Genomic DNA, 144,179 nt, shown 5'->3' on the forward strand with positions numbered 1-144,179 from the left:
GGGAAAACACGTCCTCCTCACTGAGCGGTGAGTAGCGGAAAGGGTTAGCAGCTGTAAGTTCCTGGGCAACAACATCTCAGAGGATCAATCCTGGGCACAACATATTGAGGCAATCATGAAGAAGGCATGCCAGCAGCTGTATTTCATTGGGAGTTTGAAGAGAATTGGCATGCCACCAAAGATACTACCTAGTTTCTACAGATGTAGCATGGAGAGCATTTTGACTGGTCGCATCTCTGTCTGGGCTGGAGGCTCCAATGCAGAGGATTGAAAGAGGCTGCAGAGGCTTGTAGACTCAGCCAGATCCATCTCAGGCACAAACCTCCGCACCATCAAGGACATCTTCAAATGGTGATGCTTCAGAAAGGTGGCATCCAACATTGAGGACTTACACCATCTTAGATAGGCCCTCTTCTCATTACCACCATAAGGCAGGAGGTACAGGAGCCTGAAGATGCAGAGTCAACATTTAGTAGCAGCCTCTTCTCTTCCGCCATCAGACTTCTGAACAGTCCCTGAACTCATGAACTCTATTCCACTTTTGCACTATTTATTTTTTATTGTAACTTATAGCATTCCCCCTTTTGCACTTTACTGCTGTTACAAAACAACAAATTCCATGACATATGTCAGTGCTTATAAATCTTATTCCAATTCTGAAATTATGAACATATTTTTAATTCATGTCACAGGGTGACAACATCCCTCAATAATAAAGTAACAAATTATTTGGCTTTAGTGCATGTCACAAGCTGCTGGAGAAACTCTGTGGGTCATACATCATCAAAAGCAGAGACTGAACATCTTCCGCCTTCGCAATTTTGGGATTATTTTTACAATTTAGGATCAATGCATCAGCAAGACAAGCAATTAACCACAAAGACTGGACCAGTTGGAGATCGCCTGCCAGAGGCTTTGCTCTGGCGAACTACAAGAAAGCCATCAGTAGCAGAGAAAGTAAGTTCTCAAGAAAATCCATATACCCTAGCGCGGAAAAAGTAGCCCACACAACTGCTGAGTGTTAAGGCTAATGTGTGAGAAGCAACAACCTCCGCCGGAGGGGCTGTCTCCTCTGCATAGGCTTCTCAACCCCTCACTCACTCCTCCTGCCCCATGGCATTTCATCTAAAGCAAGACTTGGAGCTGAAGCCACAAGCATTACGCCCAGCCCTCCGTTCGCCGTCATCTTTACCAGCAGCCGGCGTCGGCGAAGCGCCCCAGGTCGGAGGGGCGGGAAGTGGCGGCGCAGGCGGTCGCTTCCGGCGGACGGGAAGGCGGAAGCTCGCGCTGAACGTTTGGTCTCAGAGCGCGAGCGAGCATTGCCGGTCCTCAGTGCGGAGGCTGAGGGGAGCCAGAGAGAGAGAGAGAGAGAGAGAGAGTGTGAAGGGAACCCGGGGTGAGAGTGAGGGGGATCCCGAGTGCGTCAAAGTGTGAGGGGGTCCCGGAGGTTGAGAGAGATAGTGTGAGGGAGGCAGGGAGTGCAGGGAATTGGAGTGTGATAAGGAGGAAGGGAGGGTAGCCAAAGTGAGAAAGAGAGAGAGAAAGATAGAAAGTTGAGTGACCCGGAGTCCCGAGGGGAGGGAGTGGACGGGTATCCAGAGTGTCGGACTGGGTCCGGGAGCTGGAGTCACAGAGGGTGAGGGCTTGCCAGTGACGGTGATCCGGAGTCCCGACAGGGTACCATGTTCAGCTGGCTGACTGGTTCTGAGGCCTCTGGGAAGGACTCGATGGTGTTTGAGACGGTGTCCGATGGACTGCGGTCCCTGTACCACAAGAGGCTGCAGCCCCTGGAGGATTACTACCAGTTCCATCAGTTCCACTCGCCCGCTCTGGAGCAGGCTGACTTCGAGAATAAGCCCATGGTGTTGCTTATTGGGCAATACTCAACCGGCAAGACCACCTTCATCAGGTAATCACCAGGGCTATGGGCAAAAGGGATGAGCGAAACTCTGGTTTCTGACAGATAACCCAGGAATTCTTGAAATAGCAAGGCAGCTATGCCAAATATTTTCAACTATGACGATGTTTCAAAAATACTTGTTTCGGGGCCCAGGAGTGTCTGAAAAACAAGTTTTTAACCTTGTTCACAGAGAGTATTTGCCCCGTGGTTAAAAATGCACTTCATGAAACCTATTCGCTTATTATGATTTAAAAAAAAGAATTGTTCTTCAGAAAAAGATACCTGCCATTTCTTTAGCAGTTTTTGCAGTGGAGCATAGATTGCCACTCCACTGGCAGTCATTCAAAAAGTTATTCGGTTTCATTAGAAGGGATTAGCAGGTGCATGGAGGAAAAGCTTCAAAGATTTGCTTAAGGCCTTTGAAGAAATATAGCATCTTCATTAACTCCTGTGAAAATGTGACACATAACTATTCAAAGTTGAGAAGGAACTTTTGAGGGAATGCTGAAAAACTCAGTTACACATTAGGAGCAAGAAGAGTTCCAGAGTAAGTAGTAGAGGGAGCAGGCAGCTCACAAACTATCCTATTGGCACTAACTGCCTTTCAGAACAGTGTGCAGTTGCCACATTGGCAACATCAGCCATCTCATATTCCACAAAACTAGAGTGGAAGTAAGTCATCCTGGATCTTGCAGATAAATAATGTAATTCATTATAATAGGTGGCATTATCACCTGGAGACATTGAATGCCTTGGCAGGTCTATCATGCTGGATAGATGGGGGAAGCCTTACAGAATTTATTTAGCTTAATTTTATCTGCTTTTGGTGTTGATCTTGACTCTTAATATTTTGACTCTTTGGCATCAGTTTTAAGTAGGGCATCATGTGTACATAGAATGATGTGGATTGAAATCTCACATGGTCTAGGTAGGCATTTCAGTGCAATATTAAAACCATACAGGACTGTCAGGAGTGCTGTTTTTCTGACAGCTGCCTTAGAGGCCATGCAGGGCTTCACTTGTATGGCTGCCATTATTTATGTACATCTGGATATAGTTTGATTTAAATGTTGTGAAATAAGCTAGGTCTGATAAATCTCAAGGGTCTGATGATCTGCATTTCAATGTTTACAAAGAGGTGACTATAAAGATGTATTTGACTAACCTTTTGAAGTTCTTTGAGGATATACTGTATTGAATACAGTAGATTAGAAGAAATTAGTAGGTGCAGTTATTTGAATTGCCAGATGGCTTTTGATACTGTTCCACAGGTTAGCACATGGAATATGTAGTGTCCTGACAAAGGGTCTTGGCCTGAAACGTCGACTGTACCTCTTCCTGGAGATGCTGCCTGGCCTGCTGCGTTCACCAGCAACTTTGATCTGTGTTGCTTGAATTTCCAGCATCTGCAGAATTCCTGTTGTTTGAATACGTAGTGTGTTTTGAGAGTTGTGTAATAAAATGGGAAGAGAAAAAGAATAGAAATAATCAATCTTCTTAGATTGGCAAGTAGCAATTCATGGTTTATTGCAAAAATACTTGAGTCACAAATACTTGTATCAGTGATTTGACTGAGCGGATTAAATGTAGCATTTTCAGGCTTCCTGAAGACATGAACTTAAGGGGATGTGAGTAATGATGACACAAGGGGCTTCAGGAGGATAGAAACAAGTTAAATGGAAATAATATGACAGGTATGCAATATGAAGTACAAATGGCAGAAATCTTGTGTATTTTAAATGGTGAAAGACTGGTTGATGTTTTAAAAGGACTTGTACACAAGGCATTGAAAACTAGCAAACAGGTTCTGCATGTAGTTGTGTAGGGAAGCAGTATGTTGGTCTTCATTGTCAGAGGATTTGAATACAAGGGTAGCAGTGCAATTCTGTTATCATTTGAAGATAGAGGGAGGAGAAGATGGCGGCACGATGCAGCTTGCAGCGGCAACTCCGGTGAATGATATCTGTTGTCATATCTGTCAAGTAGGGTGCGGTGCACAATCCTGATTTGATGGAGACAGACGTGAGAGCATGGAGAAACATCTGTGAAACTTCTGAAATGCCTGCTTCGCTGCCTCTGCTACTGTGTGATCCAGACTCTCCGGAGGGGAAGGTCCCGAGTCCTCGGTGTTGCGTTATGCGCGGCGGCCAGGGCGGTGTCGAAGCGCTTGGAAGAGATGGTGCTCGGTGCTCAGTGTCGGAGGGCTGGTCAGAGGCTTGAAGTTTTCGGACAGACTCAGAGTCGGCTGCAGTCGGGTGCTTCTAATGCATCAGCAAGTTTGCGGCGCTAGGAATTCATGGCAGGGAGAGTTTCTCCCTTCTACCGTCTGCGTGAGATGATGGGGCTATTGGGACTTGAGACTCCTTTTACCGTGCCCATGGTCTGCTCTTTATGAAATTACGGTATTGCTTTGCACTGTTGTAACTATATGTTATAATTATGTGGTTTTGTCAGTTTTAGTCTTGGTTTGTCCTGTGTTTCTGTGATATCTTTCTGGAGGAACATTGTATCATTTTTTAATACATGCATTTCTAAATGACAATAAACGAGGACTAAGTGTCCTCATAATCTAATCTAATCATGAGTCCTGATGAGACTACATCTAGAGCATTGTTTACAATGTTATTCTCCAAACCTAAAGAGGGATATACTTAGTATAAAGAGAAAGCAGTATACTTCACCAGACTGGTTCTTGGGATGGTAGATCTGTCATTTGAGGTTGGCCACTATTCTCTGTTGACACATTCAAAATATTTAGAGGCTTTGACAGGACAGTGGGAAGATGTTGTCACTTTCTCAAGCTAAAGGATAGTCTGTTTAGACCTACATACTTAAATGTGTAAGTATATAATGGAAAGTATAAATATTATTGAGTGTGACGACAAACCAAGTTATCAGAAGATTAATGCTAATGAGAGAGAGATAAGGGAGACAATGGAGAAACATTCAAAATGCTAATAAGAGAGAAGAGAGAGATTAACAAGGAAGAAACACAATTCAGATATAGACAGACCGGTTGCTTTGAACCTGAACTGTTTGAAGTCTGATGGACAGGCGATGCCCTAGCAGGGGGATAAAAAGAACAGGTTCGCTAAGGCACCACACACACCACGACACCACGAGATAACGAGACCCTGGAAGAGCAGTGTGCCCCCACAAATTGGTGGGAGTTTGGAGGTCTGGTTCGAGGGAACCGACCATAGACTCTCAGGGTGAAAAGGTACGATCGGCGGGAACCTGGTGTATGTGTCCGCCCTTGCCTGGGTGCCGGGTTCACCACAGAAGAACAGTCGTATCCGGAACGGAGGGGTCACAGTCGGTGACCACAGTGGGATAGAAGACATAAAGGGGTCCGCCCGAAAGCCAACTGCGAAGAACATCAAAGGTCTGCTTGAAACAAAATTTGCATATCTCTCTCTCTCTCTCTCTCTCTCCTCTCTCTCTCCTCTCTCTCTCTCTCCCTCCCCTTCCTCCCTCCCTCCCTCCCTCCCTCTTCTCCTCCCCCCCCCCAACGATTACTGCGAACTGCACTAAGCTGAACTGAACTCTGTGTCACTTAAGACTGATCATTTTACCCCTAGACTGCAATAGAGCTTGGTTGATTCCTATTACTCTAGTTCTGAGTACATGTGTGTTTTATCATTGCTAAACTGTTGCATTTATATCCTTACGATTAGAGTACTGTGTTACTTATTTCTTTAATAAAACTTTATTAGTTTCCAGTAATCCAGACTCCAACTAGTGGTCCATTTCTGCTGGTTTGGCAACCCAATTATGAGGTACATAACATAAGTGGGGGCTCGTCCGGGATTTTGAACGCCAAATTTGGGACTGGGTAAATTGATTGGGTTAAAATTCCTTAAAGGAAGAAAGGGAAAACAGCAGAAATGAAGATTGAGGAATTTCTAAAGGCGCCAACCTTGGAGGCATTAGAGGATGCCAGGAAATCAGAATTGGCAACTGTTGCCAAACGGTTGAATCTTTTTAAGGGGAAGTCAACAATGAGGAGAGCGGAGATGCACAGAGCTATAATAGAGCATTATGTATCTGAAGGTGTGTTTCCCCAAGGGGAGCTGGAGGTGGTATCTATGAGCAAACCTGGTGGAGAGGCGGTGCAGCTGCAGATAGAAAAATTGAGACTCGAGCACGAGTTCCGGGTAAGGCAGTTAGAACGAGAAGAGAGAATAAAGCAGCTGGAGCGAGAAGAGAGGGACAGGCAGTTAGAACGAGAAGAAAGAATAAAGCAGCTGGAGCGAGAAGAGAGGGGCAGGCAGTTAGAACGAGGAGAGAGAGAGAAACAGAGGGAAAGGGAATTTAAGCTGGAGAAGTTAAGGATGATGCTAGCGCAGGGCCCCATGCCGAACCAAGGTGGAGGGTTCAGGGCGACCCAGGAGGTTAGGCTGGTTCCCCCATTTGAGGAGGCCGATGTTGATCAGTACTTTCTACATTTTGAAAAAGTCACTGCAAGTCAGGACTGGCCGAGAGATAAGTGGGCTGTTTTGCTTCAGAGCATACTTAGAGAAAAAGCTCAGCAAGCTTACTCGGCATTGTCCGCAAAAGATGCCCAGAGGTATGATGTGGTGAAAGAGGTGATACTCAGGATTTATGAGTTGGTCCCGGAGGCATACCAGCAGAGGTTCCGGAATGTGAGGAAGCAAGTATTTAGAGTTTGCCTGTGAAATGCAGATGTATTGTGAGCGTTGGTGCGCCTTGAAAGGGGTCAGTGGAGATTATGACAGACTGCTACAGCTAATACTGATTGAGCAGTTTAAAAGTTGTGTCCCTGAAGGTATGATGCCCTACCTAGATGAGAGAGGGGCAGAAACCTTAGCCGCAACTGCTAAGTTAGCGGATGAGTATGCGTTGACACACAAAGCGAAGTTTACCCCGAGTAAAAGCTATCAGAAGGGTAGTCAAGAGGGCAGAGAGAGTCCACCAGAAAAGCCAGAAAGTAAGCCGGGGACTAGTGAGAAGGATAAGGACGACCGGGAGCAGTTTGGTAGGAAGTCTCCTGGGGTCGTATGCTATAATTGTGGGAAAGCCGGTCACTTTGTGTCCAGATGCTTTGCCCCAAAGAAGGAGACGGGAAAAGGAAAAATGACGATTCCGACTGGTTGTATTGAGCTGACAAACAAACCACTAGGGGAGAAGAGGTCTGATAAAGTTCAGGAAGGGCGTGAGAAGTTTATTTTGGCCAGATTGGTGTCGGTGAAGGAGGGGTTAAGCCCGGTTCCCGTACAGATCTGGAGAGACACTGGGGCTTGTTAGTCACTGATCTTAAGGAGTGTTTTAGACTTTAGTTCAGAGACCGAGACTGGGGAGGTCAGTGTGATAAAGGGCATTGGGAAAGGGACTGAAGCAGTACCTTTGCACCAGATACACTTAAAAAGTGACTTGGTCTCCGGACCGGTCACGATAGGGGTGAGGCCCGAATCACCGATGGATCGTGGCGGTCTTACTCGGTAATGACTTCACGGGCGGAAATGTGTTCTCAGCAGTAAAACTGACAAACCAGCCTACCGGATTGAGGCCCTGCCCATAGGCTCACAGGTTTATCCTGTCTGCGCAGTGACTCGGCGCATGTCCAGAAAGGCTGCTGAAGCGAATGTAGATTTAGCTGAGATGTTTTTACCAGCCTTGTACCAGGAGGGGTTAGAAAGTGAGAAGAAGGAGCATAGTAGAGCGGAAGGAAGTGAGGGAGTTGAGGTAGATTTATCATTAACGAGGAAAGAATTTACAGGAACAGGAACGAGATGAGGAGCTGATGGTTTTGACGGAGACAGCTCTCTCCGAAGCAGAATTAAAAAGTGAGCCAGTGGGCTGTTATGTGAAGGAGGGAGTACTAAGGAGGAAATGGAGACCAAGTACCGTGCCCGCAGATGAGGAATGGGGGGTGGTGCACCAGGTGGTAGTGCTGAAAATTTATGGGGATGAGATTTTTAACCTGGCCCACAAGATACCCCTCGGTGGACATTTTGGGGTAAGGAAGACAGTCAATAGAATTATGAAAGAGTTTTACTGGCCGAGCATGAGGGAGGATATTATTGAGTATTGTAGACGTGAGCCAACACAGCCTATTGATATGTTAACAGCTTGACACGATAAGCGAGCAGACCTAGTCGGTGTTATCACGAAAATTAATGAGGCTAGGGTGCCACCTGATAGGGGGAAAACCCATTTTGAAAAGATAAGTATGGTGCCGACCCGATGGGAGAACTCTATTGTTTTGGCCAACTTTGCTGATGAGTTCTCTCACTTAACCCCTGAACAGAGCGAGCCGCTGATAAAGCTAACTAACCGGCACGCAGGCGTATGTTCGGACGTCCTGGGGCGATGCAAAGAGACGGTACATGGTGTTGTCACATCAGGTCAGCCTAGTAAGCAACACCTCTACAGGATGATTAATTCAGTGACAAAAGGGCTAAAGAACGCAGAAGCGTATATTGACGATTTAGTGATCTGGAGTGACACGTGGGAGGAGCACATTGTGGAACTGTTTAAACAGCTGTTTGAAGCCAGCCTGACAGTGAAACCTTGCAAAAAGTGAATTCGGCCACGCGAAGGTCACTTATATGGGATTTGTGGTAGGACAGGGGCAGCTGGCTCCGATGCAGGCTAAGGTGTGGGCTATCTCTGAAGTCCCCACCCCGACAGACAAGAGAGCCCTGAGAAGGTTCTTGGGGATGGTGGGGTACTATCAGAAGTTTTGCAAAAACTTTGCGGATATTACCCTCCCTCTTACTAAGCTCTTGCCAAAGAATGTGAAGTTTGTGAGGGACGACCTTTGTTATATTTGTCTGGCACGGAAACCACTGATAATTTACACTGATCACAACCCATTAGTGTTTTTGGCCACTATGAAGGATAAAAACAAAAGGTTGCTAAGTTGGAGCCTGGTCTTACAGGAATTTGGTATTAAAATAATACATATAAAAGGAACGGACAATGTCATTGCTGACTGTCTGTCAAGGTGTTGAAAAGTTAAAGTTCTCTGTATTCGCCGAATAGCTGATGACCCTGTATATTAGTGTGGATCTAATAATGTATTTATAATTTTTACCCCAGTAAAAATCCTTTGAAGGATAGGGGTATGACGACAAACCAAGTTATCAGAAGATTGATGCTAATGAGAGAGAGATAAGGGAGACAATGCTAATAAGAGAGAAGAGAGAGATTAACGAGGAAGAAACATAATTCAGATATTGACAGACCGGTTGCTTTGAACCTGAACTGTTTGAAGTCTGATGGACAGGCGATACCCCAGCAGGGGGATAAAAAGAACAGGTTTGCTAAGGCACCACACACACCACGACACCATGAGATAACGAGACCCTGGAAGAGCGGTGTGCCCCCACAAATTGGTGGGAGTTTGGAGGTCTGGTTCGAGGGAACCGACCATAGACTCACAGGGTGAAAAGGTACGATCGGCGGGAACCTGGTGTGTGTGTCCGCCCTTGCCTGGGTGCCGGGTTCACCGTGGAAGAACGGTCACAATCCGGAACGGAGGGGTCACAGTCGGTGACCACAGCGGGATAGAAGACATAAAAGGGTCCGCCCGAAAGCCAACTGCGAAGAACATCAAAGATCTGCTTGAATCAAAATTTGCATCTCTCTCTCCAACGGCACAACAGCGATCACTGCGAACTGTACAAAGCTGAACTGAACTCTGTGTCACTTAAGACTGATCATTTTACCTCTAGACTGCGATAGAACTTGGTTGATTCCTATTACCCTAGTTCTGTGTACATGTGTGTTTTATCATTGCTAACCTGTTGCATTTATAACCTTATGATTAGAGTACTGTGTTACTTATTTCTTTAATAAAACTTTAATAGTTTCCAGTAATCCAGACTCCAACTAGTGGTCCATTTCTGCTGGTTTGGCAACCTAGTTATGGGGTACGTAACAAGAGAAGGTGCAGAAGAGGTTTATCAGGATGCTGCCTGGTTTTGAGGGCATTTGTTATCATGAGAGGCTGAAAAAATTTGAGTTGTTTTCTTTGGAGTGGTGGAGACTTGAGGAGAAATCTTATAGAAGTTTATAAGGTTATGAGAGGAGTAGACAGGGAGTATCTGTTTCCCAAGGTTGAAATATCTAATACCAGAGGGCATGCATTGAAGGTGAGGGGGGGCAGTTCGAAGGAGAAGTGAGGGATAAGTTTTTTTTCTCAGAGTCGTGGATGCCTGGAATGTGCTGCCTGATAGAGCAGATACAATCGAGACTTTTAAGAGACATATAGAAAGCACATAGTTGTTAGGAAAATGGAGCAATATAGACATTGTGTAGGTAGCGAAGGATTACTTTTTTTTGGTGTTTTTAATTTACCTTTTAGCTGGTTTGGCAAACATTGTGGACCGAAGGATCTGTTCCTGAGCTGTACTGTTTTATGCTCTATATTCTCTAGTGATAATACTGTTGTTATGGACTAGCAGAAGGTGCAATTACTGCATGATGTTTACTCAATTTCCATTTAAATATATACTTGGCAAGTAGTAAGAAAATTAGCGGCTGTATCGCCCATTCTTAATTGCCCTTGAGGTAATACAGACATTGTGTATGCCTTGTATTCTTTTTTAATTAATATGTTGACCTATGTGGATGTTTACTGTCCATATGCAACTTGGTCAGTCCCACCTAAGTGTCTGGTTAATGTTTGGCAAGTGATTATTTACCAAATATATTCCCCCACCTACTACTTTGCATGTCTCCTCTTATCTCCCAGTCTAGATGATCGGCAAAAATACTAGCACTTTATTTACAATTCAAGCTTTTGACTTCTCCCTTCCTTGCTCTTGACTTTTGTCTTAGTTTCTCTGCTTCCATGATTCTTGAATAGTTAAGGTTTGATGGCAGACAATTTGTTTAAGTACAGTAATTAATATTAACTGTACCACAACAGTGACTGTTTCATTTTCAAATGTTATTACAAATTAATTACAAATGTTAAAATAATCTCACTTCTAATTGTATTCTGCTAACCTTGGTAATGTCCCCCATATGTACTGTCTAAAGAAATTATTTAATGTTTAAAATGCCTACTTCTGCATTTCATCAAGTGCAGCATCAAGGAGCCCATCAAAATTCCATAATTGTGCAGTGGGTTGATTTCTGGGTTTTATTCAATGAAGAGAGATTGGGGAGACCAGGATAATGGGGAGAGGGTAAGAGTCTATGGAGCCATAATGTTTGGAACTCCCCGTCAAGTTCAAGTTTATTGTCACTTCAACCGTATACATATATACTGCCAAACGAAACAACGTTCTCTGTAACAAGGTGCACATCACAGTACATATAACACACACAACACATAAAGTAATATTACCACAAATAAATTAACAAATAATAAGGTAATGCAGCTGGTCTGTACACTCTCTGTGGTGCTCCTGTTAAAAAAAAACTGGTTAGAATGGTGTGGAGGAAGAGCTTCGTTCACCTCAGTCTCCTCAGGAAATGGAGACACTGCTGTGCCTTATTGACTTAAGAGGTGGTGTTGAGGGAGCAGATGAGGTTGTCCATTATATGCACTCCCAGAAACTTGGAGCCTCTAGCTATCTCCATGGAGTAGTCATTTATGTGTGATGAGGAGTGGTCAGCCTGTACCTTCCTAAAGTTCACGATCTCTGTAGTCTTGCCCATACTGAGACTCAAGTTGTTGAGCTTACACCATTGTTCTCTGTTGTATCATCTGTGAACTTGATTCAATTCAAAATAAGTGTACACAGTACAACTCTGAAATTCGACCTCCTGCAGGCAACCAGGAAGGAAAGAAACACCATAGAACCAGTTCGAGAAAACATCAAACACCCAATACGCGAAGAAAAGAACAAATTGTATAGACAGCAAAATGCGAGCGAACAACGCATTGAATATCAAACATCAAACCAGTAGTATTCAGTTTAGTTCAGTGCTGTGCCACTAGCCAATGCAGACCGCAGGGCCGTTCTTTGCCGAAGCGCCCCAGTCTGCATAGTCCGCTCCTATCAAACTACTCAAAAACAGCAAAAAAAAAGAGTAACCAGAATCCAGGAACATATGCAACATGAATCTCAAATTCACCCCAAAATGACTCCACAGCCTGGCTGATCAATCCTGGCAATGTGGATCCGAAGACTCCTGCACTTCCTTCTGACAGCAGCTAGCAAGAGGAAGACTGGTCAAATGCAGGCAGGCGGCACCGAACACCTGTCTGTCCTCTGCTCTCATCCTCAATCTCATCCAACTCAAAGTCTCAACTGGAGAGAAGCAACTGAGCATGCACCCCTCTGGGTTGCTGGTCTCAGCATGAAGGAGCTTGAGACTGAATGTTGTCCTTCTGTCAAAAAGTCCAAGGTCTATTTACAGAGAGAGGTGTTGAGCCTAAACGAGGACAGTTTAATACCAGCTTCTGAAGGATGATCATATTAAACAATGAACTGAAGTCAATAAATAGCATTTTGGCATATGAAGCACCATTTTCCAAGTGGGACAGGATGGGATGGAGTGCAGATCAATAGTGAATTGATTTGAGTGATAAGCGAACTTGAAAAGATCCAATGTAGCAGGAAGATGGGATTTAATGTGATTCAAAGCACTTATTATTGTTGAGGTCAGTACCACTGCACAGTAGTCATTAAAGCAGTGTACTGTCGCATTCTTGGGTACTAGGGTGATGGTGGCTGCCTTGAATCCTGCGAAGACTGGACTGTTCCAGAGAGATGTTGATCATAACTACCAGAACCCCTGTTAACTGGGCTGCACAGTCTCTCAGCACCTGACTAGATATGTTTTCAGGCTCCTCATCTTTGTGTGGGTTGACCTTGGCTATTGTCGTTCTTATATTAGCTGTGGCCAGACAGAGTGCCTGCTCCTCAACCTCCATATCATTTGACAAAATAAACAAATCAATGTCAGTATCCTCTTCCCAAACATTGTGACTCTAAATGCAGTCAATTTCAATGGGCTAGCCAATTTGTTTGCATATCAGTCAGCCGATTCTCTAAACACAGTTCTGAGCTGATCGTGGCAAAAGGCTGTCAGACGGAAACCTCAGAAGTCTCCTTGAACATTGTAGCTTCCCCAGCTCAAAATGCCAAAGGAGCATTTGGGACAGTACTACAAACAATCTCTTTTCGTCAGAAAAAAATGGGTGCATGGTATTAATGATGGAAGGAATGCAGCTCTCCAAACCCTGGCCTGTCCTGTAAAGAAGTTCTGCAGAACTTGTGGGTCCTGCATTGGCCTTTTTAGCTACCTCAGAAGCAAGTCCAGTGGGATAGTCAAAAAAGAAATTAATGAGAAAGAGTTGCACGAGATGTACATCTTTTGATTGATGGATAGAAAGAAGAAAAAGTACCAGATTTTAGAACACAGAGCAGTCCAACATGGTGCATAGCCTTTTGGCCCACGATGTTGTGTCAGCCTCATAACCTACTCTAAGATCAATCTAACCCTTTCCTCCTACATAGCCCTCCATTTTTCCATCACCCTTGTACTTATCTAAGAGTTCCTTAAATTCCTCTAATATATATAGCTCTATCACCAACTCTGGCACTTATCATTCTCTGTGCATCCCTCTATACTTTCCTCTAATCACCTTAACATTTTGACCCCTTGTATTAGCCATTTCTGTCCTGGGAAAAAGTCTCTGGCCACCCATTTGATCTTTGCCTCTTATCTTGTATACCTCTATGAAGTAACCTTTCATGTTCCTTCCCTCCAAACAGAAAAGCTCTGACTTACTCCTAACACATAGTTGTTAATCAAGGTAGCATCCTGGTGATTCCACTCTGCACCCTTTCTAAAGCTTCCATGTCCCTCCTATAATGAGGCAACCAGAACTGAGCACAATATTCCAAGTGTGGTCTAACCAGGGTTTTATAAAGCTGCAACATTACCTCACGGTTCTTGAACTCAGTCCCCCGAAGAAAGAAGGCCAACACACCATATGCCTTCTTAACAACCCTATCAACTTGTGTGACAACTTTGAGGGATCTAGGGTCATGCATCCTAAAACCCCTCTGTTCATCTACACTGCTAAGAACCTTGCCATTAACCCTGTATTCTGCCTTCAAATTCAACCTTCCAAAATTAAATACTTCACACTCTTCTGGGTTTAACTGCATCTGCCACTTCTCAGCTCAGCTGTGCATCCTGATCTTCTGAATGAACCTACTATGGGCAAACTTATCAAGTACTTTACTGAAATCTATATACACCACATCCACTGCTCTACCTTCATCAATGTGCTTTGTCATATCCTCAAAGAATTCATTCAGGCTCATGTGGCATGACCTGCCCCTGACAAAGCCAAGCTGATTATCTCTAATCAGACTACGCTCCTCAAAGTATTTGTAAATCCTGTCTCAAAGAATCTTCTCCAATATCATGCCCACCACTGAAGTAAGACTTTACTGGTCTATAATTCACAGGGATATCTTTGATTCCTTTCTTGAACATATTTGCCACCCACCAATCATCTGGTACTACTCCTGTGGCCAGTGAAGATGCAAAGATCATTGCCATTGCTGCAACAGTCTCTTCCCTCACTTCCTGTAGTGACCTGGGGTATCCCATCTGGCCCTGGGAGCTTACATTATCCTAATGTTTTTCAAAAGTTCTAGTACATGCTCTTTCTCAATATCAACGTGTTCTAGCATTACTACTTATTGCCCGTTACGCCACTGGCATTTGGGATAGCAATGAAGGTCCTCCATCTCTGTATAGGAGGATTCTTCATTGCTGTATTTGTAACAATTGTCCTTTGACCATTCAGGGTTGTTAGCCCTGAGCTGAACACCCAAACCTGGAGGACCAGTGGACCACTCTTAGTCTGGCCTCTACCCTTTGACCTGTTTGTTGTGGGTGACTTCACCAAGAGCCAAAGCACAAGGTCTTGACTCCAGCCAACATAGCCCTCCGGGTCATTGAGGCATGCAGGCCTCCAGACCCTACAACAAGGTTATGGTCCTTTTGGAGGATATTCTAGCATATTGGCCTGTTTTATGCTGAACTCACAAATATCACAGACCCTCTCACTGGTCAATACTGAAGCAAAGTATTGATTAAGGACCTCCCCTACCTTCTCTGACTCCAAGGACATGTTTCCTTTTCTATGTCTGATAGGTCTCGCCTTCACTTTTGTCATCCTCCTGTTCTTCAAATACACGAACAATGCCTTGGGATTTTCTTAATCCTGCTTGCTAAGGCATTCTCATGTCCCCTTCTAGCTCTCCCAAGTCCATTCTTCAGCTCCTGCCTGGATACCTTGTAGTTCTCTAGTGCCCTGTCTGACCCTTGCTTCCTAAACTTTAAGTAAGCTTCTATCTTCCTCTTGACTAGATATTCCATAGCTCTTGTCAATCATGGCTGCTTCACCCTACCATTCTTCTCTGTCTCAATAGGACAAACCTATCCTGAATCCCACGTTGCCATATTGTAGAAATGAATCTAAGATTGACCCTCAGTGTTGAGCCTTAATTACTTCTCCTCGTTCATCTTTAACTGGAGAACATTATATTAGTGCTAATTAATAATGGGAGCATGTAGTGGAAAAACTGAATTGCAATTTTGATTTATTTCATTTATACAAGAATAGGGTTTGGTTCTCTAACTTCCTGTAGTTTCTCTCCCCTCCATCCTCTCTCCTTTCTCTTTCCCCATTCAGGCTCCCCTCTTACCCCTTCTCCTCACCTGCACATCCCTCTGTTGTTTCCTCCTTTTCCCTTTCACCCATCGTCCACTCTACTCTCTTATCAAATAACTTCTTCAGCCCTTTATTTTTTCCACCTTTTGCCTCAAAGCTTCTCACTTCACCCCTCCTTCCACCCCCACCCCCACATTCCGATTTCACCTATCACCTGCCAGTTTGCAATTCTTCCCCTCCACCACCACCTTATTTAGGCTTCTTCTCCCTTCCTTTTCAGTCCCAATGAAGGATCTTGGCTTGAAACATAGACACTTTATTCCCCTCCATAGTTGCTTCCTGACATGCTGAGTTCCTCTAGCATTTTGTGTGCGTTGCTCTGTTTGTAATATTTTGATAAGTTTTCAGATTACTTTAGATTAAATTTAGGAATCTATTTAATGGACTGCCCTCAAAGTTAAGAAGAGGGTGCAATGAAGGGTTTTCAGTTCTGATGATTGGTCCCAGATTTTAAAAAAAATTAATTCTTTCCCTTTCAAAAACAAGAGGAAATCTGAAGATGTTGGAAATCCAAGCAACACACACAAAATGCTGGAGGAACTCAGCTGGCCAAGCGGCATCTATGAGGGAAAAAAAAAGTATAGTTGCTGATTTGGGCTGAGACCCTTCGGCAGGACTCCCTTTCCACAGATGCAGCCTGACCTGCTGTTTGTTGGTGGTATTTTTTTTTTGTTTTTACTTTAGATTTCCAGGCATCTGCAGTTTTATTTTTGATTTTTAGACCTAGTCATAGTCATACTTTATTGATCCCGGGGGAAATTGGTTTTCGTTACAGTTGCACCATTGTTTGGTGTCTAATGATAAATCTGTATTTAAATTTTTTATTGAGACTTGGATATTTTATATTTGTGTCAGACAGCATCTGTGGGTAAAGAAACAGTTAAGGTTGTAGATCAATAATGTTATATCATAAATGGGGAAATTAAAAAAAATGCATATTTTAATTTTAGATGAAGTGGCAATGTGAAGAGAACAAAGGGACTGAATACAGTGGGCTGGAGACCATGAGCAGCTGAATAGTATAAGTCCCGCCGAAGGGTCTCTGCCCAAATCAGCAACTATACTTTTTTTTTTCCTCATAGATGCTGCTTGGCCAGCTGAGTTCCTCCAGCATTTTGTGTGTTGCTTGGATTTCCAACATCTTCAGATTTCCTCTTGTTTTTGAAAGGGAAAGAATGAAACAAAAAAAAAATTGTAGAAATACCTGGCATGCTCTACTCTATTTATACTCATGACTGTGACTAGGCACAGCTCAAATACCATCTATACATTAGGCAATGAGATCACTGATGTTAACAGAATCTTAGATGGCGCCCAGGAGCAAAACAGATAGGATGATTGTGTGGTGTCTCAACAACCTTGCACTCAACGTCAGCAAGACCAGGGGACTAATTGTGGAATTTCAGAATGGGAAGTTGGGGAGAACAGACACTAATCATTGGGGGGATCAACGATGGAAAGGGTGAGCAGTTTCGATTTCCTGGGCATCAACATCTCAGAGGATCTACCCTGGGCCAACCATAGTGATGCAATAATGACAAAATACAGCATGAGGGACTGCAGATACTAAAAATATGAAGAACCACAGACAAAATGCTGGAGGAACTCAGCAGTCTGGCAGCATCTATGGAGGGAAATGAACCATTGATATTTCAGGCAAATACCTTTTATCAGAACAAAATCAATGCAGTGTGTCTTCATAATTTAACCACAATCTCAGTATCATTCTTGTGTTTTTTGTATTTGTTATTGCCCTTCTCGAGTAGCTAGAATTGAGTGCTCTAATCTATGTGGTGTTTAAGGGAAAAAATGGCGCTGACGATAGATGTTCAGTGGGCAGCTCACTGCTAGATATATATATTTGCAAACAAGGAACAGCCTAACCTTTCACATCCTTGCTGGGGACTTCAATCAGACTAGCATGCAGAAATCTCTGCCAAGTATCACCAACATATCACCTGAAGGCCCAATCCTCTTAACCACATCTATGCTACCATTAAGAATATATAGAACGTAGAATAGTACAGCACAGTACAGGCCCTTTGGCCCACATTGTTGTGCCGACCCTCAAACCCTGCCTCCCATATAACACCCCCCACCTTAAATTCCTCCATATACCTGTCTAAATTTCACTAGTGTATCTGCCTCCACCACTGACTCAGGCAGTGTATTCTACAAACTAACCACTCTCTGAGTAAAAAACCTTCCTCTAATATCCCCCTTGAACTTCCCACCCCTTCCCTGAAAGCCATGTCCTCTTGTATTGAGCAGTGGTGCCCTGGGAAAGAGGTGCTGGCTATCCACTTAGCTATTCAGCTTAATATCTTGCATACCTCTATCATGTCTCCTCTCATCCTCCTTCTCTCCAAAGAGTAAAGCCCTAGCTCTCTTAATCTCTGATCATAATCCATACTCTCTAAAACAGGCAGCGTCCTGGTAAGTCTCCTCTGTACCCTTTCCAATGCTTCCACATTCTTCCTATAGTGAGGCAACCAGATCTGGACACAGTACTCCAAGTGTGACCTAACCAGAGTCTTATAGAGCTGCATCATTATCTCGCGACTCTTAAACTCTATCCCTCGACTTATGAAAGCTAACACCCCATAAGCTTTCTTAACTACCCTATCCACCTGTGAGGCAACTTTCAGGGATCTGTGGACATGTACCCCGAGATCCCTCTGCTCCTCCACACTACCAGGTATCCTGCCATTTACTTTGTACTCTGCCTTGGAGTTTGTCCTTCCAAAGTGTACCACCTCACACTTTTCCGGGTTGAACTCCATCTGCCACTTCTCAGCCCACTTCTGCAACCTATCAATGTCTCTCTGCAATCTTTGACAATCCTCTACACTATCTACAACACCACCAATCTTTGTGTTGTCTGCAAACTTGCCAACACACCCTTCTATTCCCGCATCCAGGTCGTTAATAAAAATCACGAAAAGTAGAGGTCCCAGAACAGATCCTTGTGGGACACCACTAGACACAATCCTCCAATCTGAATGTACTCCCTTCACCACCACCCTCTGCCTTCTGCAAGCAAGCCAATTCTGAATCCACCTGGCCAAACTTCCCTGGATCCCATGCCTTCTGACTTTCTGAATAAGCCTACCATGTGGAACTTTGTCAAATGCCTTACTAAAATCCATATAGATCACATCCACTGCACTACCCTCATCTATATGCCTGGTCACCTCCTCAAAAAACTCTATCAGGCTTGTTAGACATGATCTGCCCTTCACAAAGCCATGCTGACTGTCCCTGATCAGACCATGATTCTCTAAATGCCCATAGATCCTATAAGAATCTTTTCCAACAGATTTCCCACCACAGACGTTAAGGCTCACTGGTCTATAATTATCCGGACTATCCCTACTACCTTTTTTGAACAAGGGGGCAACATTCGCCTCCCTCCAGTCCTCCGGTACCATTCCTGTGGACAACGAGGACATAAAGGTCCTAGCCAGAGGCTCAGCAATCTCTTCCCTCGCCTCGTGGAGCAGCCTGGGGAAAATTCCGTCAGGCCCTGGAGACTTATCCGTCCTAATGTATTTTAACAACTCCAACACCTCTTCTCCCTTAATATCAACATGCTCCAGAACATCAACCTCACTCATATTGTCCTCACCGTCATCAAGTTCCCTCTCATTGGTGAATACCGAAGAGAAGTATTCATTGAGGTCCTCGCTCACTTCCACAGCCTCCAGGCACATCTTCCCATCTTTACCTCTAATCGGTCCTACCTTCACTCCTGTCATCCTTTTGTTCTTCACATAATTGAAGAATGCCTTGGGGGTTTCCTTTACCCTACTCGCCAAGGCCTTCTCATGCCCCCTTCTTGCTCTTCTCAGCCCCTTTTTAAGCTCCTTTCTTGCTTCGCTATATTCCTCAATAGACCCATCTGATCCATGCTTCCTAAACTTCATGTATGCTGCCTTCTTCCACCTGACTAGATTTTCCACCTCATTTGTCACCCATGGTTCCTTCACCCTACCATTCTTTATCTTCCTCACCAGGACAAATTTATCCCTAACATCCTGCAAGAGATCTCTAAACATCGACCACATGTCCATAGTACACTTCCCTGCAAAAACATCATCCCAATTCACACCCGCAAGTTCCAGCCTTATTGCCTCGTAATTTGCCCTTCCCCAATTAAAAATTTTCCTGTCCTCTCTGATTCTATCCTTTTCCATGATAATACTGAAGGTCAGGGAGTGGTGGTCACTGTCCCCCAGATGCTCGCCCACTGAGAGATCTGTGACGCGACCCGGTTCGTTACCTAGTATTATATCTAGTATGGCATTCCCCCTGGTCGGCCTGTCAACATACTGTGACAGGAATCTGTCCTGGACAGACTTAACAAACTCTGCCCTGTCCAAATACCTACCATTCCATCTCACAACTACAATTCTGTATATCTGACCTACTCACTGCCCTACATACTGTATAAACAGAGACTCAAGAGCAAGACACTAGAGATAAGGACAACCAAGAGGGGATTACGGGAAGCAGACAAGCAGCTACAGGACTGCTTCAAATTGGTGGCATGGGTCATGTTCAAGGACTCATCAAGGGACCTGAATGAATACACAGTCATTACAGACTTTATAAAAATGTGTGGAATGGTCTGTCCCCACAAAATCAGTCTTCCGCAACCAGAAGTCCTGTATGAACTAAGAAATTCACAACCTGCTGAGGCCTAGATTGGAGGTATGTAGGACTGGCAATCAGAGAAAGTACAAGAGGTCCGAGAATGACCTTCAGAAGGCCATCTCACATGCAAAGTGGCAATTACAGACTGAACTTGAATCATAGAGAGATGTTTGATAACTGTGGAAGTGCTTGAATGCCATCACCTCCTACCAAGCAAAACCAAGCACCATAAATGGCAACAACGTTTTGCTCTCAGATAAGCACAATGCCTTTTATGAAGCATACACCAAATGCTGGAGGAACTCAGCAGGCCAGGCAGCATCTATGGAAAAAGTAGTGTTCACATTTTGGGCTGAGAACCTTTGGCGGGACTGGAGAGAAAAAGACGAGGAGTAGACTTAAAAGGTGGGGAAGGGAAGAGAGAAACACAAGGTGATAGATGAAACCGGGAGGGGAAGACATGAAGTAAAGAGCTGGAAAGTTGATTGGTGAAAGAGAAGGTGGAGTCTGATAGGAGAGAACAGAAGGCCATGGAAGTAAGAAAAGGGGGGATGAGCACCAGAGGGAGATGATGGGCAGGCAAGGAGATAAGGTGAAAGAGAAAAAGAAGGGATGGGGAATGGTGAAGGGGTGGGGGGCCATTACCAGAAGTTAGAGAAATTGATGTTCATACCATCAGGTTGGAGGCGACCAAGACAGAATTTAAGGTGTTGCTCCTCCAACTTGAGAGTAGCCTCATCACTACAGTAGAGGAGGCCATAGATTGACATGTCAGAATGGGAATGGGAAGTGGAATTAAAATGAGTGGCGACTGGGAGATCCTGCTTCTTCTGGTGGATAGAGCATAGGCGCTCGGCAAAATGGTCTCCCAATCTACGTCAGGTTTCACTGATGTACGGGAGGCCACACTGGGAGCACTGGACACAGTATATGACCTCAACAGACTCACAGGTGAAGTGTTGCCTCACCTGGAAGGAATGTTTGGGGCGCTGAATGGTAGTGAGGTAGGAGGTGTAGGGGCAGATGTAGCATTTGCTCTGCTTGCAAGATTAGGTGCCTGGAGGAAGATAGCCCCTCCTAGTTTCACCTATCACCTTGTGTTTCTCTCTCCCTTTCCCCCACCTTCTAAATCTACTCCTCATCTTTTTTTCTCCAGTCCTGCTGAAGGATCTTGGCCCGAAATGTTGACCCTACTTTTTTCTATAGATGCTGCCTGGTCTGGGTTCCTCCAGCATTTTGTGTGTGTGTTGCTTGGATATCCAGCATCTGCAGACTTGCTCTTGATTGTGACAGAACATGAAAGCAGCTTCACGAACTCCCACAGCCCCCAATGACCCTGTGATCTCAGTCTTTGAGGCTATTGTGAGAATATCCTTCATTAGAGTGAAACCACAGAAGACATCTGGCTTAGACAGTTTACAGGGCCGAGTACTGCAGAGCTGTGCTACTCAACTGGCATGAGTATTTATGGATATCTTCAATCCCTTGCTTTGGCAGTCTTGGGTACCTGCTTCAATCATACTGGCACCTAAGAAGAAAGGGTAACCTTGTCCAATAGCACTTACATCCACCATGATGACACGCTTTGGGAAGTTGACCATGAAGCATACTAACCCGTGTTGGAAGAATGAAGTGGGTCCGGTCTAATTTCCCTACCATCATAACAGGTCAACAGCAAATGCCATTTTGTTGGCTCTTTACTCAACTCTGGAACACTAGAGTAAATGAAGATGCATAATTTATAATGCTGTTCATTTACTATAGCTCAGCATTCAGAACCCTCATCCCCTTGAAACTTATCATCAAGCTCTAAGACCTGGGTCTCAGTACCACCCTGTGCAAATGGGTCCTTGATTTCCTCACCTGTAAACCACACATGGTACAGGTTGGCAACATTATGATAGTGTGGCTGAGTACAGATTCAATGCTGTATTTATGTTTGCTGATGGCACCATTGTTCTTGGCTGAACCAAAGGTAGTGATGAGTTGGCATATAGGAGGCTGATTGAAAATCTGGTGCTGCAATAACAACCTTACAAGCAATATCAGCAAAGCCAAAGAGCTGATTATTGACTACAGAAGGAAGAAGCCTGAGATCCATGAGCCAGTCTTTATTAGGGGACTGGAGGTGGGGAGTGTCAGTAATTTTAAATTTCTTCTGGGACCAACACAAGTACCATCACAAAGAAGACATAAAAGCTGCGTAGATTCAGCATATCACTAGAAACTTGGACAAACTTCTATAGATGCGTAGTGGAGAGTATCCTACCTGGTTGCATCATGGAGTGGTATGGAAACACCAATGCCCTGGAACAAAAAGGGCTATCTAAAGTGGTGGGTACAGCCCACTCCACCACAGACAGAGTGCCTCACTGGTAGGTTCAGGAACAGTTATTACCCTACAACCATCAGGTTCCTGGGCCAACATGGTTAACTTAATTCACCACTGTTCTGATTCTATGAGGCTTACTTTCTTTCTTTTTAAATCTTTTTATTGAATAAGTATACAAAAAGTAAACCATATAGGCACTAGTACACTTAGAATATAATAAAATTACAGGAGATATTAATACAGAAAAAAATTGATACAAACAGTGCAATTTAAACATAAAATAATAAGGAAAAATAATAGTATACTAATTTATATATATATCAATAGAGAAAAGGAAAAAAAAAACGCAAAAAACCTACCGTGCAACTAAACTGAAAGCAAAGCAAAGCAATGGGCTAACTTGGAAACAGGTAGAGTTAAAGAATTTAAAATCACGTCCTCAAACCTGACCTCCATTAAAAACAGTTAAAAAAAAAAAGCAAGAAGGGAATATAAATATGGAGCAAAAGAGGAAAAAAAAGATTACATTAAATGAAAATATTGAATAAAAGATCTCCAGGTCTGTTCAAATTTAAGTGGGGAATCATAAAGATTACTTCTAATTTTCTCCAAATTTAAGCATAATATCGTCTGGGAAAACCAAAAAAAGGTAGTTGGAGCATTAGGCTCTTTCCAATGTTTCTTCCTTTCCAATGCTCCCTCCTACATATATTTTAGATACTATAATTAACCTTAATCCATGTCAGAAAGGTGCAACGGCTATTATTTATAATATTATTATGAAACTTAGGAAAGCTCCATTTGATAAGATCAGGTCAGATTGGGAACAGGAATTGGGTTCTATCATTTCCGTGGATGACTGGGGGCAGATTTTACAATTAGTCAATACTTCCTCTATCTGTGCTAAACATTCCCTAATTCAATTTAAAGTTGTTCATAGAGCACATATGTCCAAAGATAAATTAGCTTGTTTTTATTCTCATATTAATCCTTTTTGTGATAGATGTCCGGGGCAGATAGCCTTTTTAACTCATATGTTTTGGTCTTGTCCTACTCTGGAAACTTTTTGGAGAGACATTTTTAATATTATCTCAAAGGTATTGAATATAGATATCTCTCCTCATCCTATTACTGCAATCTTTGGATTACCTAATATTTCCAGTAATCTTTCTCCTTCAGCCCGTAGAATGATTGCATTTCTTACTTTAATGGCGAAAGAGGCTTACTTTCAAGCACTCTTTAGAGCTCATGTTCTTAGTATTATTTTTATTTGCACAGTTTGTCTTTTGCACAATGGTGTTAGCCTTTGTCTTTCTATGTGTAGTTTTCTTGTAAAATTTTATTTATTTTAGATTAGATTATGAGGACACTCAGTCCTTGTTTATTGTCATTTAGAAATGCATACGTTAAAAAATGATACAATGTTCCTCCAGAATGATATCACAAAAAAACACAGGCAAACCAGGACTAAAACTGACAAAACCACACATAATTATAACATATAGTTACAACAATGCAAAGCAATACCATAATTTGATAAAGAGCAGACCATGGGCACGGTAAAAAAAAATCTCAAAGTCCCGATCGACTGATCATCTAACGCAGGCGGTGTTTTTCCCTGTAAATACCTGCAAGAAAATGAATCACAAGGTAGTATATAGTAATATAAGTGACCTCTGATAATAAATTTATTTTCAATTGTACGTTGCTCTAACATGCAGTTCCTACTCCCACTTTGAGGGTTGGTCTGGGCATATTTACTAATTTTTTATTAGCCTTTTTTTTTCTTCTTGTACCTGTGAATTTCTATATGAAGATCCACCCATAGTTTTGATTGCTCCTAATACTATCTGCATATATGCAGTATGTGCATCTGTGTTCACTGTACCTAGCATATCCTTAAATTTGCTTATTAGATTTACATTATAGCAGCATGGCATCAATTTTTCTTTCCCACACATCAGTTGTACAGAGAATACAGCCCTTCTGTGTGCAATGGCAAGAGGACCCTAACATCGGGATCATTTCACACCTGATGAGCAAGATCTTTCTCATGTTCAATATGGAGCCATTTCTATGTTCCTAGTTTCTGCTTTATCTTGGCTGTAACCAGGAAACCATATTCTTTACACTTTTAGGTAATAGGATTTGACCACTTGTAGATCTGAGCAGTTACCAATGTCCTCGGCTTTGTTTTTTCCATGATTCACCCTGGCCCTCGAGACCAATTCAAGCTATTAGTCAAGCTGCAGAGCAGCAGTGGATCTGAGCTGAAGATAGTGACTTGATTCATGTATAAAGAACTGTATGGTCTGAGTGGGAATTTCTTGGATGAAGGCACTAAGGGTGGGGTTGCTAAATTTACTGATGACGCAATGGTAGATAGGAAAGTAACTTGTGTAGAGGATGTGAGGAGACTACAATGGGATAGTGATAGGTTAAATAAAGGGGCCAAGAACCAGCAAATGGGAAAATTTACTGCTTTATTTATTTAGAGATACAGTATGGAACAATCCTTCAAGCTAAGCTGCCCTGCAATCTCCTGATTTAATCCTGGCCTAATCATGGGACAGTTTACAATGACCAATTAACCTACCAACTGATACATCTTTGGACTGTGAGAGGAAGCCGAAACAACTGAAGGAAACCCACGTGGTCAGAGGGAGAACGTAGAAACTCCTTACTGATAGTGACGAGAATCTGACATTTTTCATTCTGGAAATTCAAAAAATAAAATAGCAGCATCTGGTCTAAATGGTGAGGGAATGATAAGCTCCAGCAAATAATTGGGGATGATAGAATACAGTATCTTGTGTAGAAGTTGAATACAGAATTAGGGAGGTTATGCACCGTAGAAAGCATTCTTCTAGGGTGCCTCACAACCTGGTATGGAAGTTGTCCTGTCCAAGACCGGAAGAAGCTGCAAAAGATCGTGAACACGGCACAGCACATCACACGAACCAATCTTCCGTCCGTGGACTCACTTTACACCGCACGCTGTCGGAGCAGTGCTGCCAGGATAATCAAAGACACGACCCACCCAGCCAACACACTTTTCGTCCCTCTTCCCTCTGAGAGAAGGCTCAGGAGCTTGAAGACTCGTAAGGCTAGATTTGGGAACAGCTTCTTTCCAGCTGTGATAAGACTGCTGAACGGATCCTGACCCGGATCTGGGCCGTACCCTCCAAATATCTGGACCTGCATCTCATTTTTTTTTTTTGCACTACCTTACTTTCCATTTTTCTATTTTCTATTTATGATTTATAATTTAAATTTTTAATATTTACTATCGATTTGTAATCCAGGGAGTGAGAAGTGCAGAATCAAATATCGCTATGATGATTGTACGTTCTAGTATCAATTGTTTGGAGGCAATAAAGCATAAAGTATGCTTCATTATAAAGGGCATTATTGAGATCACATCAGGAATACTGCCTACAATTTTGTTTTCTCTAATTCAGGAAAGATATTAATGCATTAGAAGCAAAAGATTTCCTAGACTATTATCTAGAATAAGTTGGTTGCCTTGAGGCAAGGTTTGACAGGTTCAATAGGTGCATTTAATGTCAAAGAAATGTATACAATGTACGTCCTGAAATTCTTTTTCTTTGCAGACATCCACGAAAACAGAGGAGTGCCCCAAAGAATGAATGACAGTTAAAACGTTAGAATTCCAAAGCCCCCCAGCTCCCCTCTCCCGAGCACAAGCAGCAGCAAGGCAACGAACCCTCCCCACCCCACTGGCAAAAAAGCATCAGCACCCTCTACCGAGCACTCAAGCATGCAACAAAGCATCAGTAAAGACACAGGTGCAGTACCCCAAAGACTAATCACTCACCTGATAATTCGACATATCACAGGCTCTCTCTGTCTCCCTAATAAGGGAAAACGAGGTATCCCCGTTTCACAGCAAGAGGGGAGACATAACAAAAAACTCACTGATTTACTATGTTAAGAGTCCGTTGTGTCACATTTTACGAGCTCTGCACCCAGAGAGTTGGCACCAAAAAGGCGCAGCTCTCTGGGCAGACTACCCCCAGCAGCTAACCCACTGCTCCTGATGTTACGTGTTCTCCCATAACACTTCAGTCAGGGGCACCGGCCTAGAATCAGCACGTCTCCAGAGCCATGAAATCCCGGAACCCTGAAGGCGCAGTGGTCTTCCAGGCTGCGTCCTTGGGATATCAGAAAGCAGCTGGACTTGAGGCCCTAAGAGCAGGTCTCATTCCCATAATGAACCGAAGTCAGAGTGTAACTCCAGATCAGGGTCTTCAAGGGAACCCCCCACACCCTGAAAAGGAAAAAAGAGATAGCAAAGATAGAAATAAAGTTGTTTACAGAAATGCAAGCAAAGGAGTTGCCATTTAGTGCCATCTTAACTTCGCCCTGCCTTCTTTTTAGGCCTGTATCTGCTGAGGCTAAGAAGAAATTTGATTGAAATATGCAAGGTCCTGAGGGGAGATGTGGGGAGGATGTTTCTTCTTGTGAGATAATTCAGAACTAATGATCATTGTTTAAAATGAAGAGTTGCCTCTGATGAACATTTTCTCCCAAAGAGTTTTAGAACATCTTCCTCAAAGCATGATTCAGCTTTTGAATCTTGATAAGTAAGGGGTGGCAAGGTAGCATAGTGGTTAGTGTAATGCTATTACAGTGCCAGCAAACCAGGTTGAATTCCGTTCCGCTGTATGCAAGGAGTTTGTACATTCTCCTCGTGACCACATGGGTTTTCTCTGAGTGCTCCGGTTTCCTCCCACAGTGCAAATGCACATGAATTAGTAGGTTAATTGGTTGTGTATGTGTATTTGGACAGTGCGGACTTGATGAGCTGGAAGGGCCCGTTACTGTGCTGTACAGTACTTCTGAATAAAAATATATAAATAAAGGAGTAAATGATCATTGGGGCAAGATGGTAGTGTGTAACTAAGGGTATAATTAGATTCGCCATGACCCTATTAAATGACAGCAAATTTAAAGAACTAAGTCATCTACTCTTACTATCAAATTGTAATTTATATCACTAACTCTTTGTAGCTTTTTTTAGTACTCTTTAAAATAATTTATTATACCTTGTACTTTAATATAATCTTGTTGCTTCAACTATTACAGGTCTATATCCTCATCAGAATGAGGAATTTTCAGGAAAAGAATTGTGCAACAGAATTATTTTTTAAAATATCTTTGAGTTTGTATTCTAAAGTTAATCAGATGACATTTTTTCTAGTGTGCTGCAGAATGTTGTAATATCTAAGGTCTGATTAACGTGTTGTTATACCATAGATACCTCCTGGAACAGGATTTTCCAGGGATGAGAATTGGACCTGAACCAACAACTGATTCCTTCATTGCTGTGATGTATGGAAAAGAAGAAGGCATCATTCCTGGCAATGCACTTGTTGTGGATCCCAAAAAACCCTTCCGAAAACTGAATTCTTTTGGAAATGCTTTCTTAAACAGGTATGTATGACTGTTCTATGGATGAACTTGTAATACTGTTCAAAATGATAAGATAACAAAATACTTAACTACAAGTTAAAGCAGTATTGTGAACGAGATTGAAAAAAGCTATGCTTCCACCAAGGGTTAGTGTTGTAGTCTTGAACAGACACTTTCCTGCTGACTGTAAGCTTGTAGCATGGTATAAACTTGGGCAGTTTTAACCAGGTTAGTGTGTACTAGTCCACGATATAATGCTGCCCATAACTTACCATGGCAAACTTCTTCCCGCATGGCCACTGAGGAAGAATAGCAAATGGTGGTCATTGGTTGGATTTAAATGAAACGTCTGGAAAATAAATGCTTCACCTTTGTTTAGCTGTTTTACTGTCTCTATTTTGTTTTTAAAAGCACAAAGTTGTCCTAGGATATTTTCCCCAAGTATTCGTCCATGCCTGGTTAGTCTAAACAGCAAAAGTCATTGTAATATTTCAATATAGTAGGTGTTGTACCTATTCCTACCTTTATTCAGACATGCAGGAATTATGATGCTGGAGCTTCTCACACCTCTCATATATGGCCATACAAATATTCTGTGTAGAACCAACCTAGCACTTAAGAATTGCAAGTTATGCTGGCAATGCCACTTGGCTTATTCTCTGATTGAGTGGACTGTGTGTGAGTTAAACTATTGATATTTAAAGAAGGAAGGATGATCATCAGAAACATCTCCCCAGATGAAGTTGTTACCTAAAAAAGTCTGCTCACCTCAATGAATATAATGGAAAGCTGTACAAATAATTGTATGTGAATCAATTTTACTTATGAGAAACTTTTGTGAACTAAATAATTATGTAGTACATCTACAGAGTTCAAAGCTAAATTGTCAGAAAGGAATGAAGGGAGTTCATGCTGTTGCACAATAATTGAATTTGTTTTTCATAAGAATGGCTTAGCATGTAATAATAAATTGAGCTGGGGCTGTCATTTTCACCTGGTGGAAGTCTTCAGGTCAAACAAAACTGTTGGATATGTGTGTCTCCATAAAGAACATAAATGATACTCTTTTATCTTGTCACTTTTAAGATAATTGTTGCTTTGGGATGTTGTTTAGGATTTATGGATATGTTCATCTGTGCAGATGAAAGGAGCATGAAGAACGGAAATACTATTTTTAATATTCTAAATAGGGCAATAACTCCATCATGGACGGTCCCAAGCCCCGCTGCAAAAGGAGAGGGTTGTACATGTACAGCAACATCCCGTAAAAAAAAAATTACGCGCTACAGAAACTCTGATAGAAGCTCCAAGAACCTTAACCCTGGGAGATGAAGGATATTCAAAGATGGACTACGCCTGGCGACAACTTGAAAGACTGGCCCAAGACAGATGGCTCTGGCAAGTTGCTGTCAGCAGCCTATGACCCTGAAGGTGATGGGCTAGAAAAGGATAAGGAAGGAGGAAGGTGGAAGGTGTCTGCAAGTGATGGTCTCTCACTCACTGCTCCTGAAGGAAGGCTCCTGCATTCAAATGGTCTCTCTCCCTTGATGCTGTCGGAGCATGGTACTGAAGTCCTGGATCTGTAACTTATGGATTGGACTGTAGTTCTCTTGGACTCTTTCAGTTTTATGTTTTTATATTCTGTGTTTTCACCTGTTCTCCCTTGTTGCCATTTGTGTGAATTGTTTTTTTATGGCAAGGGAGAATTTGGGATTGGGATTTGATGTTCTTGTTGCTGTTTGCACAATTTGTTTTCTTGCTTGTGGGGGGGGGGTGTGGTTTGACAGTGACCCAAAGCACACTGCCAGAACAACCATGAAGTGGCTGCAAATAAAGAAAATTGATGTCCTTGAATGACCCAGTTAGAGTCCTGACCTTAACCCGATTGAACATCTCTGGCAAGACTTCAGGATTGCTGTCCACTGCTGCTCCCCAACTAACCTGGCACAGATTGAACAATTGGCAAGGAAGAATAGGCAAATATTGCTTCATCACATTGTGCAAAGCTAAGAGAGACTAATCAAAATGAACTACTGGCTGTAAGAGATGGTTCAACGAAGTACTGAGCAAAGGGAAAGGAAGATCTTTGAACTGCTGACATTTAAGTTTTTGAATTGTTAGTTTTTCATGCTTTACATTTTTCCCTGTCTGTTGGGCTCTATTATGGGAAAAAAAGGAGCATGTGATTTACAAATAAAAATTCTCAGTTGAATTGATCAAAATCCCTGGTTGTAATAATCATTTATGTGAACGAAAGGTTGGGGGCTGAATACTTTTACAAAGCACTGTGTGTTTTTGTGTGTGTGTGTGCGCGTGCGCACACGCACGCACACACACGGATCCAGTTAATTGGGCCATCAATTAATCGAGGCAACTATTTATTTGGCACAACTCTTAAGAACAAAAACTAAATGGAGAACATAGTCAGGATCCCCTTTGTTTTATTATAGTTGGTGAGAAATAACAGCAAGACAATTCGGAACTGTTTTGCTCACTGCGATTTCAAGCAGGCATATTGGAGATGCCAGAAATGGCTGGAAACTATTTCACTACTTCAAGTTAGGAATTAAGAAGAATTAAAGGTTTCAACAATCACCTTGAATGTTAAATGAAAATGAAGATTTGGAAGATGCATTTGCCTACAGCATTGTATGTAAACAGTCCATAATCTGTCCTAGGTGGCTGTGTTGATTTTGTTCATTTACAGTCAATCAAAAGGTCTAAGACTTTTATAAATCGAAGTATTTTGGAGACCTTTGCAATAGTACTGTATTTGTCAACGTGGAACGGAGAGTGCGTTTATAAACTTGGCAGGAACAATAGATGTTGGGAATAGCGAGGGTGGAGTGCCGTGGGAGATATGTGGCGCAGGTTGCAGAGAAAGAATGTCAGGGGTTGTGTTGGCATGAGTACAGCAAAACCCAGCCCTGAGATGCCAGGCAAGGTCATTTAATTCCAAACAATTTCTTCATTGGTCATTACAGAATCTCTTTCTGATGCTTCCCGCTCCCTTCTCTGTCCTTTCCCCAATCATGATTCCCCTCTCCCTGTCCCTTTCCCATTCTCAGTCCACAATAGAGATGCATATCAGAATCAGGTTTACCATCACTCGTATATTATAACATTTTTTTTGCAGCAGAGCAGTATAGTGCAACACATAAAATTACTTCAGTACTGTGTAAAAGTCTTAGTGCCCTAAGTATATGCCGAATAAGTATCTATCTATCTATCTATCCATCAAAATCCATCCAGTTAATTGCAACACATCAGGACCAGTACATTTTGGCCCAACTAAGTGACTGCTCCAATTTGAACATGTATTGTCACAAGAAGCAGAGGAGTGGCTACAGGTTTGCTTCAAGTTGGTGGCCTAGGGCATGTTCTAGGATTCAGAAGACACCAAGTTTGTCGGACTTTATAAAGACACTCATGGACGAGTATGTGTCAACAAAATCATTTGGAGTCTTCTGCTAGCAGAAGCCCTGGATGAACTAAGAGATTGATTATGTGCGGACAGCCCAGCACATCTGTAGTTGTGAACTTCCCATGATTCAGGACATTTACAAAGGCAAGTGTGAAATAAAGGCTCGAAGGATCATTACAGACCCAAGTCACCCCAACCACAATCTATTCCAGTTGCTACCATCCGGGAAACAGTACTGCAGTATAAAAGCCAGGACCAACGTGCTCTGGGATAGCTTCTTTCACCAGGCCATCAGATTGATTAACTTATGCTGATTTGAGTGTATTTCTATGTTACATTGACTGTTCTATTTATTATAAATTATTGTAAATTACTATGATTGCACATTGCACATTTAAACAGAGACGTAATGTAAAGATTTTTACTCCCCGTGTGTGAAGTATGTAAGAAATAAAGTCAATTCAATTCAATTATCTCCTGAGGGCTAGATCAGTGGTGTTTAGGATTGGTGACCCAGGAAAGTACAAGGGGTCTATTAAGCTATCTCACATGCAAAATAGCAATTCTGGACTAAACTTGAAGGATGCTCAACAACTGGGGCAAGCTTGAACGATATCACCTCCTACAAAGCAGTACTAAGTCACATAAACAACAAGTTTTTACTCCCAGATGAGCTCAGTGCCTTTTGTGCTTACTTTGACTGACAGAAAATGGAGGGACCTTCACAAGCTTCCATAGCCCTCAACGACCTTGTGATCTCAATCTCTGAGGCCAGTGTAAGAGCAACCTCCTGGAGGGTGAATCCACGGAAAGCACTTGGCCCAGATGGTGTACCTAGCTGAGTATTGAAGACCTGTGGCTGGAGTGTTTACAGACATCTTCAATCTCTTGCTTCAGCAGTCTGAGGTGCCCATCTGCTTCAAGGAGGCTTCAGTCATACTGGTTCCCATGAAGAACATGATAACATGCCTTAGTGACTATCATCCAGTAGCAATTACACTTTCCATAATGAAGTGCTTCCAGAAATTGGTTGAGAAGTTGGCCTGAGGAGCGACCTGGATCCACTCTATTTTGGCTACCGTCACAACAGGTTAACAGCAGATGCTATTTCATTGGCCCTTCACTCAGCTCTGGGGCACCTGGACAATGAAGATGCATACATCAGGATACTCCCCACTGACTACAGCTCGGCATTCAACATTATAATTTTCTCAAAACTAATTACTAAGGTCCAAGACCTGGACTTTGATGCTTTCCTGTGCAACTGATCTTTGATCTCCTCACTTGCATACCTCAGTCAGTTCAGATTAGCAATAACATCTCCTCAATCACTATTAGCACAGGTGCACTACAAGTTTTTGTGCTTAGACCCTTGCTTTACTTGCTTATGACTATATGGCTAAGTACAGCTCCCATGACTTATTTAATCTTGTTGATGACCCACTGTTGTTGGCCAAATCAAAGATTGTGATGAATTAGCATATAGGAGGGAAATTGAAAAATCTTGTTGAACAACAACCTCTCACTCAATGTCAGAAAAACCAAAGAGCTGATTATTGACTATAGTAGGAAGAAACTGGAGCTCCATGAGTTAGTCCTCATCAGGTGAGGGTCAGAAAATTTAAATTTCTTGGCGTTATCATATCAGAAGATTTGTCCTGGGGGCAGCATGCAAAAGTCATGATAGTGCCTTTACTTCCTTTGGAGTTTGCATTGATATGGCATGCCATCAGAAACTTTGACGAACTTCTATAGATGCACAGTGGAGACTACTCTAACTGGTTGCATCAGGGTCTACTGTAGATATATCAATCCCAAGAACAGAGAAGGTCTACAGAAAATGGTGGATGGAGCCCAGTACATCACAAGCATAGCTCTCCCCACCACTGAGCATATTCATAAGGAGTGTTGCCACAAGAAAGCAGAATCCATCATCAAGGACCCACAGCATTAAGGCCATGCTGTGTTCTCACTTCTACCATTGGGCAGAAGGTACGGGAACCTTAGGTCCAACAGCACCGAGTTCAGGAAGGGTTATTACCCTATAACCATCAGGCTCCTGAACAGGTGTGAATAACTTCACTCAGCTCAACCCTGAACTGATTCCACAAACTACAGACTCAGTTTTAAGGACTCTACAACTCATGTTCTCAGTATTATTTATTGTTTTATTTGCACAATTTGTCTTCTTTTGCACAGTTGTAGTCCTTATGTATACTTTTTCATAAATTCTATTGTATTTGTTTTCCTGTAAATGCCTGCAAGAAGATGAATCTCAAGGTAATTATATGGTAACATATATGAGGAGTGATTGATAAGTTCGTGGCCTAAGGTAGAAGGAGCCAATTTTAGAAAACCTAGCACATTTATTTTTCAACATAGCCCCCTCCTACATGTACACACTTAGTCTAGCGGTCATGGAGCATAAATGTCCTAGGTTTTCTAAAATTGACTCCTATCTTAGGCCATGAACTTATCAATCACCCCTCGTATATGTACTTTAATAGTAAAGTTACTTTGACTAATCAACTTCTGTCTCTGTGTATATATGTATATCTTACCCCACAGAATCCTCTCCAGTAACTTACCTACCACAGAATATTGGAATTAATGACCTATATTTCCCAGATTTATTCTTTGCTGCCCTTTTAAAATAAAGGCACAACATTCGTTACCTTCTCGTTTACCAGCAGCTCTCCCGTGGTTAATGATGTTGCAAATACCTTAGCTGGGGCTCCTGCCATTTCTTTTCTAGCCTCCCACATAGTACTTGGACAAACTTGGTCAGGCCTTAGTAATTAGTTTACCTTCACACTTTCTAAAAAATCTAATACTGCTTCTACTGCAATGTGGAATATCTGCAGGACCTCCTCATTTAATTTTCCTAATTTTTACATCTTTGTTTTTCTCAACAGTAAAACCTATGGGCAAATAGTCATTAAAAACTTTGCCAATTTCCTGTGGCTCCACACAAAGGTGTCCCCTTTGGAATTTGAAGGGCCCTATTTTTATTCTGGTTACTTTTTTCCCCCTTAAAATACATAAAAATATTTTGATTTTCCATTGTAGTCTCTACCAAAGTATCTCATGCCTCTTTTTTTTTGCCTTCCTGATTATACTTCTGTAACTCTCCTTTCTCTTTCTTTTGCTTCTATCCCATCTAAAGCACCTATTCCTCAAACATTAAGATGCCAGTTCTTTCCCTCCTTAGCCATGTTCTGCATTTGGGTATATTACCCTCAGCCCACGTAGCTATCCAAGCTCCAAGTTCATCTGCCTTTATCTGTAGTACCTCTTGCATTGAAATTGTTGTTTAATCCAATGGACTCTCCTGTCTGTCATGCCCTTTCAACTTGCTGTCCCTGACTTCTGCAACACTTTACAGCCTCTCATTTGCCTCCCTGTTGCTTAGGATCCCAGTCTAGTTAAAACCCACCCCAGCCTGTAATACTAGCAAAACTACCTGTCAGCTCCCCCTCCAGGTCAGGTATAACCTGCCCCTCTTGTACAGGTCACCCCTGTTGAAGAAGAGATCCCAATGGTCCAGAAATGTGAATCTCTGCCGTTACACCAATTTTTCAGCCGCACATTCATTTGCCATATCCTCCTATTATTATTCTCACTGGAGAATAGCACAGAGATTACTATCCTTGGTCCTGCTTTTTAACTTCTCCTCTAGCTCCCTATATTCATCCCACAGGACATCATCTCTTTCTCTATCCACGTATACGTTGGCATAAATTACAACAACTTCTGTCCGTTCACTCTCTCTTAAGAATGTTCTGTGGCCGCTCTGCAACATCCTAGACCCTGGCACCAAGGGGGCAACACAGCTATTTAGAGTCCCTTTTGAAGCTACAGAATTGTCTATCTGCCCCCCTCCAACTATAGAGTCCCCTATCACTGTTGTCCTTTATGCATTCACCCTTCCCTGCTGAGTCTCAGAGCCAGTACTCATGCCACCGACCAGGCTAGTACTGTCTTCTCCTGAATAGTCATTCCCCCCAACAGTGTCCAAAATGGTATACCTGTTTTTGAGGGGAATGACCTGCACCCTCTATTTAACCCCCTTTTCCTTTGGGTCACCAAATACTTTTGCCTGTACCTTGGGTGTGACCACCTTACCAAGATAAATATCTATGAAATTGGAAGTGTATCATATGATCCTAGAACATAGAACATAGAATAGTACAGCACAGTACAGGCCCTTCGGCCCACAATGTTGTGCTGACCCTCAAACCCTGCCTCCCATATAAGCCCCCACCTTAGATTCCTCCAAATACCTGTCTAGAAGTCTCTTAAACTTCACTAGTGTATCTGCCTCCACCACTGACTCAGGCAGTGCATTCCATGCACCAACCACTCTCTGAGTAAAAAACCTTCCTCTAATGTCCCCCTTGAACTTCCCACCCCTTACCTTAAAGCCATGTCCTCTGGTATTGAGCAGTGGTGCCCTGGGGAAGAGGCGCTGGCTATCCACTCTATCTATTCCTCTTATTATCTTGTACATCTCTATCATGTCTCCTCTCATCCTCCTCCTCTCCAAAGAGTAAAGCCCTAGCTCCCTTAATCTCTGATCATAATGCATACTTTCTAAACCAGGCAGCATCCTGGTAAATCTCCTCTGTACCCTTTCCAATGCTTCCACATCCTTCCTATACTGAGGTGACCAGAACTGGACACAATACTCCAAGTGTGGCCTAACCAGAGTTTTATAGAGCTGCATCATTACATCGCGACTCTTAAACTCTATCCCTCGACTTATGAAAGCTAACACCCTATAAGCTTTCTTAACTACCCTATCCACCTGTGAGGCAACTTTCAGGGATCTGTGGACATGTACCCCGAGATCCCTCTGCTCCTCCACACTACCAAGTATCCTGCCATTTACTTTGTACTCTGCCTTGGAGTTAGTCCTTCTAAAGTGTACCACCTCACACTTCTCCGGGTTGAACTCAATCTGCCACTTCTCAGCCCACTTCTGCATCCTATCAATGTTTCTCTGCAATCTTTGACAATCCTCTACACTATCTACAACACCACCAACCTTTGTGTCATCTGCAAACTTGCCAACCCACCCTTCTACCCCCACATCCAGGTCGTTAATAAAAATCACGAAAAGTAGAGGTCCCAGAACAGATCCTTGTGGGACACCACTAGACACAATCCTCCAATCTGAATGTACTCCCTCCACCACCACCCTCTGCCTTCTGCAGGCAAGCCAATTCTGAATCCACCTGGCCAAACTTCCCTGGATTCCATGCCTTCTAACTTTCTGAATAAGCCAACCGTGTGGAACCTTGTCAAATGCCTTACTAAAATCCATATAGATCACATGCACTGCACTACCCTCATCTATATGCCTGGTCACCTCCTCAAAGAACTCTATCAGGCTTGTTAGACACGATCTGCCCTTCACAAAGCCATGCTGACTGTCCCTGATCAGACCATGATTCTCTAAATGCCTATAGATCCTATCTCTAAGAATCTTTTCCAACAGCTTTCCCAGCACAGACGTAAGGCTCACTGGTCTATAATTACCCGGACTTTCCCTACTACCTTTTTTGAACAAGGGAACGGCATTCGCCTCCCTCCAATCCTCCGGTACCATTCCCGTGGACAACGAGGACATAAAGATCCTAGCCAGAGGCTCAGCAATCTCTTCTCTCACCTCGTGGAGCAGCCTGGGGAATATTCCGTCAGGCCCCGGGGACTTATCTGTCCTAATGTATTTTAACAACTCCAACACCTCCTCTCCCTTAATATCAGCATGCTCCAGAACATCAACCTCCCTCATATTGTCCTCACCATCATCAAGTTCCCTCTCATTGGTGAATACTGAAGAGAAGTATTCATTGAGGTCCTTACTCACTTCCACAGCCTCCAGGCACATCTTCCCACCTTTATCTCTAATTGGTCCTACCTTCACTTCTGTCATCCTTTTTTTCTTCACATAATTGAAGAATGCCTTGGGGTTTTCCTGTACCCTTCTCGCCAAGGCCTTCTCATGCCCGCTTCTTGCTCTTCTCAGCCCCTTCTTAAGCTCCTTTCTTGCTTCGCTATATTCCTCAATAGACCCATCTGATCCTTGCTTCCTAAACCTCATGTATGCTGCCTTCTTCCTCCTGACTAGATTTTCCACCTCACTTGTCACCCATGGTTTCTTCACCCTACCATTCTTTATCTTCCTCACCGGGACAAATTTATCCCTTACATCCCGCAAGAGATCTCTAAACATCGACCACATGTCCATAGTACATTTCCCTGCAAAAACATCATCCCAATTCACACCCGCAAGTTCTAGCCTTATAGCCTCATAATTTCCCTTTCCCCAATTAAAAATTCTCTTGTCCCTTTGATTCTATCCTTTTCCATGATAATTATAAAGGCCAGGGAGCGGTGGTCACTTTCCCCCAGATGCTCACCCACTGAGAGATCTGTGACCTGACCCGGTTCATTACCTAGTACTAGATCTAGTATGGCATTCCCCCTGGTCGGTCTGTCCACACACTGTGACAGGAATCCATCCTGGACACACTTAACAAACTCTGCCCCATCTAAACCCTTGGAACTAATCAGGTGCCAATCAATATTAGGGAAGTTAAAGTCACCCATGATAACAACCCTGTTATTTTTGCACCTTTCCAAAATCTGCCTCCCAATCTGCTCTTCTGTATCTCTGCTGCTACCAGGGGGCCTATAGAATACCCCCAGTAGAGTAACTGCTTCCTTCCTGTTCCTGATGTAGCCCCCCTGGCCACCCTCAGGGTCGCTTGGCTCGCTGTCGTCTAGGGAAACAGCCTCCGCCCTGCCAAACTGGGTAATTAGTTTGAGTGGGTGCTGTGTGAGGTACCCCACCCCGCCCAAGTAACAGACAATACACCAGATGCAATTAAATGATTTACAGTTTATAGATATTACTGGAACTATATAAATAAAAGAGAATAAAATATAAAAGGAAAATAAAAGGCGCCACACTTATCAAAGTTCAATTTCTTCGTGCACAAACAGTTGGAGCTCAGGACCCTTCTTCTTCACCCTGCGACCCCTCGGACCACCTCGACCGGCCGCCTGGGACCAACAACGGTGGTCGACCAGACGCTCCACACGAATCCGTCTCCTTGCCGAACGTCCCGCTCGGGGTCCGACCCCGTTAGCGGACTCACAGCACCTCGTCCATCCTCTGTCTCGCTCTCCTGCCTTCTGCCCCCAAAACCCCCTCGCAACAGTATCTTCAAATACACCAAAGCCATAACAACTATCCCAATTGGTTAATAACGTATTTCTTATCACCCTCTAAACCGCAACAAGCTGCTAGCACAAACTTTCTCAGCGTTTAAGACAACAAAGCCGCATTCCCCAGATTAACATAACAAAGACGCCATTTTAATTAGCCTCCGCAATAACATAAAACTCAAAACTCCCTTACACTGACTTCCACCCATATCCTGATTATGTCCAACTCCAAATTCATCTTCTTCATGTAGTCAGTCAGGAGTTGTATCTGGGCACACTTCCCAAAGACATAGTCTTTCACATCCAACCAGTTCCCCTCCACTACCATTCTCCTCTGTCTGGCGGAACTGGCCCTCACTCTCAATAATTTCTCCTTCCACTTCCATGATACAAAAGGTGTAGCTGGGCGCAACCATGGGTCCCAGTTATGCCTGTCTTTTTGTCGGCTACGTGGAACAGTCTATGTTCTTAGCCTACACTAGTATCAGTCCGCAACTTTTCTTGTGCTACACGACAACTGCATTGGTGTTGCTTCCTACACCCATGCGGAGCTTTTTGACAATTAATTTTGCCTCCAATTTTCTCCCTACCTGGCCCATTTTTGACATTTCCCTCCCTTTTCTCAAACTATCTGTCTCTATCTCTGGAGACAGCCTATCTACTGATATCGTTTATACCTGTTTTTCATAGCTACCTGGACCCCCACATTGTTACTTGTAAAAATGCCATCCCCTTCTCACAATTCCTCTGTCTCCGCCACATCTGCTCTCAGGATGAGGCCTTTCATTCCAGATCTAAGGAGATGTCCTCCTTCAAAGAAAGTGGCTTCACTATCAATGTTGCCCTTGCCTACATCTCTTCCATTTCGTGCTTGTCTGCCCTCACCCCTTCCTCCCACCACCCCACCAGGGATAGGGTTCCTCTTGTCTGCACCTATCACCTCACCAGCCTCCACATCCAGCCCATAATTCTCTGTAACTCCTGCCATCTCCAACAGGATCCCACCACCAAGGACATCTTTCCCTCACCCCCATTGCCTGCTTTCCGTAAGGATCACTTCCTATGCAACTCCCTTGTCCATTCGTCACTCCTCACTAACCTCCCCCCGGCAGTTATCATTGTAAGTGGAGTAAGTGCTACATGTGCCCCTACACTACCTCCCTCAGTACCATTCAGGGCCCCAAGCAGTCTTTCCAGGTGAGTCACATTTCACATATGGGTCACCCGGTATGGCCTCCTGTATATCGGTGAGATCTGACATAGACTGGGAGACCACTTCGCCAAGCACCTATGCTCTGTCCACCAGAAAAAGTGGGATCTCCCAGTGGCCACCTATTTTAATTCCGCTTCCCATTCCGACATGTCAGTCTATGGCCTCCTTTACTGTCGCGATGAGGCCACACTCAGGTTGGAGGAGTAATACCTTATATTCCATATGGGTAGCCTCAAAGCTAATGGCATGAATATAGATTTCACAGACTCCTGGTAATGCCACCCTAAGCCCTTCACCATTCACCATTCCCCATTCCCATTTCCCCCTCTCACCTTATCATCTTACTTTGCCCAACACCTCCCTCTGGTGCTCCTCTGCTTTCCCTTTTTTCCACGGCCTTCTGTCCTCTCCAATCAGATTCCCCCTTAAAGGACCAATTGACTTTCCAGCTCTTTACTTCACCCCTCCCCCTCTCCCGGTTTCACCTATCACCTACTACCTTGTCTTTCTTCCTCTCCTTCACCTTACCTTCTCACCCTGACTTCTCATCTCTTTTCTCTAGTCCTGATGAAGGGCTTCACCCTGAAATATCAACTGTTTACTCTTTCCCATAGATGTTACCTGGCCTGCTGAGTTCCTCCAGCATTTTGTGTGTGTTGCTTGTATTTCCAACATCTGCAGATTTTCTGATGAAGGGTCTTGGCCTGAAATGTCGACTGCACCTCTTCCTAGAGATGCTGCCTGGCCTGCTGCATTCACCAGCAACTTTGATGTGTGTTATCTGCAGATTTTCTCTTATTTGTGAGTCTTCCAAACAAGGAGGATCAGGACATTGCCCTGATTGCTCTAAGGCTAAAGAGGAAATTCAAAGAACCTTATCTGCATCTTTTCTCATCAAAGCTTCCTAATTTACCAAATACTGGTCCACTCTCACCATGGTCACTCTGCTAGAGCCTACTTTCCCTTTTTTTATGGCTGATGTTTCTCACAATTACCTAGTAAGAAATACTTTTCTGAAAAGCTCTATTAGTCATTTTGAAAGGCTCTTTTTTTAAGCTTCCTGCTGCTGTCCTGCCTCCTGCCTCTCAAGACGAAAGAGGCAAAATAAGTTTTCAAATGTAGTGACTGCTTTCTTCCCTATGTAATAGATGGAAAATGGTTTGAGGAAAGTTGAATTTTAATGCCCCTAACCTAAAGTCAGTTGGTTTCCACTTTTAGTTTCCTAGCAGTTTTTCTCCATCCATTTCATCCTCCAATGTAGGAAAAGGGTTTTACTGGTGCTGTCAGACCATAATGAACATCATATTTTCATGGATGTGTCTGAGGAGCAGATCATGAACCTACGTTTGTATATAATACATGTGTCAACATTCCGTTCAAGGGTTGGTGGAAAGCAGAAGTATGAGAACTTGGTCTCAAACAGTAGTCTGATGATGTAATCAGTCCTAGTGCCCCTACAGTTGGCTGTAGACCGAACCCAGCACAAACCAGTTTGTATGGCTTAGCGCAGAATTCATTGAATTATTGGAAAGCCCTGAATTGTTTTCAGTGCAGATTACTACATAACTGCTTTGGTTATTTTTATGAAACAAACATATTATGTGGTCTTGTAATGTCAATCCTTGTTTCTTTAAGTATATATCATTGATAGATTTAACTACAATGAATTGTATGTTGGACCGGTTACTCTTAACACATTCTGTGGGAGCTCAGAACGCTTGGTGGAAATGTGCAACACCTTCTCAGGTATTAGCATGTACTCTGATAATTGTATCTTCATATTTAAATTTCAAGTTTGTTTTGATTACGGTGAACTATTTAGCTAATCATCTATTAGACTGTGGGACATATTCATAATTCCTCTCGTGTATGTTCAGGATCTTTCTGATTTTGGGACTTATTCATAATTCCACTGGTGCATGTTCAAGATCTAACTAATGTGTTCTTAACCATTTGCAGGTTCATGTGTGCTCAGCTGCCAAATCAAGTGCTGGAAAGCATTACTATTATTGACACACCTGGAATCCTCTCTGGGGAGAAGCAACGCATGAGCAGAGGTAAGAGTACCAGAAGTGGAAGTGGGTGACTGTCTAGTATCCTCCCCTTGAATTAACTATGGGAAAAGCCAAGTATTTTGTTTTCTGTTTCCTCCTTGACAGCTTTATTTTATTGATAGCGACATTGACTGTCATTCAGTTTTCAACTTACCCCAAGCAGGAAGATTTTTTTGCTTTTGGTTTACAAAATTTAATTTCTTCCTTCCTTTACTTTGTCTCCCTTATTTTAAAAATAGCTATCTCTGCTGTTACCTTTCCTGTGAACCCTGACTAGGCTAAAGTTTGCTTACTGAACTATTAACTATTGAGGAATAAAGAATGAAATCTGACAATATATAAAAAGAATTAAATAAGTGTGGGAAGGGTTTACACTTAAGCACTGGATTGAATTGCAGATCACTGCAGTGCCACTTTTACATCACTGCATTAACTAAAAGAGCATCATGTTTTCAAAGTGCGATGCTAATTTAGCTGTAGGCACCATTTGCAGAATGTGCAAAAGAACTACTATAAAGTTCAGAGAGAGACCAGTTGTGGTTGACTGGATAGGAAACTGGCAATATGTGGTAATGTAGAGTGTCTGGATGTGATGTGGGAGTATGTATAGGTGTAGAAATGCAGGATTAACTGTGTTCAATTCAAACAGGGGAGAATTTCAGGCAGAAAAAAAATCACAACAGAAAACTAAATTTATTGTTTTGTACTCTATGGACATCTAAAAGGAAGTTGAGAATATTTGCATGAGATTAGAAAGCATTGTATAGTTAATAAACTGGATGTATTTAATAAACATTTTTCTACTATTGATTAAGAGGTTCAGTTCAACCATTATTGCTTAACAAAATGGAGTATTCTCAGCTATATAACAAAATGTACTAACTTTTGGTTTCAGGAATACAGCTACATTTGTAATGGCAAAGCTGAATAATTATCTATTGTATATTGGTGCTTGCAAGTTGACAAATCTGAATCATTTCAATTCCAAGTTACAGATATAATTGTTGAATCGCATTCCACGAATGAGTATAATGGGTCAGCAGTTTACGCACAACATAATTTTAAAACCAAAGCAAATAGTAGAGCTGATAGACTACTGTGTTGACAATAATTGATATTTTATCAAACTTTAGAAGACTGAATTTTATAAATAGAGGTAGCACAGTGATGCAGCAAGTAGACCCACTGCTGCATGATTCCAGTGACTCAGGTTCCACCCTGACCTCCAGTGCTGCCGGTGTGAAGTTTGTATATTTTCCTAACACAAATTTATTTACAGTAAATGGCTTCAGCTTGATACCAGCGCATACGGCCAACCCACCAACATCAGTTCCAGTTCCGGGGTGAACCGCCTGCATTGCACACTGGGAACTGAAGTTCTTTATTATGTACACACGTAACACATCTTCCCCTTTAAAGAAAAAACAAACACAATACTATGTCCTCATAAACTTGCAAGAAACAATAATGCTTTCCAACAAAGATATTTATATTAAGTTCAATTGCAATGAGCAAATACAGCCCCTTATTCACTTATCAACTCTCAGTCAGCATCTAAGGTGGTTTGATGATCCTTGGTCTGCTGTTTGTCTTCATAAACATTGCTTTCACTTGCTGTGTTAATATTTGTGTCTTTCTGATAACTCTGAACAACAAGTTTATTTTTCACCTCTGCTGGCCCTTTTGCTGTACTAAGAGGTGATGTGTCACAGCTTTGGGTTGGAGCTCGTGATTGTAGATCCACCCTGTTCCTTCTCAGAGGTGTTCCTTGCTCCATATGGATCTGGTAAGAATGTGGAGCAACTTCCTCTTGCACATATCCTTGCATGGACCATGTGCTGGAATATTGATCTTGGATTCGCACTTGATCTCCAGGTGTTAGAACCAGTAGGCTTTTTGAAGTCTTGTTATTAAATTAGATTAGATTAGATTCAACTTTGTTGTCATTGTGCCGAGTACAGATACAAAGCCAATGAAATGCAGTTAGCATCTAACCAGAAATGCAAAGAATAGTGTTATTTACAAAATAACTGTGAATAAAAAGTAAGTGCTACAGCACACAAATATAAAAGTACTGAGACAGTACAGTATGGGTGCAATACTGCTTAGTGCTGTGATGTGAGATTCAACAGGGTCACAGCCTCAGGGAAGAAGCTTTTCCTGTGCCTGCTGGTGTGGGAGCGGAGGCTCCTGTAGCACCTACCGGATGGGAGGAGAGTAAAAAGTCCATGGTTAGGGTGAGATGCATCCTTGATAATGCTTTTCGCCCTGCCCAGGCAACGTTTATGGTAGATGTTCTCAATAGTGCGCAATTGGGTGCTGATAATCTGCTGGGCAGTTTTCACCACATGCTGGAGTGCTTTATGATCCGATACGGGACAATTGCCATACCACGCTGAGATGCAGTTGGGGAGTATGCTCTCAATGGTACAGCAGTAAAAGTCCGTCAGTATCCTGGGACAGAGGTGAGCTTTCTTGATGCTCCGCAGGAAATAAAGGCGCTGTTGTGCCTTTTTGATCAGGATGGAGGAGTTCAGGGACCAGGTGAGATCCTCGGAAATGTGGACACCAAGGAATTTGAAGCTTGATACATGCTCCACTACAGCTCTGTTGATGTAGATGGGGACGTGAGTGTGGCTCCGAGCATGCCTGAAGTCCACAATGATCTCCTTGGTCTTCTGGGTGTTGAGGGCCAGGTTGTTGTCAGCATTCCATGCGGCCAGGTGCATGGTTCTGTTTCTGTTTCCCTTTCCCTTTCTGTTATAGCCAATTAGGCGTTGTCTGCTCTTTCAGGTGTCAACAGATTTTTGTGTACTGGAAGGTTAGTGTGTGTGTGTTTGGGCTGGTGAAAAACCATTCTACTGTGGCACTCTTCTGTAAATCATCAGACTTTTGTGGAAGTCCTTTCATGCATCTTGTGCCTTCTTCATGAGGCCCTTCACTACCTTGACCAAACTCTATATTAGGCCATTAGATTTTGGGTAATGTGGTTTGAAGTTATATGTCAAAACCTTGAATCAGTGGCAAAGGACTCTAATTCACAGCTTGAAAATTGTGGATACCGCTTCACATGGAACTCCATTCCTCGCAAACACAGCTTTCAGGAAGGTGATGAATGTTGATTGCAGTGTTGCAACTTCTGAGTAATTTAAAAAGTAAATCAATTACCATAATATGACTCTTTCCATTACAATCAAATGTATAGTCACTTTGATTACTTTCATTGTTTCGTCTGTCCCTGCTGCTGTCCTAATCTCTGTTCTATTGGGAGATACTGGAATGGAGGTGACAATCATGTGGACGTAGGCCTGTATATCAGTGTAAATCTCTTGGTCACTTTTTCCTTTTTTGTTGACTGCTTGAGTGTGTAGATCATCTTCACGTCATATCTCTGCAGCCTTATCAACAAGTGCTGTATCCTCATGGGATAGTCATTCAGTGGTTTGGACATAATAGAGACCAATGGTTTATGGTCTGTCTCCACTTCTCAAGCTTATCCATAGATATGCAAATAGGACCTTTTGCATGTATATGTGCTGGCAAGAAGCTCTTTCTTTACCTGTGCATAGTTGGCTTCCACACTTGTTAAAGCCCTTGATGTATAGGCCACAGGTTGCCATGTGTTATCATGCTGCTGCAGTACTACTGCTCCAAAGCCATGCTGGGACACATCAGCCAAGATCCTTGTATGCCTTTCCAGATTATAAAATTTCAGTATGGGCTCTTCAGTTAGGATTCATTTCAGCCTCTGGTGAGATCAAATTCACTCATTTCCCTGCTTAAGGAATGACCTAACTGGTGCTGATACAGTAGATAGTTGAGGGATGAACTTACCAGGTAAGTCACCATCTCTAGGAAACATCTTATCTCCTCTTTGTTTTGGGGCCTCTCTATGTCTCCAATAGCTGCCATCTTTCCTGGGTCAGACTTCACTCATTCTTCCAATATGACATCTCCTATGAAAGTGTCTTAACACAAAGCTCACATTTCTCTTTATTTAATTTCAAATTGACATTCCATGTCATGTCTAGCATCTGTCTCAGTAGTGCATTGGGTTCTTCCTTGGTGGACCCCCAGACAATGATATCAATGGTTTCAACATCAGGTATGCTCTCAAAGATTATGTGGATGGTTTCATGTAGATTTCTGGTGTTGACAGGATCCCTTATAGTAACCAAAGAAAGCGATATCTTCCCTCTGGTGTGTTAAAAGTACACAGTCTTGAACTTGCCTCGCCAAGCTTCATCTGCCAAAACACAGATGACATGTCAAGTTTGCAAACCAGGACATGATCTCCTCCCGTATTGGCAATTTAAAATGTTCTCTCTTGATGGCTTCATTGAGATCTCTTGGGTCTAGACATATCCGCTTTACTCCACTTTTCTTTTGCACAATGACCAGTGAGCTCACCCAATCTGTTGGTTCTCAATATTCTGTATGACATTTATCTATTTCATGCATGCTAGTTCTTGTTTGAGTTGTTTTTAAGTGCAATTGCAACTTCCCTGCATGCATAGACAACAGGAGATACTGTCTCATCTACATGAATTTTGTGTACACCAGGTAAGCATCTGAGCCCCTCAAAGATATCTGTGTACTCTTCCATGAATGAAGTGTGGTCACCTTTGGTCTGTGGAGCCACTACAAAAACTCTTTTCACCAGGTTGGGACTTCGACATGCACTCAGACCTAATATTGGCTGAAATCACTTTTCAACAATCAGTAGCTGTGCCTTTAGGTGCTGCCTCTTGTGCTTGAAGATTACTAAACAGCCCCCTTTTACTGGAATGTTCTCTCCAGTATAGCCTGTCGTTTTTAACTTAACTGTGTAATTCATGCTCTTTACTTTGAGAGTCTTGTAATCATCCATAGATAACAAATTAACCTGGGCTCCAGTATCAAGCTTGAATGGAATTACTGTCTCATTCAGTCACTGGAACGACCCATCCTGTTTTACCAGCACCAGCAGTCTGTGGAAAATCTACAAAGACTTCCTCCACTTCCTTAGCAACTGTATGCATCTTTCTCTTGGTAGCCCCAGCTTTGCAGTACTTAGTGAAATGATTCCGCTTCCCACAATGACTGCAGGACGTTCCATAAGCAGGATACATCTTTGGGATGTGCCTACCTCCACATTTGCTGTTTGAGCCTAACTCTTTGCTTTGCTATTGATTTGGGAAACGCCTTGTGCTCATCCGCTCTGTTTTCACAGCATGCCCTGTTGTTTCAGCCCTGTGCAGTTCCTTAGCTTGTGGTCTCCACTGCCCTACACATATCCACAGCCTTTTCCAGCATCAAATCTTTTTGTGAAGCAATCTTTCTCTGAGAACATTATCTGGGAATCCACAAACTATTTTGACTCTAACTAGTAAGTTTCTCAAATCTCCAGACTTATGGACTTGCTCAGTGTGTGAAGCTCAGCTAAGTGTTGGTCAAAGCTAACACCTTGTTTCTGGTCAGAGGAAAACTTGTATCTTTCAAACGTGATGTTTTACTCTAGGGCAAAATACTCCTCAAATTTTGTCATTAGAGTGTCCAATGTCAAGGTTGTCTCATCAATTAGAAAGCTGTTATAGATGTCCAAATCATCTTTGCTAATTACAATGTAGAAAGATGGACACTTTCAACTTTTCATCCATTAAATATATATTGAATTGATGTTTGAAGCATTTCCAGTTATCGTTAAATTGCTGGTAAACTGCATAGGTGCAGGAAGACTTAGGTTATCCATTTCAGGGTCTCACCTGAATGGCTCTTGGTGAATTTACTGAACAACACCAGCTTTAGGACACAACACGCTCTCTGGCTGGCAGCTTCTCTCTGTCAGAACTGAGTCTCTCTTTCATAACTGCTTGCGGTACATTTACTTTTCCTATTTGGTTCTCACGCTGACTCCTGAAACCATATTATATACGTTCTTGATAGAAGACAAACTTTGGGTGGGTAAAATTAATACATATTTACAGTAAATACTGATTTTTTTCATCTCTTCTGGTATTATTCCAGTCTCATAAATGTCATTGATTAAATCAGTAAGTTATTTGAAATATTACAGGAAACTGTAGATCTAGATTTGAAAGACCTCCACCTAATCAGAAATCTGTACTGGGAACAAACTGCCGCTGTAAGAATAGATGAAGAAGTGAAATCAAGAGAGGCGTTAGACAAGGGTGTGTTTTCTCCCAGATTTGTTTAATGTGTACAGTGAAATAATATTACAAAAAATAAGAGATATGTTAGGAATCAAAGTTGGTGGTGAAAACATCAATAATTTCAGTTATGCGGATGACACTGTGCTAATTGCAAGTACGGAGGAGGAACTACAAAACTTGATTGATATAGTTGTTGAAGAAAGTGCAAAAATGGGTCTATCTATCAATTACAAAAAGACAGAATGTATGGTGATATCCAAAAAGAAGGAGAATCCTATCTGTAGGCTGTAAATAAACAGGGAAGACATAAAACAAGTACAGAACTTTTGCTACTTAGGAAGCTGGGTGACATCAGATGGCAGGTGCGACATGGACGGCAAAAGAAAAGTAGGGATGGCAAGAGACACCTTTACGAGAATGAAGAATATACTGACCAACACTAAACTAGGCATGACAACCCGCCTCAGAGTACTAAAATGATACGTTTATCCAGTTATGTTATATGGCTCAGAATGGTGGACCATATCTAGTAACATGAGGAAATGAATTGAAGCAGCAGAGATGTGGTTTTTGAGGAGGATGCAAAGAATATCATGGACAAAATGAATATCTAACAAGAATGTCATGAACAGAGCAAGCACAAAAAGAGAAATAATGTATGAGATCATGAAAAGGCAACGTAACTTCTTTGGACATGTGATTAGGAAAGAGGAGTTAGAATGCACGGTAATTATGGGAAAGATTGAAGGGAAGAAAGCAAGAGGAAGACAAAGACAAATGATGATGGAGACAGCAGCCAGAGAACTGGAAATGAATACCAATGAATTGATCCACTTGACCCGAAACAGGAGTGTATGGACCATGACAGTCAAAGCTCAAATTGGGCATGGCACCTGATGATGATGATGATTTACTGATGGCTTCAGCTCGATGCCAGACCACCATCATTTCCGGTTCTGGGGTGAACTGCCTGCATTTCACACTGGGAACTGAAATTCTTTCAACTGTTTATTGCTTGCCATGGATGCTGGCTGTCTTGCTGATTTCCTTCAGCACTTTGTTTTTGTTTATACTTGTAATTTTAAATGTTCCTACTTTTTTTAACATGAAAGCAGATAAAACCTGTCCAATAGTTTAGGCAATGCCAGCCACTGATCAATTGCCCCAGTATTTCAGATTGAAAATTGCAGAAGTTGAGGCTGCATTTTGTTCAACTCACGTGAATCTAGCAAATGAGGAAGTGGATATAAAATCTAAAATTATCTAGCTGTTTGTGATATGAGCAATTAGTTTGTGCACATTACTTAGGGCTATCTACAATCTGGAAGTACTTTCAGATAAACTTATTAATTCAGCAATCATGCTGCTTGCTCAGTGTCACACTGACCACAATTTGGGAACTATCAAATAGGCACAGTATTGAAACTTGCGTTTTCAGTTACTGATCCCTTGGTCAGCATTTGAGCTTCCTGTGCCCAATGTGTTTGGACAGAACAGATATTCCAAAGTCATGTAATTTTAATTTCTTTCTATCCTGGGTAAAAAAAAAAAAATTCCAATTAGATACACAAGGCAGACATTTATGTGTGTACCTGTTTGTTGCTGGTGGGGAAGCAATACCTAAGTGTAGAGTCATAGAAAAGTACAGCACGTGTACCTGACATGAAAAGCAAGAATACACTGGTATCTGAGGAGATGTAATCTTTTTATCTTGCCCTTAAAGCCCCCACCTTCTCTAATATAAATTTTGTGTATTTGTTGCTTATACAACTTTGGTGTTAATAGCAGGCTGCAGAAAGTCGTAAACTCTTCCAGCTGCATCGTGGGGACACCTTCACAAGGCGATGTCTCAGAAAGGCAGCATTCATCATTAAGGACCCCCGTCACCAAGGACATGCCCTGTTCTCATTGCTGCCATCAAGGAGGTGGCACAGGAGCCTGAAGATACACACTCAACGTATCAGGAACAACTTCTTCCCCTCCGCCTATGGAATCTGAATAGACAATGAACCCATGAACACTAACTTATTATTTTTTTCCCTCTCTTTTTGCACTACTTATTTAATTTTCTTTTTTTATAAATATATACTTATTGTAATTTATGGTTTTTATTATTATGTATTACAATATACTGCTGCTGCAAACAACAAATTTCACGATATATATCAGTGATATTAAACCTGATTCTGGTTCCGAAGTCAGTACCAGTATTCTTGTAATGGTTAATGCATATTATTACACTAAAGAACGACAATAGCTGCAAGTGCATTGTATGTTTATATGAAGGTTTATTCTATTGATATCATATATCTACTTCTAAAACATTTTCATTATATTGATTCCATTGCTGTACTTCCAGTAAAATTGAGAAATTAGACTAATTTTTCAGTTTTACCAAATTAAGCCAGCTGCATAGTTTCTTTTGAAGAAAGTAGAAACTTGGAATATATTCCATTATGTTTTGTTTCTTAGTTGTTTTATTTATTTTTGTAGGTTGTTGAAATGTGTGGTTTTGAATTAATAATTCAGTTGTTTTATTATGGAACTGAATAAATCTTGGCTTTTTTTTTCATAGTTCTGTTTGATTTCGTGTTCTCTTAACCGAAGAAAAACACCCAGTGGTTAGGATTTCCGCATAGTGTTGTTTAGTTTTGTTCTGATTGATTACGGTTTAATTAGAGTCAGATTTATTATCACTGACTTAGATGATGTGAAATTTGTTATTTTTGCGGCAGCAGTACCGTCCATAAATGTGTGCCTGTTTGACTGTTGGGAATTTATTTCAGGACACCTGAAAAGGAACTGTGTCTGGTTTTCCTTCCATTGTTATGTTTGACAGTCTCTTTGTATGATGATTTTGGTCAGTAATCAGATTATTTCTTCAGAGACTTTGTCACTTTGCCAGTTTTCCAGATGGAATTATAGATGTGCATATTTCTCCTTGGCTAATTGATTTACATAAGTAAGCAAAATTTTATTCAATAGGGGAGTTGAGGAATTTCATTCAGTTTTCACATCAAAATTAATAATTTATCCCAAACTGGATTTTGTTCACGGTATGCTTGTAATAAAAATGCTCTAATAGTAGGATGAGTAAAGGTCTTCAGGCTCTAAACTTATCCTTTTTAAATTTGCCATAAGTTGATATCCCGAACAACATGAAATGTTGCATCAAAGGAATAGTATAATATTGTATTTTTAAAGAAAAGTTGTTTCCCTTGGTATTTTTCCTTTATTCGTCAGAGCTGGACCACTTTATAAAGAAGTAGAAATATTTTCAGTTTATAGTAGTTAGTTTTGTTTCCATAAATAATACTTATGTATTCTGAAACAAAACTGAAATACTGCTGCTGAAAACTTTAAGTTTAAGAAGGAAGTAATAGAAATTCATAGGCTAGTCAGCATCCACAAGCTGAGTTATTGATCCCAGCTGGGTTTATTCAATTGGTACTCTGGTGATCTTTTGGGCAGATATGCTCTAACTGTTCTTTTTTGCTTTGATCAATGTGTAATGCCGCTTGGGCTTAGGCACCTTTTTGATTTAAGGTGGTCTTGACAGGCCCAAACCTTTTTGTTTCAGTTTTGGCATAATTTGTTGAGAAATGGTAAATTAGAAATTACTTGCATAAACTGGATTTTTTTTTTTCCCATTTATTCACCCTTTTAATTCCATGGGTACTATTTTTGTGTGTGATTGCCAATTGCATTTTTTTATGTTGCCTCCTCCCAAAAATAAGTCAGGGCTATAGATTCTAAGTTGCAGTCAATTTCATTTTCCGAAAGTCTGGGAGTAGTTTCAATATGGTCATATCTACTATGTTCTGAAAAGTGCACCCCTTTATTATTTTACAAACCTTTTAGTTAAAACTTTTATTAATCACCCTTGAGATGTGAAGCTTTCCACCAAAGCTTCTCTTCAATGTTCAAACATAATCCTGCTTGAGAAATTAGTAGTGAGCTGTCTTTTTACCTATGCTCTTAAGTAGGAAATTCCATAAGGGTTTTTAAATGCATGGGTTTTCAGATGTTTTTATTGTGAAGCAGCATCAGCTTAACCACAACCGACAATGTATTAAAGTGCAATGCTTCTTTTTTCTTTTCTTTCTTATAACAACATAATGAAAGTCAAATGAATGTATGTATAGTAAACAAGTAAAAAGCAAAGGAAACCCTACCACTCCGACACCTTTCTCCTGTCCAGCCCTACCCTCCCCTCACCCCTCCTGTATGTGCTGTTTAGGTCCTACCGCCCTCCCCCAACACTTAGTTCAACTGGTAGTCTCTTCTAAATATAACAGTAATGGTTGCCAGATATTTTAATGCTGTGGGTTTTCTACATAGGTTGTGTCAATTTTGATGAAAAAAAAATGACTAATCACAGTACACTTGCTATTTTAGGATATGACTTTTCAGAAGTCTTGAGATGGTTTGCTGAACGAGTTGATCGCATAATCCTGCTGTTTGATGCCCACAAGTTGGATATATCTGATGAGTTTTCAGAGGCTATCAAGGCACTAAGAGGCCAAGATGACAAAATCAGAGTTGTTCTGAACAAGGCTGATCAAGTTGATACACAGCAACTGATGAGGGTATATGGTGCCTTGATGTGGTCCCTTGGCAAAGTGATTGACACCCCTGAGGTCGTCCGTGTCTACATAGGTTCTTTCTGGTCAAAACCCCTCCAGATTACAGAAAATCGGAAACTCTTTGAAATGGAAGCAGAGGATCTCTTCAAGGATATTAAGAGTTTACCTCGGAATGCTGCACTACGTAAACTTAATGACCTCATCAAAAGAGCCAGGCTTGCAAAGGTATGAGTTTAAACAAATATTGAACCTGGTTCGTTGCACAACAGTAAGTGATGAGTTAAAGCTGGCATGTTAACTATTCTCAATGAAAGTAAAATACTGCAGAGTGATAGAAAACGCTGGGGAGAGCTATTCTACAGACTAATCAAACACTATAATCATGGATCTATATCTTCCAGCCAACATTCCAAACTTCCCCATCTCTTTCTGGGCTTATTCTGTCTCATAACAGAGAGTAGGTAGCGGCATGATATACAATCAGGAGTCTAGCCAGAGACAATAATGAAGCATTTACAACCATAATTTAGCCAATTGTGTCAATCGGATAATCCCTCTTTAACTCTTCCTCAAGTCCCCATCATCACATCTAGCAATAAGATATTAAAAATTGAACACTGGATGCAGTAAGTGCCATGACACCCAACAATACCTCATATCTACGTGTATCAATAGTCAAATTATTTGATGCAATTGTAGCAGTTGAATTTCATTGATGCATTGGAAATCTGCATGCAGTGGCTGGTTAATTCGCACTTAAGCTGTCAACAAAGTAATGGAGAATGGCATAAAGGAGTCCTGAAAAACTGAAGCCATTTTTAAAATTTACTTTTAAGGGGATGTAAGCTTTTATTTCAATAGGTGAGGGGTATAAAATAGTGGAAGACTTAAGGCAACTTTTACAGGTACTGGTGAGATCACACCTAGAGTACTCTGTATGTTTTTACTCACCATACTTAAGCACTCCAGAGTTGCACTGGAAGAGTGCAGGTGAGTTTCACTATTTTGATTCCTGGGATGAGAGAGTTAATGTATAAAGAGAAGTTGAACAAATTGAGTCCAAATTCATTGGAGTTTAGAAGAATGAATTGAGCCTGAAGGGTATTTGTCAATGCGGATGATGATGTCATTCAAGAATGGATGTAGAATAAGGTATATTATTCTTTTAGTATAACGTCTTAAAACAAAGATAAAGAGGAATTACTTTTCTGAGGGTTGTTCTTCCAATGAGCTGTGGAGGCATATTCATTGTAGAGATTGACGAAGATTTGAATTCCAAGTGAGTTGATGGTTGTGATTGTCAAAATTGCATTATCCACAATCATTTTGAAAGGTGGAGCTGACTGGAGGACCTGATCGGCCTGCTCCTGCTCCTACTCCTGATGCATGGTTTTGTCAGTTCATTATAAACACAAAATAATCTGCAAATGCTGGGGTCAAAACAACACTCACAACACGCTGGAGGTTCCTCCAGCATGTTGTGAGTGTTGCTTGTCAGTTAACTAGATAGATTTTACATACGTTCTGTAGGTTGGATTGAAGCATGTAATCAGCATTTCTTCTTAATAAATGGTGAGTGTTTTTAATAAACCAAGAGGTAGGTGAAGTAAAGCCTCAAAATCAGTCCTTCTGAAGAGTCTTGGTCTGAAACGTTGACTGTATTATTTTTCATAGATGCTTCCTGGCCTTCCGAGTTCCTCCAGCATTTTGTATGTACCCAAAAATTTATGCAGTGTTATCTCCATAAGTGAAGTTCTCTATTTTAGGAAAGTCCTAATCAAGAAATTCAGACAAATTATTGGCCAATCTTTTGGAGAAAGTACTGTGAGAATGTTGAACCAGTTTCTATGTATTCCATCTATTCAGGTACCTTAAACATCTGAAGATTTGATATAAGCATTATAATGTGAAAACAATGGTGGGAATTGTTTAAATGAAATCAATGAGGCTAACTAGATATCAGACTTTTGCTCTGGTGAGAGGAATGATGCCTCTTGTTCTACTTTTTAAACATCTAAGGCTGCTTTCCTACATGATAAACATTGCTTCACAAAGATAAAATAAAATCATTGATCTTCAGTTACTTAATCCTTCCAGTGAATTTAGAGGATTTTACGGAGGCAGCATCATTCATCTACCTACAATGAGCTTCATATTAACAAAATATTAAAAAATCTTAGAAAAGCTTGTAGTGTGTAGTGCAATGCAATTCTGATTTCACAGAGCTTTCTCTGGTATAGCTTCTAAGGAAAGAATATTAAATGTGTAACTGGCTGCCATGACATTTATTACATCAGTTTTTTTTGTTTTTAATTTTAATTTTCCTTCTGTTAAGCTGCACAAGTTTGAACATTGTATTAATACAATACTAGATTAATTTCAATAATGAAGATGACTTGGCCATGAATCAGGTTGTGAGCGATGGGCCATCCTAAATCAGTCAGACAGGATGCAATGGGCTGTAGGAATAATTTAGGTATTATAATTTAATCATCGCTATTGCTTCATTGTACAAAATAGGTCCAGAGTACAGTATATCTCCATATAGTGTGTTTTCTGTTCCAAATGTACCCATATATATTATGAGTACTGTATTTGACAAAAGAGAGCTAGGTGACTATCTGAAGGAAAAGAATATGCACGCAATGGGGTAATGGCCAGTGAGTAGGAATACCCGAATTACTGTGGCATGGAGTTAGTAGCAAATGGCTTCCTTCCACTGGTGACGCACAATTCTTTAGTGCTGCAGTCTTGGTGTACCATAGCTGGCAACAGTTATTTAGTAGCAGTCCTATAGAAACTCCACACATGTAATGGTGACCTTGTTATAACCCAGGCTGAAGGGTGTGTTATATTTATGTCACTTGTATCCTGAGGATATACTTCGTGGTCATGCTGGAGACTTTTGGAAGTCTCAACTGCAAGGTCGTGTACTGCATTATATTTTAATGTCACGTTTCTATTTACAATAGAACACTGATGCATTCTTCTTAGTTTCCCCAAATGATTTCTTGTTTATGTCTGATATTTTATTTTTGTAAACAACCAAGCACAACCGGTTACAGAGCAGTAATTTGGATTTTGCTTTGGAAATTATAGCAATTAACAAATTATTTGCAGATGCACTTTGAAATTGCTTGTACTTTATATCCTTTTAATTTATATAGAAAACAAGTTCAAAACTGTTGAATATCAGTGGCATTGAGACAGTTGTTTGTACTCAATCTCTACAAAATGCCTTTGTAAATTGCTTAAGTATCTCATGAGTATTCCTATTTCTACTCTTTCTGAATTGTAACTGTTGCTAGTGGAACACTTTAATTCACTACTTCCAGCATGTCGGACTGAAAGTAGTGAATTAAAGTGTTCCACTAGCAACAGTTATTTGTGAAGGTCATATTGTCGTGATCTATTATTATGCATAATAAAGTTGGTGCAAACACTTTAAAATAAGTGGCAAATTAATTTCATGCAGAATTTGCCCTTACAGATGAAATTATGTCTAATGTCTAAATATTAGTGTAATCCAAATTTGCAGACAATAGAAGGCTCATTCAGAGAAAAGCAGTGAGGACAAAATAGGGAAGTAGTGTGAAACTTTATTTACAGAGGCCCAGAATAAATTGTTTTTGGCCACTTGCATAAACATGGAAGTCATGAACTTTATGCGATGTCTTTGCCATCGTTATTCATGGTGAGTGGCAGATCATCAATTTGCTACCCCTTCCCTCCTGGGCACTCTCCCCTGTAACCGTAAGAGGTGTAACACCTATCCCTATGCGTCCTCCCTTCCCACCAAAAGAGTCCTAAACAGTCCTTCCAGGTGAGGCAGAAATTTAATTGCATATACTCCAGCTTTACTTATTGCATCTGTTATACTTTATAACTCCAAAACACAAGAACTAACTGAAAAGAAAACAAGAGAACTGGGAATGCAAGTTTTTACTTTAAGTGGTAATGTATGTATGTATGACACGGTAGCATGATGGCATATGCTATTTGCATACTTCTTACATATAAAGATAATGAATTATTTAAACAACAAGAATTCTTTAACAAACAATATATTTACAATATTATTGAAATATTAAATACGTAACAGTATCCAGTGCTTCTGATGTGGCCTCATCAGGAAGCAGATTGGGTGACCACTTTGCTGAAGGCCATCTGGATTTCCTGAATTCCAGCCAGTATTAATTCTCTTTCTTATTCCCACACTGACATGTCTGCCTTTAGCCTCCCGTACCACTAAGGTGAGGCTAAGCGCAAGCATCTCATGCTGGTAGTCTACAAGTTGGTAGCATGAAAATTGAATTGTCCAACTTCCAGTAAACTGTTTGCCCTCTGACCTTTCAGAATCAGAATCAGGTTTATTATCACCGGAATGTGACGTGAAATTTGTTAATTTAGCAGCAGCAGTTCAATGCAATGTGTAATCTAGCAGAGAGAAAAAGATAATAAATAAAATAAAACATAATAAATAGACAAGTAAATCAATTATGTATATTGAATAGATTATTTAAAATGTGCAAAAACAGAAATACAAAAATTGAGGTAGTGTCCAAAGCTTCAAAGTCCACTTAGGAATCGGATGGTAGAGGGAAGAAGCTGTTCCTGAATCGCTGAGTGTGTGCCTTCAGGCTTCTGTATCCCTTACCTGATGGCAACAGTGAGAAAAGGGCATGCCCTGGGTGCTGGAGATCTTTAAAAATGGATGCTGCCTTTCTGAGACACCGCTTCCTAAAGATGTCTGGGGTACTTTGTAAGCTAGTGCCCAAGATGCAGCTGACTAGATTTACAACCTCCTGCAGCTTCTTTCAGTCCTGTGCAGTAGCCCCTCCCCAGATCAATGCAGACTCCATCTCCCTGATTCTTTTCTTTCCTCCTTTCCTCCCACTCAATTCCTTCCCCCTTTACTACCATCAGCCCTCTCTGCCTCCCTACCTTGATTCCATGCTCCGCCTTCCTGTCCTATTAGATTCTAGTACCTTGTCTCTGCCAGCTTCTGGTACTATTCCCACTTTCCTCCTCCATCTGCCTATTACCCAACCTCACCTGGATCCACCTGTCACCCACCAGCTCTTACTCCACCCCATGCCTCTTCCTTTTTATACTGGCTATTTCTCCTCCATCTTTCAGTCCAGATGGAGGGTCTTGACCTGAACCATCAACTGTCCGTTCCCCTCCATAAATTCTGCCTGAGTTGCTGAGTGCCTCCAACTTTTTGTGTGTTGCTCCAGTCCCCAGTATCTCCAAGTTGCATTCCTACACAGTTTTACTAAGACGTGTCGACATTGAACCTGTGATTCAATGTAGTCCTAAGTTAGACCCAGAATCATCCTTCATCTCTGTGGTGAGGAGTCGCAGTAAGACAGATAGGAGGTTTCAAGTGTTTTACATATTTTGAGTTAATTTAATAACCTCGAATGTATTTGTTAACAATTTTTTCTAGTATTTTAAACATCTCAATTGCATTTCTGAAGTTTAATTTTCATTTTAGATTTTATTTTCGATAATACGATGAAGTACTGTTTTTGGAATATTTTCCTATGTTTGTAAGTCATTTATAGACATTGCCAGTTGTCAGTTGGTAAGCCTGGAAGAGAGCTTAAGCAGTTTCAGGACAGGACCTGCCATTTATATTACGTAAATATAATCCAAAGTGCTGTGTTTTAAACAGATTTTATTGCAACTTCCAAGGAATTATTTGAACACTGTCAACAAGTATAGTTAACTCATTAATATACGAATAAAAACTCATCTCAAATAAAGGCATCAGTCCTCCTCCTCAGTTTCACTCAGTGTTATAACATTTCAGTCTGACTCGAGCACAGTTGTAGAAAATATCAACTCTGCATTTATCCTGTCAAGCTCCATTAAAAAATTGTAAATTTAAAGAAATTATCTCTAATTCTTCAAAATTCGAACGAGGTCAGCTTCATTCTGTTTAATTTTGTTGTTGTGCACTACCCAGGAATCAATCTGGTAAAGCTTCTCTGGACTCTTATTGAAAGTTTGAGCATACTTGGGTATGTATTTCAGATGTGAATCACCAGATTCCAGAGTCACAGCTTTACACAGCATGGAAACAGGCCCTTTGGCCAAACTTATCCATGCCGACCAATTTGCATACCACAGTGAGTCCTGTCTGTCTGTGTTTAGCCCTCGTCCTTCTAATCCTTTCCTATCCATATACTTGCCTAAATGTCTTTCAAACATCGTACTTGTACCTACCCCTACCACTTCCTCTGGCAGTTCCATGCACCAACTATGCCCTTTGTGGAAAAAGTTGCCCTTGGGTCCCCTCTAAGTATGCCTCTTCTTATGTTAAAACTGTGTCCTTTAGTTTGAGCCTCCTCTATCCTGGGAAAAAGATTGTGACCATTCACCCTATCTGTGTGCCTTATGGTTTTATAACCTTCTCTAAGGTTGAATCTCAGCCCCATGTCTCTTCTCTCTTTTGCCCGTTTAGGGCAGCAGTGAAGGTTCTCCGTCTATGGCGGTGTTCAGGGCTTCCTTCATCATGTCACTAGATTCCCCTTGATTTTCAAATACTGTCAGTCATGCAAGTCCTGGGTGGAGACTCAGAAATGTGATTTTCATTGCTGTTTCTGTAACAGTTTTGTTTTATCAGTCAGGGTTGTTAGCCCTGAGCTGAGCCCCCAAACCTGGAGGACCGGTGGACCGCTCTTAGTCTGGCTTCTAGCCTTTGAGCTGTTTGAAGTGGGTGACCTTACCAAGAGCCAAAGCATAAAGCCCCGACTCCAGCCAGCAAAGCTCTCCAGGTCATTGAGGCATGCAAGCCTTCAAACCATGACAAAGTTGTAGCCGCCTTATGCTCCGGGGTGAAAAAATTCTCAGCCTATCCAGTAGCTCCTTATATTTCATGCCATCAAGTCCAGTGTAATTCTTATGAATCTTTTCTACAATTTGTTTGGCTTAATGATTTCCTTATGGCAGTGAGAATGGTGTTTCATTAACAACTTGTGCAGTTGTAGCATGGTATCTCTTCTCTTGTACTCTGTGTTGTGAACGATGAAGGCAGGTGTTCCAGATACGTTCATCACCATCCTGCCTGTGTGGCCACTGACATGGAGCTATGTGCTCTCAGTTCTCTTTAATTGGAGATTCGTAAAAGATTCATGCACCTCAAAAACTAAAAATTACTTTATGTTGGAAGGTCATTATATCTTAAATTTGGATCTTGGGAGTCACCATATGCATTTAGTTATATTTTTCCCACCATTAATGGAAACTGTGTAACTATTTTGAACATTGTATTTCAAAGAATATTGGGTGCTCAGTTGAGAATATGCAAAAGAAGGTTAGTTAAATATTTTGACTGTTAGAAATCAAATAATATGGGATCAAATGAAGTGTATTTGAGCAATTAGATCAATAATAGCACAAAATACTCAAAGGATCAAATGTCTTACAGATATTCTATCTCTTTTTGTTATTCAAAACTAAGGTATGTTGGTAGCACAGTGTTTAAATTAATAGTGTAGTAACTGTAGCCTATACTAAGAAAGCAGAACTATGAGGTCAAATCCCACTATGGGCACAACAAAAATTTAACTTCAAATAATATTGTGAAATTTGAAAAGAGCAATTCCCTTAATAATGATGACCTTAAAATTACTGCAACTTGTAAAAACCTGAAGTTCACTAAAACCTTCACAAACCTTAGACTATCAGTCCAGACTGATTAGGCAAGGTGGTCAGTTGCTAAATGATCTCTGAAGTCACTCTCCAGAGTAGTTCAGATTTGACACTAAATTCTGGCCTTGCCAATAAATTCCACCGCCCCCCCCGGCCAAAATAATGAATAAATAAAAATTCTGTATTCAGAGAGAAAAGTCTGGCCACATGCATGTAAATCATACCAAACCAGTTATATGAACAAGTTCTGAAGGCGTGTTTGGAATGGAAACTCTGGTAATCATTAGATCAGCATGGAGGATGAAAAGTAGTGAAGTAACGTCTGTGGCCATACATGCTGCTATAAAAACAATAAATAATGAGTTGAACAATCTGGCTCATAATTTACTCAGTTCTCTTCATTATTGTCTTCAACCTGAAAGTGATGATCCAGCACTACATCAACCCCATCCATATGTCCCAAGTCTGAAGGTTGTTAGTGGAATTGGTTCCAGAAAATGTGAGAAACTTGTCATTCTAATGCAGTTGTATGTGATCCTGACGGGTCACTTCACTGGCTAGCTAGCAGTGAGAACATTTTCTTGACAAGTGGAATTCACCTACTTTTCACTGAAAATCTACATTTCAAAAATTGTATAATTATAGTTTCTTACTTGCCTCCACCCCCACCATTGGTGGAGCACACCTAGGGTTAGTTGTTGAAAAACTGTCTTTTACACCTTAAGTTTTTGTATCAACATTTGATACAGACAATCTATTGTTTCCAGTGATCAGCACAGACCTTATTTTGTGGATATGAAGGAATTCCTCAGCTTGTAGTTGTTTGGTCAAAAGACAATAGATGTGGGAGATGGAAGTGAACCAATAATACAGAAATATCACTTGCTGAATGTTACAACTCACCTGATCATTATATTTTGTGGTATCTAAATCGATAATCCCTTTTGTTTTGATTTCTTTTTCAAAACCTGCTTGTTCAAATCAAGAGTTACTGTAAAATAAAAGATGTGTTTTACAGTTTGTTGCTCAGTTTGGATATAATCAGCAGAAATAACTTCGGAGTAGAAATATTATAGTACACATTTAACATCCCTGTGTAAAATCCAGTGGGTCAGATCTTCCAACATCTCATTTGCCAGCCATTTTTCATACTTGTGACAGGAATGCTCTTCTGTCCTTGATGAACTCCCTGGCTTTCAGCAGACAGCTTGTCTAGCAAATTGCAGCACTGGTCTTGAAGCAAACTGATGACCTTAATTTCTACACTTTGGCGGGGAATGACATTAGGTTATTTGGAGAGGACAGTGGAAAACCTCAAAGCCTTTGTGCCTGTGGGAGCTGCCCTAGGAAATGAGCCAGCCACTCTAGAGATTGAGACCAAGCATCATTTAACTTTACTATGCAGGAGTTTCTTGCGTGTTCTATCAAGTTGTGTTCCACAAGTCATGTCTGGTGAACGCCTGTGGATTAAAAGTCTGATTTAATTGCTGTTGGATGTGGTGTAATTTTCTGCTTGTATACGTAAACAGGATGCTGGAAAATGAACAGAAGATCCAGGTGAACTCTGCAGTCTAGATTTGCAGGCATTGTTAAATTATGCATGTACTACTTAAAAGCTGGACACCAGATTTAACATCTCTTGAAGTCTTGTAGTTTTTGAGTTAGTGGACCAGTAATCTGAGTTTTGGACTGGAGACATGAATTTACATTTCACTATGGTATCTTGGAAATTTAAATTCATGTTTGAAAACAAAATAGTAATTAAATAAAGTCATATTGATAACAATTATGAAACCCTAGTTTTTCATTAAATGTCTATGCAAATCAATAATGTCTTTTGGGAAGGATAGAATGCTGATCTTACTCTGGTCAATGTTCATCTGTATGCACGGATGTAACTGATTCTCATGGGCAGTTAGGGATGGCTAATAAACGCTGGTGTGGCCAGCAATGTGGACATGCCATGAATAAATTAAAACAAAAAAATTAAAACTCTCTTGCTCCTTCACCCACAACATTCTTGCTCCCTCAGCTGCTTTCAATTGAGAGAACCTTTTTCCTTGCCGGGGTCTTGCTGACCCAGATGGTGGTGTTGGTATTCCCTGCACAGAATCATATTGGTACTACCTGGATTTCTGGTGGCAGAGGCCATTCTAAGTTCATGAAAGTTTAGAGCTGCTTTGAATGTGTTGGTAGTTATTGTGCTGGCAAATGATGCATTAGTTCTGTTTTATGGATTTCTAGTGTGATAGAATTGTTTTCTGCCCATGTGATATGGTGTGTATCAGCTTTAACAATATGGTATATAATCACTTCCAGATCTACTCCCTTGGATTAGTATTTTCCTGTCCTGTACTTGCAGTATTGTTCCGTTCCTATTTTGTGTAATATGTCTGTTCAATTATTCTGCATGCTTTCCTTCCCTCCCATAATCATGTATCTTTCCCATCTCTGTTTCAGATAGTCTGCCCTTTTGTTCTCTTTTAACCTGATTGTGCCCCCCATCTCTCTTAGCATTCTGAATTGTGTTGTCTCTACAGTGGGTTCTCCTCTAGAATGCCCATTCTCGTAAACTGGAGTAGAAGAAAGTGTATTAGTTAAGTGGCTTGTTGATTAGAAAAAAAAACAGAAAATGTAGCACTAGGAGTTTGAGCAAAATATTGTTGGGACTGCTGCTTTTTACGATGTATGCCAATGATTTGGACTATGGTATTAATGGATTTGTGGCTAAATTTGCCGACGATACAAAGACAGGTGGAGGAGCGGATAGTGTTGAGGAAACAGAGAGCCTGCAGAGAGACTTAGATAGTTTAGGGGAATGGGTAAAGATGTGGCAAATGAAATACAATGTTGGAAAGTGTATGGTCATGCACTTTGGTAGAAGAAATAAACGGGTAGACTATTATTTAGATGGGGAGAGAATTCAAAATGCAGAGATGCAAAGGGACTTGGGAGTCCTTGTGCAGGATACCCTAAAGGTTAACCTCCAGGTTGAGTCGGTGGTGAAGAAGGCGAATGCAATGTTGGCATTCATTTCTGGAGGTGTAGAATATAAGAGCAGGGATGTGATGTTGAGGCTCTCATGAGATCACACTTAAGAATATTGTGTGCAGTTTTGGGCTCCTTATTTTAGAAAGGATATACTGACATTGGAGAGGGTTCAGAGAAGATTCACGAGAATATTTCCAGGAATGAAAGGGTTACTGTATGAGGAAAGTTTGGCAGTTTTTGGGCTGTATTTCCTGGAGTTCAGGAGAATGAGGGGGGAATCTCATAGGAACATTCCGAATGTTAAAAGCTCTGAACAGATTAGATATGGCAAAGTCATTTCCCATAGTAGAGGGGAGTCAGGACAAGCAGGCACGAGTTCAGGATTGAAGGACGTCCATTTAGAACAGAAAGCGGAGAAATTACTTTAGTCAGAGGGTGATAAGTCTGTGGAATTTGTTGCCATGAGCAGCTGTGGAGGCCAAGTCATTGGGTGCATTTAAGACAGAGATAGATAGGTTCTTGATTAGCCAGGGCATCAAAGGGTATGGGGAGAAGGCAGGGGAATAGGGATGACTGGAAGAATTGGATCAGCCCATGATTGAATGGCAGAGCAGACTCGATGGGCCAAATGACCTACTTCTGCTCCTATATCTTATGGTCTCTTATGGTCTTATATTAAAGTGGCCTGTGATGTTTAAGAGTAAATCAATTAAGCCATTAAGATGAAAAATAGCAGAAGAATGATGCTAAAGCTGGAGAGAGAGAGTTGATTTAAATTCAAGTAAAGCATTTGGGCTATGTTCAGTAGCAGCATTGACACAAAATGAGAAGCAGAGCCATTTGAACCTTTGTGAAATCTTGCAAATACTTTTTACACAAATAGCTTCTAGTTGGTGTTAGGAGTAGGTTGTGTCAGCTTTGGCAGGAGACATGCAACTACAGACTGGACAGTGCACTTTGAAGGAATTCCCAGGGCAGTTGTTTATTTTAAAGGAAATGGCCTGCATTTAAATAGTCCCACAAAGCTGTTCCAAAGTGCTTTTACAAGTAATGAACTGCAGTTAATGTAGACAGTTTTAGCTGCAAAAATTGGCCAAAAAAACACAAAATCTGTGACAAATAACATTAATTTTTTGATTCTTTGTTGACTGTATGGTTCCTTGTGACACTGCACATGAAAATGAAGAGGTGTGCTGCAGGCAGAGTTGATTGGACCAGGTCACAGAAGTGTAATTCAAGCAGCATTTTAAATTCATAGTTGTCATAAAATATAACTTTAAATGTGCAAACAAATATTTAAAAATTTTTGTTGTTCATTCGTGGATATAGACATTGCTGCAAATGTTGGTGTTAGTTGCCCATCCCTCAACCGAAGAGGAAGGTAAGAGTCAGCAGCTTTGATGGTACTGGAGTTCCATGTGGACAGACTGACTGCAGATGTTCTACCTGAGATATATTGAAAAAAATCATGTAAACTTTTAACATAATGAGTAGTTTCATGGTTACTATTATTATTTCTCATTGCAGAGTCATTTAATTACTTAAATTCCCCACAATTTGCCACAGTTGGATTTAATTTTTAATTCTTGTACAGTAATTAAGTGTTGGTTCAGTAAATGCCATTAGAAAAGTCCATAACGTACAGAACAGTGAAAGAAACTGGGCTGAAAGGGAGGGAGGAGTTTCTCTGACGTAAGGCTTGCAGGCTTAGGCAAAGCAAAATGGAGATGCTGTGCCATGATTGGTGGGAGGTGTGACAGATTTATATAGTATTTCCATTGTAAATAGGACAATTTAGAATGCAAATTTTGAATCAAGTAATGAGGGCATGAACTAAGATCCTAAACTGGAAGTATACATAGATTTATTTTACTGGGGGGATTAAGTATTAAATACACCAGTGTATGGGCATGACTGAAGTGCATTGCAAGTTAATGGTTTACAAACCCGAAGCTTCCTAGTCAAACCTGAATTTGGGCAAGGCTACCCTCTGTTTCTGTTTTATTTGTTTCACATATTGATTCTTTTGCCAAGTTCAGCAGGAAGGATGTAGGTATAGGAGTAGTGATGATTCTAAGCAGTTAGAGCACAGTTTCAGTATACATGCATGACATTGACATCCTCTTTCACACTGATGAGCATCTATGATTAATTTGAACTAGCCTTGGGCTATGGTTAGTAGCAGCAAAATCATATTCTATATGTCTTTCATAGCTATTCTATGCCGTATGCTTTAGCAACAGAGCTGACTGATACAATAACCCCTTCAATTTCATATCTGATTCCCATGCCTGGGAAAATGGCTTGTAGGAACTAGGTCATGCACTAAGCCGAGTGGAGCATATAACCAAATTGAAACGTCAACTGGAATTGCAGGAAAGAACCTGATCATTAGGTGCACGATGCAGTCATGGTCCCACTCCCTGACCCTGTACTGCAGCAGTCATTCAGGCCCTTGTATCTAGAAAAATGATAGTGTCTGCAAAGATATGTATACACTGAGTATATTGTCAAAATCATCTTCCAGCACCCTTCATTACCACAACTATTAAATAAGTATCAGGCTCTGACTTGGCTGGTGGTGACAAAGGCCAGGCCCTCCCTGTCAGAACCTTTGCACGCAATCAGAGCCTCTGTGCCACTGTGTTGTAAAGGCAGCTATATTGGTAATGACATTCCCTTCATCTTCTGGAATGTGTGTTTGCAAAGAAGGTCTGTAAGGAGATAGTGGTCTTTCTGTGTAACATGCAACAGCACTCTACAACCTGAGGACTCTCATACATAGAGTCCTAGAGCACAGAAACAGCCCCTTTGACCAAACTTGTCTATTTTGATATTAGATGCCCATTTAATCTACTCCCATTTCAAAGATTCATTTATTACCAAAGTATACTAATCTGAAATTCTTCAATTCTCTGGGTAGCCATGCAACTAAGAAAGGAGAAAAAAGCAGCATGATCATCAATCCCCAAGTGCCCCCTCCCTGCAAAAAACAAATAAAAATGGATAAGGCACATCGACCCCGAAATCCCTCTTCCCGCACAAAAAAAACAAATAAAACAGATTGGACACTTCGACTTCCAAATTCCTCTTCCCACACAAAAAAATGAACAAAACGGATCAGGCACCTTAACCCCCAAATCATCTCCCCACACAAAAAAAATGAGAAAATCAGACGATAAAACACAGAATGTAAAAACTATAAGGTTGAAAAAGGGAATATATCGGCCAAGTCCACATCCAAAATGCAGAAAAAAACCTGGTCAGCACTCTCCGTGCGCAGCAGTTGGCTCTCCCTTCTTCAGTACTAAGCAACCGAACAAAAGGCAAGCAGCCGGCGCTCACCCTCTGCACTCACTTCAATGCTTCACTCATCCTTGTCGCCTTAATTGGCGAACAATGGAAGCTTTAATCAATGAAATGGAGCCAAACATCAGCTAGCACCCTGTCCTGCAGCCTCCCTGCCGCAAGGTTCACTCACGCTGCCTCTGCTTCCCAGAATCCTCTCGGAGACTGCAGAGTACTGAAGCACCCAAATGATCTCCAAACAGCAAAGCACAGGCTCCAACGGTTCCAGAATCACATTCAAGATGAGAAACAAATGTAAAAGATATAAAAGAAATGGGGAAATAAATGGTTTCATGATCTATCTAAAAGATGTCAATCAAAGGAGCGTGGACGTAGGCGCCATTTTGACCCATTTGCCGTGTTTGAGCCAAAGCCTTCTGAACCTTTCTATGTACGTGCCCAAATGCCTTTTAAAAGTCGTTAATGTACCTGCCTCAACTACTTCCTCTAGCAGTTCTTCCATATACATACCACCCTCAATGTAAGAAAAAAAGTTCATCCAAGTTCCTTCCAAGTCTTTCCCCCACACTTTAAACTTGTGCTGTTTAGTTCTTGCTTCCCCAGCCTGAATAAAAGACTCACTGCATTCACCCTATCTAAGCCCCTTGTGATTTTATAAACTTCCATAAAATCAGTTTTCAGTCTGCTACACTCAAAGGAAAGAAGTCCTATCCTGTCCAACCTCTCCCTATAACTCAGTCTGTTGAGTCCTGGCAGCATCCTTGTAAATAATTTCTGCACTTCTCCAGTTTAATAACACCTTTCCTATGACAATATGAGTGAAACTAAACACAATACTCTCAATGTAGCTTCACCAACAACTTGTGCAACGACAACAGAACTCCAAACTCTATACTCAGTACCCTGACTGATGAAGGCAGAAGTGCCAAAAGCCCCCTTTACCACTCTGCCTATGTGTGACTCCATTTCCAGGAACCATATACTTGAACTTGAAGGTCCCTCTAATCTTCAATACTCCACAAGGCCTACTGTTCACTGTTAAAATCCTAGCTTGATTTAACTCTCTAAAATACGACACTTTGCACCTACCTGAATTAAACTCCATTTGCCATTCCTCAGTCCACTAATTCAGCTGATCAAAATCTCAGTGTTATTTTCGATAACCTTCACTGTCAACGATACCACCTATTTTAATATCTCTTGCAAACTTACTATCCATGCCTTGCATATTATCATGCAAATCATTGACAAAGATGACAAACAGCAGCTGGACCCACCACTCACTAGTCGCTGCCTTCCAGTCTAAAAAACTACCTTCCACTTTCATCTTCCACTTCCTACCATCAAGCCAATGGATCACTGGGGACGTGAGTCACCCCAACCAGAAACTGTTCCAGCTGCTACCATCCAGGGAAACGGTACCGCAGCGTTAAAGCCAGGACCAACAGGCTCTGGGACAGCTTCTTCCACCAGGCCATCACGCTGACACAATTGTATTTCTAAGCTATATTGACTATTCTGTTGTATATCGTACTGTACATACTATGTATTACAAATTACTATAATTTGCACATTGCACATTCAGACAGAGACGTTATGTAAAGATTTTTACTCTTATGTATGTAAAGGATGTAAGAAATAAAAGTCAATTCAATTCAATTCAATGTACTTATCCAGTTAGCTCTCCCTGAATTCTATCTGATCTAATTTTCCAGAACATATCTACTACCCTGCTCTGTCAGGTCTTCTTGCACACTTACAAAAAAAAGCTTAATCAAGTTCCTAAGACACAGCCTCCCGTGCACAAAGCTCTGCTGGCTACATCAAAACCTGTCTTTCTAGTTGAATGTATATTCTACTCCTCAGAATTCTGGACAGTAACTTAACTGCCATTGATGTTAGGTTTACTGGTCTCATGCAATCATAGCAAAGGCTGTATTGAGAAAGGGTGTTCTGTAGTTTGGAGTTCAATTCCAGCACCATTCTGTAAGGGGTCTGTATATCCTCCCCATGAAATACGTAGGATTTCCCCGGGTGCTCTGGTTTCCTCTTACAGTGCAAAGAAGTACTGGGTAGGTTCCTTGGTCATTGTATATTGTCCTGTGATTAGGTTAGGGTTAATCGTGGTTGTGGGGTTGCTGGGTTAGTGAGCTCGAAGGGCTGGAAAAGCCTGCTCCACACTGCATCATTAAATAAAGGAAATAAATAATCTGTAGGAAATTTTTTCGCTGGCACACTAAATATTTAATTTATTTCCTAATTATTATCTATGTTTTCTAGGTTCATGCGTATATCATCAGTTACTTAAAGAAGGAGATGCCAGCAATGTTTGGAAAAGATACAAAGAAAAGAGAAATGATAAGCAGACTTCCAGAGATATATATGAACCTCCAGCAGGAACATAATATCTCTGCTGGTGATTTTCCCAATGTAAACAAAATGCAGGTACAGTAACGCAGATGAATATGCCAGTAAGTTTCCTTTTGACAATGGGTGGGTACTATCATTTCTTCAAGAATACATCTGAATGAGTGAAAGAAGAAAGTGGTATTTTTTAATTCTAGGATTAATTTACTTTACTATAAACCAGTCCTGTTGCACAAAAAAGGGAAAATATTCCATGTATTCCTGTGCTACTGAAAAGTCATTATGTGGGTAATTGCCATTCTTTATTCTTTTTCAATGTCCTGTATAAACTGTAGGAGAAGCTTCAACAAGAAACAGTAGGTGTTTAATGTAATTCCCTGAGTGTGACCCCTGATAATCATGTTATTTTTTAACATTTGAGTTATCTGAAGGAAGTGAACTGGAGTTTGATATGAATTTTGGCTTATGTGCATATTGTTACAAGTTACAATACAGAAATGGGTTGTTTCATTCTAGTCTGTGTCTCCACCCAAGCAAATAATTCTAATTTCATTTGCCCATTCCAAAATCCATTGATCTTCCTCCTCCATTTTAACATGTCAGACAAGTGCATACCTGAGTCATGATCTTGATACAGATGAACGGATTAACTCTCAAATGGTTACTGAGTCCCTAGTCTCTTGGTTCTGGTATCCCTGTAAAGTGGTCAGATGAGGTCCCTAGGGACCCTGGCAGCAAGTTGATGCAGTTGAGTTCTACCTTGGGTCTTCAGTTATTGCTTCCACGATGCTTCCTCTAATGTTATCTTGGGCCACACATTTTAAGGAATTTGTGCTGCCTTGGGGATTCCTAAGAACAGTGGTATGGCAAGTGCTCAGACAGGGCAGAAGTGGGGCCATGAGGTAGACAAATCTATTCTACAAGGTGGCTGTAGCTGCAGGATGTTTTGACCTGAACTTTGAACCATAATCAAAATCGTTAACAAACAAAAATCAGAAATGGCCCCAGAAACAATGATGTTGCCAATTGTTTAATTAAATGTTTTATCTTGGTTCCTTTGGCCAGTGAGCATTTAAATATGTTGCAGAATTCACTATGAATGACCATTAGTGCTGCTTCAGTTTTGTGAAACACCCCAACAACCACTGCACCATACAGTATAGGCTGTTCAAATGTTACTGAATAATGCATTCTTTCTCACTGGAATGTGGTCAGGGCTGTTAGCAGACAGATGTCATCAAAGTTCCTAAATCACAAAGAATAATCATTTACAAATGAGAAAATCTGCAGATGCTGGAAATACAAGCAACACACACACACACACACACACAATGCTGGAGGAACTCAGCAGGCCAGGCAGCATCTATGGAAAAGAGTACAGTCAATGTTTTCACGCTGAGACCCTTCATCAAGACTGGAGAAAAAGATGAGGAGTCAGAGTAAGAAAGTGGGGGGAGGGGAGGAAGAACCACAAGGTGATGGGTGAAATAGGGAGGGAGGGAGAGAGAGGTGAAGTAAAGAGCTGGGAAGTTGATTGGTGAAAGAGATACAGAGCTGGAGAAGGGGGAATCTAATAGGAGAGGACAGAAGGCCATGGAAGAAAGAAAAGTGGGAGAAGCACCATGGGAGGTGATAGACAGGTAAGGAGATAAGGTGAGAGAGGGAATGGGGAATGGTGAAGAATAATCATTTTTTTGTTTCAATGTTTAAAATATTCAGATTCTGAAATGGACATGGTGTACACTAAGATGCAAACTGCTTATACTTTGAGCACCCTTCCATTCTCTGTTACTAGGCTTTGCTTGGTTGTGTACATCAGCAGTTGTTATTTTCAGACAGCTGTTTAGTTCCTTATGTGAAGTTCAGGAATTTGAGAAATTTTGGTTAACTTTACCAGCGTTTGAAGTTTGTTTCCAGTTCATCTTTTGTGGATTGGGTCAATTGTGCATATAAAAGAAACATTGTTTGGCAGTCAAATAATCATGAATATTCAATTTGGGTTTCACCAGAACCATTTGCCTCAGGTCTCATCAGAACCTTGTTTCAGAGATGAGGATGACTGTTCTTGATATAGGCAGCACTTGACTAAATGTGGCATCAAGGAACCTTGGTAAAACTAAGATCAATAATCATTAAGGGGAAAACTATCCTATAGTTGGAGTTATACCTCACACCAAAAAAAGATGGTTGCAGTTGTTGGGAGTTAGCTATCCCAGTCCCAGGACATCATTTGAGATGCTCAGTGGTCTCACTGACCTTCATCACTGATCTTCCTACCCAAGAAAATGGGCTGTTCACCGAGGGTTTCATAATGTTCATTTCCATTCATGATTCCTTAGCAATTGAAGCAGCCCATCTCTAAACACAACAAGGTTAGGCAATGTTTAGTCATGAGCTGATAACTGGTATTGGTTTATTATTGCTATATTAATTTATGATTGAGGTACAGTGCAAAGATTTTGTTTTGTCTGCATCCAGGCAGGTCACTCCATACAAAATTACATTAAAGTAGTAAAACGTAAACAGAAGGCAGAATATATTGTTGTAGATAAAGTGCAGTGTGGGAAGAATGGAAATCATGAGTTCATCTTTTAGCAGATGAGAGGTCTGTTAAAGAATCTGATAACAGTGGGAAGTTGTTCCTGAGTCTGGTGGTTCATGCCTTCTGACTTTTGTATATTCTGCCTGATGGGAGAGGAGAGAAGAGAGAAAGACTGTGGTGGGAGAGGTCCTTTATTTTGTAGCAGCAGAGAATGTAGACAGATTCAATGGGGAGGTTGATTTCAATGATGCACTGGACAGTGTTCACAACTATCTGCAATTTCTTGCTGTTTTGGGCAAAGCAAGCTGTGAGGCATCTGGATAGGATACTTTCTATGGTGCATCTGTAAGTCAATGACCAGCTTCTTCATTTTGCTGACATTGAGGGAAAAGTTGTTGTCTTGAAACCATGCAGCAGGACTCTCTAACTCCTTACTGTACTTCACCTTTTTGTTTGAGATCTGGTCCACAACATAGATATCATGTGAAAACTTAAAAAATTGAGGTAGAGCAGAATTTGGCCACAATCATGCAGCCTTGTGGAGCATTGCTGTTGAAGTTATCATGGAGCAGATGTTGTTGCCTGTCTTTAGTGATTGCAAACTCTTGGTTAGGAACTCAAGGATCTAGTTGCAGAGGAGCAATTAATAGCTATGTCGCAAAGTGCAAGATAATATATACAGTTGGAAGAAAAAGTTTGTGAACCCTTTGCAGTTACCTGGTTTTCTGCATTAATTACTTATAAAATGTGGTCTGATCTTCATCTAAGTCACAATGGTAGACAAACAATCTGCTTAAGCTACAAGCTGTAGAACCTCCACCAAACATTACCTGTAGCTGCTGATCAGATTCGCACAATGGCAAGGAAGAATGTTAGACCATTCCTCCATATAAAACTGCTTCAGTTCATTAATATTTCTGGGACATCTAGCATGAACAATCCTCTATGGGTCATGCCGCAGCATCTCAATCGGGTTAAGGTATAGACTTTGGCCATTCCAAAACACAAATTTTCTTCTTTTCAAACCATTCTGTTCTTGATTTACTCTTGTGTTTTGATCATCGTCTTGTTGCATCATCCAACTATTAAGCTTCGGGTGACAGACTGCTACCCTGACATTCTCCTGTAAAATGTCTTAATACAATTTTGAAGTCATTGTTCCCTCAGCAATTGCAAACTGTCCAAACCCTGAGGCAGCAAAGCAGTCCCAAACCATGATACTCCTTCCAACAAGCTTCACAGTTGGGGTGAGGTTCTGGTGTTGGTGTGCAGTGTCCTTTTTCCTCCAAACATAGCAGTGTGCATTCCTGTCAAAAAGTTCAACATTTGTCTCATCTGTCCACAGAACATTGTCCCAGAAGTGTTATGGAACATCCAGATGGTCTTTTGCAAACTTGACGTGCAGCAGCATTTTTTTTTTTTGGAGAGCAGTGGTCTTCTCTGTGGTATCCTTCCATGAACACCATTCTTGTTCAGTTTTTTTTATAGTGGACACATGAACAGAGACTTTAGCAAGTTCTGGAGACATCTGCAGGTCTTTTGCTGTTACCCTTGTCACCTCCTTCAGCATTCATTGATTGGAGCATTTGACTCCAAATAGCTTTTGTAGAAGGCATTACCCCAGAGATTCACATACTTTTTTGAACCTAGACTGTGATTGTTTCAATGGTGTTTCAATATTGACGAGAAGAAGTACAATTGTTTGTGTGTTATTTGTTTAGCCAGATTGTGTTTGTCTATTATGACAGATGAAGATCAGACCACATTTTATACAGAAATTAATGCAGAAAACCAGGCTATTGCAAAGAGTTCACAAACCTTTTCTTGCAACTGTACCTCCAGTAGGAAATATTCTAACCTCACTCTTGACGTTCCACCCACCATCAACATCCCAGGGTCACCGCTAACCAGAAACTCAACTGGACCGGTCACAAAAATACTGTGGCTGCAAGAGTGGGTATAATATTCCTATGGCATGTTACTTGGCATATCAATACCTTTGCATCAGGAGTGAGAGGCATACTCTTCCCCTTGCTTAATGGTATTGTTCCATGGCATAAAAAGGTTGTAGACAGTAGTATGTGCACTGCACCACTATCACACTCTCCCCCCCCACCCCCCGACCACTTCCTGAAGTCAGTGGCCCATAGCCAGCTCTTTTGTTTTGCTGACATTGAGTGGAAGGTTGTTTTCATAACACTGTGTTACTAGGTTCCCTAACTCCTTCCTGTATGCCAGTTCATCATTATTTGAGATGTGGCTTACTATGGTGGTATAATCTTCGAACTGGTAGAATGGAGTTAGAGTAGAAGTTGGCCAATCACTTAAGAAGTACAGGAAGTAGAGCAGGGAGCTGAGCATGCAACCTTGTGGAACACCAGTGTTTAGAATAATCACAGCAGACGTGTTGCTCCCTACCCTTGCTGTTCGTACTCTGTTGGTCAAAATGCGAAGGATCCAGTTGCAGAAGGAGGTGTTGGTTTCCAGGGTCAAGCATTTGTTGATGAGTTTGGAATTATTGAGGGTGGAGCTGTAGTCAAATAATAATCTGACATTGGTGTCCTTACTGTTCATCCTTTCCAGATGCAGATTAAAATCAAGGTGTGTTTTTCCAGCACTGAGGGATACTACAGTGCATGTTGGGAAAACCTGTTGTATGGTTTTATTTCTGGAAAACTAAGCATGAGATCATTGGCAAAGCAGAGCATTTCCTTTCTATATACTTTCACCTGTGTGGCCAAATTCTGCTTTAACCCCATTTACAAGTTTGCAGATAACAACGCCATAGCAGACTGAGTCTTATACAATGATGCGACTGTTTACAGGAAGTTGATAGAGAGTCTAGTGACATGGTTCTAAGATGGCGATCTCTGCCAATGTCAGCAATACATTGATTTTAGGAAGCTGATGGAGTATACACCCCTATATGTATAGTGATGCTGAGATGGAGGTGGTTGAGAGCTTCAAATTTGTAGGTTAAATATCACCAATAATTTGTTCTGGTCTAACCACATTGATGGTACTGCCAAAAAACAGTGTGCCAATACATCATCTTTTTTGTAAGGATAAAGGCATTTGGCATGTCTCCAATGCTTCTTAACAATTTTTACAGATGCACCATAGAAAACATCCTATTTGGGATGCCTCACTGCTTAGTATGTGCCAAGGCTGCAAGAAATTGCAGAAAATTGTAAATACAAACCAGTATTTCCTCCATTGACTGTCTACGCTTTCCATTGCCTTGGTAAAGCAGTCAACATAATCAAGGACCTTCGCACTCCAGTCGTTCTCTCTGCTGGGCAGAAGCTTGAAAGCATGTGCCACCAGACTCAGACAGCTTCTATCCTGTTTTTATCAGACTTCAATGGACCTCTTGTATGCCCATTTGAATTCCTGATTTCCTATTCTACCTCTTGTGGACCTTGCTCTTTATTTGTTTAACTCCACCGTGCTTTCTCTGTAGCTGTTTACACTATATTTTGCATTCTGTTTTCTTTTTACAAAGCTCACTGTATTTGTGTGTGGACTAATCTGCCTGGATGACACTGTGTCTCAGTACAGGTGACAGTAATAAACCAAGCAAATACCAATATTAAAACGTACTGCAAGAGAGATGTGAATTGAAGATTAGAACATTCCGGAGTCAGTTATCGCTTTAAATTCTGAAAGGTGCCCAGCAGGTCTGGAGTTGCAATTTTATGCACTTAAAAGTAACAAAGGAAGTCTTTCCTTGCATTTGAATTTTAGAGTTCTAGCAATTATTAAATACAGATATTTGTGGGCAATTAAGGCAAGAAAGTGGCTTGATGTACCTAGTCCATATCAGTGGGGTTTTTATTTTTGGTCTCTTTGATCTGACAGGTCTGTGGAATGTTAATTAAGCTTACAATGATCTGCTTTGCATATAGCAAGGAGAATCAATCCCTTTATAGATAGTGAATGAAACTTCAAAATGTGGAAATGTTACCAAATCTTGGCAACATAACCAGTGGAGACAAAAGCCATTTACATCCAGCAATCTTTACATTTAACAAAACTCTACACATGGAAAGTACATGCTGTCACCTAGGGTTTAAATCGTGGCAGTTTTTTCCTTTTTGAAGTGATGGTCATCACGTACTGACGATGTTGACACTTCAAGCTGTTATCTTGTAGCTGCTTCCTTCATTGTGGAAGTTGTCTAGTAATAGACACAATTCCACAGAGTTGAACATTTCAACCTCCTGCTTTTATCCAGGGTCATTAGACTGGGAATTAATTTTACTGTCTTGAGTGAAAGCATTGTGTAGCATAATGCACTTCATTCCTACTTGTACAGGAATGCATATTCCCAAAAGCGGAACAATTTTTTCTCTTCAATATTGTACTGTAGTTCGCAGCTCATGTGTTGTAATAAAGTTAGGAGAACAAAGAAGCTGCAGCATGCTGTTTGGAATTTAAAGTCTGTGCACTGCATTGTAATTGTTTGAAAAGTTTGGAAATAATTCATGCTGCAGTCTCTAGTGTAAACACATTGTAGCAAAGAATAGGAGAATATAATGGCAGTGTTTTGTCAGTGATTAAAAGGTCAAATAATGACGCATTTTCTTGGCTGTTTAAGTTCCTTTGCACAATGTCATAGATTGTTAGCTGAATGTTTCATGTTAAAAGCAGTCATTGATTGTTATGGTTCAGTAATGCTGTAGACTTTCTGATCTGGAAAATAAATTAGGATGGCCATTAACAAAATTGGATGAATATTCTTGAAATTAAATCCTACTTTATGGGAAAATAAATAAAACTTATATTATTTGGAAAATGGAAAGTCTGAGAAGTTCTATCCTATTAGTGTTTCACCCCAACAAACCTCTCTCATTGTATATCTCTCCATAGATGCCTTTGTTTCAACTTGTTTCTTTCTTCTGTGTCTAGTAGGTGATTATTGCTTTGACTACTTTGGTCTGCACTCTATTATAGAAATTTCCTTTTACTCCCTACCCTTTTCCCTCTCCGCAGCTTAACAGACTTATTTTCTCACTTTTTCAGTTCTGTGGAAGGATCCTTGACCATAAACTTCCAGCTCTGCTCCTTTCCCTACTTTTGCTGCTTGGTCATTCCAGCATTTTTGCTTTCTGTCTCTGCCATTATTTGGCCACCAGTGAATGTAGCTGGAGATGTGGATGGAATACATAAGGGTGCAAAGAGTTCCGATGCAGAAATACGTTGTCCCTGAGCACTGCAGTTCATGAGTAATGGTGTATTTCTTACAGTCCTTTTCATCTAACTACATCACTGATAGCATCTTTTCCTTGTCTGGCACTTGGGTGGATTTAAGAGCAAGTTAGCTGTGCTAGCACCAGTTAGAACAAACTTTCTTATGCAAGATTGTCAGAAGAATCCAGTAGAAAATGCTCAATAACTTTGGAGTCAAATTCTGCCTTTTAGTTTTTGGTTTGATCGGAGGATGAAAGGATGGCTTTCAGATCTGTTGAATTTTTACTTCTATATAACTTGTATTTTGTTTGTGTTGACAGGAAATGTTGCAGTTATATGACTTCAGCAAATTTCATAGTCTAAAACCCAAACTGCTGGAGGCAGTAGATGAAATGTTAGCCAATCACATTGCCCAACTGATGAACTTGATCCGGCGTGAAGAAGCAAGCCAGCCAGCACAGGAAGTGACAGGTGGTGCGTTTGATGGCAATGTTAATGGACCCTTTAATGAAGGCTATGGTGAAGGAGCTGAAGCAGGAATAGATGAGAGTGAGTGGATTGTGGCAAGGGAGAAGTCAAAATATGATGAAATTTTCTACACACTTTCTCCAATTAATGGCAAAATCAATGGGAACAATGCAAAGAAAGAAATGGTCAAGTCTAAATTGCCAAACACTGTCTTGGGGAAGATCTGGAAATTAGCTGACTACGATCATGATGGAATGCTGGATGATGAGGAATTTGCTCTGGCCTGTCACCTGATTAGCATTAAACTTGAAGGTTATGACTTGCCTGGTGAATTACCAGAGCACCTCATACCTCCATCCCAAAGAAAGAATTGAGTTTATTTAGCAGTTAGGATGGAGTCTAATTGGTGATGGGATGGGAGAAAGAGCTGATTTTTAAATTCAAGGGTATGATGGAAAGATGTGCAGGTTCTGCTTTAAAATAAAAGCCAAAGTACTATATGTTCTAAAGCTAAGCTAGGCATTTAAACTTTTATGTTAAATTGTGTGCTTTTAACAGTGGTAAAAATACTGGTGTTCCTCATTGCAGTTTCTAAAACTTACATGCCCCCAGAGTGCACATTGTGTTAAATTAATTCAATGTTTTCTATAATTTGTTTCTACAATCTCCTGACTGATTTCAGTTGTGCAGAGATATTTCTTTTTTTTAATTATCTAAGTCTATTTAATATTTCAGCACTTGTCATCTCCCTGTTATCTGGATTGCTGGGAAATCTGACAAGTTTGATGTGTTTTTAGTGCTTTCAAGACAGGAAACTTCATGCTCCTGAGAGGGCTGCCAATATGCAGTACCCCATTGGGCCAGGGTTTGTTACAGGCTTCATCTTCTACTTCAAATAATTTTATGACTGCTAACTGTATATAAGTAAAACATCTTAAAAGAGCCTTGCACTGTAAATTGGAAACTCAAGATAGCTCTTTGGCATGTACTGTTTGGATTTGACGTATGCATTAACTGGTTAATCCATTCTATTAGTGTTGTCAAAGTAGAGTTTATATGTAGGCTACTTTTACCAAATCATTTAAAACTTCCTGGGGGAAAGATTGCAGTGGGCAAAATTTAGAAATTGGTTCTTGCCTTCAAATATTTTTACTAATTGGAAAAAAGGCAATAACTGTGAAAGAGGAAGTTTCGTGTGCTGCTCTGGCCATGACACTGAGTAGCAACATATTTACAAGGAGGCAAAGGGTCAAATCCCAGAATCTGTACCAGTGCAATAACAGTATGAATCATGTGATGGAGAATGAAGTATTTACGTTCTACTGAAAACTTTGAAAAAAAAATACAGCTATATTTGACAACGTAGGCTATACATGTCAAAAAGATGTGCTCCAATGCCTCATCACAAATGACTGATCTGCTGAAAGCAGATGCTGTTCCTCATTTTTAATGTCATTGCACTTCACAATGGTTTTGGGGACTGAAAATAATCTGATCTGATGTAAAAGGTGATGTCCCAATAGGGACATGCATGCTCTTGGCAGGAATGGTAAATTTTGAGGTGTATCTATATTCAAAATAATGGCAGAAGATTGCATTTATAGCATGATTAACATGGAACTCTCAAACTAGTTCAAGAAAAGGGTATCATGAAAAATAAATTACACTTCTAAGTTGAACTTGACAGTGTGGATATGAAAAAGTAATGCACATTATACATTGTAACACACAATGTATAAGTAGCTGCAAAGTAGCTTGATCTATGCAATTACACATGCTTTCTTTTTTCATGTTTGGAACGACGGTCTTAAAAATCCAAACTAGCCTGCACTAAATCTTTATTAGCTCTATGGTCAGTGCTTATAGAGGGTAAGGAAAATAGCAAATATTATTAAACTACATTGTGTTTTGAAACATACCAAAATCAATGTATCAACTGAGTGCAGAATATATGCATGCTTGTGCTACTAACATTTCTTTATTACATTATTTTGCTGCACATTTGAATAATGTGCTAAATCAGCAAAATGTAAATTTGTTTCTTGATCATCTGTAATTTCTTAACAGGGTGAACTGCTGAAAACTGTAATTTGAGAGCTGATGAAACCATTTTGGTTAATATACTTTTGCAAGCCTCGTCAAATCCTGAAATTTTAGGAAGAGTTCAATTTCTAAACTCAGCCAGCTTCAGTCCAGTACAGGGAAAATCATGACTTAGGTTAGTTCTATTGAGTGCAGATAATGTGACTGCAAGTTTTCATAGAAGTTTTGTTTCAATTTATGAGATATAGTTGATTTAAGCATATTTCTATTTTCTTAGATGTATTGAATTGTCAGGAGAATATATAAAATATTGAACATGGAAACTGCTGGCTCTACCACTAAATTGTCAGTAAGGATTTAGAAGGTGTTCATTGGAACTTCCTTAGAAATTTTAAGAATTCATACACCTTTCTATCCAAGCATCCTTATAGTAATGAATGGGGGGAAGTCAGATTATAACTAGAAAGGAAGTGTGAGCTGTTGTAAATTATCTCACACAGCTAATGAAAAGTAAAGTATCTATGCTCTCGCAAATAAATATGGCTCCCAAACTTTTTCCTGGATATGTTTCTAGGCATATTGGTAATTTGTGGTAAAGCTGCAATCTGCCTGTTTTCTTCACTAGGAGTGTCTAAATTATAAATGGTATAAATTATAAATATTTCTTGACATTTGTCTGTCTAAATGTTGTAAAAGTTGTCATTTTGTTTTGGATTTTTGACTAGAATTTCACTCTACATTGCAACTGTCTCACCTAGCATTGCTGTTCACGAAAATTGTAATTGCTCTGTGAACTATCCCAGCTGTTCAGAATAATTCAGTTGTTATAAAATTTGTGTATTTCTCTTCCATGGTTGCCAATTATTTTAAACATCTGTTCAAAACAGCAAGCTGTACTAGTTTGGAGCTGAAATTCTAAACCTTTACTGAAATGAGGAAATGCTAAACCATTAATAACTGAGGACATGACAATAACTGTGAGGCAAAGAACAAACTGAGTCAACTGTTGACTGCCACCTGCAGGCCTGTTAATGAAATGTTACCTCCAGAAACATTACTGAAGAGAACTTGACTCGTGCATTTCCAGTTAGAAGAACAGCAGCCATGAATCCAAAAAGTTCAATCTGCATTTATAAACAAATTCTGAGAAATAACAGGGATTTGCATTGGGTTTTCAATATGGTTCCCGTGTGTCAGAAGATAATTGAAATAGAATCTAGTCAGTTCCTGGGGGGAAAAAATGCTGACATTGTTCAAACTATTCTTTTTCTCCACTATCCAAAATGAAGAAATGAATAAGGTTTTTAAATAAACTTTGTTTTTCAGGAGAATACAAATTTAACTGGAAAATATTCTATATTAATGGAATAGATCTGTTTTACAATTAGCCAGCATCTTTAATATTGTGGTTTTCTTTAATTATACAGGATGTTTCATAGTTTTTCTCAGTATAATAACATGAAATAGTGCCTTCTGCAATGTGGATGTTGGTGGTGTGGAGGCTGTAAAGAATGTTTATTGTGAGCTTTCAAATGAAGAATGAGCCTGGGGTGGGTGTTTCTTTGAATTTCCAAGTTCTACTGTCCTTGCTGTCACTGCTATAAAACAAAGCCTCCTCTGTCAGTGTAGTGCTGCAACTTCAGAGTACTTCACTAGAACATTTCGGAGGGAAATTTACTGTAGTTATGATGACTTCAGTGACTCTGATATTAATTTGTAATTTTGAGTCAGATATCAATACAAAATAAATATACTACTGATAATGAGTTAAGTTTTAGGCCTTTATTATCGTAGTAAATAAATTGCATTTTAGGAAGTAAATGAAATTATAATAGGAGGGCTGTAATGAACAGTATACACACATCGAAGCTGCTTTGAAAACTATGTTTTAATTAATAACATTTGCTGCTTCTGTATTTTTATTGCCTGCACAAGGTGATGTTCCTGACAATGCCCCTTACTCTCAGATTTATAGTAATTTAGGTGTCATATCATGGAAGGTAGTCCGTCATTAATATTGCCTGCAAACTCAGAGAATTCTTGAAGATTTACATGATTGGTGATTTCACAACATCCTAGAACATCTGTTTAGATTTTAATTACTTTTGTTTTCAGTTTTATCAAAATCTTAAGAATCCTCTACATCTTCTACCTCAGAAAATGTCTTTTTAGTGTCATGTCAGTTGCCTGAGCCTGCTTTTTATCAGAAGATTTTCAGGCCACTATATTTTATTTAGAAGGAATAACAGCTTGCCTTTCTGCTTGAGATAGTGTAGTTCACCAGAGTAATCCAGTGGTCTAGGTGTGCCCTAAAACTAAGTTTTCTATTTATAGTGATGCGTTCTTCGGATAAGTTTGCACTTGGATAAAATGCGAATAGTTCTATTATCTTTACTACAGTGCTTTATGTTGAAGTTAAACATTTGCCCACAAATCACAGCATTTTAGTTTTATAAATGCTGAAATATGTTGTACCAATCTGTACGGTTATTATAACTGAAAAGAGTTTATATTTACTTCCCATGTTTTAATCACATTTTATGATATATTCAAAAATACAAATCCAGCAATTAAATGCACTTCACTGCTGCCAAATTCCATCTCCCACTGACTGCAAGCTTAGTAGAGTCTGTCTCACTCCTACAGCTGCATACTTTCCTACAGCAACACATGAATGATGCAATGAACACTAGATTGCTTCTGATGGGCATTCTTTATCTTATGGTCATTAATCTAAATAAGTTGCCCAAGTGAAAAGTTGTGTTAGCATAAATGTTGCTAAAGCATTATTGTTGCTGAGGGTTTGAAGTAAATGATGCTGTTCCTCTCATAGTGAATATGTCAAATCTTCCAATCTTCAGAGAAAGATCTTCTTGCAGCAGGCAGTTGGGAAGCAAAACTCAAAAATAGATTGAGTAGGTGCAAAGAGTAAGTATCTCACACATGGAAAATCAAAATGTCATCAACTTGATTTGAAGGGTGAATATAATTTTTCATTGTACCACAGAGGCAGTTTGATTTTGATGCATATGGGTGATTTTGATTACCTGCTTATACTGTTCCTCAACCCTGAAGCCACTGTTCTGTGGATATTATTGGTTAACACCTTCCATATTGCACCGTTCATTTATGAAGTAAGCTCAAGTCTGGCACATTGAAGTGAGAACACACTTCAAAGTATTCCCCAAGATTATTATGATGTAATCATTTTACTTGCCATCCTTAAAGTAAAAAAGAAATGGATTTTCTGGGAATAAAACTGAATATTAGGTTGCGCATAAGATTGATGATTCTGTATATTTTAAAATCTATTTCTGCTGTAGACACTGTAATCTATAAATTCTAATCCTGAGTTTAGCACATCTATTTTTTTAATCATATCTAATGAAGATGAGAGATTTTATAATTTTAATTGTTACATTTATATCTTCAGTGTGAAATTGCATTAAAAGATTCTCTATAAATAAAATTTTAGTTGCTCATAATGGACTTTTTTGTCTTTATTATGTCTTCTTGTATGCCTCCTATGTTCATTTCATGATGTGACCAGGGAGCTTGTACTGTGCAGAAGAGTTTTACACTCTGTCCCTGTTGCAATTGACTGTTCATTTGTACACACCCAGTTCTTCATTTCATTTGGGGTTGTAACTGGATCATCTGTCACATCACAGTCATCAGTATCTTAAGGTCATAAGGTATGAGAAAGGAGCAAATTTAAGCCATTCATCCTATGGAGTTTGCGCTGTCATTCAATTGTAGCTGATTTATTTTTCAACTCCAATTTTCCTTTCTTCTGCCTGTAACCCCTAGCCTCCTTACCAATCAAGAACATTTCACCCTCTGCCTTAAATACACCTAATGACTTGGCTTTAACTGTCCCCTGTGGCAAAAAAAATCCACAGATTCACCAGCATATGGCTAAAGAAATTCCTTCTAGTAGAAACGTGCTTTCTAAGTCCACTCTATCCAGGCCTTTCAGTATTTGGCAGGTTCTAATGAGAATCCCACCGCCCCTGTCCTTCTGAACTCTGTTAAGTAAAGGCCCAGATTTATGAAGTGCTCCTCATATGTTATGTCTTCCTTTACCAAGATCATTCTTACTAGTACTCCCAAGTCTCATTGCACCTCCAATTTCTGAATACTATTCTCATTTAGAAAATAATTTACACCTTTATTCTTCCTAGTGCATAACCCCACCTGGTCAAAGCTACCACTTCTTTGACCACTCAGCTAATCTGTCCAAGTACTACTGCAGGCCCTCTGTCTCCTCAAGACTTACTGTACTTCCACCTATGTGTATATTGTTTGCAAACATGGCCACAATACCATCAGTTCCTTCGTCCAGATCATTAATACATAAAGTGAAACTTTTTGGTTCTGCAAAACTCCATTAGTTGCCAATGACTATCATGAAAAGGACCTCTTTACCCCCACTCTCTGCTTCCTGCTTTCTATTCATGCTAGTACCTGGCCTCTAATAACATAGGCTCTTGTTTACCAACATTGTCAAAAACCTTTTGAAAATGATTCTCCTTTATCTAACCTGCTTATTTCCTCAAAGTATGCCATCAGATTTGTCAAGCAAATTTTCCCTTAACAAAACAGCTAACTTTGCCCTATTTTATCATGTACTCTTCCAAGTGCTCCAAGATTTCATGCTTAATAAAGGACTCTAAAATCTTATCAACTTCTGAGATCAGGCTAACTGCCCTGTAATTTCCTGTCCTTTGCCTCCCTCTTTTTAAACTGGAATCAGCAAGGGCCCTAGAGGACTGGAAAATTGCCTATCTGATTCCAGCAGTTCTTGAAAGGCCACATGCCTCCATAATTTCTTCAGCTACTTACAAAACTCTGGGGTGTCCTTCAGTTTATTGGCAGTTTACCCTCACATTTCATCTTCTCCTCCCTTATAGTCTTGAATGCTTTTGGAGAAACATGCAGGGATTCTGCTCATTTGTGTAAATAGGGGAATCTACAAATCACCATGACCTTATTATTCAAAGTCAATAGTCATATGTTTGGGGAGAGAACAGATTTGCTCTTGATCATGGTAATTTAGGTTATTGATCAGAATAATTAAATTTGAGAGTGAGCCCCAGATTCTGACACTCACTTCATGTGGTTGGTGTTGACAGTGCTAAGAGTGGTACTTGTTCCATATTATTGGGCTTACCAGTGTCAAATTTGGTTTTCAGTAGGTCTACTTGGCTCCAGACATCATAGAATCATAGTGTGGTGTAGCAAGAAAAAAAGACCATTCAGATGACCAAATCCATGGTGACCACATACTAATCACACTTACCAGCACCTGGTCCATGTGTTTGCAATTCAAGTACACATCAATACTCTTTAAATGTTAGGGTATCTGTATCCATCACCAACTAAGTCAGTATTTTCAAGATTCTGACCATCTTTAGGGGTGGGAAAATTTCTTCTCCAATTCCCTGTAAAACCTTGTGCTCCTTATCCTAAGCCCATGTCTCTGGTTTAACATACTTCTGCTATGGCTATCTACCCTTGCTGTGGCCCTCATAAATTTCACACCTCTGTTAAGTACATCCTCAGCTTCCTTCACATGAAGGAAAACATCTTATCAGGAAGGTATGGTGGTGGGAAGATCCAAGCATTTGAAACTGTTACATGTAGTTGAAAGGTAGCACTGTAAATATGGAATTGTCCTTTGACCTTGGCTTGAATTCTCCTTTGATCTTCAGCGTATAAAATGTGTGTATATCTCCATTCCCTCCCCCCTCCCTCGCCTCCTCCCTCCCTCTCGCCCCCTCTCCCCCTCCCTCTTTCCCATTCCCTCCCTCTCCCACTCTCTCTGCCCCGTCTGTCTCCATCTCCCCTCCCCATCTCTCTCCCCCTCTCCTTCTCTCTTCTCTCTTCTCCAAAGGCTGTCAGCTTATTTGTGATATTTTGTTGAATAAAGAGACTGCTTCATACTTACCAGTACTGTACTTCTCTCTGGTGATTTTGTTCATGCAACAACATGAAGTTGAGTGAAGTTATCCTCTTTGGTTCAAGAGCCTGATGGTTGAGGTGAATAACTTCCTGAACCTAATGGTGTGAGTCCTGAGACTCCTGTACCACCTTCCTAATGACAACAGTGTGGAGAGAGTATGACCTGGACAGCGATGATGGATGCTGCTTTCCTGTGACAACACTTTGTGCAGATGTGCACAGTGGTGGGGGTGGAGGGGGGGGCTTTATCTGTGATAGACTGGCCATTATCCACTACCTTTTGTAGGATTTTCCATTCAAGGGCATTGGTTTTTTCATGCCAGGTTGTGATGCAGCCAGTTAATCTAGTCTCCACAACACATCTATGGAAAGTGGTCGAAGTTTTAGATGGCATGCTGAATCTTCATAAACTTTAAAGGAAGGAGAGGTGCTGCTGTGCTTTCTTTGCAACTAAAAGAATCATTGGAAGGGAAAAGATGAAATATGAAAGCAAGCTAGCAAACAATATCAAAGTGGATAGCAAAAGCTTTTTCAAGTATATAAAAAATAAAAGATAGATGAGAGTGGATGTAGGACCACTAGAAAATGAGGCCAGAGAAATAATAATGGGGGACAAAGAGATGGCAGATCTACTAAAGTATTTTGCATCAGTCTTCATTGTGGAAGACGCTAGCTATGTGCCAGATGTTGTAGTGTGTGAAGGAAGAGAAGTGAGTGCAGTTACTATTACAAGGGAGAAGCTGCTCAAAAAGCTGAAAGACCTAAGGGTACGTAAGTCACCCTGAACAGATGAACTGCACCCTAGGGTTCTGTAAGAGGTAGTGTTAGGGATTGTGAAGGTATTAGCAATGATCTTCCAAAAATCATTGGGCTCTGGCATAGTGCCAGAGGACTGGAAAACTGCAAAGGTCACTCCTCTCTTTAAGAAAGGAGGAAGACAGCAGTAAAGAAATGATAGACCAATTAGCTGATCTCTGTGGTTCGGAGGATGTGGGAGTCAACTGCTGAGGATGAGATTATGGAGTACTAGGTGACACAGGGCAAGATAGGGCAGTCAGCATGGCTTCTCTAAAGGAAAATCTTGCCTGATAAACCTGTTTGAATTCGAGATTACAAGTAGGTTAGATAAAGGGGATGCAGTGGATGTTGTATATTTGGACTTTCAGAAGACCTTTGACAAGGTGCCACACATGAGGCTGCTTACCAAGTTAAGAGCCCATGGTATTACAGGAAAGTTTCTGGCATGGTTACAGAATTGGCTGATTGGTAGGAGGTAGCGAGTGGGAATAAAAGGATCATTTTCTGGTTGGCTGCCAGTGACTAGTGGTGTTGAGACCGGTTATTTTGATGATACATCAATGATTTAGAATAGATGATGGCATAGATGGCTTTGTTGCCAAGTTTGCAGATGATACAAAGATTGTTGGAGGGGCAGGTAGTGTTGAGGAAACAGGTAGGCTGCAGAAGGATTTAGACAGATTTAGGAGAATGGGCAAGAAAGTGGCAAATGGAATTCATTGTTGGAAAATGCATGGGCATGCACGTTGGTAGTAGAAATAAATGTGCAGACTATGTTCTAATCAGGGAGAAAATCCAAAAACCTAACGTACAAAGGGACTTGGAGTTCTTGTGCAGAACACCCTAAAGGCTAACTTGCAGGTTGAATCAATGGTGAGGAAGGGAAATGTAATGTTAGCATTCATTCCAAGAGTTCTTGAATACAAGAGCAGGGATGTGATGCTGAGGCTTTATAGGGCACTGGTGAGGTTCCACCTTGGGTATTGTGAACAGTTTTGGGCTCCTCATCTAAGAAAAGATGTGCAGGCATTGGAGAGGGTCCAGAGACGGTTCACAAAGATGATTTTGGGAATGAAAGGGTTATCATACGAGGAATGTTTGATGGCTCTAGGTCTGTACTGGCTGGAATTTAGAAGGATGAAGGAGGATCTCATAGAAACGTTTTGAATGTTAAAAATCCCAGACAGAGTAGATGTGGAAAGGATGTTTCCCATGGTGGGGGAGTCTAGGACTCAGGATAGGATAGAAGGGCATCCATTTAAAAGAGATGCAGAGAAATTTCTTTAGCCAGATGGTGGTGAATTTGTAGAATTTGTTACCACAGGCAGCTTTTGAGGCCAGCTCATTGGGTTTATTTAAAGCAGAGATTGATAGATTCTTGATTGGATATGGCATCAAACGTTATGGGGAGAAGGCCAGGAAATGGGGTAAAGGAGGGCAAAAAAAGATCAGCCATGGTTGAATGGCAGAGCAGACTCGATGGGCCAAATGGCCTAGTTCTGCTCCTATGTCTTATGGCCTTATGGTAATTGCTTTTACATGCTGGGCCCAGGGCAGGTCCTCTGAAATGATAAAATTAAGGAATTAAAGTTGCTGACCCTCTCCACCTCTGATCCCCCTCCCCCGATGAGGACTGGCTCCTGGACCTCCGGTTTCCTCCTCCTGAAGTCAATAATTAGCTCCTTGGTCTTGCTGACACTGAGTAAGACGTTGCTGTACATTTTATGAGACACAACTGAGCAGGTAAGTTAGACTGGTGGGAAGAATTTAAAAGGAGAGCATTTTTTCTTCAACGGTTTGATCGAGGCACGACTGTGCAGGTGTGTGGATGTCAGCAAATTAGACCGATGGGGAAAATTTAAAAAGAATTATAGGGTGGGCGCCAGAGTTGAGGGAGTCAGAGTAGGAGGGCTTTGACTCAACAGGGCTTTGGTGGTAACAGGTCAAGGTGTGGTAAGTTACTTGTGAAGAATAGGAATAGGAAGTTGTCTGCGAGGCTGGTGTTCTGTACTGAGTGTTGGATGTGGGATGTCTGGGAGACTCCCAGCCTCCTGGACAGCCACATCTGCGCAGATGACGCTACAGCTCCTTAGGGAACGCGTTAGGGAACTGGAGATGCAGCTCAATGATCTTCATCTGGTCAGGGAAAGTGAGGGAGGTGATAGATAGGAGTTATAGGCAGCTAGTCTCATAGGCGCCTTGGGAGACAGATAAGTGGGTAACACCCCTGTGGTTGTTCCCCTTAACAATAAGTACTCCTGTTTGAGTACTGTTGGGGGAAGACAGTCTAAGCAGGGGAAACAACAGTGGCCGTGCCTCTGGCACAGAGTCTGGCCCTGTGGCTCAGAAGGGTAGGGAAAGGAAGAAGATGGCAGCAGTGATAGGGGACTCTGTACTTGTGGGATCAGAGGCGATTCTGTGGATGCAGGAAAGAAACACAGATGGTAGTTTGCCTCCCAGGTGCCAGGGTCCGGGATGTTTCTGATCTTGTCCACGATATCCTGAAGTGGGAAGGTGAACAGCCAGAGGTTGTGGTACATTTTGGTACCAACGACATGGGTAGAAAAAGGGAAGAGGTCCTGAAAACAGACTACAGGGAGTTAGGAAAGAAGCTGAGAAGCAGGACCACAAGGGTAGTAATCTCAGGATTACTGCCTATGCTGTGCAACAGTGAATATAGAAATAGAGTGAGGTGTGGGATAAATGTGTGGCTGAGAGATTGGAGCAGAAGGCAGGGATTCAGATTTCTGGATCATTGGGACCTCTTTTGGGGCAGGCGTGACCTATACAATAAGGATGGGTTGCACTTGAGTCCAAGGGGGCCAATATCCTGGCGGGGAGGTTTGCTAAGGTATTGGGGAGAGTTCAAACTATAATTGCTGGGGGGTGGGAACCAAACTGAAGGAATGGAGGAAGGCGCGGTTGGCTCACAGATAGAGAAAGCCTGTAGGCAGTGTGAGAGGGAGGATAGGTAGGTGATAGAGAAAGGACGCGCTCGGCTCGATGGTTTGAGATGTGTCTATTTTAATGGAAAAAGTATCATGAACAAAGCAGATGAGCTTAGAACTTGGAGCTATGAGGTTGTGGCTACTTAGAGTGACAGGGTTTAGATGTTTCAGAAAGGGCAGGAATGGGGGCAAAAGAGGTGGGGGCATGGCACTGTTGATCAGAGACAGTATCACGGCTGCAGAAAAGTAGGAGGTTATGGAGAGATTGTCGACTGAATCTCTGTGGGTGGAAGTTAGAGACAGGAAGGGGTCAATAACTCTGCTGGGAGTTTTTTATAGACCACCAAATAGTAACAAGAACATTGAGGAGCAGATAGGGAGATAGATTCTGGAATGGTGCAATAATAACAGGGTTGTTGTGATGGGAGATTTTAATTTTCCCAATATTGATTGGTATCTCCCTGGAGCAAAGGGTTTAGATGGGGTGGAGTTTGTTAAGTGTGTTCAGGAAGGTTTCCTGACACAATATGTAAATAAGCCTACAAGAGGAAGAGGCTGTACTTGATCTGATATTAGGAAATGAACCTGATCAGGTGTCAGGTCTGTCAGTGGGAGAGCATTTTGGAGATAGTGATCACAATTCTATCTCCTTTACCATAGCATTGGAGGGGGATAGAGGGACACAACTTTGGAAAACGTTTAATTGGAATAAGGGGAAATATGAAGCTATCAGGCAGGAACTTGGAAGTATAAATTGGGAGCAGATGTTCTCAGGGAAATGCACGGCAGAGATGTGTCAAATGTTCAGGGGATACTTGTGTGGTGTTCTGCATAGGTACGTTCCAATAAGACAGGGAAAGGATGGTAGGATACAAGAACCTTGGTGTACGAAGGCTGTTGAAAATCTAGTCAAGAAGAAAAGAAAAACTTACGAAAGGTTCAAATAACTAGGTAATGATAGAGATCTAGAAGATTAAAAGACTAGCAGGAAGGAGCTTAAGAATGAAATTAGGAGAGCCAGAAGGGGCCACGAGAAGGCCTTGGCGAGCAGGATTAAGGAAAATCCCAAGGCATTCTACAAGTATGTGAAGAGCAAGAGGATAAGACATGAGAGAATAGGACCAATCAAGTGTGACAGTGGGAAAGTACGTATGGAACCGGAGGAGATAGCAAAGGTACTTAATGAATACTTTGCTTCAGTATTCACTACGGAAAAGGATCTTGGCGATTGTAAGGATGACTTACAGCGGACTGAAAAGCTTGAGCATATAGACATTAAAAAAGATATGCTGGAGCTTTTGGAAGGCATCAAGTTGGATAAGTCACTAGGACCGAACGAGATGTGCCCCAGGCTACTGTGGGAAGCAAGGGAGGAGATTGCTTAGCCTCTGGCAATGATCTTTGCATTATCAATAGTGACAGAAGAGCTTCTGGATGATTGGAGGGTTGCAGATGTTGTTCCCTTATTCAAGAAAAAGAGTAGAGATAGCGCAGGAAATTATAGTCTTACTTCAGTAGTTGGTAAATTGACGGAGAAGATCCTGAGAAGCAGGATTTATGAATATTTGGAGAGGCATTATGATGAGGAATAGTCAGCATGGCTTTGTCAAAGGCAGGTCATGCCTTATGAGCCTGATTGAATTTTTTGAGAATGTGACTGAACACATTGATGAAAGTAGAGCAGTAGATGTAGTGTATATGGATTTCAGCAAGGCATTTGACAAGATATTCCATGCAGGCTTATTGAGAAAGTAAGAAGGCATGGGATCCAAGGGGACATTGCTTTGTAGATTCAGAACTGGCTTGCCCACAGAAGGCAAAGAGTAGTTGTAGGCGGGACATATTCTGCATGGAGGTCGGTGACCAGTGGTGTGCCTCAGGGATCTGTTCTGGGACCCCTGCTCTTTGTGATTTTTATAAATGACCTGGATGAGGAAGTGCAGCGATGGGTTAGTAAATTTGCTGATGCCACAAAGGTTGGGGGTGTTGTGGATAATGTGGAGGGCTGTCAGAGGTTATATTGAGACATTGATAGGATGCAAAACTGGGCTGAGGAGTGACAGATGGAGTTCAACCCAGACAAGTGTGAAGTAGTTCATTTTGGTAGGTCAAATATGATGGCAGAATATAATATTAATTGTAAGACTCTTGGCAGTGTGGAGGATCAGAGGGATCTTGGTGTCCGAGTCCATACGACACTCAAAGCTGCTGTGCAGGTTGACTGTGTGGTTGAGAAAGCATACGGTGCACTGGCTTTCATCAATCATAGGATTGAGTTTCGGAGCCGAGAGGTAATGTCACAGCTATATAGGGCCCTGGTCAGACCTCACTTGGAGTACTGTGATCAGTTCTGGTCACCTCACTACAGGAAGGATGTGGAAACCATAGAAAAGGTGCAGAGGAGATTTACAAGGATGTTGCCTGGATTGGGGAGCATGCCTTATGAGAATAGGTTGAGTGAACTTGGCCTTTTCTCCTTGGAGTGATGGAGGACGAGAAGGTGACCTGATAGAGGTGGATAAGATGATAAGGGGCATTGATCATGTAGATGGTCAGAGGCTTTTTTCCCAGGGCTGAAATGGCTAGCACGAGAGGGCACAGTTTTAAGGTGGTTGGAAGTAGGTACAGAGAAGATGTCAGGGGTAAGTTTTTTTTTCACTCAGAGAGTGGTGAGAGCGTGGAATGGGCTGCTGGCGACGGTGGTGGAGGCGGATACAATAGGGTCTTTTAAGAGACTCCCGGATAGGTACATGGAGCTTAGAAAAATAGAGGGCTACAGATAACCCTAGGTAATTTCTAAAGTAAGTACATGTTCGGCACAGCTTTGTGGGCTGAAGGGCCTGTATTGTGCTGTAGGTTTTCTATGTTTCTATGTTTAAAGCCTTTCTACCAGCAACACATAAGACAGTATTTACAACAAAGTAATCTGCTCGACTGGCACCTCATCTAAACATTATTATGCCAGTGAATCAAGGCTGAACTGTGTACTGCCTATGAAATATACACCAATTACTCAGCTGTGCTTGTCTGATATGACTCTCAAACGTATGATTTATATACACACGTAGGTACTTAGGGACACCACCCTCTGTTTGTCCTCTTCCAAGTTACATAACATATTGACATTGATCTATCATTTTTGTTGGCATTCTGAGCATGACTACAAGCCAAAATAAAGAACAAACCAAAAGAAAATAAAGATTTGCATCCCTGTCCCAAAACATCCTGGCTCACTGATTCCTCTTCAGGGACAATGCTGGTTATTCAGATCCTGAGATGAATTTTAGGGGAAAAACAAGGGCCGTAGCTGCTACGCAAAGACTTTAAGGTACACCGAAAAGTGCGTTCATTGTAATAAGCTGTGGACCACGAGCCTGGGGAAATACATGGAGACACAGTGGTAGTGCAAATAAATAAAATAATAAATAAGTAAACAAACAGGAAAATGGAGCAAATATCTGCAGTGCCTACACTTATTTACCTAATAAAGCCCCCCAAGGCATTTGATTTCTCTAAACCAGAGGACTTCGATATACTGAATGGAGACAAAGCAGGTGACATCATGGGTGAATTAGGACTGACAGATGCCCAGAAAAAGGAGTACAAAATAGTGCAGGACAAATTCAATGAATATTTCACAGGAAAGGGAAATGTGATATATGAGAGGGCAAATTCAACTCCAGAAAACAGGATCCAGATGAAAGTGTAAATGACTGAGTCACAGCATTCCATGTCCTGTCAGACAACCATGCATGTGGAGACCTGTGGGATGAGCTCATTGGAGACAGGATTGTTTTGGGCTACTAGACAGAAAATTGTCAGAGAGATTACTGTGGCAGGTGAATCTCACTAGGGAAGGCTATTACTATGGTCAGGCAGAGTGAGAATGTTTGTCAGCAACAGGCAGAATTCAGGCACAAAAATATTACCGAGCAAAGCAAGAAGCTGTACAGAAAGACAGGTACAAACAGGGTGCAGTCAGAAAGACCACAGAAAGAGCAGACAGTAGAGCTCAGCTCAAACAAGACAAGCGAAACAAAGAGCAGGTAAAATGTCCAACTTCAGGAGATGCGGCAAGTCGCCATTCCACGTCAAAGAGCTCTGTCCAGTGAAAGAAGTGAAATGCCAGCAATACAATAGAGTTGGTCATTATAAAAGCTGGTGTCACTCAAAAACAGTTCTTCAGGAGTCAAAGAGGACCATGATTCAGACAGAGAGAGTTTTCCTTGGGGCTCTCAATTCACATAGACAAGGCTGGTGTACTATGGGTCAGATGCAAAATGAGGCAGTTATGTTCAAAATGGACACTGGGGCAGATGTCACAGCTGTCTCCAAGTGTCTGATCACAAAACTGGTGAAGAAAATAGCCATTACACTATACCCAACAAAGTGAGTGCTCATGGGGCACGGAAACAAAAAGAATGTTTACTACTTCCATCCGTAAAAATGAGAAACAGTTAAAAGAGGATGTCTACGTTCATCAGAATCTCTTCTCACCACTACTGGGATGACATGCCATCGAGAAGCTGAACCTCAATGCAAGGTTGACATCCCGATAAACATCTCACCTGGGATTCACCACATTAGAAGTCATTGTCATCACTTAACGCAGGGCTTATCTCTCCACAAACATTGGCGTACTTTGATCCAAACAAAGCAACCAAGGTCTCAGCAGATGTCCCTTCGTTTGGCCTGGGGGAGTGCTCTTGCCGAACAGCAGTGGTGTATAGAAACCGGTGGCATATGCATCAAGAGCACTGACTCCTACTGAAGTGTGTTATGCCCAAATCGAAAAGGAGACTCTGGGCTTTTGAACACTTCGGCTGCTACTTGATCGGCACCGAATTCCTACTTGAAACAGACCACAAGCCACTTGTCCACTTGTTCCTACTTGAAACAGACCACAAGCCACTTGGAACACTGAGATGACATGCCTCCACATTGGCAAAGGTTCGGAATGATACTGAATATGTCCCGGCAAATCTTTCACAACATCAGACACTCTGTTGAGATGCCACACAAAAGTGAGTGTACAAACACTGGCTCCGCCCTCATGGAAAATACCATCACCCGCTTAGCTCAGGAATATGAAAGCTTTCCTGCATCGCAGAGTAAAGTGGTTGAAATTCGAGCAGATTTGAAAAAGGACCAAACCTGCAACAAGGTCATGCAATTCTGTGAGCATGGATAGCCAGCTGCTCCAAAAGGAGCTCACGAACTCACACCTTACTGGCTTGAAAGAGACACACTCACCTTTCTGGATGGTTTGCTGGTAAAGGGCTCCAGACTAGTCATTCCTGTTTCTATGCAGCCAAAATCATCAGTTAAATCCATCAAGGACATCATGACATCGAAAAATGTTTCTCAAGAACAAAACAGTTTGTGTGGTGGCCTGATCTGAGCACACAGCTGGAGGATTATGCAAAACAGTGTGAAACATCCAGAAAACAGCTCAAAAATCATGCTGAGCCATTCCGTTCCACAGAATTGCCAGACTTTCCATGGTAAATTGCAGGTACAGGCATTTTCTTTTTTTTTTTGGCGTGTGCATGCATGCGTGTGCATCTGTGTGTGTGCGTCTGCGTGCGTGCATCCATGCGTGTGTGATGTTAGCGAGGCAATGTCTTTTTCATGCCTGTACAAGGCGTGCAGCGAGAGAGAGGGAGAGACTGTGTGGCGCGCCACTTCTCACACAGGCATTTCGCAGTATTTTTCCCTTTTATTTTACGAGGTTGAATTGCGATCTTGACACTCAACCCAGCATGGATGGAAAGCGTACTCAGGAGTGGCCCCACCTGGGCTCGAACCCGGGAACCTCCATTCCAGAGTCCGGCGCCGATGTAATTGCGCCACCAGCCGGCCCAGATACAGGCATTTTCAAGCTGAAAAGAGACAAATATCTTCTCACTGTGAATTACCACTCAGGGACTGTTGAGGTGTCCAAGCTGTCCTCTACGTCCTCAGCGGCAGTTATACAGCACCTGGAAACTGTATTCACTCACCATGGAATACCAGAGACACTTGTGTCAGACAGCGATCCACAGTTCGGCTCCTCAGAATTCAAAGCTTTTGCTTGGGACTATGAGTTCAAACACCAGACTGGCGGTCCACAGTACCCAAGGGCAAATGGAGAAGCGGAAAGAGCAGTGCAAACTGTTAAGCATCTCCTGCTGATGACAAAAGACCCCTACAAAGCACCATTAGCTGTTCACCTCTTGTGAATGGCTACAGTCTATCAGAGCTGTCAATGGGCCGGAGACAGAGAACAAGCCTACCCGTTCTTCCTTCTCTTCTCCAACCTCACTTACTGGACTTAGACAAAGTGAGACATTTTGAGACAAAAATGAGAAAACCATGAGAAAATGAAGAGCATGCATGATCTCAGACACAGAACAAAACCTTTATCACTGCTCAGGAGTGGTGAAGCTGTTTGGGTTTCAGACCATTTCATCAAAGGAACAATTGTCCTGCATCACGCACCACGATCGTTTGTGATCAGAACATCACAAGATGAAATCAGGCGGAACATGTGTGTGCTCATGTGACTTCAAGGTCTATGAAAGGTAGAGAAGGAAATAGAGTAGCCTGGTCCTTACGACGAGGACCACTTACCTGAGGTGGATTCACCTGTTCAAGAATCTCCATCCACTCCAACACTTCCAGGAACCTATACCAGATCGGGCTGTTTATCTGTCCCACCACAGAGATATACTCCATAGCCTAATCGCTTAGGGCAAGTGACTGAAGAGGCAGAATAATCCCCCCACTTTACCAGAGTGTTCAGATAGTCCATCCTGACCTCCATTAGATTTAATGGTTTTAATGCTGAAGACATTTCGCAAAATGAGACTGTTCTTAAAAAAAAGAATTAGCGAAAAAGGAGGTAAACAAAGAGAGAGGGAGAGAGAGAGAGAGAGCCCTTTAGAAATAACAAGGAAGACATTTATAACGTTGGCAATTTTTAAATGTTTATGTAAGGAGAATAACTTACATGCTATGGGTGAAGTGAACTGGATTGCTCAATTTCAGTGACCATAACTTCAATGCAATTCTTTAGACAAGAAGTTCATACTTGTTTTTCAAGAAGGGGAGATGTGGTGGTAGTTAATAGTGTTAATCCTATACCATTCAGTTAGTCATTGCCACATGGGATGAGTTCACATACTGCACAAGCAGGGTTTTCAATAAAGTTCAGCTGAGTATCCTGCATGCTGATGTCCTGGTGTGCTCTGCACTATCCCTCAATATCGAACACAACAGATAGTGAGGATTTGATCTTGTGTAACATTTAATAGGTGACAAATGGTTAGACTCTTGTGGGAGGAGGTTTTCACCTGATATTAATGTAACTTGACAGTTACAAGCTATTTATCAGCCTCGCAATTTTGTTGCAGGGATAAATTAATTGCCAAATGAATCAAGAATGGAATTGAACATCATTAATTCTCAGTGGATGCAAGGCATGAAGATGATTGGGCTTAGATGATGTCATGCAAAGCTCCTGCAATGATATTTTTGTGATGACTAACAACCAACATTCACAACCATCCCTTTACTGCTAGTAAGACTCTAGCAATGGGGCATAAGAAACAGAAGTAAATCATTCAGACCTTTGCATCTGCATCTGCAGATTTCCTTGTGTCTGCATTTTTACTTTCAGACCTTTGTGTTTGCTTTGCCATTCAATAAAGACTGATCCATGCTAGTCAACACCCATTCCTTAATTCCTTTAGTAGCTAAATATATGTCTTCTTAAGTAGTGGATTCCAAAGATTTGAGTATTCCCTTCTAACGACAACCACTGTGACTCCATGTTCGAACAGTTTTTGGCAGTTTTTAAGGTTATGATAGAGCAGTCATGCATGTGGGTGAAAAGGTATGCAATGACTTTCAATTGCTTTGATGTCTGTAAAATACAGTACCTCTTCCAGGGAAACTACATTGTTGGGTGAAGCTATAGAGGACTTACAGTGCTTATAAATAGTATTCACCCCCTTTGGAAGTTTTCATGTTTTATTGTGTTACAACATTGAATCACAGATAATTTGACTTTTTGACACAGATCAACAGAAAAAGACTCCTTCGTGTCAGTGTGAAAATAGATCTCTACAAAGTGATCTACATTAATTACAAGTATAAAACACAAAAGAATTGATTGCATAAGTATTCACCCTTTCAAGTCAGTATTTAGTAGATGCACCTTTGGCAGTAATTACAGCCTTGAGTCTGTGTGGATAGGTCTCTATCAGCTTTGCACATCTGGACACTGCAATTTTTCCCCATTCTTCCTAACAAAACTGCTCAAGCTCTGTCAGATTGCATGGGGATCATGAGTGAACAGCCCTTTTTAAGTCCAGCCACAAGTTCTCAATTGGATTGAGGTCTGGACTCTGACATGGCCACCCCAGGACAATAATTTTGATGTTTTTAAGCCATTCCTGTGTAGTTTTGGCTTTATGTCTGGAATCATTGCATTGCTGGAAAACAAATCTTCTCCTAAGTTGCAGTTCTCTTGCAGACTGCATCAGGTTTTCCTCCAGGATTTCCCTGTATTTTGCTGCATTCATTTTACCCTCTACCTTCACAAGACTTTCAGGGCCTGATGCAGTGAAGCATCCCCACAGCATGATGCAGCCACCACCATGTTTCATGGTAGGGATGGTGTGTTTCTGATTATGTTTCTTATGCCATACAGCATTTAGTCTGATGGCCAAAAAACTCAATCTTGGTTTCATCAGACCATGGAACCTTCTTCCAGTTGACTCCAGAGTCTCCCTTGTGCCTTCTGGCACACTCTAGCTGATATTTCATGTGATTTTTTTTCAACCGTGGCTTTCTCTTTGCCAGTCTCCCATAAATCTATGACTAGGGAAGCACCCGGACAACAATTGCTTTACGCGCAGTCTCCCCCATCTCAGCCACTGAGGCTTGTAACTCATCCAGAGGAGTTGTCCTAGGTCTCTTGATGGCCTCCCTTACACATCCACTTCTTGCATGGTCACTCAGGTTTTGAGGATGTCCTGCTCTAGGCCGATTTTGCGGCAGCAAAAGAGATGCCAGGATAGTGTTGTTTCCCGGGTGCTAGAGTCCATTGTCTCTGAGCAGTTGCAGAATATTCTTGAAGGGGAGTGTGAGCAGCCAGACGTCGTGGTACATGTTGGTACCAGTGACATAGGCAGGAGAGGGCTAGAGGTTCTGTGGTCCTGTGCAGTAAATTTAGGGATTTAGGAAGGAGGCTGAAGAGCAGGACCTCCAAGGTGGTCATCTCCAGACTACTCCCAGTGCCACAAGCTAGTGAAGGTCAGTACAGGAAGATAGCGCAGATGAATGCGTGGCTGAGGAGACGGTGCAGGGGGCAGGCTTTCAAGTTCTTGGATCATTGGAACTTTTTCTGGGAAAGGAGTGACCTGTACAAGTGGGACGAGTTACACCTGAACTGGAGGGGAACCAATATTTCGGGGAGAGAGGTTGCTAATGCTATTGGGGAGGGTATAAACTAGATTTGCAGGGGGGGTGGGAACGAAGTGAAGAGGCAGAGGATGGGGCGTTTGGTGCACAAGTAGAGACAGCTTGTAGGGAGTTTGTGAGGAAGGATAAGCAGGTGATAGAGCAAAGATGCACTCAGCCTGATGGTTTGAGATATGTCTATTTTAATGCAAGGAGAATCATAAACAAGCCGGATGAACTGAGAGCGTGGATCAATACGTGGAACTATGATGCTGTGGCCATTACAGAGACTTGGATGTCTCAGGAGCAGGAATGGCTGCTGAGTGTGCCAGGCTTTAGACGTTTCAAAAAGGCCAGGAAGGGAGGAAGAGAGGTGGGGGCGTGATACTGCTAATCAGGGATAGTATCACAGCTGCAGGAAAGGAGGAAGTCATGGAGGGATTGTCTACTGAGTCAGTGTGGGTGGAAGTCAGAAACAGGAAAGGGGCAATAACTCAACTGGGTGTTTTTATAGACCCCCCCAATAGTAACAAAGGCATTGAGGAGCAGATAGGGAGGCAGATTCTGGAATGGTATAATGATAATAGGGTTTTTGTGATTGGTGATTTTAACTTTCCTGGCATCTCCTTAGGGCAAAGGGTTTGAATGGGGTGGAGTTTGTCAGGTGTGTTCAGGGAAGTTCCCTGATGCAATATGTAGATAAGCCAACTAGAGGAGAGGCTGTACTTGATCTGCTGTTGGGAAATTAATCTGGTCAGGTGTCAGATCTCTTGGTGGAGAGCATTTTGGAGATAATGATCACCTCTATCTCCTTCACCATAGCGCGGGAGAGGGATAGCAGCAGGCAATTTGGGAAACCATTTAATTGGGGTAGGAGGAAATATGATGCTATTAAGCAGGAACTTGGGAACATAAATTGGGAGCAGACGTTCTCAGGGAAACGCACAGCAGAAATGTGGCAAATGTTCAGGGGATATTTGCATGGTGCTCTGTATAGATATGTTCCATTGAGGCAAGGAAAGGATGGTAGGGCAAAAGAACAATGGTGTACAAAGGACACAGAAAATCTATTAAGAAAGGAAAAGCTTACGAGAGTTTCAAGAAACTAGGTACTGTTAGAATTCTAGAAGATTACAAGGTTGCCAGGAAGGAGCTTAAGAATGAAATTAGGAGAGCCAGAAGGGGCTATGAGAAGCCTTGCTGATCAGGATTAGGGAAAATGCTAAAGCTTTCTACAAGTATGTGTAGAGCAAGAGGATGAGCCGTGTCAGAATAGGACCGATCAGGTGCAATAGTGGAAATGTGTGCATGGAGTCGGAGGAGGTACTTAATGAATACTTTGCTTCAGTATTCACCAGGGAAAAGGACCTTGCTTTGTGGATCCAGAATTGACTTGCCCACAGAAGGCGAAGGGTGGTTGTGGATGGTTTGTATTCTGCATGGAAGACAGTGACCAGTGGTGTTCTGTGGGGCTCTGTTCTGGGACCCCTTCTCTTTGTGATTTTTATAAATTACCTGAGGAAGTAGAAGGGTGGGTTAGTAAGTTTGCTGATGATACAAAAGTTGGGGGTGTTATGGATAGTCTGGAGGTTACAGCGCAACATTGATAAGATGCAGAACTGGGCTGAGGAGTGACAGATGGAGTTCAACCCAGACAAGTGTGAAGTGGTTCATTTTGATAGGTCAAATTTGAAGACAGAATATAATATTAATGGTAAGAGTCTTGGCGGTGTGGAGGGTCAGAGAGATCTTGGGGTCCGTGTCCATAGGACACTCAAAGCTGTTGCACAGGTTGACAGTGTTGTTAAGAAGGTGTATGGTGTGTTGGTATTCATCAACCGTGGGATTGAGTTCAATCCCACAGTTTACCGTCAGGTAATTTTACGGCTATGTAAGATCTTAGTTAGACCCCACTTGCAGGACCGTGTTCAGTTCTGGTCACCTCACCACAGGAAGGATGTGGATACTCTAGAGAGAGTGCAGAGGAGATTCACAAGGAAGAAGCCTGGATTGGGGAGCATGCCTTATGAAAATAGATTGAATGAACTTGGTCTTTTCTCCTTGGAGCAATTGAGGATGAGAGGTGACCTGATAGAGGTGTACAAGATGATGAGAGGGATTGATCGTGTGGATAGTCAGAGGCTTTTTTCCCAGGGCTGAAATGGCTAACATGAGAGGGCACAGTTTTAAGGTGCTTGAAAGCAGGTACAGAGGGGACGTCAGAATTAATTTTTTCACACAGAGAGTGGTGGGTGTGTGGAATGGGCTGCTGGCGACAGTGGTGGAGGCGGATACAACAGGGTCTTTTAAGAGGCTCTTAGATAGGTATTTGAGCTTAGAAAATAGAGGGCTATGTGGCAGGGAAGCTCTAGGCAGTTTCTAGAATAGGTGACATGGTCAGCACAACATTGTGGGCTGAAGGGCCTGTAATGTGCTGTAGATTTCTGTGTTCTGTGTTCAATTTACAGCTGTGCCATATTCTTCCCATTTCTTGATGACTGACTGAACTATACTCCAAGGGATATTCAGTGACTTGGAAATTTTCTTGTATCCATCTCCTGACTCGCGCTTTTCAATAACCTTTTTGCAGAGTTGCTTGGAGTGTTCTTTTGTCTTCATGGTGTAGTTTTTGCCAGGATACTGACTCACCAGCAGTTGGACCTTCCAGACACAGGTGTATTTTACTACAATCAACTGAAACACCTTGACTGTACACAGGTAATCTCCATTTAATTAATTATGTGACTTTGAAAACCAACTGGCTGCACCAGTGATGATTTGGTGTGTCACATTAAAGGTGGTGAATATTTATGCAATCAATTATATTGTGTCTTATATTAATAATTAATTTAGATCACTTTGTAGAGATCTGTTTTCACTTTGTCATGAAAGGATCTTTTTCTGTTGATCAGTGTCAAAAAAGACAAATTAAATCAACTACGGTTCAATGTTGTAAAATGATAAAACATGAAAACTTCCAAGGGGGGTGACCACTTCTTATAGGCACTGTAGCATGGTTGACCAGTGTGTATGTGTCTTTGCCATGTCTGTTTCTGTGTGTAGGTTAATGGTGCATGGAATTGCATGGACCATTTCAGCTGTTAATTCAGGTCATCTTAAAATTTGGACTCTTTTATCCTACAACGCTCATCCCGATTACCTTATCACATTCGCCAAGTTGTGATTCTTTGACATCGTGCTGCAAATAAATCCTCTGAAGTAGCATATCACAATGATCCTGAGGTAAATATTGATACTTAATTTAGACCACAGGGCTTGCTGGGTGCAGGACAGATTCCAATGTGGACAGTGATGGAGGTGAGCACCAGGTCTGTCAATGTGTATTGGATTTGTTTGATCTGGATGTTTTCATGTCCATGTACTCTACAGTGAGAGGTAGAGATGAGAACTAAGATACTGATCAACTGTAGGTCATGTTCGAGGCATCAAGTAACTTCACCAAGTCCAGTGCAAAATGCTGGTATGTTAATCTGCACACAGGTCCTTAGATTCAATATTTCATTTGTCATTGTGATTGCTAATTTGCAAAAATTAATGATTTGCATTGATGTAGTCTCTCTCAATATCCCAGGTCATATATTAAAATATATACTGAGGTTGCAGCCATTTTGGCAGCTAATCTCTTCCCCCCTATTTTTAATGCACCTATTCCTCCCACACTTTCATCAAAACATTTTTTATCTCTAAAATGGGGTTTAATTTTAACAACTCACCTGAAAGGTAACACTCTCTCAACGTTGCACTAAAGGGATAATCTCAGTTTTGCGATCCTGGTTCTTCCTCAGAAATTATAGGGCTACTTGCTACTTGCTGTGTAATGGCTGCCACCAGGGATTAAGATGCAATTCACATTCCCCCCTTTGGCTTCAGAATTCCCAGTCATGCACTGACGTTAGACTTACAGCCAAGTGCCAGAGGACAGTGTGCTCACCCACTATGTGCTTCTTGCCCTGTCCTGGCTGTCACACTGGCGGGGCATTGGGAGCAAGGGTGGACCCAAATGCAAGACTCATCTTGTGAGGTTACTTAAGTTTAGTTTATTGTTCGATACCAGGAGAGCTAGGCAGGAGCAGGAGTAGCGAACTGGACAAGGACTCAGGACTACGACTAGGCTGGGACCAAGGGTCTGGGCTTGGACTCGGAATCGGCTCCCAGAACTAGAGGAGAAATGAAGGGGCTAGGGTATGGACTCCGAGCCCGAGACTGGGCAAGGACCCAGTACCTGGGTCTTGCCTCCGGCTTGGACCCCAGAACCAGGCATGGACATGACATGGGCTGGGGAGAGGAGGAACATGGAAAACAGAGCCTCGGTCTCAGGACAGCAGGTACATGGAACCATAGACACATACACAGAACACAGAGTCGGGACCCCTCCTTGGGTACAGGACATAGGGCCAGGACTCACGACCCCCTGTGGAGCAACAGCAAGATGGCCAGTCTTACCCCACGGAGGCGAGGACAAGACAAGACCTGACTCCCCGTAGGACAATGGCAAGGTGGTCAGACTTACCCCCACAGGGGCGAGGACAAGACAAGACAAGACAAGACAAGACAAGACAAGACCAACACAAATGAACACCAGACAGTACCTATCTAGCTCAGGTGATGGAACTAGACCGAAGTGCAGGCAGGGGCTGCAGACGAGGGCTAGAGGCGAGAGAGGCAGAGAAGGAATTCAGACAAGGGGGTAGGACAGGAATCACAGACCGCCAGGGCCAGGACTTGACTCGGAACTGGGAAGCCGCCAGGGCAAGGACTTGACTTGGTACTTGAATGCCCCCGGAGCCAGGTCTTGACTTGGAGCCTCCAGGTAGTGGCAAGCTCTCGACTCGGCCCGGGAACAGTAGACAGTGGTTCTTGATTCCCTCCGGCAGGTTAACTGACGGACCCACCTCAGTGAGGAAACTTTGCAGGCTCGCTTTGGCGAGGTAACTGGACAGGGGTGCTCCAGTGAGGAGAGGCGAATTACCGGCACTCGCTTCGGCAGAGACTAGGCTTGCTCCGGCCAGATGACATCGACACACCGTACCTTAAATGACTTTGCAGACGCTCCCGCGCTTCAGCCGAGTGTTAATTGCCTCTAATCACCAAAGCCGAGGGACACGGGAAAGCAGGGAATCAATGGTCTGGATCGTAACATAAACAAGGTAAATTTAAAGGGACCCCGATCTGGACCATGACACTGTCCTGTCCAAGGTTTGCTTTCATTTTCAGACACTTTGGCAACCCTTCAGCTGATAATTGAATTCCAGCTCAGTCTTTAGTCACATGTTAGTTATTGCAAAGTCAAGGTTTGTCTTCCCTGGTATCAAGATCTATCTTCATCTTTACAAACGTGCCAAGAATTTTTATATGCTGTCTTGACTATGGGTCTTTAGCCTTTGATTACCACAGGAGAGGTTCCTTGCTGTCTAGGGGCAAAGGATAGTTATGAATTTGGGAGTTGCTCTCTGTTTTCATGTGGGGGAAAATGTGCATTTGAGAAAATAGTCTTCTGCAGACAATGTACATTAATAACATGATAAAAGCATCATTCAGAAACTGTATCCTCACAGTAAAATACTTGAAACAATTTGGGAGACTGAAGACAGACGGAAGACACAAAACAGATAGAAGATACCTAACCAGAAGAAGGCAATGGTAAACTACTTCTACAGAAAAATTTGCCAAGAGCAATCATGGTCATGAGATTATGATTCCCACATCATACAACATGGCATGTAATGATGATATTGCTGACATTTTCATTAACTCCCTGCTCCACCCAGATTCTACTGCTCACCTACACAGAAGGATCAACTTACAATGGCCAATAAACCTAACAGCCTTCACATTTTTGGGATGCGGGAGGAAGTTCTGTCATCCCAGGGAGGTCGAGTAAATTCCACAACAAGATTAGGATTGAACCTGGGCCTCTGGTGCTGTGAGACAGTGGCTTTGCTAGTTGCATCACCTTGCCATCCAGTTTTATACCAGTTCTAAATTTACATGTATTCCTTAACCGAACGCTTTATGAGTACTTTGCATAGGTTCCAGCCTCCTTGTGTCTAGAGTGGCTGGAGGGTCTTCAGTTGTGGCATTTCTCTTGTGTGTCCGTGGCAGCTGTTTCAAAATTGAGTGTGTAGTCCTGGACCTAGTCTAGAACATCCTGGTTCATGTGAGTCAGTAAGTTTCAGGTAATAGGAAAGTATTTCAGCAACTTGATAATCTTGATGCTTAGTCCATCAGTCTGATTTCTGGGATGACATGAAAGGAGATTGGTTGATTTGCCTTGTATTCACTAGTGTTTAGAGGAATCACAGGGCATTCCATAAATCCCAGTCTTGGACAGACTAGACAAACCTATTCCCTGTGGTGGGGGATGTTCAAAGTTAGGAGGTCACAGGTTATGAAGAAGTCATTTAGGACTAAGATGACGAGAAACTTCTTCACTCAAAGAACAGTTTACCTGTGAAATTCTCTACACAGAAGCATCTTGAGGCTTTCATTCAGTATATTTAAGAAAATGTAGTTCTAAAGTTTAAGGAAACCAAGAAACATGGGAAAGCACAAACAGAGTACAGAATTTGAATGATCAATTCAAAATTCATTTGGTATTGAATGACAATTCAAAGTTCAAAATAAATTTATTATCAAAGTACATATGTGTCACCATATACAGCCCTGAGATTCATTTTCTTGCAGGCATACTCAATAACTCCATAATAGAATAGTCACCATAACAGAATCAATGAAAGACCGCACCAACTTGGGTTTTCAACCAGTGTGAAAAAAACAAACTGTGTAAACACAAAAAGGAATAAATAAAAGTAGTAAATCAATATCGAGAATGAGGTGAAGTCCCTCAAAGTGAGTCCATAGGTTGTGGAAACTCCTCACTGATGGGGCAAATGAAGTTATCCCCTCTGGTTTAAGAGCCTGATGGTTGAGGAGTAATAACTGTTCCTGAACCTGGTGGTGTGAGTCCTGAGGCTCTTGTACCTTCTTCCTGATGGCAGCAGTGAGAAGAGGACGTGACCTGGGTGGCGGAGCCAGACAATGGCTGCTGCTTTGCATAGATGTGCTCAATGATGGAGACGGCTTTACCCACGATGAACTAGGCTGTATCCACTACTTTTTGTTGGATTTTTCATTCAAGGGCATTAGTGTTTCTTGGCTGTGATACAACTAATCAATATACTCTCCACTACACATTTATGGAAGTTTGTCAGCGTTTTAGATGCCATGCTGATCTAGACAAACTCCTAAGGAAGTAAAAGCACAGCCATGCTTTCTTCATAGCCGCACTTACATGCTGGGCACAGGTCAGGTCCTCCGAAATGACAACACCCAGGAATTTGAAGTTCCTCTAATCCTCCGATGAGGACTGGCTCATGGACCTTTGGTTTCCTCCTCCTGAAGTAAATAATCAATTTCTTGATCTTGTTGACATTGAGTAAGAATGTGAAACACATGAGCTATGATCTTAATTTTACCAGAAAGAAAAATGGCTGGAATCACTTAGCACTTTAGTGCAAGGGTGTTTATGAGGTGCATCAAAAATCAAACTTAAAATTAGTGAAAATAGTGAAAAAAGCCAATATTTACAGAAAGATATACGAAGGGTGATTGATAGATTCATGGCCTAAGGTAGAAGGAGTCATTTTTAGAAAACCTAGCACATACATTTTTCAACATAGTTCCCTTCTACATTTACACATATAGTCCAGCAGTCATGGAGCACACAGATACCTTCTTTGTAGAAGTTGGCATCTTGGACCTCCAGAAGTGGTCCACAGCAGGGGTGATTGATAAGTTTGTGGCCTAAGGTAGAAGGAGATGAGGAGAAACTTCAAACTTTCTGCATTTTCTCTCAAAGAGTTGAACTCAAGGCTTGGGGCCCTCGAGACTTGGGGTCTTGGAGCTAGGCTTGGGGCCCTCGAGGCTTGGGGTCTTGGAGCTAGGCTTGGGGCCCTCGAGGCTTGGGGTCTTGGAGCTAGGCTTGGGGCCCTCGAGGCTTGGGGTCTTGGAGCTAGGCTTGGGGCCCTCGAGGCTTGGGGTCTTGGAGCTAGGCTTGGGGCCCTCGAGGCTTGGGGTCTTTGTCTTGAAATGCGGGGGCTGGTAACTCAGAGACTGGAGCTAAGAGATAGACTGGGAACTGAACATTAACATAGAACCAGAACTTACCCTTCAACAAGCCAGGACCCATCTTTAACACAACACAAACATGAGACAGGACAGAACATAGACATAGAGCCGGGACTTATCCTATGACAAGCCGGGACTCAACTTCATCTCCACACCAAGGTGGGACAGGTCTCTCCATCAGGTAACAGCAGAATGGCCGGACTTACCCAACAGAGGCAAGGACAAGACAGATCCCCCTGCAGAGCAACAGCAAAACAGCCTGGCTTACCCCACAGAGGCAAGGACAAGAAGAGTCAAACACCAAAGAACTACAGACAGTTCCATCTCTGCTCCAGGGAAGCTCCAAGTCTCAGTTCAGCCAGTAACCTCAGCTGGCTACAGAAATAGCCAGATCCCTACCTAGCTCAGAGTGGCTGGCAGCCACTCAGCTGGCACAGGAAACAGCCAAATCCATACCACAAAGACCACTTCTACAAGTGGCAACAAGGCTCCATGAAGCAGTGGTCCTCCAACCAGGCCTAGAGATCATGAATGGTTTCACTAGCCTTCCAGCAGCAGGTTGCTCCAAGGGAGACTGACAAGACAAACCAGCAGCCCTCACTCAATCCCAAGGCTACTTATATTGCAAGCTCAAAGATGGGAATCAGGGGCCAATGATTAACTTAAACAAGAGACAGCTGGAAGACCCGGAGTCCTGAGTCCACGGACCGGACTGTGAACCAGAATGACATCTCCACGGACCGGAACATGATAGTGGTATTGTTGGCGCACTGAACCTTGGTCTGTTCTGGTCCTGATGGACTGTTTTAGGACCTTTGTCAGCCCTGGTCTCTGCTGAGACAACTGTGGAAAGTTAGCTAACACCATCTGCAGCTTCACTGATTGGTGGCCATTGAGATGGAAAAGGTCAACCTTCCCAGGCCCCCTCCAGGCCTTCACAACACCTTCTGAGTCATCCTCCTCTGCAATCTGGCAGACCAGGAGAGATGTGTTGTTGGTAGGAACCCTTCTCTCCTTCCAAGCCTTTAAGAGATTAATGTGATAGGTTGGACACACTTTCCCCTCCTCTGGGTGCAGGACATCATAAGTAGTTGGGCTCATCATTCTCACTACTGTAAATGGACTTGCCACTTAGCAACGAGCTTACTAGGGGATGATGGTAGGAGTAGCAGGACCTTCTTCCCTGATTCAAATTCTCTCTGGCTGACCTGCTGGTCATATCATGTCTTCTCGTGGATTTTAATATGTAAAAAGAAGAATCTAATCTTTCCCAGTGTCAGATACCAATTTCCTTAATCTGTGCTTCAATGTTTGATTGAACGTGTCAACCAGGCCATCTGTCTCTGAGTTCTATTGACAAGATCCCCAGCTCTTCATGCAGCTGAGCCATCAGTCATAAGGTGAAGTTTGTTCCTTGGTCAGCAAGGATCTCCTCAGAAATACCAACACAAGAAAAGAGCTGGACAAGGGTACTGATTAGCTTTGGTGTGGTAAGAAGGCAAAGAGGGAATGCCTTAGGAAACTGGGTTGCAATATCATCCACCACCAGTATGCATTGGTACCCTGAGCTGTTCTTGTCCAATGGACCAACCATGTCCATTGCAAAGCGCCTGAATGGTGTGGTAATTATTGGCACGGACTGCAGGGGAACTGGGTTAGATTTACCGAGAGCACTGTTCTCTTTGACACTCTGTACACGTGCTGTAATATGTTTGCATGTCAGTGTACATGGAAGGCCAGAAAAATCAACTACCTAATACCAGGTAAGTTTTATGTCACCCAAGGTGTCTTGCCAATGGTATTGTGTCTGCCAGATGGAGTACCAACATCCTGCAATCACCTGGCACCACCAACTTTCTACTGTCTGAAACTTTACCTGGGTGTGGAATGCTAAAAGCTGAGCCTCCTGAGTATGTAGTGTGGTTATCCCCAGCTGAAACGTTTTCATAGAGCTTTCAAAGAAGGATACAAACTTTGAAGTGTGACAATGTCCTGTGGCACATCCCATTTAACATCCTCTCAATATCATCCTCAATGGGGACATCACCTGTACAAAGATGGATGGTCAGGGCACGAAGGGACACAGGGAGACGGCAGGGGATTGGAGCTGAGAAGAAAATTGGATGAAATGGTGTAGACTTGATGGGCCAAATGGCCTAATTCTGCTCCTATATTTTATGATCTTATGGTCTTAAATATCAACAGAGTCAGGAGAATGGCATGTTGCTGGTGTGACATTCTTGGCCTTTTGGTTCCTCCCTCATGCAGACTACCATCCAAGTCAAGCAGAGGTTGTAACCCGGGCATTGATTTGGTTTTAGCATGAGTCATGACAAAATGAGAGACAACTCTGTGTACTCATGGATGTGACTGACCATTTCCCTTCCTCAGTAACTCATTAACACAATCTCTCCCCAGAATCGTGTCAACTGGTAGTTACTCCAGCACCCCCACTTTCATCAACTGCTTGTGGTCATCCAGTTCAGTAGTGAGGTCTGTCATTGGCTCAGACTTCCAGTCACCATAGACACACTAGACAGGTGTTTGGTCACTGTAGTCAACACCAAAGGCAGGGACAAAACTTTTTTTAATTAATGGTAGTTAGCTACCAGAATCTAAAAGAGCTTTACAGGGCTTTCCATTAACTTTCACTATTATAAACACAGTCTCTTTCTCTTCACGTTCTGCTTGTTTTTCATTCCCACACTCACAATCATTGCAGTCATTATCATCATCATCATCATTATCACATTCTCCCTCTCTTGATACAATACGCAGCACACACCTGACAATTTGGGCTTCTTGAGAAGATACTTATGATACATACGACATGGCTGATGACAACGGTAGCAAATAAAAGTCTTAGAACAACCTATCTTTGCCCTCATTTCTCTCACGCCCCAATTCTGTGGAGTTACCCTGAGAGTCCCGTGGAGGGTTAGAGTCAGCTGCTTTGGAATGATGGCTTCGATGGCACCCCCTTGTGGGCCTTGATCAGCTGCAGGGCAAGAGCTGGGCCGAGCGAGTCCACCCACTGGCTCGTGCTCTTGGACCCATGTCCTGGTGTCTGGAGGAAGAACCCGCAGCAACTACTCCAGAACAATGGCCTCACCAACCTCCTCTTTGGACTTTTGCTCTGGTCAAATTCATTGGCAGTAGAGACCGCAATCCCACTCTCCCCTGAGTTGAATGCACCCTCTTTGTGACTGACCATCCCACTTCCGACACCATATGTTAAAAACATGGGATGTGACCTTTAACTTTACCAGAGAATAATGGCTGGAGTCACTTAGCACTTTAGAGCAAGGGTGTTTATTACAAAAATTAGTGAAAGTAGTGAAAATGCCAATATTTACAAAAAGATATCTGTAAGAAAACACAATAATTACTCCGTACTTATTATTGTCCAATGTGAACTCCAGGCTGCCCCTATCTCTTCCTTATACTGAGGGTAATGAGCTCCTTTCATAGGCACCAGGACATACCATCTAAAGTTAACTTAAAGCTACATAAGAACAAGAACACAATGCACCCCACAATGGAGTTACAATCATATTGCAAAATAAACGGAAGTATGCACTTTAAATACTGTGACGGGGTCCTGAATTACCCCTATGAACTGTGCTTTTGAGAAGAGAGAGAGGAGAGAATTGTGGAATACAGACACCTTGTTGAAAAGAGAGAGAGAGAGAGGCAAAGACTGCTCACAGTTTGCTTACACTTTCTACAAGGACACTGGCAGCTTCTGTGTTCTTACAGAGAGAGAAGGGAGGAGCTACTTGATGGACAGCTGGTGTTCAGCACGGGGAGATAAATAGAAGGTCAGCTGTTAGACCTACAGACCCATGGTTTAGGACACTGAATGAGCTTTGTTGTGCCCACAGAAAAAGTGGGTTTTGGAGGATCGATCAGGTGGATCAATCAGTGGCTCTTGCAGTGTGAACAGGACGTGACCGGTGGGGAATTATTCATGTGTGCGAACCCTCGCCTGGGTTGATAATTTCACCACAGAAGAACGGTCCCCTTTGTTGTGGTCACAGTCAGTGACTTCTAAAGGATTTTGGAGGACAACGGGAAGATCAACGGTGTCAGCTCACCTGAAGACTCAAATCTCTCTCTCTCTCTCTCTCCATCACTACTCAACTCAATACCACGAACTGAACTGAACTTTAGTCATCATCGTAAGACCATTTATTTACCCTAGACTTGAAGAAGCTTGGTTTTCATATATTTCCACACTTACTTATATATAGTCATTGCTAACCTGTTTGATTTATCTGCATTTATATTACTGTATTGCATAGTTACAGTTAAATACCGTTAGTTAATAGCAATACTGGACTCCAAAGTGTTTTCCATCTCTGCTGGTTCTTTATTCCCGTCACGGGGTATCTGACAATACAGTCTACAAACACCATTTACACATCCCCATTATTAAAGAAATGAATTGAACTGACTTTATTACTTAAATGCTTCATATACACAAGGAGTAAACATCTTTATGTTACATCTCTGTCTAAATGTGCAACGTGAAATTTATGGTAATTTTTAATAAATAACATGTTCAATAGGACAGTCAATATAAATTGTATCAGCATGAATTAATCAGTCTATTGGCCTGGTGGAAGAAGTTGTCCCGAAGCCTGTTGGACCTGGCTTTTATGCTGTGTTACCACTTCCTGGATGGTAAAAGCTAGAACAATTTGTGGTTGGGGTGACATGGGACCCCAATGATCCTGTCTTTGTAAATGTCCTGAATAGTGGGAAGTTCACATCTACAGATGCGCTGGGCTGTCCGCACCACTCTTTGTAGAGTCGTGTGATTAGGGGAGGAACAGTTTCCATACCAGGCAGTGATGCAGCCAGTCAGGATGCTCTCAATTGTGCCCCTGTAGAAAGTTCTTAGGATTTGGGGGCTCATACCAAACTTCTTCAACCATCTGAGGTGAAAGGGGTGTCGTTGTGCCTTTTTCACCCCACAGCTGGTGCGTATAGACCATGTCACCCTCTCAACCCCAGATCCATTGATGTCAACAGGGGTTAACCTATCTTCATTCCTCCTGTATTCCACAACCAGCTCCTTTGTTTTTGTGACATTGATGGAGAGGTTGTTTTCTTGACACCACTGTGTTAGGGTGATGACTTCTCTGTAGGCTGCCTTGTTATTATCTGAGATTGGGCCAATCGGTGTAGTGATGTCAACAAATTTCATTAGCAGATTGGAACTGTGGGTGGTGTTACAGACATGGGTAAAGGAGAGGGGCTTAGGACACAGCCCTGAGGGACACCTGTGTTGAGAGTCAGAGGGGTGGCGGTGAGGGAGCCCACTCTTACCACCTGCTGTCGATCTGACAGGAAGTCCAGGATCCAGTTGCTCAAGCCTGGAGGGAATTATGGTGTTGAATACTGAACTGTAGTCCAAGAACAGTATTCTCACATAAGCATCCTTCTCCTCCAGGTGTGTAAGGATGGTGTGTGGAGCTGTGGCTATTGCGTCATCTGTCGATCGGTTGTGTCAGTAGACGAATTGTAGGGGATTCAGTGTAGGTGGTAGCATGCTGCAGATGAAGTTTTTGACCAATCTCTCGAAGCATTTGCTTATTATTGAGATGAGTGCAAGAGGATGCCAGTCGTACGGACGTGTTACCTTGGTCTGTTTAGGTACAGGAACAATGGTGGATGTTTTGAAACAAGAGAGCGCTCTACACTGGGAGACGGAGAGATTAAAAATGTCAGTAAACACACCAGCCAGTTGTGCCGTGCACATCCTGAGTACCCGCCCTGGGTGCCTTCCGGAATATTCTGTCATTTATGGCAGGGAAGGCACCATAAATTCACAATCATTATTACCAATATGAACTTTCTAATCTGGTTTATTTAATTAGCTACATTCCAATTCCCCAACTACCTTTGGGTGATTTAAATTTATGCCTCTTGATAGTTAGTAACCAAATCTCTGTACCATTATCACTAGTCGTGTTCCAGTAACAAATTAAAAATACTGGAAAAGAAAAGAATGGGAATATTGCTGTCCAAAATATCATCTCAAATATTTCAAATAGTTTTTGAATAATATTTTATGTGCACGGATTACAAAGGAATTCTTCTACAAGAATCTGTAGAAAGCATTAGTTAGAGTACAAAATGGCAGTCTCGCCATCTTGTCCAAATCCTCACATTGGCCCTGCCTCTCTTTCAGTGTAAACTCTTGCACTCTCTGTCCGTTCACAAACTTTTTGCCTCAGCCCATCCTTGGATGTCATGCCTCCTGCTGTGCAGACCCTGATCTCTGGTATTGCATTTCCAAACACCCCTGCCCATCTTTTTAGGTTCCTGCTTAAAAGCAGGAGGAGGAGAAGATGGCGGCACAACGGCAGCATGCGCGGCCTCTCCGGTGAATGCTATCTGTAATCTGTCAAGTAGGGGACCGTGCACAATTCTGATTTGATGGAGGCAGACATGAGAGTACAGAGGAACATCTGGAGAAACTTCTGAAATGCCCGCTTCGCTGCCGCTGCTACTGTGTGGTAACCAGAATCTCCGGAGCAGAAGGCCCAGAATCCTCGGCTTTGCTTGTTTCAGCGGCCAGGATGAGGTCAAAGGTGCTCGGCAGAGGATGGCGCTCAGGAGGCTGTATCGGAGGGGCTGGTCGGAGGCTCGAAGTTTTCAGATAGACGGACTCAGTGTCGGCTGTGGTCAGCTGCTTCCAAGGCATAGGCAAGTTGATGGTGTCTGGAGGATTATGGCAGGGAGTTTCTCCCTTTTGCCACCTGCTACCAGGGACTCGGGAGTCGATCGACTTGGAGACTTTGAGACTTTTTTTTAACCGTGCCCATGGTTTGTTCTTCATCAAATTATGGTATTGCTTTGTACTGCTGTAACTATATGTTATAATTATGTGGCTCTGTCAGTGTTAGTCTTTGGTTTGTCCTGTTTTCTGTGATATCACTCTGGAGAAACATTGTATCATTTCTTAATGCATGTATGCATTTCTAAATGACAATAAAAGAGGACTGAGTGTTCTCATAATCTAAAAAAAACCCAACTTATCTCTTCCCGTCTAATCTGTGCTTAGTTAGGTTAGATGTCATATCAATTGCAGTGAAGAGCTTTGAGAGGCTGGTTATACGTGTATCAACCCTTGCCTCAGAAATGATCTGGATCTGCTCCAGTTTGTCTCCCACCACAACAGGTTAGCTGCAGATGCAATTCTTCTGTGGCTGTTCACTCCACTCTGGACTATCTGGACAATAGAAACTCTTAAGTCCGGCTGCTGTTCATTGACTACAGCTCAGTGTTCAACACAATTATCCCACCCAAGCTTATCATCAATCTTCATGATCTGAACCTCTGTACCTCCCTCTGCCGCTGAATACTTGACTTGTTCGTCGACAGACCTCGGTTAGTGAGGGTTGGTAACAACATCTCCTTCACGCTGACATGGGGGCAACTTAGAACCCCCCCAGCTCTACATTCTCAGCACACTTCTGTACTGCTAAGCACGGCTCCAATGCCACCTTCAAATTCACCTTTGAAACTTTTGGCAATGAATTGGCTCAACAGAATGAGAGTGGTGCTGCAAAAACAACCTCGCACTCGATGTTAAGAGATAATTTTTGAATTTAAGAAAGGGAAGGAGGGTAAACATTAGGGAATTAGCAGTGGAGGGAGGCAGAAGTTTTATATCCCTAAGGACTGGAAATGGGTTAGCATTGTCCTGGTATATGAGGGTGATCACACTGACACTGGTAACTGTAGACCAATAAGTTTAACGTGTATCGTAGGTAAGATAGGAACATAGAAACATAGAAAAACTACAGCACAATACAGGCCCTTCAGCCCACAAAGCTGTGTCGAACATGTCCTTACCTTAGAACGACCTAGACTTACCGATAGCCCTCTGTTTTTCTAAGCTCCATGTACCTATCCAGGAGTCTCTTAAAAAACCCTATCATTTCCGCCTCCACCACCGCCGTTGGCAGCCCATTCCATGCACTCACCACTCTCGGCGTAAAAAAACTTACTCCTGATATCTCCTCTGTACCTATTTCTAAGCACCTTAAGACTATGCCCTCTCATGCTAGCCATTTCAACCCTGGGAAAAAGCCTCTGACTATCCACATGATCAATGCCTCTCATCATCTTATACACCTCTACCAGGCCACCTCTCATCCTCTGTTGCTCCAAGGAGAAAAGGCTGAGTTCACTCAACATATTCTCATAAGGCACACTCTCCAATCCAGGGAAACAATAATAAAGAATGAGAAGGAAAAGCAGCTGATAAGAACAGGCACGTTAACAGAAAGCCAGCATGGGTTCAGAAAGGGGAGATCATGTTTTACTAATATGCTGGAGTTCCATGAAGGGGCAACTAAAATTTATGATGACAATAGAGTGGTTGATATTATTTACTTAGACTTTCAGAAGGCTTTTGACAAGGTTCTCCGGGAGAGATGAATAATCAAATTACAAGAGGTAGGGATTTAGGGTAGGGTGTGCATATGGGTACAGAATTGGCTCAAAACCAGAAAGCAAGTTATGGTGAGAGGATCATTTTCACACCTAGAAGATGTTAAAAGTGAGGTTCCGCAGGGGTCGGTTTTGGGGCCGCTGCCGTTTTTAATTTACGTTAGTGATTTAGATAACACGTAACAAATGAACTAGCAAAGTTTGCTGATGACACAAAATTAGGGAGACAGGCTGATAATATTCAGGTAGCCAAATCAATGCAGTTAGATCGAAATAAAATCCAGATGTGGGCAGATAAATGGCAGATGAAATTTAATACAAGTAAATGAAAAGTATTACATGTAGAATGTAGAAATATTAGACATAAATATACAATGGGGGGGTGCGGGTCTTGAGTTAGAAAGTGCACTGTGTGAGAAGGATTTGGGCATCCTGGTAGACTCATCACTATCAACATCTAGACAATGCACAGAAGCGATTAGGAAGGCTAATAGAATGTTGGGCTATACAACGCGCTCCGTGGATTTCAAGTCTGGAGGCATTCTCCTTGAGCTGTATAATGTGCGTGTGAGGCCATTCCTTGAGTACTCTGTACAATTTTGGCCTCCATATTGTGTGAGGGGTGTGAAGGCACTGGAGAGAGTCCAGGGAAGGGCGTTGAGACTTATTCCAGGTCTGCAGGGTACGAACTATGAAGAAAGATTGAAAGAAATAAATCTTTTTAGCCTAAGTAGATGTAGAATTAGAAGAGATATGTTTCAAAATCATTAGGGGTATAAGTAAAGTGGATGCCAGCTGCCACTCCAAAATTAATCCGTCAATGAGGACATGGGGCCTTAGGGGAGACTGGTTAAAGGGAGATTTCAGACTAACATCAGGAAGCATTTGTTTACATAGTGAGTTGTGGACACATGGAACAAACTACCTAGTTGTGTAGTTGAGAGACTTGCAAATCTAAAGTTTAAATGATCTGGTGTTAACATATAGGATGACCTGTCCTGGGCCAAACACAGAGGTGCAACCATAAGGAAAACGTGCTGGGTTCTTTACGTTCTTCAAAGGGTAAGGAGGTTAGGCTTATCATTTAACACTCTAAACCAGAGGTTCCCAATCTTCTTTACGCCATGGACCAATACTATTAAGCAAGGGGCTGAGGACCCCAGGTTGGGAAACCCAGCAAGAACCTGATTACTGCTAAAGCTATGCTGCATCATGGTCTGCTATGGCAATTCAAGTGTGCAGGAAAGTAAGAGGCTGTGGAGAACAGTAGACTGCCCAACACATCACAGACCATTGGTGGTATTTATAGACAATGCTATCTCAAGAGACAACACCTATTATCAAACATCCTCACCATCCGGTCCATGCCATCTTTGGTAGCTACCATCGGGCAGGAGGTACAGATCCCTGAAGCCCTGCACTGCCAGGTTCAAGAACAACTACTTCCCTTCAATCTGCAGAACCCTAATCAGGGCAATTTAGCAATAGTATGACCATGTTGTACAAAAATGGACTTCTTTTGTTCTTATTTATGTTGTAAATAATTTACATGTAATTCTTGTTTAGATTATGCATTTTCTTATAAATACTGCTTATATGGTGCATTGTTCCTGTAGCGCTGCTGCAGGTAAATTTTTCATGACATCTGTGCACGCATGGACTTGTGCAGGTGACGATAAACTGGCTGTCTATTCCATCCACTGTACGCCTCTCGAGGGATGACATGGTAGTGTAGCGGTGAGCACAATGCTTTACAGCATCAGTGACCGCTGATTGGAATTCAGTTCCTGCCATTCTTTGCAAGGAGTTTGTGTGTTCTCCCTGCGACCACTGGGGTTTCCTCTGGGTGCTCCGGTGCCTACCACGTTGCAAGTAGGATGTACGGGTGAAGGTTATTAAGTTGTGGGCATGCTACATTGGCGCCAGAAGCATGGTGATACTTGCTGGCTGCCCCCAGCACCTCCTTGGACCATGTTGATGGTTGATGCATTCCACTGTGTGTTTTGGTGAACACGTGACAAATAAATCTAATCTTTCAGATGGACTTGGACTTTTGACTTTGAATGTTTCTTTGAAGTATATATAAAGTGCTTGTATTATCCTGTCTTTCTCATCCATGATTCGGACCCAAATTTCTATTGGTCTCTTGATGACTAAGATTTAAGTGCAAAAATAATTCATGGCTCTGAGAAGTCTGAAGTGAATGAAACTGCATACAGCTGTGATTTCATCCGATGGGGTGATAACATGGATGTTAATAATTTGACACAGTTACAGACTTAATCGTTGCCCTCTTGTGTAGGAAGTGCTGTTTTCTCCCACCCCTGCCAACTGTATTCATTTTCTGTTTTGAATGGCCTTTAACCATGCAGTGGGTCAGGTGACTGGCTGGCTGACGAGGAGGAGGATGACCGTAAATGCCTTTCAGTTATTATCAAAGGTCACATGCAGAAATAAAAAGTTATATCAGAATCAGAGAAGACTTATAAAGGAATAAATCCTGACTCACTGCAGGTGAAGTGGTGTTGAGCACACATTGCTCCTTGACAGTCTGAGGCTGGTACTGTCGATGAAAATCACGAGAGGCATCCTGGATAACCGGTAGGCCATCTCAGTTTATATTTCTGAGATTTTTTGGTTGCTTTCTTTTGGTAACTGTTCATATTTCTCTCAAGTTTTTAACTAAATGGACTATTTGTAGAAATAAATTCAAAATTAAATCACAGCAGTCAACTGTTCAGTTCTATACACTTGCTGCTGAGTAAACGATTCAATCCAGTGACACCTAAAAGCCTGAATGTTTAAGCTCATGAGGAATCCTGGTCTGAGAACATTTCTGATGAACCTTCTTAAGATGCATAGGCTGACGTGTATCTGTCTCTCCATGTTGCAAACAGTTGTACTCTTGACAGTACCAGAAGATTAAAATTTGGCCTGGCTACCTGAGCACAAAATTAAATCGATCAATCCAGTGCTTCAGGGCGGAGATGCTGTCCTTTGAGTAGAGGCCCCACTTTTGTTCTATTGATCGGACAAACAGTAGTTCAAAGAAGCATTTCCGTTCCTATTTCTTAGTTTTGGGTCTAGGCTCATATGGCAGCTAATTAAGTATCGTTGAAGTGTTACCACTATAACGATCGCAATTTGACAGGTAGCTTGTTCACAGAACCAGTCTACAACACCTAATCTGTTCTAGTTGATGGATAAATATTAGTAAGGAGATTAAGGCTAGCTCCTCACCTCTTGTCCTAAATAGTGCAATGATATTTTATTACTATGTCATCCTGAGGGAGAATACAAGGTGTCTAACAATGTAGCACTCCCTCAGTACTGCACATAATACTGGGCTATCAGTCAAGATTTTCAAGTTGGGGTGAGACTTGAACCCAACCTTTCCATTCAGGTGAATGTGCAACCCTCCATTTCTCTGGTGCCTATTCTGAAGAAGAATCAGAATCAGATTTACCTTTATTATTAGTGACACATGTCGTGACATTTGTTGTTATGCAACAATGCATAGAAAGTTACTACAAGTTACAGTGGAGGGGAAGAAGTTGCTCCTAAGATGTCGAGTGTGTGTCGTTAGGTTCCTGTACCTCCTCCTTGATGGTAGCAATGAGAAGAGGGCCTGTTCTGTATGGTGAGCCATTAGTGAAAGATACTGCCTTCCTGAGGGGACAGAGGATTTGGACCAATACTTGTCCATAAATTAGAGTAGCGAAATTACTCTCTTAGTTCTTGCTGACTAGAAACCAATTGTTTATACATTACAACAGTGAATGTGCTTTGAAAATCTCTGGAAAGTGCTTAGGTTGTGATAGTGTCTACAGAAATGCAATTTCCTGGTAACTTTCCCCTTCTTTGAATATGAAAACCTTCGTACTGTCAATCAGCAAAAAAGCTTGAAAATAAGTAATCCATGTGCCATTTAGCAAATCAAATAATTAACACGATGCTGAAGCACTATAAGTTAATCATTATTTTGACTGACTTTATAATGGAAGTCAATAAATTGTCCAAAGCAGAAATCAGTCTTACTATTGAGCATTATCTATATATGGCTCTATTTATTCTTTGATAATGAGAACCCATTCATATAATTAAGATTCAAAATTCTGATGAATTATGGTAATCTTCCCACTCATTGCCCAATTATTTTCTTATCACCTGTACTGGACTGAATTTTGAACTGTATGATGAAAGACTGGATGAACTAGGCTTATACTCGTTGGAATTTAGAAGATTGAGGGGGGATCTGATTGAAACGTATAAAATCCTAAAGGGATTGGACAGGCTAGATGCAGGAAGATTGTTCCCGATGTTGGGGAAGTCCAGAACGAGGGGTCACAGTTTGAGGATAGAGGGGAAGCCATTTAGGACCGAGATTAGGAAAAACTTCTTCACACAGAGAGTGGTGAATCTGTGGAATTCTCTGCCACAGGAAACAGTTGAGGCCAGTTCATTGGCTATATTTAAGAGGGAGTTAGATATGGCCCTTGTGGCTATGGGGGTCAGGGGGTATGGAGGGAAGGCTGGGGCAGGGTTCTGAGTTGGATGATCAGCCATGATCATACTGAATGGCGGTGCAGGCTCGAAGGGCCGAATGGCCTACTCCTGCACCTATTTTCTATGTTTCTATATTCTTTGGACTACTCTACTCCAGAAGGCTATGAAGACAAGTTGTTGAGCATGTTCAAGGCTGAAATCTGCAGATTTTTACACAAGGTTCAAGAAAATGCTCAAATCACAGAATAAGCGTGATTCAGCACAGACTAGATGGGCTGAAAGGCCTGTTCCTGCACTGTACTTTTCTTCAATTCTATGACTCTAAGTGATGATCTGAAAGACAGAGTGGAATTGAGAGGCAGTAAAGCTACGACGTATTAATGCTCATAATTTTATGCACGTGATGGTGAGATGTAGCTCAGATGACATTGTTCTTCTCTCTGTTGGAAATTTATGTTTACTTTTCTGAGAGATCAGACCTCAGAGCTGACACAAAATTCATAGTCTATGTGGCAGAAATGATCCTTGTGATCTAAGGGAATGAAGGAAGGAACAAATCATTATATAGGAGGGAAATTGAAAATCCGGCTGTGTGGTGCCACAACAATGTCAGCAAAACCAAAGAGCTGACTATTGACTACAGAAGGAGGAAACCAGAGGCCAGGAGCCTGTCCTTATTGGGGGATCACAGGTGGAGATGGTCACTAACTTTAAATTGCTCAGTGTTATCATTTCAAAGGATCTGTCCTGGCTCCAGTGCATAAGTGGCATTACAGAGAAGGCAAGGCAGCACCTCTACTTTCTTAGAAGTTTGTAGAAGTTCAGCATGTCATCTAAAACTTTGACACACTTCTACAGATACACAGTGGAGGGAATACTGACTGGTTGCATCATGGCCTGGTATGGAAATATCAATGCCCTTGAACAGAATATTCTATAAAAGATAGTGGATACAGCTCAGTCCATCACAGGTAAAGCACCACTGAGCACATCTACATGGAGTGCTGTCACAGGAAAGCAGCTTCCAATCTCAAGGAACCCCATCATCCAGACCATGCTCTCTTCTTGTGGCTACCATCAGGAAGGAGATACAGGAGCCTAGGGTCCCGCACCTCCAGGTTCAGGAACAGTCACTACCCCTCAACCATCAGGCTGCTGAACTAGAGTGAACCCCAACACTGAGCTTCCAACTGATTCCACAATCTATGAACTCAGCTGTAAGGACTCTACAGCTCCTGTTCTCAATATTATTCATATCATTATTCATATATGATGATTATTTTGTTTACTTTTGTGTATTTGCACATCATTGTCTTTGGCACATTGGTTCTTTGTTTCTCTTTGTGTGTAGTTCTTCATCGTTTCTATTGTGTTTTTTTGTACTTATTGTGAAGGCCCGCAAAAAACGATTCTCAGGCGTATATATGGTTACATATGTGTACTTTGATAATAAATCTATTTTGAATTCGGAACCTTACTCGCCTGTATCCTTTGGAGCTGGCTTATGAAGAGCAGGCCCTCAAGGATAGAAAGAAAATCATCAATGCAATTTCTGTAAAATCCTCCCCCTGCCCCGATCCACCAGAAGGATAAGTGAACAAACACCAGTGCCCTCTCTCAGGCCAATATTATCAGCACTGAGTTGGACAAATCATATCCTTCTGAACGTGCAAGACTGTAGATGTTGGAATCTGGAGCAAAAAGCAAGATGTTGGAGGAACTTGGCGGGTTACGCAGTATTTGTGGAGGGGCATGGACAGCTGATGTCCTGGGTTGGGATCTTTCATTGGGACTGAAATATAGAAGGGCAGATGGAGGAGGGAAAAATGGGAATATCCAGAGGCTGAAAGCACCAAAGGGCTGGAATCCGATAAGGGAGGAAGGTAGTTCATGTTTCATAGGCAGGTGAGTTGGGCAGATACAAACAGTGGAAGGAGAGAGTGTGTGATGGGCAGATGGAGAGGGTGGAGAAAGAGATAAAAACTGGGTGATGGGAGCTGGGGTGGGCGTGGGAAGAACTGGGTAGATCAGGAAGAGAGTAGAAAGGGACAAAGGGGGAAGCAGCTTGGCTAAAATTGGGACATTCAACGTTCATGCCATCAGGTTATAGACTAGTTTGAGTGGATGTGGAGAGAATGGTTCCTTTGATGGGGGAGTTTAGGACCAGTTTCTGACTAAGACCACCATCCTTGATATTTGTAAAAACATCATTGGATACAAGACCAGAAAAAACAGAGATTGGTTTGATGAAAATGACAATGGAATAGAAGAGCTAATCAACGACAAAGGTATTATCACACTTGCACACATGCAGGCATATACCTTAAAGCTATCAAATGAGCAATTACTAACTGTTGTGTACAGACAGTGACTTCATTTATTCTTTAATCATCAGTTTTAAGATAAATGATCAGTAAATGTATTTTTTAAATAATTGACACAATTAAGAAAAGCAGAATTTGTGCTTGAATATTTTTTTGTTTCTGTTTCTGTTTTTGAAATTGGCAGGCTTAATCTGTAAAAATAGAATCCCAAGCTGGCACACTCTTTTATAAGCTGCAATAAAACAGAACTTTATACTCACTCCAGTTCGTGTTATCTACACTATAATAGGGCACAGTCCAATTCAAAAACGAGGTCATTCAATATTTTAGAGAGAGGAAAGTGACCAGGTTAAAGAATATTAGTGATGCTGATCTTTTCTGTTAATATGCAAATTCCACTTATCTTTAAAAAGACAAAAGAGCATTCTTACTCACAACCTTTGACCTGCTGACTCTCCCTCATATTCTAATCTACCTCCTTGAACTTTGATTTTCCAAAGTCTAGCTCTTCAGTAGGACAAGATTACCATGCGGAGAGTCTGTTAAAAAAAAGAACCAGAGAAATTGTGTATACGTGGAACATTGAAGTTGCATTGAATCGACAATTCTGCATAAATAGCTCAAGCTTAAAGAGAACTCCAGTTTAAGTAACAAGCCCCTGCTGCTTAATCATATTAGACCAGTATTTATAAATTCAGCGTTCCGAGTTGCTAATTGCTTTTCATAACTTAGCTAAACCAATCCGTATGAAAGGAGAAACCTGCACTAAAAGAAGTCTGTGCTACGCGTTGCAGTCAGTGCACAGAAATTCTTGGCAAATAACGTCAGAAGAAATAAAGTATTTAATGAAATAAGCCAAAAGTGCTTTAGACACAAATGCAGCAGTTTAAAAAGTTGTCTCCCCACCATATCTTTTATTTAGAGTCCCTTCTGGCCACCCAATTACACCAGTCAGTTTACATTTCGGGATGTCCAATCCAAATGGCATATGCAGTAAATGATAATGACCTCAAGAGTGTTGACGTACAGAATGACCTTGGGGCACAAATTCAATCATCATTATTATGTGCCATGTCTTACTGATGTGGGCGATCATGGCTTTTCCATGACCATGCTTGTTTTTGGCAAATCTTTCTACAGAAGTGGTTTGCCATTGCCTTCTTCTGGGCAGTGTTTTTCATAAATTCGTAGCTCCCTTAAATAGGGTAGCATCAAAGGCATTGGATGGCTTCCCATCAGAGGCTGAGGCATAGAGTATGACAACTGGGACATCATGTTGCAACTGTATAAACTATTAGCCAACCCGCAATTGGAGTATTATGTACAGTACTATTCTCATCGTTACCCTCAGGTAGGAGGTACAGAAGCCTGAAGGCACACACTCAGTGATTCAGTAACAGCTCCTTCCCCTCTGCCATCTAATTCCTGAATGGACATTGAATCTTTGGACACTACCTCACTTTTTAAATTATTTCTGTCTTTGCTCCATTTTTAACTTAATTATTTAATATACGGATGTATACTTACTGAAATTGATTTACTTATTTATTTTTATCCTGTATTGCATTGTACTGCTGCCACTAGGTTAACATGTTGGAAGACATACGCCGGTGATATTAAATCTGTTTCTGATTCTGAGTTCTGTTTGCTAGGTTACAGAAAGCAACATCAGAAAGAGTGCTGAAGTGATTCACCAGGGCGTTGCCTGAAGTGAAGGGCTTTACAAAGGAGAGATTGATAGACTAAGTTTATTATCACTAAGATATAGGAGGAGGCTGATGAATGTCCTTATAGAGGTTCATAAAATGATCAAGGGCATAGAGAGGGCAGATAGTCAGAACGTTTTTCCTTGGACAGGTGACTCTAAAACAAAAGGGTAAAGGTCTAGGATGAAAGGGAAGGATGTTAAAGGAGATCTGAGGGGCAGGATTTTCATAGAGAAGCTACTAATTATATAGAATGAGCCAGAGGGGGACTTGATAGAGGTATTTAAAATTATGAGAGGGATAGATAGAGTTGACATGGATAGGCTTTTTCCATTGAGAGTGGGGGAGATTCAAACAAGAGGACATGAGTTGAGAGTTAAACGGCAAAAGTTTAGGGGTAACATGAGGGGGAACTTCTTTACTCAGAGAGTGGTAGCTGTGTGGAACGAGCTTCCAGCAGAAGTGGTTGAGGCAGGTTCGATGTTGTCGCTTAATGTTAAATTGGATAGATATATGGACAGGAGGAATGGAGGGTTATGGGCTGAGTGCAGGTCGGTGAGTCTAGGTGAGAGTAAGAGTTCGGCACAGACTAGAAGGGCTAAGATGGCCTGTTCCCGTGCTGTAATTGTTATATGGTTATATGGTTATTGGGGGAGGGAGAGTGATGGAAACTGATACAACTGCAATGTTTGAAGGGTGTTTGGCAGTTATTTCACTAGGAAAGACATTTAAGGGTTTGAATTCTATAGGATTCACATGGATAAGCATGGACAGGTTGGGCCAAGGCGTCATTTCTGTTCTGTAGGGATCTATGATGGGCTCCCATCCCGTAAACTTCTGGGATTCTACACTGAAGTTTTAGTCATCAGGTAGCCTGCTGTTTCCCTATTTACTACTAACATGCTTAATGTCCCTTTCTCACCATGTTTCGATAAAAATACCTCCCTCATGCTCAGTACTCATGTTTCTGTCTTTTGTCTTACATCCCACTTCTTCCTGCCCTGGTCTGCTTTGTATCCAGTCTACTCTTCCCCCCAGTTCTGAGTAAGGATCTTTTTGCTCAAATGTTAACTGGTTAGCTGGTTTCTCTTTCCTCAGATGCTGGTCTGCCTGTGTGGCTGAGTTCTTCCACCATCTTCTGTTTTTGATTCAGATTCTAGCAGGCTGGAAGTTTCTTTTTTGAGGGAGGGGAATGAAAAATAAAGAACAATAGGTCTTAGAGTGAAATTCCGTGATGGAGAACAGCTGACCAAAGCAGAACATGAGCTCTGACACTGAATTAGAATAGAGTTGGATTGCTGTTCTCAGCATCGGCCAGTGCTTCAGGTAAAGTTGAGGGAAAGTAAGTAAATTGGAAAGAAATATTAATGTAGTGTTTTGTAATATTGCCACTACCTGAAAAGATTTTTGAAGTTCTAATTTCCAAAACACTATCAGTCAATCATTTCAACAGAAGAAAGCTTTTGAGCTATCAGGAGAATGGGTAACTGGACAGCATTATCAATGATGTTCCAAATGGGCTCTTCATCTGTTAGTCTCGTTGAATGTAAAATTTTAACTTAGAATCTTCATAGTGTAGAAAGAGTTGGTGTGCCAAATTCAAGGCATCATTCAGAGAACAATGGCTTGCCTTCAAACAGTTGTTGTCCTGTGAAACTCTTGCAAAATTATTGATGAAAAATGTATTCACTTTCATAAGCTGCTCACAAAAAGCCATTACTCTTCTTGTCACTGGTTCCTCCCCTTCTTCCTCCTCCTCTCACTGGGAGGTTAACAGACATAACTAGGAGAAACTACAATGAACAATGGCCAATAATTTCTGAAGCATTCACAGTGGCAAGCTGAGTACTGTGTTTGTGAAATGAGGTTCTGTTCACTATGCTAGCTGAAGGCACGATGTAACCGTCCCTACTCTGTTTTGTCTTAAACCCCAAGGTCAAGATGGACGAGGAGTTTGAGAAAGGCCGCATCAAGGAGCTTCAGCAGCAACGGATGGCTGTGCAAAAAAAGACTTTCACCAATTGGATAAACCAGATATTTCAAAAAAACAAGGTAACACTGCAAATATTGGAGTAAAGAAATAATGTCTTGTTATTTTTTCATCTGCATCAGTCATACAGCATTGATACAACATCAGTCTTCTGTAATCTCAATATGGAGAAAACTACAGGAAAATGCTGGAAAGAGGAGAAAGGAAGGAGCTGAGCATTGCTCAATTTTTCCTTTCATAAATGATGAGGAAACACCTCAGCCTACGTTGGCTTTGTTGGTTTAATTGAGGTAAGGTAGTTTGTGTAAAGCACTTAATGTGTGGATCTACTATCAAGGGGTAAAGGGCAGAATGACACTAGGTAGTCACTGCACTCCTTTCATTCATTATCTGCTGTGTTGTACAATGTGGCTCATTATGGTCTTTCCATGATCATGCTTGTTCTTGGCAAATTTATCTACAGCAGTGGTTTGTCATTGCCTTCTTCTGGGCAGTGTCTTTACAAGACGGGTGACCCCAGCCATTATCAATACTCCTCAGAGACTGTCTGCCTGGCGTCATTAGTTGCGTAACCAGGACGTGTGATATGCACCAGTTACTCATACGACCATCCACCACCTGCTCCCATGGCTTCATTTGACCCTAATCGGGGGGCTAAGCAGGGGCTACACATTGGCTAAGGGTGACCTGCAGGCTAGCAGAGGGAAGGGACACTTTACATCTCCTTTGGTAGAGACGTGTGTCCATCCCACCACCCGAGCACACCTCTATGTTTGTCATTTAACAAAGCAGCCTATGTTTGCTTGGCTGAAATCCATAAATTGCATGGAATGGGGTGTGAATTAGAATGGAGAAAGTGAAAAAAAGTAGGAGATGCCTAGAGTATTTTGTATTTGATTAAGGGGGGTACGAGGATGCAGGAGTGAAAGTGTGACATCAAATTTCTGTAAACTGTTGCTTAGACAACCGTTCAAGTACTGGATGTACTTCTTTTAATATATCATCATAACCTCTAAAAAGCCATAAGGAATTTGAAAGTCAGTAGTTGAGTATAGACATGGGAAAATCTCTTTGTTTAGGGGATTGTGGTTTGGCATGGAGAATGATTAAGTTAGAGACCTTTGGAACTTTTGAGGAAGATGTTTCCCTTCGCCACCATTGAGCATACCTACATGAAACGCAGTTGTAGGAAAGCAGCATCCAGCATCAGGATTCCCTGCCACCCAGGACATGCTCTCTTCTCACTGCTGCCATCAGGAGCCTCAGGACTCACACCACCAGGCTCAGGAGTAGTTACTAGTCCTCAATCATCAGTCTCTTGAGCCAAAGGGGAAAACTTCACTCAACGTCACTTGATCCATCATTGAAATGTTCCCACAACCTATGGACTCACTTTCAAGGACTCTTCATCTCATGTTCTCGATATTTATTGCCTATTTATTTATTATTATTATTTCTTTCTTTTTGTATTTGCACAGTTTGTGTCTTTTGCACACTGGTTGAATGCCCAAGTTGGTGCGATCTTTCGTTAATTCTGTTATGGTTATTATTCTATTATGGATTTGTTGAGCATGCCTGCAAGAAAATGAATCTCAGGTTTATATATGGTGACCTCTATGTACTTTGATAATAAATTTACTTTGAACTTTGAACTTTATGTTTAAGTGGAGAATGTGCTTCATTATTAAGACTTCATGAGAGGAATTAGTTTTAAGTGGTCCTATAATTTGCTAGTGTAGATACAATGAGCAGATTACTTCCACTTAGGTTCCCCAAAGTCCTTTCTGAGGGAGTTGGTCTTAATACATAATGAGCCTTGGAGCACATTATTTTACTCCAAGATTACATTCACTGCTTGAAAAATTACTTCTGTTATTTTACTATTAACTGACCTTTTCTGCCACTCAAAATCAACCCAACTCCTCAAATCATTATATGGAACCTATTTTCCAGACCAACCCAGGCATCTTGGCCCCTCAATCATCAGGCTCTTGAAAAACTTCACTTGCCCCATCTCAGGGCTGTTCTCAGAACCTACGGACTCACTTTAAAGGACTATTCATCACATGTTCTCGATAATTATTGCTTGTTATTATGGCTGCCTGTAAGCAGACAAATTTCAAGATGTATAATTTATACATTTTTTGATAATAAATGTGCTTTGATTCTTGAATCTTTGAATTATTTCTTTCGTTTTTCATTTGCCCAGTTTATTGTCTGTCGAACATGGGTCATACAGCCAGTAGGTGCGGTCTGTCATTGATTCTATTACAGTCATTGGATTTATTGAGTATGGCCACAAGAAAATGAATCTCAGCGTTGTAGATGTACACCTATGTACTTTGATAAGAAATTTACTTTGGACTTTGTCTCAAGTTGTTTGAGTTTTAACAAATGTAGGAAGGTTGGTATGCCTTCTGATTTGGGAGAGATGGAGCATATTTCCCCTTGTGCTTTGCAGTGGTGACTCAACAGAGATAGGCTGACACAAGTGAGATATTTACAGATGCTGAGGTTATAGTTTGTACAGGTAGAAGCTTAGTCAGGCCTGTATCCCCTGTGTGTGGTAGAAGATTCTGTCCTTGTGACAACTCTATTAGATGTGAGGTAAAAGGCAAGCGCAATACTGATAACGGGACTATAAAAGATTTTGTGCAATAAACATAGAACTATGGATTTACACAACACTAGTTCCATAAATGTGACATTAACCATAATAACTGGCAGGGTTATATCCACATAAACATGCATTGTTGCTGATAAATCAATATAATTTACAATATTCATGCCTTTGGAGTGTCATATACCTGGTGAATCAGATGCAGAAGGTAAATATGTAAGAGGCATTGCTGAAATACTTGTTTGATGTTGACACTTAGAAACTTCTGAAGTAAAATGGTTATCCATAGCCTTCAATATGGCTTCATAGAGAACTGTGGGGCAGTGGTTGCACATTCACTACTGAATCACAAACAAGAGTCTGCCAAATTCCTGCAGCAGTTTGTGTGTGTCACTTCTGAATCAGTAGGTCAGTGTTTCAAACACACCACAGAGATTCGAATATCTCTGATACTCTGTTAAAGCTCTGAGGGGCTGCTGATCAATCCAAAGTTGCTGTCTTTCATGTGGGATATTAAACTGCTCTCTAAAGCAGATATAAAAGAGGACACAGCTTTATTTGAGGTCTGTCGAGAGACCTGTTCGGTACCCTACTCACTATTGTTCCTCAGTATCATTCAGACAGATTATATAAAACCATAAGACTTAGAAGCAAAATTTAGCCATTCATCATGGCTGATTTATTTTCCTACTCAACTGCATTCTCCTGGCTTCTGTCTGTAACCTTTGACACCCTGAATAATCAAAAGCCTATCAAACTCTGTCTTAAATAGACTGTACCCTATGATTTGGCCTCCACAGCATTCTGTGGCAATAAATTCCACAGAATCACTCCCCTCTGGCTAAAGAAATTTCTCCTCATTGTTCTAAAGGACATCCTTCTAGTCTGAGAATGTACCCTCTGGTCCTGGACTCCATTGTAGGAAACATCCTCTCCACAACCACTCTATCTAGGTCTTTCAATATTCGATAGGTTTCTATGAGACCCTAAGCATTCTTCTGAACTCCAGTGAATACAGCCCAGCATCATCAAATGCTCCTCACACAGTAACCCTTTCATACCCGGTATCATTCTTGTGAACCTCCTCTGGACCCTCTCCAATGCCAGCACATTCTTCCTTTCTCATCTTTTCTCCCTGTTTAGAAAATAGTCTATGCACATACACACATACCTCCAGTCTCCCAAGCGGTGTCTCCGACACTACCCAAGTGCTCTCAGAAGCTACACTATACTTATGCCTTTATCCACCCTCAGTGTCCATCAAATGAGTATACACACACTCCTCTGATTACCTTTCACAGCCTGTACTCTCGTCTCGACACACACACACACACACACACATACAATGGAAATCTGAATCAGTGTCTTGGTCTGAAATATCAGCTGATTATTCCTATCCATAGATGCTGCCTGACCTGCTGAGTTCCTCCAGGATTTTGTGTGTGATTAGTGTTCATGGTTGCTTGGTGGTTGATGGCTGTTTGAACTAGCTGGACTGAAGGGATGCTTTACTTAGTCGATGACTCAATGAACTGTAGATCATTGGGATTTTTTTCAGTTATGTTAAAATCTGAGAAATTCCAGACAACCTCAGTGAAGGAAATGGCTGACTTTTTCCCATTTGGATAGCATGAAGTGGATTCTACGAGGATTAGCTTGCTTTTGGACACTGCCCCAGTAATAGTCAGTGTGCTAGCCTAGGTCCCTTTTCTTTGTTATTGTCTGCTCAATCTCCTACACCATTTGCTTCCTGAAGATAGAGAGACATTTTTAACCTCTTCCGGTTTTGTTCTATTACTTTATCCCAAGTGACGCATCGAATAATCTTGTGTAATAAGTGTGTTTTACCCAAGAAAGGAAGAATACAGCATATTTTCAAATTAACTATCACAATCCCAAAATATCTCAGTTGTCTGAACTGAGTCAGCATTGTAATGTAGAAATTTAGCTTTTTTTGTTTGAATTAATCTATTACTCAGGAAGACACATGGTTTAATACCAGTTTATATCAAGGAATCACTAAACCTTTTAAAAATTGCCAGGTAGAAAAAAACAGTAAAAGTAATGAGCAGATCTTCAGTGTGCACAATTTACATTAATAATTCTGTCAAGATTCTTGCTGGATAATCCCATTTAGCTTTCAATAGTGAGGGATTGAAGATTTATTCCATAATTTGTTTGGATTCTTTAAATAACAGCTAGTGTATTTAATTAAATGAGCTAGTTTGTTTGACGATATTTTCTCTTGAAATGCTTTGCATCTGATCAATGCATCGAACATCAGTGATGGAGGTTCTCAAATAGCCATATTCAAGCAATGAGAAGGGAATTAGGCAGTAAATTTCAAAATATTGTTGCCAGAATAACAAATTCACCTGCAGCTCCAAATTCACAGCTGATTCAGTTTATGCTGCAAATAGTATGCATAAATTTAATTCTATGTGTGATTTGTATATACTAAAGAAAGAAGCAATTGTTTTCAGAGATCAAGGCGATGCATCATTAGCACATTAAGGTATAAATTTTGGTACTTATCTCAAATGACCTATTTATATGTTTCACATTGAATAAATTATGTTGGCTTACATCCTAAGTCTAGATCTGATTTTGGCTTGTTATTTGAAGTTTAGAGCTTCAAAGTATATACCACTTAGTGCCTAACATATTGAGTTTAGTAGTACAGCACATTTCTGCATCATGTCAACTGAATTATAGTTGTGACTAACAATTCCAAAAAAACTTCATTGGTTATTAATGCACTTTGGGATATCCAGAGACTGAGTAGTGTTATATAAATGCAGGTTCTTTCTCAATGCAGAGGTGACTCCAGGATTTCTGAAGCTAATTTGGGACAATAGAGAAGTCAGCAACGAATATCAATGAACGAGAAATGTGCTTAAAAGACAAAAAAATAAATAGACACACGAGATTCCGCAGATGCCGGAAATCCCGAGCACTTGGCAAGTCAGGCAGTGTTATGTTTGTTCTTGATAAAAGACATCTTCCATTGCACTGAGCTGGTCCTTGTTGCTTATATTCCTATAATATGTCAGTGATATTTTAAAATCATTTATTTCCTGTGAATCATGATGAGGTTCCAATACCATGAAAAAGCAGATTTCTGTTTCCAGCCATTAACCGTTCAGCTTTGAACCTTTAGTTGTTTAGCTTCAGAGGACAGTGAGAGTTTGCTTTTCCCCTTGTCATGGCTTTCTCATTCTCTGCATTGTTCACTGCTTATATTGAACACCCACTGTATCTTACAGCTTGTTTACTTTATTTATATTCTTCTTTCTTGATTAGATCTTGCATCAGGAGTAATGTACAAAATGTTCAGATAAAGCTGGGCAGAGATGAATCAATAAACGGGTGTGGAGTCCATAATCGGGGAAGGAACAACTGACTTACTTATGCAATAACCAGAGGATCATAATGGCCTGGAATGTCTTACCCAACTGAGGAATGTGTAGGAAAAGACTATAATTTGATCTCATTACAGAATCTTTGAAAATCCGCAGACGCTGGAAATCCAAGCAACACACACAAAATGCTGGAGGAACTCAGCAGGCCAGGCAGCATCAATGGGAAAAAAGTACTATTGACATTTCGTCCGATATCCTTCAGCAGAACAAGTCAATGAAAGCAATGTAAGGGGTATGGGTCCTTGTTACTTATTCTGCAATGAGATAAAACTATAGTGTTTTCCTACATATTCCTCAGTTGGGTAAGACATTGATTGTTCTTTTTAGTCCAGAACTACTTTCCTCCAGTAATTCTAGGTCCTGCTGAAGGATCTCAGCCTGAAATGTCAACTGTACTTTTTTCCATTGATGCTGCCTGGCCTGCTGAGTTCCTCCAGCATTTTGTGTGTGCGTATATTTAAAGCTGAGGTTTATAGGTTTTAATCAGTCAGGGCATCAAAGGTTATGGGGAGAAGGCAGGTGAATGGGGTTGAAAGGGATAATAGATCAGCCATTGTGGAATGGCAGAGCAGACTCAATGGGCCAAGTGGTTTAATTCTTCTCCTGTGTCTTCTGCTCTTATATTTAACATGTGTATTGCTACGTAAAGTAACTGGTGACTAATTTTGTCTTATGTCATATGAGTTTTATTCAGCCATTATGCAGGAGGAGAATGAAACTATCTCATCTTTGAAACTGTAAAGTGTTTCTTTTCACATACAAATACGGATGCTTCTGGAAGGGTCAATCATTAAGATGTAGCGCTCGATGGCAAAATGTCATAATTTAAGATTGTACAGTATAACTCAAGGTCAATTAGTTAAATACATGGGACATTTGATTTACCTGGATGCCTAGATGGATGCTAACTTCACCTGAACGCACCTAGTCTTCGCAGGACAGCCCTCTCATTCCAGGGGTCAAATCAGTGAAATCACTCTACATGCCATTTACTCCCACCAGTGAATTGGATAATTTTGTATGTTCTGAATTGATGTTCCAACTGTCCTGTTGTTTTTCCATTCACTAATCTCCTGCAGCAGGAATCTGTTCTCTACATGATGGTTTTCTACTGCGGGACATCTGAAATGCCCTCATTTTTTGTGAAATGGAGGATCCCCTTGGCTGTGGTTGATGGAGCCTCACCCACACCTTCTCCCTTTCCCCCACTTCTCCTGTCACCACACCTCCTTTCTGTGTAGCTGTTACACTTTATTCTGCATTGTTATTGTTTTACCTTGCTCTGCCTCAGTGCTCTGTGTAACGGTCTGACCTGTATGAACAGTGTGCAGAAGAAGCCTTACGCTGTTACAATAATAGACCAGTCTCAATGCCAATTCCTCACCGCACAGCTACGAGCTAGAGTTCTGTTGGTGTTTATCTTTTACCCTGCTAGCTTCCTTTCCAGCACATCACATTCAGTCACTGCCACCAGCTGCAGTGCAATCCCAGCACCAGTCACATCTTCCCCACCCCACCCCTTTCTACTTCTCACATGGACCACTCTCTCCATGACTCCCTGTTTCACTCATCCTTCCCCTCTGTCACTTCCCTCTGCAACTTTAAGAGTTCCAACGCCTCCTACTTACCATCATCCAGGGACATAAGCAGCCTTTTTAGGAGCACCTCCTTCACCCTCACCTACAACATTTGGTCCTTGCAATGTGGCCTCTTCTACTTCAGAAAGACCACGCACAGCTTTGATGGACACCTACGCTCTGTTTACAATAACTGTCTCAAGCTCCTGGCCTCAAACTATTTAAACTCCCCTCCCTATTCTCACACCAATATGCCTTCGGCTGCTGCTACTGCCAAGATGAGGCCAAATGCAAACTAAAGGAATCACACCTCCTATTCCACCTGAGCATTGAATTCTACTTCTGGTGACATGCACCTCTTCTCTTCCTTTTCCTGTCCTGTAATCCACAGAGACGCTCACATACAATATCTTCTTTGTAACCACACACACCCCCTTGGCTCTCTGTTACCCATTTCTTTTCCTTCAACCATCTGATTCCACCTGGCTGCCACCCACACACTCAATCTACAAGGTCCATGGTCTCTTTTCCGTTACTTGTTCCACCATTCCTCCTTTACCTGATTCCACTTATCATCTCTCTTTCTTAATGCATTCTGTAATCTGCAGCTCAATCACTTCTCAGACTCTCCCTTCCACCATCCTTTCCACCCGCTGCCTCTGCCCATTAATCCTTCCTCACCTGGACCCACCTGCCACTTTCCAGACCCTGCCTCACTCCTCCCTCTCACTGCTTTATACAGGCTGTCTCCCTTCTACATCCTCAGTCCTGACGCACAGTCTCAATCTGAAACATTGACCATCCCTCTGCCTCCGCACTGTCGTCCGCTCAAAACTTATCTTTTCTTTGCTGCAGATTCTGGGAATCAGCAGTCTCTTGTGTTACTAACCTCCATGGTTGACTTTGTAACCTAGGACTTTAACTAGGCAAATTCTACGGCACTGTCCATCCAACAAAACTCAATGATGAAAATGATCAGACTAGAACTAGGGTGTGCAGGTCAGTGGGACTAGGCAGGGAATGGTTCGGCACAGCCAAGAAGGGCCAAAAGGCCTGCTTCTGTGCTGTAGTTTCTATGGTTTCTATGGTTTCTATTGCTGAAGTCTGAGAAGCATGCAACTCAACTGCTTCCAACTTTGTGAGGCAGTCACCTAGTTTGTCATAATCATTCTCTGAATCTCAACAGCATTAGGGACTGGATGAAGCTGTTCAGTCTGTGTTCTTGCTGCTTATAGTCTGGTAATACGTGATTTCCAGACTTGGGCGAGACAAGATTCACCTAACACCCTGTACATACTTAATAAAATCTTCTGATGGAGCTAGTTTTGCATTCCACATTGGAAAATAAATTGAAAGCCACAGATAGTAAGGATAAGAAAGGGGTTCTATAATTCGGTCATATGATCTTGCTCATTCATCATCATCATTATGTGCTGTGTCATATGACAGAGATGATTGTTCCAGCAAATTTTTCTGCAGAAGTGGCTTACCATTGCCTTCTTCTGGGCAGTGTCTATACAAGAGGGGTGACCCCATCCATTATCAATACTCCGAAGAGATTGTCTGCCCAGTGTCACTGATGACATAACCAGGACTAGTGATATGCACATGACCATCCACCAACTGCTCCCGTGGTTTCACGTGACCCTGATTGGGGGGCTAAGCAGGTGTTACACCTTGTCCAAGGGTGACCTGTAGAGGGAAGGAGCACCTTACACCTCCTTTGGCAGAGGCACGTCTCCACCCCGCCATCCCTTGCTCATTACAGAATGTAAAGAAAAGAACATTCAGACTCTTGGCTTTTTATTGCTTTTCAGGTGGAAACTATGGGAAGAGTTTAAGTGGGTGACTGAAATCCATGATAAGACGGAGAGTTTGTGAGTGATTATATGAATTACCAGAGTCCATGCTTTCATGAGCTGGTGGATGGCCACGGAATGTAAGGTGGATGGTGTAATTAATGGGAGGAAGTTTCAGTGGATGGTTTTAGTTATAGACTAAGATATTGAATTTTCTCACCTTTTAGATATTTCATTTTATTTTCTTATTTGATTCAGGTGAAGACTTTTGTGAATGACTTGTACACTGACCTGAAAGATGGGATCATCCTCATTAGTCTGTTGGAACTCATCTCAGGAGAGAAGCTAAAGAGACCCAACAGAGGTAGAATGAGAGTTCACTACCTGGAGAACAACAGCAGAGCCATTGCCTTTTTGAAAACCAAGGTAAGTATTCACTATATTACAAGAAAGCTGACTGTGTCTCACTTTATTGATGCAAAATCCTATCTCTGGAGAAGTGTTCCAATGTTGTCATCTGATGGACTTCCGACTCACAATTTTTGTGCATGTCTTCTCCAATTCATGGTGCTTGTAGAACCTCCAAGCTGCATTGAGGTTGAACTCATTCCTGAATGGTTGGTGGTAGAAATCCTCATCACAATACAAAGGTACCTATCTGACCAATAAGTTTATGGACTGAGAGCCGAGAGGTGAAATTGTCTGAACATAGTTAATTTTGCTGGAATCGGTAAATACGTTGGGTGGCAGTTTAAGGGGCCATATCCTCTGTGATTCCGTGGACACTAATGTACCTGTCATGTTATGTGTGTGCAGACACCCTCATATCTGGACTTTTCATACTGGCCCTCTCACTACTGACGCAGGTTTTCAACCAGAGCATTAACAATTCCTTTCCTCCCACAAAAGTTCCTCCAGTAGGTTGTTTGTTGACCCTGATATTGAAATGTGCCCTCTCTCCTGCTTACAGATAAATGTGAATTTGATTGGGCCTGAAAATATAGTGGATGGCGACCACACCCTGATCTTGGGTTTGATCTGGATGATTATACTACGCTTTCAAATTGCCTCCATCACAGTTGAAGAAGTAAGTCAAACCTATCTTACTCAGGGGAAAAGCTCCTTGCTTCAGTACACGTGGATCTGACCTTTCTGCTGACATGCATGGAGTAGCAATCTGGCAGGTCCTGAAGTCATGAAGGCTTTATACAAACTCAGGTCTTTTTTAACCCAACGATACTAGGCGGCTATTTGTTTGTTTGTTATGTGCCATGTCATATGACATAGATGATCACTATCTTTCCATGACCATGATTGTTCTTGGCAAATTTCTTTACAGAAGTGGTTTGCTATTGTCTTTTTCTGGGCAGTGTCTTTACGAGATGAGTGACTCCAGCCATTATCAATACTCTTTGGGGATTGTCTTCCTGGCATCAGTGGTCACTTAACCAGGACTTGTGATATGTATCAGCAGCTCATACGACCATCCACCACCTGCTCCCATGGGTTCACGTGACCCTGATCAGGGGAGGGGGTGGGGTGTGATAAGCAGGTGCTACACCTTGCCCAAGGGTCACCTGCAGGCTAGTGGAGGGAAGGAACACCTTACACCTCCTTTGGTAGAGACATATCTTCATCCTGCCACACTAAGAAAAAGGTTATAATCTAACTAAAGCTCATGGTAACACACATAAAAGTAGCTGGTGAATGCAGCAGGCCAGGCAGCATCTCTAGGAAGAGGTACAGTCGACGTTTCAGGCCGAGACCCTTCGTCAGGACTAACTGAAGGAAGAGTTAGTAAGAGATTTGAAAGTGGAAGGGGGAGGGGAGATCCAAAATGATAGGAGAAGACAGGAGGGGGAGGGATGGAGCCAAGAGCTGGATGGGTGATTGGCAAAAGGGATATGAGAGGATCATGGGACAGGAGGTCCGGGGAGAAAGAAAAGGGAGAGGGGGGGAAAACCCAGAGGATGGGCAAGGGGTATAGTGAGAGGGACAGAGGGAGAAAAAGGAGAGAGAGTAAAAGAATGTGTGTATATAAATAAATAACGGATGGGGTACGAAGGGGAGGTGGGGCATTAATGGAAATTAGAGAAGTCAATGTTCATGCCATCAGGTTGGAGGCTACCCAGACAGAATATAAGGTGTTGTTGCTCCAACCTGAGTGTGGCTCTCCCCCTCCCCCTCCCACTTTCAAATCTCTTACTAACTCTTCTTTCAGTTAGTCCTGACGAAGGGTCTTGGCCCGAAACGTCGACTGCACCTCTTCCTAGAGATGCTGCCTGGCCTGCTGCATTCACCAGCAACTTTAATGTGTGTTGCTTGAAATTCCAGCATCTGCAGATTTCCTTGTGTAAAGCTCATGGTACCAGCTCTCGATACAGTGATTAAGTTCCTTTCCAGAACACATCTGGACAGTATGTAGGCTCTTATAACACAGACAGCAGCTTATTGGCCCACCAGCTCCATGTTGGACCCCAGCAGTCAGCTCCTCAGTCCCATTCACCCTCCCCGTATTCTCCCCGCTCCCCTGCAATTTGCTCTCACCTGCTTTTTGATTATTTTGTCATATGGGTGATTTACAGTCAACAATTAACCTAACAAGGTCAACACCAAATTTATTGACATATGCACAAGAACGTGTATGCACAGATGCAAGGAAAAATATACTTGCAGCAACATCACAGGCAGTAGCATTGTATAAGTATAATTTTTACACAATCTTACAAGAAAGAACACAATTAGGACCTAAAAAATCCATTTTAGAGCAAAGTGATCAAAGTGTTGCTAATCTGTAGTGATTAAAATTCGAGAATCGGATGTTTGAAGAGAAGTAGCTGTTCTGGAATCTGGTGGAATCTGACTTCAGGCTTCTGTACCTCTTGCCCAATGGTAGCTGTGTAAAGGTGACATGGCCCAGATGAGGGAACTCGTTGATGATGAACGTTGCCTTCCTGAGGTAGGCTAGAACTTGCGGGTGTGAATTGGGATGATGTTTTTGCAGGGAAGTGTACTATGGACATGTGGTCGATGTTTAGAGATCCCTTGCAGGATGTTAGGGATAAATTTGTCCTGGTGAGGAAGATAAAGAATGGTAGGGTGAAGGAACCATGGGTGACAAATGAGGTGGAAAATCTAGTCAGGTGGAAGAAGGCATCATACATGAGGCTTAGGAAGCAAGGATCAGATGTGTCTATTGAGGAATATAGGGAAGCAAGAAAGGAGCTTAAGAAGGGGCTGAGAAGAGCAAGAAGGGCGCATGAGAAGGCCTTGGCAAGTAGGGTAAAGGAAAACCCCAAGGCATTCTTCAATTATGTGAAGAAAAAAAGGATGACAGGAGTGAAGGTAGGACCGATTAGAGATAAAGGTGGGAAGATGTGCCTGGAGGCTGTGGAAGTGAGCGAGGTCTTCAATGAATACTTCTCTTCGGTATTCACCAATGAGAGGGAACTTGATGACGGTGAGGACAATATGAGTGAGGTTGATGTTCTGGAACATGTTGATATTAAGGGAGAGGAGGTGTTGGAGTTGTTAAAATACATTAGGACAGATAAGTCCCCGGGGCCTGACGGAATATTCCCCAGGCTGCTCCATGAGGCGAGGGAAGAGATTGCTGAGCCTCTGGCTAGGATCTTTATGTCCTCGTTGTCCATGGGAATAGTACCGGAGGATTGGAGGGAGGTGAATATTGTCCCCTTGTTCAAAAAAGGTGGTAGGGATAGTTCGGGTAATTATACACCAGTGAGCCTTACATCTGTGGTGGGAAAGCTGTTGGAAAAGATTCTTAGAGGTAGGATCTCTGGGCATTTAGAGAATTATGGTCTGATCAGGGACAGTCAGCATGGCTTCGTGAAGGGCAGATCGTGTCTAACAAGCCTGATAGAGTTTTTGAAGTAGTGACCAGGCATATAGATGAGGGTAGTGCAGTGGATGTGATCTATATGGATTTTAGTAAGGCATTTGACAAGGTTCCACATGGTAGGCTTACTCAGAAAATCAGAAGGCATGGGATCCAGGGAAGTTTGGCCAGGTGGATTCAGAATTGGCTTGCCTGCAGAAGGCAGAGGGTGGTGGTGGAGGGAGTACATTCAGATTGGAGGGTTGTGACTAGTGGTGTCCCACAAGGATCAGCTCTGGGACCTCTACTTTTCGTGATTTTTACTAACGACCTGGATGTGGGGGTAGAAGGGTGGGTTGGCAAGTTTTCAGACGACACAAAGGTTGGTGGTGTTGTAGATAGTGTAGAGGATTGTCAAAGATTGCAGAGAGACATTGATAGGATACAGAAGTGGGCTGAGAAGTAGTAGATGGAGTTCAACCCGGAGAAGTGTGAGGTGGTACACTTCGGAAGGACAAACTCCAAGGCAGAGTACAAAGTAAATGGCAGGACACTTGGTAATGTGGAGGAGCAGAGGGATCTCGGGGTACATGTCCACAGATCCCTGAAAGTTGCCTCACAGGTGGATAGGGTAGTTAAGAAAGCTTATGGGGTGTTAGCTTTCATAAGTCGAGGGTCAGAGTTTAAGAGTCGCGAGGTAATGATGCAGCTCTATAAAACTCTGGTTAGGTCACACTTGGAGTACTGTGTCCAGTTCTGGTTGCCTCACTATAGGAAGGATGTGGAAGCATTGGAAAGGGTACAGAGGAGATTTACCAGGGTGCTGCCTGGTTTAGAAAGTATGCATTATGATCAGAGATGAAGGGAGCTAGGGCTTTACTCTTTGGAGAGAAGGAGGATGAGAGGAGACATGATAGAGGTGTACAAGATATTTAGAGGAATAGATAGAGTGGATAGCCAGCGCCTCTTCCCCAGGGCACCACTGCTCAATACAAGAGGACATGGTTTTAAGGTAAGGGGTGGGAAGTTCAAGGGGGATATTAGAGGAAGGTTTTTTACTCAGAGAGTGGTTGGTGTGTGGAATGCACTGCCTGAGTCAGTGGTGGAGGCAGATACACTAGTGAAGTTTAAGAGACTACTAGACAGGTATATGGAGGAATTTAAGGTGCGGGGCTTATATGGGAGGCAGGGTCTGAGGGTCGGCACAACATTGTGGGCCGAAGGGCCTGTACTGTGCTGTACTATTCTATGTTCTATGTTCTATGTCCTGTAGATACGTCCAATGGTGGGGGAGGGGAGGGATGAGCCAGTGATGTGCTGGGCAGATTCCACTATTCTCTTGTGTTCCCGCACATTCAGATTGCTGAATAAGACAATAATGCATCCAGTCAGGCTACCATCAACAGTACATCCGTGGAAGTGTGTTAGAGTGCTTGGTGTCAGGCCAAGCCTCCCTCACTTCCAAAGGAAGTAAAGACTGTGGTGTGTGCTTTCCGTATAACAGCATCCAAGTGCTGTGCGCAGGACAGGTTATTTGAGAAGGTAATGCCCAGGAATTTACAGCTGCTGACTCTCCCCACCACTGATCCCTCGGTATAGGCAGGTGTGTATCCTCCCTCCTTTCCCTTCCTGAAATCAGCAATCAGCTCTTCTGTTGAGCGAGTGGGTGTTGTTGCAACACTTCCTTGGGAAGAGCACCCAACAGAAGCTACGTGGTTAGTCAGCCGTGCCGATACATTCCACAGGTACTAGTTGAGTCATAAGGTGACCTTTGAGAGCAAGCCACGCTGCATACCGGTTAACTGATTGGAAGTGGTGAACTGGAAAGCTGGTGGATCAATTTATTTTTGCTAGCATTGTTGGGGAGAAGGTAGTTGGTCAGGACCTGTACATCACAGATTCAGCGATCTAGTGGTTAACTGAAGACCAGGTTTCTGTCAGTACGGCATTGTCCTCGGTGTTGCTCTGGTATTATCAATCCAGATTATGAACTTTTGTCCTGAACTGTTGCCTTAACAGTGCCCGAGGTGTCAACATGACTAAGTGAGCCAAAGCTAATTATTTCAGCTATTATGTATTCTCAGAAACCTTCAGGCAATGTGTAGGTGCCAAAGGAGGCATGAAATTTAGCAATTCCCATGCACATAATGAGGAGGAAGACTTAGCTACTTACTAAAGCACAGAAGAAGGACATTAACCACATCAAATCCCAGCAGAGCTATCCCACAAGTCCCATTCCCTCCTCTACCTGAAGCTTTATTCTTTCTTATATGCCATTATCTCCCCTTTGGTTCTTAAACAACTTAACTATATTTACAGATAATTTCCAGCACAGTTAGCATACCAGCTGGTTTTCCAGGTGAAAGAGGAAATTGGAACAGCAGTGGAAACCCACACAGCTGCAGGAAGCACATGAGGCCGAGACGGAACCAGAACCCTGAGCTGTGAATCGTTGGCAGGAACTATGCACCATCATGTTGCTGTCATGTAGACTTTAGGTCATTTGGGCTCAGGTGTCCTTGAACATTCTAGATCCTAGTCTTCTTCAAATGCCAGAATTTTGGCAGGAAAATCAAGGCAATTCCAATGAACTAGTTAGGGACTGTTCTGTTCTCTACAAAATGAACAGATGAAAATATCAGAAACAGGAAGCTATAATCTCTTTAGAAAAGCAGAAGTCAAATGATGATTTTAAAATTAAGGAAGTGTTGTATAGGTTAGAAGTAGAAAGTTGTTTGAAGCCAGAGATTTTCATAAATAAATGTAATTTTACATTCATGAGAAGTTTGACTAAAGTGCAAAGTGACAGTGGAACTTACCTCTGCATGGGATAGCTGAGGCAAACAATAGACTTTACTTTCTGAATTGTACTAAGTACATTATGAGTTTGAGCAGGTATCCAGTGATGGGTGATGGTGTGGGGATGTCTTACATTATCTTCTACAGGTGAACACTGAAGCGGATTCATTACTTGCATGATCACCTCAGGCTATCTTCTCAAGTCTGGAGACTATTCGTTGGTCCTCGATCTCTTTGTTCACCACCTTTCTGTTCTGTGCTAGGATGAGTATGACGTCAGCAGTGCCAAGCGTTCTGCCAAGGAAGCTCTGCTGATCTGGTGTCAGCGAAAGACTGCTGGGTATAACAATGTGGAGCTTCAGAACTTCTCATCAAGCTGGAATGATGGATTGGCCTTCAATGCAATCATTCATGCACACAGGTAACAACAAACACTTCAGTTATTGGGACATGAAAATAACGTACTCTACAAGAAATGGGCAAGTTATTAGACAGAAGAGCATTGGGGTTTCCTTTTGGATTATTGATAGTGTTTTGAGGATCACTTTACCCTCCTTGTCAGAAGACATAGTGAGCAAGAATTACCGCAATAATCTTTTGCTTCCACCACATATGAGGGGGAGAGTTAGTTGGAATTCTGTCTTCAATAGCTCATGATCTGCTGGGTTTGACTTCGGTAATATCCACTACCGAATAATTTATTAATAATTTTGCTTGGTAAGTGCTGGGGAGCATGAAGGAATAACAGAACTGTTATAGGTGAACCACATTGTCGCTCAGGACACTGGGAGTGGACAGTCACATCCATGCCATCCCATCTGAGGAATGTGTATTCAGAAACCCCAAAGCACACTGAGCTGAGTACCATAATACCAAATGCTGTTACTGACTAAGCCCTGATGCCTTTTTTTAAAAGCCCCTTTTTATTATGTAGTTTTGATGGTTCCCTGAATGTTGACAGTAAAAGCACTTTTATACAGAGCAGACTGAAACAGCAAAGTGAATACCAATGGGGAAATGAAGTAGGACCACATTGGGTTATGAAGCTGACTGAATGAAACAGGCTGTAGCATTACTTATTCCACAGATAGTGCTCTCACGTTATCCATAGTGAAATTTATAGTAAATCAATTTTGAAACTAATTAACTTTTGAAAATTTGATTACGGACCTCGCACAGGAGAGTTGGTAATATGCTGACTAGTCCATAACAATGAAAATGCCCACAGTGGAAAAATAATAGGGACATAATCTCAGGCAGCTCAGCACATGGGTGAGCAAGGGATGGTCCGACTGACAGTTAGTCATAGTCATAGTCATAGCCATAGTCATACTTTATTGATCCCGGGGGGAAACTAGTTTTCATTACAGTTGCACCATAAATAATAAATAGTAATAAAACCATAAATAGTTAAATAGTAATATGTAAATTATGCCAGGAAATAAGTCCAGGACCAGCCTATTGGCTCAGGGTGTCTGACCTTCCAAGGGAGGAGTTGTAAAGTTTGATGGCCACAGGCAGGAATGACTTCCTATGTTAGGTCCACATGACCATCATTTATCATGACATCCTTTGGATTTCCATGTGCTCACATAGGAGTACTGTCATGGTGTGTGCTAGCAATATTGGAACCCAAGTACGGAGGAAAGACAGACTGCAGTGTAGAGACAATGACCAGAGTTTATCCATAATAATTCCAAAAGAACATCAGTGGCTTGGCTGAGTGACACCACAAGAAGGAACATTCTCAAAACTAGGGCCCCACGATTAGCGCTAATCGGGCATCCACTTAAATAACACAAGTAGCACGGAATATGTGAGCCTATCAGAATAAATTTAATAAGGTTAAACAGAAGGCATGAGGAGACCACATTACACACAGTGAGTCGCTCGAGAAAAGCATGAAGAACTCTAGATGATTGATAACTTGTCAAACAACAATTAACCAACCCAGGTGCTTTAAAAATCTCAACGCCCAATGCTCTTTGGCAGCCCACACAGGCTGGAAGAACTCATTACAAAGACACATTGTACAAGCAAGAGCTTTCCACCTTTGGCAGAGCATGAAGTCCAAGTTCAAGGGGAGGAATGGAACTCCAAACCTTTGTATTCCTGGCATGTTTCAGGGCTTCTGGCCTAGCAAAGAACTAAATACTTGTGGTTTTCAGACAATATGCTTTCTTTCTCTCCTCTTACACAAGCAAATCCAAGGTGACTTGTACGCCAGTGTGTCCATGTGCCCCGCCCTCATGGATGCTGGACCCACAAACTCCTCATATTTACACGTATATCTAGTCTCAGTCAAACACAGGCACATAGTTATGCAGCCAGGTTTAGTCAAACACAGGCATAGTTCACAAAAGGGATATTGATACCTTAGAAATGAGGCTGAGCTGATTAATAAACATCAGAGAACTTTGATGAATGATTGTCTTCTGCACTATAGGAACATAAGTAGAGGATTTACTAGGGGTTACTACTAAAGTCATTGCTTTTCTCTATAATAATAACCTCGAGCTGGGGTGCAGCTAACATAAACCTTGCAAGTATTGCAAACCATGAGGGGATAGCAGTTAGTG

General features: G+C 41.8%; 2 protein-coding genes across 2 annotated transcripts in view; both read left to right on the forward strand.

The window, feature by feature from the left end:
• The first annotated feature begins 1,246 nt into the window (after positions 1-1,246).
• On the forward strand, positions 1,247-82,413 carry LOC140200828 (EH domain-containing protein 4-like). Its single transcript, XM_072264456.1, has 6 exons — positions 1,247-1,909; positions 27,850-28,026; positions 41,838-41,935; positions 52,483-52,895; positions 68,913-69,077; positions 77,055-82,413. Exons 1-6 carry the CDS (start codon positions 1,683-1,685, stop codon positions 77,574-77,576), a joined length of 1,602 nt encoding a protein of 533 aa, XP_072120557.1. The 5' UTR covers positions 1,247-1,682; the 3' UTR covers positions 77,577-82,413.
• A 43,010-nt stretch (positions 82,414-125,423) lies between these two features.
• The window catches only part of sptbn5 (spectrin, beta, non-erythrocytic 5), a 279,715-nt gene continuing 260,959 nt past the window's right edge, over positions 125,424-144,179 (forward strand). Inside the window, exons 1-4 of the mRNA XM_072264468.1 lie at positions 125,424-125,607; positions 135,222-135,389; positions 135,934-136,050; positions 141,864-142,021. Of these exons, the coding sequence (XP_072120569.1) occupies positions 125,497-125,607; positions 135,222-135,389; positions 135,934-136,050; positions 141,864-142,021 (554 nt within the window). The 5' untranslated portion in view covers positions 125,424-125,496. The remainder of the gene's footprint in view (positions 125,608-135,221; positions 135,390-135,933; positions 136,051-141,863; positions 142,022-144,179) is intronic.

This window comes from Mobula birostris, chromosome 1, assembly GCF_030028105.1.
Source record: "Mobula birostris isolate sMobBir1 chromosome 1, sMobBir1.hap1, whole genome shotgun sequence".
In the NCBI taxonomy this organism is placed as follows: Eukaryota; Metazoa; Chordata; class Chondrichthyes; order Myliobatiformes; family Myliobatidae; genus Mobula; species Mobula birostris.

What these genes read in the sequence shown, in the direction of transcription:
- LOC140200828 (XM_072264456.1), top strand. Translation starts at nt 1,683, where the DNA reads ATGTTCAGCTGGCTGACTGGTTCTGAGGCCTCTGGGAAGGACTCGATG. An exon ending in GGCAAGACCACCTTCATCAG is followed by an intron (nt 1,910 to 27,849) that starts GTAATCACCAGG and finishes GTTATACCATAG; the next exon opens with ATACCTCCTGGAACAGGATT. An exon ending in GGAAATGCTTTCTTAAACAG is followed by an intron (nt 28,027 to 41,837) that starts GTATGTATGACT and finishes AACCATTTGCAG; the next exon opens with GTTCATGTGTGCTCAGCTGC.